Genomic DNA, 104,841 nt, shown 5'->3' on the forward strand with positions numbered 1-104,841 from the left:
GAAGTGAAGTCCGTCAAAAAATTCGTCAAAAAATCGCCTCATGTAAAACCCATTCTGTCCACCATTTTCGATGCGGACTTAGGAAGCGGTGTCGCGGGTCAAGGTGCGGACCAATTCATGCTTCCACCACCCCCGTACCTACCGCAGCGCCCGCCGCTGCCGCCGCGGGGCCACCACCGCCGCTACCACCGCGAGGCCTACCACCGCCGCTACCACCGCGAGGCCTGCCACCGCCACTACCGCCCCGGGGCCTGCCGCCCCCTTCCCTCATGCACGTACTGCCACCTGATAACGGGGATAACAAATAGAGTACAAATTATCTGCACGGCAGAGCCACTTCCCCAGCCCACAATTACGTAACTTCTGACCGTGCGAATATTTTCTCCGTCATTCATTTATTTCGGTTATTTCGGTTATTTCTTCAATCACTCATGCATGCCACTCACTGTTCGAGTACGGCAGCGAGGCTAGGAGGGGAGATGAATAAGACATAAGAATGATGACGAAGGAAGTGGTAAGATGAAAGATTAGACAAAGGAAAGCTCTTATACATCGAAGGGGCCGGGGAAGCAAGGCGAGCACTCTAGTAAGGGATGGCATTATAACGAGTAGAACTCTAGGTCGCCTGCTTTCTCTCGGCATCTCGTGCCACCACGACTGCTTCGACAAGCTGCTTCATTACTTCCGCTTTATGGCGACCGACTTTCCAACACTTCGGCATGTGTTACCTCATGTTGAGTCGCAGGTGGGACAAACCTCCCAGCGAGCTGTAGTTATGATATTTTCAGGATGCTCAAGCCGGATTGGAAGGGATAAAACACTTTCCTCTGCTTCAAATTCTTCTCTCGGAGAGGCGTAGGTTTCAGGGATTACGACTACATTAGTTACCAATGACAGAACAATGACTTGCAACCCTGCTTGACAAGCAGCTACCTGCGCCGCGTTGCGTCTTCAACCGCAATATCCCGAGGACTAAGATGAAAGATGACTCACCACTTCAGGGATGGTACTCATTCCGACGACGTCGGCACCGATGCTGCGCAAGAATCGGCCCTCTGCAGGAGTTTCATATGTTGGGCCGCTAACCCATGCATACGTCCCCTCGGCAAGTGCATCTCGAGGGAGGCCTAGGTTGTAAGCAGCCTTAAAGACAAGCTTGCGGAGTGAGAATGAATAAGCATTAGAAAGGGGGACGAAGCGTGTGTCGAAAGGAGGTGTTAGGACGGGTCCTAGTAGTGCGTTTAGCGGTCCCTGCATAATAATTTAGCCTGGAGTGTCAAGGCTCCTCGTGGAGTCTGCTTACAGTTAAATTGGGCAAAGCAATGTGATCGTGAACCACGACGACTGGGTGGAAAGGAAGTTAGTCAAGGATTTGGGGAAGGTAGACGCGATTGTACTTGTCCCAACAGGGTTTGACGGGTTGAGGCCACCAGCGGCATTCGTGACTGGATAGGGGCGAAAGTCAATAACGGTCGATGGAAGTGAAGGTGGGAAGGGTGTCTCAACTTATGATGTCCTTTACTCCTAATAAAGCCAATAGGCGAATGGGGTAGACCACTTGAGATAGCTGGTAGCCTTCGTACGGATGAAACTGATATAATATCAGTATGCCCTATTATTACTAATGCCTGGACTTGATTGCTCACTCGTCCGAGCATTGCGACCACGGGGACACCTTCACCTTCGCCTATCAGACCGAATGCCAACGCACTAATTTGTCCTGGTACCGTGCTGGTGGCGAGACCTTCAATATCTGCATATGCAATTATGGTTCTCTCCCTCATAGACGCCCTAATGTCGAAAGGCCGGAACCACAGACAATTGCGATTTGCGGCGTCCTCAGTCGTTCGGATAGACGATCATGAATGATTTTCAGAGCCGAAGCGAAGGTAGTGAGGAGTTCAGTGGCTGCCCTCATGCGTTGCCTTGAGGTGTTACTTTGCAGAGTCACTTGTGCAGATCAGTCACTTGCTGCTGCGATATTAATAAATTCTCAACGCTGAAATTATGTCATCTACTTTCCTCTTTTGTCCGTGGGCCTATTCATTACTCATTTCTGTTTACTGTATGCTTGCCCTCCTCGTTCAATTATATCCGCCCAACTCCGCCCAACTCCGCTACATACAGGCGTGACTCCATTACGGCATATGCGAGGCTATTTCGATCTTTATTTGACCAATGATGAGATAATAATAACATCTCTCAGAAAGCTGCAATAACGCTGTCTATCTATCCTTGCAAGTCCAGCGGGTTTTCTCTTCCCCTTGTTCTCGTGCCACTAGCCGTCCTTTCCCTCCCACTTCTGTGTGACCAGGCCTATGGCCCTTCCTTGGTGCGTCCTGCTCCCAAGTTTTCTGTCTTCTTCCCTCTGTTGATCTTCTCGGGCGTTCAGTATGTCCTTGCTGTACTGTGCTGCCCACTGCTTTCCGCTCGTATCCTGTGGTCTTCTTACCTCTCCCTTTGAGCCCTCTTTCGGTATGTGTGTGCCTATCGTGTCCTTCCTCTCTGCCTGCTCGTTCTTTCCTTTTTCTCCTCTTTCGTTCTACTTTTCTTTATCTATTGTACATCGCCCACTATCGCCCTCAACTTCTTCTCCACCACTTTCTCCAATTCTTCCTCCCACCATTTTCTGCTCCCATTCAGATTTGGTTCGCTGGTTAAGTTCCGGTTGTTTGTCCTCCTCCAGTACATCGCAGGGCATCATTGCGAATAATGTATCTTTGAAATCCCGGATTAACCGCATTTTTTCTTGACCCCTAGCACGGGAAAGCGTCACGTATGCGTTAAAAGGTGTTAACGCTCCCCTTGGTGGCGTCCCGATGTCTGCCCATCGTTTGTCCTTGTGCTCGATAATCCATAAATCCATATGCGAGGTCCATGGTTATCTGCCGTCGCTCCACCTTCTTTTTTCCTTTCCCGCTAAACAAATCGATCGTGCGTACCACTGGAAAAATTGGGATCGTTTTCTCTCCTAAGTTGCCGATCTCAGGTCCCCGGATTCGTTCCATCTTCACCAATACACAGCAAGGCGGATATTTCACGTTCTGAACAACTCCCTCCCTCTGGGGCTCTTCCCGTGGATCTGCCCAGATGTCCACGATCTCTCTGCGCGCTCCGTTTGCTATGTCTGTGTCGATGTTGGATGTGATCATGACTTTGCATCCGATTGCCAGTTCCATTGTGCGTTGCAAGCCTCCTTGACGTTTCAACCGGGCTGAATACTGGTTGTCTTTTAGCACATGATGTGCCCACCGCTCACTCAACGTCAATTCTTGCCCTCGTATCGTATCCTCTGCGTGAAAACGATACAAGGTGTTTCCCGTCCTTTCACAATGCTTACGCAATGCCAGTTCATTCCATTGCGTTCACACTGCGTGATGTGATGTCACCAGTACCGCTCCCATTCTTCTGTATCCCAAGCTCTCAATATTCATCCCTCCCACCAACAGACTCCGTAGCATCGTCAAGTGCCGCTCTTCACACTTTCCGTGCCGGGCGTATCGAAGGAATTCCGTCCGTGCTTCGCCTTGCACCCGCACCTGCTGTGTTAGACACACTACTACTCGGAATCACGCGTAAAGCTCGCTCCCTGTCATCTCCTCTGCTGTATTATTTTCGCGGCTCAGTGGCCAGTAAAGGGGGGCACCTCGGCTTTGTTCCGCTGATGAAAATCTCCACAAATAATAACGTTAACTCCTCCCCATGGGTTTGTTGTAGTCTCCTCAGGATGAATGAGTTCCAAGACAGACGAAATTCGTCCCAATAACGTTCGAGACACCATCGAGTACTCGTCGATGATCAAATACTCCTTTTGCCACCAGTATCATGACAATTTTTCGATTTTCCGCCCACTCGGCATCTTTGCTCCACGTGCACCCAGTCCAAAAAGGACGTGTAAAGTCTTGCCCCCGATGAGACTTGCCGCTATTCCAGTGTAAGCCCCCAACGCAATCTTATCGCTCGCGTTTTGCTTCCTGAAATACTCTACCACTGAATGGATGACGCGTGACTTCCCTGGACCTCCTTCTCCTGTCAGAATCATTTGCAGTTGTTCTGGCTGTTCTCCCCGCTGCCTTGCTGCAAAGTGGTGCGTAATAATACTGTATGCACGTAGCTGGTCCTCATGAAAAGTTGACACATCGATTGTATCTAGAAACGTTTGAGACCTTTCCAGATACTCAACTGTACGTGCCATAACTCCTTCGTTTGGCGCTTGTGTGACGCTCGTCAGCTCTTCAATCCCTGTTACAGTTTCTTCTGTTCCGCTCTAGGTCTCTGCCTGCGTTTTCCTCATCAGTGCTTGTGACCATCGGGTAAAGTTGCTCAAGTCATTGCATGTTGCCGCTCAAACCGTCTCCTGCGTTATCGCCCACGCATTTGGTAGAACCAAGTGGAATTGGATCGGGTAGTTCCGCATTATGCTAGTCACGTGTGCCTGCTCAGGCGCCAGTTACTGTTTTGACTCCACTCAAACTAGATTGTCGTCAATGAACGATATTACTAAGGATAACCATGTTCCTACAACAAATATCTCAAGGAATTCGTCTGGAGAGTCTCTCGATAGGTTGGGAAACCCCAACAGCAGCCCAGGCATTCCTATTCCGTTAACAAGAGACGGGTTTTTTGGATATACTGACGAGAGAGTGATGCATAGTGTATGAGTATCGTCGTTTTGTTTACCGTTAGCCCGTTAACCGCTCTGCCGCCGCCTTCTGTATTTCCAGATAGAGGGGAAATATTACGCACAACAGCATTCTACTTCCGGATCCTTGCTGTCTACTAGTCCGGGACATGTCAGCGAACTTGGTCTCGGTTTTACTCCTATCTCCCCAACAACTTCTGCGCGCCCTCCTTCACCGAGTGAGATTCCTAACTTGACGCTCCCTCCGGAAATGTTTGCAGATGACAGCGCGATCGACGGAGAAGAGGAGGACGAGCACTCGAAGGATGTGCATACCCATTCTGTTCCTCGTTAGTCATGACCCAGTCGTTCTTCCAACTATTTTTGTTCCAAAGTTCTGAAATGCGCTCGTAGAACCTCAGCTGGCATTGTCACCTGAAATGAAAGCACTGTATGCCTTGTTTCAGAAGTGTCTAGAACTCCGTGACAAATACATGCAGCGCTCACTTCAGCGATTGGGCGACAATCCACGCGACCACGATGCAGAATTCGCTGACATAGATGAGTCCGTCCGTGATGTGCCTTGTATCAAGGTAGATGCACCAATCACCTCCTACCCCCGTGCAAACCCTGCAGCCCAGGATAATCCCAAGAGAGAGCATATCGCATGGGAGATTTTCCCGCCTCCACCACCACCACATTGGCATCGGAGTGACGCTGGGTCTCTTGAAGCCCACCCGAACCCTGCCACCGATCGAAAACACGTTAGCGGTAACGAAGAATTCGATTTTACAAAATGCGAGATTCCAGGCATTGCTGAGGGAGATATGGCGACTTGGGATTTTGCACTGGACGAAGGGGTATATCAAACCTATGATGCGATTTCTTGCGTCCAGACTGCATCCGAAGCACCAGGCTCTCGGAAACCCCTTTTTGACATTCCGTCGATCCGGGAATATTTCATGGATCTGGATTATGTTCTTGGTGTCATTTCGGATGGCCCTAATAAGAGCTTTGCCTTTCGGCGACTGAAGTATTTGCAAAACAAAATGTCTATGTACACCTTACTCTATGAGTTTAAGGAGCTTGCTGAAATGAAAGTGAGTGATTTGTTGCACTCATCATGTTAATATCTCACGTTCACGTCCCCTTAGAGGGTTCCACATCGGTAAGACTGCATTCGGCGCTAACGAATGACCTACGGACCGACAACCTTCTACAGTGATTTCTACAATACCCGTAAGGTGGACACCCACGTACACCACTCCAGCAGCATGAATCAGAAGCACCTCCTGCGATTCATCAAACACAAGATGAAATGTAACCCTGATGTAAGCAGGATTCGCTGCTTGCCTCGACCTATCCAATTCAATCTTTTCGTTATCTTGATAGGACGTGGTCATATTCCGGGACAACAAATATCTGACGCTTACACAAGTTTTCCAGTCGCTGAACCTTAGTGCATATGATTTGTCCATCGACACATTGGATATGCATGCCCATCAGGATTCCTTCCATCGTTTCGACAAGTTCAACCTAAAATACAATCCCATCGGAGAGAGTAGACTAAGAGAAATATTCCTTAAGACAGATAACCTTATCAAAGGGAGATATTTGGCAGAATTGACTCAGGGTACGTTCAATGTTTCGACCCGATCCTCGTTTAGGTTCTCATGGAATTCCTGTTTGCTTAGAGCTAATGAATGACCTAGAACAGAGCAAATACCAGGTATGCACTTTCCCGTGGACTATCTGATTCTCCGAGGCTTATCAGTATCTTTGAAGAACTGCGAATGGCGGATTAGCATTTATGGACGCTCTCTTGAGGAATGGGACAAGCTCGCTAAATGGATAATCAACAACAAACTTTACTCGCATAATGTTAGGTGGCTGGTTCAAGTGCCCCGTTTATACAGTCTTTACAAGGAGGCCGGGACCATCGATAATTTTGAAGATTTAATCCGAAGTGCGTATCGCGCCGACCCACGGACTTCATTAATTTCTCACCCATTAGATATCTTCCAACCCCTATTCGAAGTCACCAAGGATCCCAGCTCTCACCCTGAGCTTCATGTGTTCCTTCGGCGTGTGGTTGGCTTTGACAGCGTGGACGACGAATCGAAACCAGAACGACGAATGCATCGAAAATACCCCCGTGCAAAATCATGGAATACAACTCAGAACCCTCCGTACAGCTACTGGTGAGAATGGTAGATGAATGACCAGCTGAGTATACTCGCTAAGATTGCCTACCAATGCAGGACCTATTATATGTATGCCAATATGGCGGACCTTAACAACTGGCGGAGAGCTCGTGGATTCAGTTGCGTTGACCAATACTCTGAATCGAGGGCTCCTCTTCTAATCAACTCCTTAACTAGATACGTTCGTCTTTCGCCCACATTGTGGGGAAGCTGGGGACACAGATAACTTGACTTCAGCATTCTTGGCAGCTCACTCCATCTCTCATGGTATCCTGCTTCGGAAAGTGCCAGCCCTTCAATATTTATTCTATCTCAAGCAGATAGGAATGGCCATGAGTCCCCTGAGCAATAATGCGCTGTTTCTAACTTACGAAAGGAATCCATTCCCCGACTTTTTTAATACTGGACTGAATGTCAGCCTGAGTACTGACGATCCACTTCAATTCCATTACACCAAGGTGGGGAGGGACATAATTTGCTGCCAAACATATGGATGGACTGACGGTGCTCAATCTTATCAGGAGCCATTGCTTGAGGAATATAGTGTTGCAACCCACGTATGGCGCGTCACCTAAGCATTTAGGGATTACTCCAGCTAAACTCGGAAGGGGTATAGATTTACAAGTTTCCTCAAGCCTCGCTGGCAGAGTTGGCGCGCAATTCCGTGATTCAATCCGGCTTCGAGATGGAAATCAAACGTCATTGGCTCGGGAAGAATTGGTATCTTCCTGGGGCGGAGGGAAATGATATCCATAAGGTTCGTTGTCCCTTCGGTAAATTTACTTGAGGATTGATGTTTGATCTTCCGAAGACGAACCTACCCGATATCCGCCTCATGTATCGCCACGATACCCTGCTGCAAGAATTGGAAATGATACGTTCGAGCGGAGACAAAGTACCGAGTCTTGCTGACCTTTCCGAGCGATACCAGAATTCGGTCGAAATGGCGAATTGAAAGGAGGCATCACGAGTCGCCAAGACATGGCCAATTTCCTCCTATCGCCACTTCCCCTTGTATTCTCTGGCCTAGAGCTCTTGCCAAGTCCCGCAACTCGCTTGCATCATCCATTGCGCCGCGTCTCGTGTAGCACGGGCGCTACTGTTCCTTCTGGTTGCATTTACATTCATACAGTAGAACCGATCTTGTATCGATCTTTTCCAACCAGGCTGCCAAAACGATTGGAACGCGATCAACAACGTGTCTGCCCGTTGATTTTTGATTAGGGGTAGCTACCTGATTCGATGGGCTTTAGACATGTACTTTAAGGGGCTAATCGACCAACCCCCCGACCTACGACTGCCATGAGGATGGTCAGTAAACCTTGAGGACAGCAATCATGTCTTACCTCTTAAATACGATGTTAGCCTAGTTTCCTTGCGTGCGGTGTGGCCATTGCGCTCTTTTGCACAGGATGTGTTTACGCTACCGTCCCTTATGAGGATCTCGCCCTCAGATACGCCCCTCAATTTCGTTTGCAGTACGCCTTGCATTCCCTAATCACCGACTGCCTGTTATTCTCCCTACGGAATAGCGGGTCCTATAAATTTTCGCGAATACCCCCGATGCGACTAAACGGGCGCGAAATGATGTGTACACCGTATTCAAATTAAGAATTTTAACACGCAAAATCGCCACAGGCGCCCTAATCAACATATGACACCCCTTGGACAATGTCCAAGACTTCATGAGTGAATTTTTTTTTTTGATCTTGATGCCACCAGCATCACGGAGGAAAATCCCTTCGGACGAACTTCGGATGTGGGCCAGAGCCCCGAAGAACAGTGTGGTGGATCCACTAAAAACCCCCGGTTCGTTGTAGTTAAGATACATGACTAAAAGTGATCGCAGTAACTGGATCCGGAAGTACCGTACACGTGTTGGGTAGCATCCTGACGACCGGCTTCCTTCTTGCGCGCAAGGGCAAGGCCCCTGCGCAAGGGGCGGGTCTCAATCCAGGGTCGTTCCGGCGCACTAGGCCGTACTGGAGCGGAGTATGGGCAGAGATTGGTGGTGAGGGCCAAGATGCACCATCTCACTTACTGCACGTACAATTTATCCGAGGCAGTTGAAAGTGTTGAAGAGTAGAGTGGATAGGGGTAAAGGATATAATGGCCCAAGGAGGCACTGTCACCGAGAAAAAGTCCCCTTCATCGCAAAGTCCAGCCAGCAGATCTCTCAAATGAGGGCGCTAGCAACCTTAAAGAGCCTGCTGGGGGTCTTTGCTGATGTTGATGAAGCTAGTCACACAATGGGCCGCCCTGCACTGAAATCGGGGTGCAAACCTTGTGCAAGGCCCGGGCAAGAATGGCCGAGAGAAGTAAGTGGTGTGAATCTAGAGGCGCACCTGGCAGTCTTGATGTGATCAGACGCTATCGGAGATGGGGGGATGGGAGGCAGAGGTCGTCCAGGTGGGTTTTTATACACGTCCTGTCAGAGGGCTTGATCATGATCTTGACTGAAATCGTTCAGACCAGTCAAGATCGGGAGTGTGTGGCATCTGCGACTCACATCACTCAATTCAGGTTGAATGATCCAGGATGGTCTGAGAGACGCATTTGCGCTGAGTGAAACCCGGAAGCGTGGGCCCGAGGGACGGCCGGCATGCTCATATACTGACGCACCGGAGAATGTTTCGACTAATGCTGTCCCAGACCATCTACTAGAACTGAGTGGAATTTGGTCCACGATGTGTGGGGGGTAGATCGTAGCACATCAGTGAGACAAGACAGTGTCTATTTGACACAATGCCGGTGAAAGACGGCTTGTCTGGGTCTGGCTCACCCTGCCGGAACCTTCTAAGTACCCATATATTTTGTGTTCCATCCTTAAAGGGGTCAGGTGCAGTAGCCTTTTTCCTTTCAGGGGTAAAACATTATATTCAGAGGGAACCGTCAGACTCAGGTTAGAACAAAGCATGACGTGAGGCGAGATTAGTTTCTGGTCAGTGTTCGATCGGCAAACTCCACGAATTCACCTGGCCTCCGACGTTGCTTGGGTGTTTTTTTTTCCTTGGCTTCGGTATCGGTTCTCACACAAAGCTTGATCAGATCAAATGCCGGTACTTGTTCAAGTTGTTGGAAAGCGATCTGAAACACGTATTTACAATGTGTTTGCACCAACAAGTCTATCTTCAAAGTCTATTCGCCATCTGCACTGTCTTGGACTAAAATAGAATACTTCCAAGGCCGATGACAAGCAATTCATTGTTCCGGACTATGTAAAAACGCGACGCCGCCTTGGTCTTGTTCATTACCTCAGCAACTCGTCATTCCTCGTCCTCTTCTATGATCACAACAGACGGATGGCAAGACCTCTTCTCAATGCAATGCAGCTCTTACGTTTCGACCCGAACAGACCCGTGAAATTTTCGCGTTGCGCTTCATTGGTGTCGATCCCAGTAGTTGCCGATCGGTAAGCTAGTTATGTCGGGATACTCAACTTGACGACTGCGCCTAATTAATTTACATATAGGCATGTGAATCGTCATGGGAGCTAGCAGGTACACCAGTAGCAGATCGATATTACAGCGGTTTTGTGAGAAAGTGGCAGTCGAAAAGTGAAAGGGAAAAAGAGAAGCTAGCTCTTCCGGAACCGGAAATCCCGAAACCTTCACTCACTATCACTGGACAAGCCCGCAATCATGCTACTAAAAGCACTGCCAAGAACGCTGGATGCAATAATAACACTGGTAGTCTTTGGCTGCCCTTCCTAGCTTTGACGCGGTGCTTTCTCCGTTTCTCCCGGTTCTTCTCCCTCTTCGTCTTAGCTTGTCCACTTTTCTCTTGGAATTTTTGAGCTTCGTCAGGGTCAATCTCATCTTCCGCTGTTTTCCAAACTCTCCTCTTAAGTATGAAACTGATAAAGGCAACCGAAATGGCTACCCATGGCCGCGCGACTTGCTGCCAGTCACCGAAGTCAGAGTGGGCGTTTGGGCCAATGAGGGATTATTTGGGGCATACCGCGACGATTCGAGGAGCAATTTGGAAAAGTAAGGTTGTCAGCTTTTCGCCCATATCTTTGATGATATCCCATATAGCCAAACAGGTAATGCCCTCTGGAGTTGCCTTCCCGTTTAGTAGCGAACCCTATGAGGAGCAGACAAGCGTCACATACCCTTTGGAATAGATGCCTATTTGTCAGTTGGCAGAAGCTCTTTTGCTTGCCACAATGCAAGAGCAATCGCAACGCCTAGCCCTGCGACGCCTAGCACCGCGTGCAGCTGTTCCGCAGAGTTCGGAAGTGCCTGCAAATCAATTGAAATTTGGGGTGAGAGTGTGAGATTGTAATAAAGAGGATGTTGTTACATTTCCCAGCGAACGCATTCCCAACAGTGCCTTGAAGTGCTGGGCGTAATATCTCCCATATCACAGTACTGACACTCGTGTTAAATGATGTTTCCTGGTACGAATAAAGTCAAAGCACACTCCCGCGGGAGTGTTGAAGATCTGGACATGCTACGTTGGCAAGTTTTGGCTCAAAATCCGTCATTATTCCACGAAGACCAAAACGATGAGTGGGAGGAGCTAGACTCTATGAACAGGGGCATTGCGGCCTTACTTAGGCAAAAGACGATTGATACACGCCACGATTGCATGGTTCTGTAGAACCACCTTGCGACCCAAACTGGGTTCTCCGCTTCTGGCTAGTCCTCACAGCTTATCGTTGTTTCTTGTAGCTATGGCTAATCCCCCACTTTCATATAGACAATTTAATGATATGGGAGACAACTGAAATGGAAGCTCCATAAAATCGGTAAGCAATTAGTAATATAAAGCAGGCACAGTATTTACCATCTTGACAAATTAAACAAACAATAGTCATATATTTCATGGATGATCCAACTACTTTCGGCACCACGAAAATGACGAAAAAAATGTAGAATCGAATACCCCAGGATAACAGCGAGGCCAAGCATGGAGTAGGCCCCCAAGGTAGTTCAGCGTCCCAATTAACGATCGATGGGCCGTGTTTACTGTTCAAAAAATTCGGGAAATTCCTGTCTCAGCTAGCGAGATCTTAAGGTGTCATTCTCTACCAGAATTGTTGGCAAAATTCTGGAGTGTTCTGACTCAGAGGCTGGTATCCTGCCTTACGTCCTAACAACGGCCATGGGCGGGCCGATGCGTGGTGCCAGCGCCCCACTCCATCGTGCTTGCGGCAGTGGCAATCCTTTCGCCTTACCTAGTCAGCATGGAGCGAGTGCTGTGGATCAATGATAAAGCCATGAGGCGCTAGCAGATTTCAGATCGGCAATCTGCATGAAGGCTTTGGGTTCATTATAATTTAACAGGGGTGAGTACCATTCACTGAAGTCTGGGCACTGCCTTCACTTGGGGCGCAACTATGATCTCCAATCCTCCGAGGCTTGGTGCGGCGCTCACTCAGCCTGTTCTCCGTCGTTGGCAGTTCTCCTCGGGGTCACCTTTCCGCCGGCACCATTTGGTGTGCCGCTGCACAAAAGATCGGCACGCTCTTATAGGTATCCCATTTGCCTCAGCACTCTCCAAACTATAACAAGTGTGCGAATGGATAAAACCAGAAGAACTAGCCAATGCGGCCCGGAGGCCTGCAAACTGGAGTCAGAGTGGGCGCTTGGAACAATAGGGAATTGCTTGTGACATACTACGATAACTGTGGGAGCGACGTAGATGAGTAGCAATTCACACGTGAATCTGGCCCAATCCAATGGGGTGTGACAGTTATGGATCCCTGGAATAGCTTGGCGTTTAGTAGCGAGCTTCATGAGGAGCGGATAGGGGTGTCACGTACGCTCCATGAGGGATTCAATCTCCTCAACAATTACCACCCCTACTGCATGCAATATCCTGCCCAGTAGTTCTATGGACTTCCGAAGTGCCTGTGGCCGAAGTACGGTGAGGGTAAGATTTGCAGCAACAAAATTTTTGTTACATTCACCAATAATTCCTTTACTTTAGCAAGCGCGCCCTTAATAGCTTCAAATGCCTGACGTAACATCTCCCATATGGTATTCAAAACCATGTCAGATGAAGTTCGCTAATATAAACCAGGTCAGAGCATGTTCGTTCATTAGGAAATGTGGAATATTCGGATACTCAGTTGGCTGGGGTTTTGTTGTTATGAAGACGATGGGAAAGGAGAGGAGAGACTCGATCCATCATATCAACAATAACGTGCAGTCTTATAGGGGGGATACACGCCGTGATCGCACGGTCCTTGCAGAAACCCTTGGGCCCAGGGGTGATTCCCCACTTGTGGCTGACCCTCATGGCTTATGGCTGGTTCCCAGTGTAATCCCCCACTGCGCAGAAAAATGAAACCTACAACATTCGTGAGCCTATGATAATACGGCCCGGCCGCGCGGGTATTCTCAATTACGAAAACCTAGTCCCATACTAGGCAAGGGATTTACAACCAAGACAAAGGTACCGGACAGTCCTTTATAACTGTTTTTGTTTTCAAGCCTGGGGCACTGTTATCCTTGACTTCCGATTAACAAAGTAGATCTATATGATCCAGGCAGAGTTTCTCGCCAACAAAATTGACAAACTCAAAATGGTACCTTGGAACATATTGTACTCCTGAACTTTATTGCGCTTGCGGTAACAATTTATTGACATGACAGCCCCAAAGTCTAGACTTCGCTTTAGTATGAGGGTTGACTTCGGCTTTGGCGGCCCAAAGGACTGCGGTGACGATCTATATCTAGGATCCCTTCGATCGCCCAGTCTGGCCGGATTCTAACTTGAGAATCACTTCTGTTTTTTTGACAGATCATTTCTCACTTAAAACTTTTGGCCAAGCTCACGAGGTGTCTGTTTATTCTTTTCCGTGCATCACCAGCCAACATCGGATCCAAATCTACGCGCACGCAATTTTCGCATCGTGGCAACTTGTAGCATGCGCGACCTGGACCCCCCCTATAGATGTGTCAAGGCTTTTGCCTGCTGATTCATGCCACACACACACAATGAGAGTTTGATTAGTTCGTGAGGCATTTTGCAGGTTGGTTGAATTTGGCCAACCGAGACAAAGGTATAGCGCGCGCTTACGGTGAGTTGGAAGCATTACCGATGCGTGATATTGTGATGGCACTGTAGATCAGGCAAAAGACCATATGAACATCGACTCAGCATGGTAACCACTAAAGCATCCCCCACCGCCCGACTGCCACAGGATCCCCATCGTAGCGCCTTTCGTCACGCCAGCCCCCCGGATCCTGACAAATTTACACCTTCTGTATTTTGCATGTGCGCAAGCACCAGCGCAAATCAAGCTCGTAATTAAGTCCCATAACATTAGCAAATAACAAAAAAGTGACATGATGCAGAACATGGAGAGCGCTAAAGGAAGAGACAGCATGAACAGAGATGTAACCGTGACTGACAAAAATGGCACAGCTCAAACACAGGGCCATCGATACTGGTAACACGGCATTGATTTACGCGAAAGCTAGGTCTTCCAGCTACATCAAGGTTGAAAGATTGACAAGGCTTTCGCGATCAGTGAACAAATCAGGTGTTATCATGCTGGTATTATATATACCTTTGGTCGCTGACGTAAGCGAGCACAAACGCCTTTTATCCTTTGCATAAATCGCAACAAATATCTACAGCATTAGGTGGTTAAAATGATAGATTAAGGTTAATGTCGCTTTCTCTCCCTGACCCCTTTCCATGGGGGGCGATGTCACTTGCCACCAGTCGACCAAACATCCCACAACCTTGCGAATGCACAGACAAAGGTCACCGGCCGGGATCAGTGCCTGCTGAAGCGGACCACACTTGGGTGCTTGCTAAAGAACAAATAATCCATTGTAAGTCGATAACTGGAGCGTCGTATATTGTTTGTCATTGAGGCTGGAGGAGGCCGTCCAATTGCGGTTGCGTGGGGTCAAGGCCTGTATTTGCACTTGTTTGTACCGACACCTTCTAACCATATTGTGTTCGTTCAACAGAAAGATGCTGTGGGGCAGCCACTACCCCAGCCACTCGGTGGAGCAGATGTCCATCAAACAGACCCCTCTCTATTTCGGGTTTACGCCACTCATGCTATAGGCGTTCGAGGGTGAGGATGGAAACTCGACAACCGAATTGTCCCATCGGTGTTCGTCCTTGTTGACTCCATAGAATCTCCCCTACGAAGTTGGGTTGTACATCCTGGCCAGGCTTTCTTGCAGAAGTAGTTTTTGTTCAGTGTTTCCCTGGTAAACCAACAATTCCAGTATTTTGCGTACCGACTGCTTTGGAAGAACTACACTATTCTGATGTCCGGAGGGCGACGGACTTTCCCGTTGTCCGAACGCTGTTGCTTGCTATTGGCATGTGCGAATATCCGATTTCATGTGTGCTCTCTGGACATTGGATTGACTGCCCCTTTTGGTGGAGAGGAGGATAGTGGCGAACCAAATGATTCATCACTTCTGCTGAGCTTTGTCGAGTCTCCCAAATCTTGTCAGCTTGAAGATTATCTAGAGGTCGTCTCATGAGATGATTGCAGTATCACTATAGCGCTGGGCCGCTCGATTCAAACTCAGATATCTATCCATCGACTTGATCTTTTACAGAAACCTTCATCAATAATTATACAGCTACTCATCACCAACCTGGAATTCTCGTCTCCGTCTGACTATCGAACGCCACTCTCCCCATCCGTTGCACTCTTTGCACACTCCAGTACAACCACATTATGCCAACGCCAGGGCGAAGACACACCTGCTGGATCATGTTTGACTCAGCGTTTCCAGCAGATGGTCCACTTCTGGTCCTTTCAAGTCCAAACGGACGATGAGCCACGTAGCCATTGAGATCATCCAATTTCAAGTTGTAGACACCAACCCTGATCGCTAGAGGAAGGTCAGCAGTTCGTTCGTTGACTCGCCTGATGAATTCTTTCGACACGTTTAGCAATTCATCGCTCCCGAAATACAGCCTATGAGACCATAAAGTTGTTCTCAACAACATCCTTGTGATGATTGGCACGCAGTCATGCTCTATCTGTTACCCAGAGTTCCCGGTTACGGGAAATCTCATATGGTCGGCCAACTAGCCACTCTTGTGTTCACGTTACCCCTCAATCTCTGAAATCCCTTCGAGAGTCGAGGTGTCGAGCCGAGTGGAAGCTTAATCAGCGCGGTTTGTGCCGGTGCTGTTCGCGAGTATTGCAATTTTTTTCTTTTAACTGGCTATAGGAGCCGAGGTCCCTGACATCCGTTATGGTAGCAGGGATCAATGGCGTGGCGTTCTTCCAGAAGTGAAGACATCACTCACCGGATATGACCTTGATGCGGCGTTGTGGGCCAGTGCGGGAAAAAAAGTCGATCCGCTATTTTCAATTCAAACATCTCGGCCTGCATGATGGCGAGGAAGATTCAGATGTTGGTGCCCGCTGATGAACCTCCCACCTGGTTACATGGGTTCTCACCAGCAGGGCAACCGCTTTTTTTCCCCTCTACATCTTGGCCGTTCGTGAGCGTTTAGGTCCTGGTCATCTGAACCCGCCGTGGTGAACGTATTCTTTGACTGACTAAACGTTCTTGAGCACACCCGACCTCGACTTTTATTCGTTCTCCAGTTCTTACTATGGCTGTTCCTTCTGCAGCCAGACTCATTCTTGGTCTCGTCTTTTCGTTGCGCCTCACCCCATGGGCACACGCCGCCGTCGTCATCTCTGACCCGAAGCTCGTTTCCAACAAGACATATGACTATATTGTCGTTGGCGGCGGTCTAGCGGGATTGACGGTGAGTTCAGTATCTATTTATTCACACATTAGTGCTCACCGCTGGTGCATCCGAGTTCTCTAGGTGGCCGGACGGCTCGTGCAAGACCCGGCGGTCACGGTCCTGGTCATCGAAGCCGGAAACGATGATCGAAACGATCCACGCGTGTTCGACATCTACCAATTTGGACAAGCCTACTTCTCTTCTCTTGACTGGAGTTACCCCGCTGAGGGTGGGAGGAGTATCCGGGCGTGAGTTTTCTTCTAAGACTCACGACTTGTTGAAGTCGCAACAACTGACGGTATTGAGTATCTTGTAACTAACGCAGGGGAAAAACTTTAGGCGGTAGCTCATCCATCAACGGTGCTACCTGGACGCGTGGAACACAAGCACAATACGATGCCCTAACCCAACTCCTTTCGCCTGAAGACCAATCCGCCAATCTAGGTTGGAATTGGGCTTCCCTTTCATCCTACATGCGTAAAGCAGAAAAGTTCAACCCTCCATCTGCTGCTCAACGGGCTAAAGGAGCCGATGATATTGCTAGCTATCATGGAAGTTTTGGCCCTGTGAATGTTGCTTTTCCTCAGAAAATGTATGGCGGACCCCAGCAAAAGGCATTTGCGAATACCGTAGTCAAGTTCGGGGTGGCAAAATCTAGGGATTTGAATGGGGGCCAACCCAACTGTGTTGCGTTCACTCCTAATGTAAGCGAGTTATAACCCTTTCTTATGTAACAGTGCTGCTGATGCGGATGTTCCTGCTGCGATTCTATTATGTAGTCCATAAACCCCTCCGATGGAGACCATCGTTCCTCATCTGCGTCCTCATACCTCACTCCCGTCGAGACCAAACGTAAAGGATGGACGGTCCTGGTTGGACAACAAGCCACCAAGATCATCTTCAACCCATCCACATCCCTCCCTCGTATCGCAACGGGTGTACAATTTGGTACGTCCAACGGAGCGAGGTACATCGCAAACGCTCGAAAAGAGGTTATCGTTGCTGCGGGTGCTATCGGATCTCCTGCTTTCCTTCAGTTTTCCGGTGTAGGCGATCCGACCGCGTTATCGCGATTTGGGATCAATACTGTCGTGAACCTTCCTACTGTTGGGAAGAATTTACAGGAGCAGAGTCTGACTGCTCAAGGTGCCAGGGGAACGGGTTTTAACGTGGGAGGAAGTGGACCATCGGATGTCATTGCTTTCCCTAATATTTATCAAGTAATTTGGCAGTATAAATGAAACACACTTGGTCGGCACCGCTCACATTGTCTTCTTTTCCAGTTATTCGGGAGCAGTGCTCAGACGATGGTTACGCACATTAAATCGTCCTTATCCGCTTGGGCTTCCTCCCAAGCTGGCAATGCTCTTTCTGCGGTAGCTTTGCAGAAGATCTACCAGATTCAGGCCAACCTTATCATCTATAACAACGGTGCGATTTCTTCTGTCCGCACAATCGCTGCTAATCCACTGATGTTACCTCAACAGCGCCTATTGCTGAGATTTTCTCCGCTACTGGATACCCTGATAAAGTTGGAACTGCAAACTGGCCACTGCTTCCTTTTTCTCGTGGTAACGTCAGAATTACGGTGCGTCATGATCATCTTGCCTACGTACAACGAGTTATTATTCTTAACTTGCGCGGTATTGTTACCACACGTGCGCAATGTAAGTACAGTCCAGCAACCCTTTCGAGAAGCCTCAGACAACTGTCAATTGGTTCGCCATTGATTTTGACTTGAGCGTCCAAGTTGCCATCGGTCGTTTCGTTCGTCGGCTCTTCCAAACTACCCCTCTCAGGTTAGTTAGTTAGCTTTCCACGTTCCACGTTCCCTCGTATACATAATAACCAAAATACCCACCTTTTGTGTGTGCTGTGTGCCGCGAACTAATACGGTATCGTAATTCCACGAACGAACAGCTCGTTGACGCAAGGCGAAACTTCGCCTGGTTTCTCTGCTGTTCCTGATAACGCCCAACATGGGACGGATCAAGCGTGGTCGAGTTGGATTAATAATACGTTCGTGGCCGTGAGTCACCCTATCGCCACCTGCGCAATGATGGATCGAGCTTTGGGAGGTATGTGATTAATAGCACGGCACGAGCGCAGTTTGATGCCACTATTTCTATCGGCTTCAAAACGGAATATAATGCTGTTGCTTTTAGGTGTTGTCGACGGTCATTTATTGGTGTATGATACGAAGAACGTTCGTGTCATCGATGCATCGATCCTTCCGCTTCAAGTGAGCGCACATCTGTCGAGTACGATATATGGTATTGCGGAGAAAGCTGCGGATATCATCAAAGCCGCAGCATGAATGTTGCTGAACTGCCGACAACGAGTGATGAATATTTGCGTTTGTTTCTCCCTCAATCTTTGGTCCCGTTGTCTTTGGGGACTTTGTTTTCATATTGCTTGCACTTATTTGTGACTCGGTTCTCCGAGTGCATTTCACAACGTTAATGTTCTTACTACATCGCTGCAGTCTTTTTGGAATATAAGTGGGAAACGAGAGCCAGAAACAACTGTTTTATTTTGGTACTTGGTGACTCTGAAACACCCCACGAAGATTAACTACGGGTTCAAATCCAACTTCTGGAGTTCGCTAGCTACGGTTAATCATGACCCAAGGGAGTGGAAGGTATTATTGGGTTGCCATCGATGACCCCCAGCGGTCAGTTGTACATACCGGTTCATGACTTCCGCATTCGCTGACTGCGAACCTCTCCTTATTCCGCCACCAAAAAGAAATAGTATTCGGATGCGATAGACTTGGGGCAATTTCCAAACAAGGCTCCTGAAACAAGCGAAACTCATGCAGTCTGAGGGGGGGGGGCGTGCGACGTCCCGATTCCCGAGCAAAGGATCTCTCTGAGAAATCGAACGAGACTGAAAGAGACGGACGTACGCCTCGACCGTGCTGATGAACAAGCAACAGCGGCTAGACAGACGATGGAACCCAGTCTTTTTAATCCAATTCTGAAAACTGTACGTTGTGTCACGGACAATACGGTGACTTTTCTCCCAGATTGGTAACTGCTTCGTGACATAACTGAATTTCAATTAGTTGATCTAGGAAACGCTAAGCAAAGGTCAGGATTATCCGATCCTGGATCATGCGGTCATGCGGTAGGAGGTACAGCCTAGTCAGCCATCTCCCCTCTATAGGCCGTCATTAGATGGCTGACTAGGCTGATTGTATTGCTATCAGTATGGGGGCCCCCCGGAATTTACCTGTGTTGCAGTGTTATACTATACACTCAATTGTGGAATTATGTTTACCCCCCTGAATAATATATGGGGGGCCCCATACTTGTAGCAATACAATTGGGGGATGGTGGAGCCATTTGCCACTGGGTCCATTGCACGTTACGCAAAGGCAGCCAGGAAGTAACGTGAAGGTGCTGATGTGATATCAAGTGAGAGCAACAACGGAACAGGCCACTACTCACTGTACAACGAGAAACTTTTCGCACTAATAGACTGCAAGGACGATGATTTGTGGCGTCGACTCGGATGATGGTGGAGGATGGCAAACGTGAGTGATACACGGGGTAGGCATCGGTGGCGTTGATTGAACTCGGCGTCGATAGCAATGGCCACAAAACGACCGCGTCAGGGTAAGCGCCCATGATGAAATTGAATGAGTGAAGTAGCAGGATGGAGAATGGTAGACATCGTGAGACGGAGGAATGTGCTGAATATGAGCAGAAACCAGGAGCAACGAACGAAGGTCTTCCATTGACATGATAAGTGGCGTACCAAACGCGGCTAGCACGCGAGGGAAAGGCAAAGCCAAGACTAAGGAAGGCTCGCATGCCACAGTATGTAAGCAGTGATACAAGCGGCCCCTCACTTCTGTTGAGGTTTATCAGTGAGGTCCAACGCGATTGTATGGCCCAGGACGCGCGCGTTTAGGTTTGTCTGGACAGTGGATTCTAGGGAGTATTAGTTAGGCGGGGCCGATTGTCTTTCGTTCATCGGCGTACTAAGATATCGAGAACGGTGCCCGAAATTAGCTGATCGGGAGGCGTAGATTGGTTTGAGAGAGACAACATCGGGGAGAAACGGGTGAGAGTGTCTGATTGTGGTGGAGCTGACGAAATAAGTGGGCTTTATCCATGTCCTCCCACAAAAACCCCCATTGAATCTCCTATCTGTTGGGCTACGCATTTCCGCATGATTAATTCGTCATCGCGTTGGGTTGATGCCTCAATGGATATATATAACTATGCAAAGGGAGACCGGCCTAGCTAAGTAGTTTTGCTAACTCCTCCGATCATATCGCAGGTGTTCCCAACAGAGCAAAGCTCAACGCGAGTTGCAGCGTGAGATCGAGTACGGGGTGTTTGCATATTAGCTCACGTAGAACCGCCAGAACGGCGCTTATTGTACTCTAAGGGCTTCCTGATTAGGTGACTTGAAGGGGCTGTACTCGATCGTCGTTGCAATATGTCCAAAATGTTCAGGAAAGTCAAGGAAGGCAAGGAGAAACTCAAGGAAAAATTCTCCAAGAAGAAAGATACATCATCGCAAAGTCTGCCACTTGCAGGGGCCTCTGCCACAACCACGCTGCCATCGTCAAGTTGGGACACGGGACTCAACACGGGACTCAGCACGTGGAATGGTGTTCTGAGCTTGTTGAGTATCGCTGAAAAGACTCTCGATAGTGTCCCGGTTCCTGGACTCAAGAGCGCGATCAGTGGCTTCCTTGAAGTAGTCAATCAGTTGAAAGTGAGTGAGATCCAGAACTGCGCCAGCGGATCCTTAATGCCCGGATCTTACAGCAAGTTAGTGGCAACGCCGATGCGATCAGTCAACTCGAGAACAGTGTCAAATTCTTTAACCGGTCCGTATCGGAGCCGCTGGAACAGTATAAGGGAAAAGGTGCTGTTCCACCCGAGCTTGCCCAAGCAATCGATGCATTGTCGGCGTGCGTTTGAGAGTATCTCGGAGTCGGAATAATTCTGAATTCCCCTGTCAGTAATCTGGATGAGGTTATCTCGCCCTTAAAATCGCACCAGGGCCAAAGTCGTGTTCAGCGGTGGGCGGATCGTAACAAAATCGGCGGCGATGTCCAGGAAGCTGGGGAAGGGATACGTGATGCTGTGAGGGCCTTTCAAGTAAGTTTTCTCCACGACGTGTAAGCCATGCATCAAACGTTAATTAATGGACATAGGCTGCGCAAGTAGTTCGACTTGCCTTAGGGATTGAGGTGCGGTTCGGTTTACAGTTATCCTCCTAGCTCCCAAGCTAACCAATAGTGTAGCAACTTCGCTTGGATTCTCATCTTAACACTCTTTCTCATACACTTGACGCCGGCTATGACACCAGCAGGCAGGGCGCCCCATCCAACTGTTTCCCCGGAACGCGAACCGAAATCCTTGATCACATCAAGCAATGGTTGCACCGACCAATCAGCGATACAAGTAAATCTGTGTTCTGGGTGAACGGCCTGGCCGGGATTGGCAAGTCGACCATCGCTTGCACCATGGCGCGGTACGCCAAGGAGTCTGGCCTTCTCGGGTCAAGCTTCTTTTTCGTCCGTCAACATGCAGGGTTGTCCAGTGCGAAATTCTTCCTTGGGACGATTGTACGGGACCTCGCCAAGAAGCTTTCGGCTTTCGGCGCGGCTGTTGCGGAAGCCTTGAAGAAAGATGAGAAGCTTGCCCGTGCCTCCCTTGCAACCCAATGCTCCGACCTCTTCTTCGTGCCCCTTCGACGCGTCGATCTTTCGGCACCTCTTTTACTAGTGATTGACGCTCTAGATGAGTGTAATCGAGACGAAGCAGACGGTGCGAAAGGAATACTCCGTCACCTTGTCGACTGCTGCACTGGCATCCCTGGCCTCCGTATACTCATAACAAGCCGCCCGGAGCGCCATATCACTGTCAAGCTCAACCAGGCCGCAAACATCGACAAGGTTGTAGTTCATGAAGTTGATAAGAATATTGTTTCTCACGACATTGAGCTATATCTCCAAGACCGGTTCAAGTCTATTCGCGAAGATTTTAGTGATATCATCCAGGATGAGTGGCCTTCATCCCAAACTGTCTTAGATCTCACAAGGAAAGCTGGCGGACTCTTCATCTGGGCTGCTACCGCATCCAAGTTCATCGGAGATGATAAGGCTATGGATCCTGAGCGTCGACTGTGCGCTGTATTGGGTGGTGCAGATCCGACTGATGCAAGTCCTTATGCTGACCTGGACAGCCTTTATAAAACAGTCTTGTCCACGGGTGTGGATGGAATCCCTCAAGATATACGTCCCCGGTTTTACCATCTTCTCCATACTGTTGTTCTGCTGAAAGATCCATTGCCTATGAAAGCACTTGGCACTTTCGCCACAGTCCCTGATCCGAAACCATTGCTAACCCGCATACAATCCATTATTCCACTACCCTCAGAGCTGGAGGGAAAAGTGGAGATCTATCACCCTTCTTTTCCGGATTTTATCATGGAACGGTGTGAGGATCTTGAAGTGAGGGTTGATGTGGAGAAGCATGGGAGGTGGATGGCCCTTCGCTGCCTCAATCTTCTCAATGAGAAGCTTGTTCCTGCAGTAGATGAGATTATTCCATGGAATTCGCTCAATGTAGGTGTGGAGAATCTTAGTGCCAAGCTTACCTCAGTAGTGGGGGAAGAAGTGCAGTATGCATGCCGCTTTTGGACATCCCATTTGGGAAAGGTTCAGCAGGTTGATGGTGAGGTTAGGGATATGCTGGAGAGGCTCACTGGTCTTGGGAATAATGTGGGAAAGGGTCTATTGTTACGGTGGATTGCCATGATGAGCATGATGGGTTGTGTGGGTGATGCAGCTAGGGGTATACAGGAAATCCTTCCCTGGATGGTCAGTGGTCAGGCTACTTGATTGATGATCATAGTACTGACTATTGAATTAGAGATCAAAAAGTCTCCTGGCTCACATTGCCCCTGTTTTTCATGAAGCCTTCCAGATGATTTTGACCTATGCCCCAACCATTGAAGCTAGTGCAGCACACATCAGCCAGTCTGTTTTACCATTCCTTCCCATCAATAGCCAGCTCTTGGGAGGTTTCCAACAAGGACCCAATCCAACTGTAATTGTGCATAATGGGCATGATTCAGATTGGCCCTCTAGCATTGCCACTCTGACTGGACATTCGGATCATGTGAAATCTGTGGCCTTCTCCCCAGATGGATTGCTCCTGGCATCAGCATCACATGATGAAACCATCAGGCTGTGGGATCCTCACACTGGGAGTCACCTCAAGACACTTGAGGGCCATTCTGATTGGGTGAGATCTGTGGCCTTCTCTCCAGATGGATTGCTCCTGGCATCAGCATCTGATGATCATACCATCAGGCTGTGGGACCCTCACACTGGGAGCCACCTCAGGACACTTGAGGGCCATTCTAGTTGGGTGACATCTGTGGCCTTCTCTCCAGATGGATTGCTCCTGGCATCAGCATCAGATGACCATACCATCAGGCTGTGGGACCCTCACACTGGGAGCCACTTCAAGACACTTGAGGGCCATTCTAATTGGGTGACATCTGTGGCCTTCTCTCCAGATGGATTGCTCCTGGCATCAGCATCTGATGATCATACCATCAGGCTGTGGGACCCTCACACTGGGAGCCACCTCAAGACACTTGAGGGCCATTCTAGTTGGGTGACATCTGTGGCATTCTCTCCAGATGGATTGCTCCTGGCATCAGCATCACAAGATGAAACTATCAGGCTGTGGGACCCTCATGCTGGGAGCCACCTCAAGACACTTGGGGGCCATTCTAATTGGGTGACATCTGTAGCTGTCTCTCCAGATGGATTGCTCCTGGTATCAGCATCACATGATTGTACCATCAGGCTGTGGGACCCTCATGCTGGGAGCCACCTCAAGACACTTGAGGGCCATTCTAATTGGGTGACATCTGTGGCCTTCTCTCCAGATGGATTGCTCCTGGCATCAGCATCACATGATTGTACAATCAGGCTGTGGGACCCTCATGCTGGGAGCCACCTCAAGACACCTGAGGGCCATTCTAGTTGGGTGACATCTGTGGCCTTCTCTCCAGATGGATTGCTCCTGGCATCAGCATCACAAGATGAAACCATCAGGCTGTGGGACCCTCATGCTGGGAACCACCTCAAGATGCTTGAGGGTCATTCTGATTGGGTGAGATCTGTGGCCTTCTCTCCAGATGGATTGGTCCTGGCATCAGCATCAGATGATCATACCATTAGGCTGTGGGATCCTCACACTGGGAGCCACCTCAAGACACTTGAGGACCATTCTAATCGGGTGATATCTGTGGCCTTCTCTCCAGATGGATTGCTCCTAGCATCAGCATCAGATGATCATACCATCAGGCTGTGGGATCCTCACACTGGGAGCCACCACAAGACACTTGAGGGCCATTCTGATTGGGTGAGATCTGTGGCCTTCTCTCCAGATGGATTGCTCCTGGCATCAGCGTCATATGATCATACCATTAGGCTGTGGGATCCTCACACTAGGAGCCACCTCAAGACACTTGAGGGCCATTCTAGTTGGGTGACATCTGTGGCCTTCTCTCCAGATGGATTGCTCCTGGCATCAGCATCACATGATGAAACCATCAGGCTGTGGGACCCTCACACTGGGAGCCACCTCAAGACACTTGAGGACCATTCTGATTGGGTGACATCTGTGGCCTTCTCTCCAGATGGATTACTCTTGGCATCATCATCAGATGATCATACGATCAGGCTGTGGGACCCCCACACTGGGAATCACCTCAGAACACATGAGAGCCACCCATGTTTGGTGACTCCTGAGGCTTTTGGCATACTTAACATGATGGAAGGGCAATGGCTTTGCATTGGCTCTACTTATATTTTTGCTATACCCCTTAATATTCTAACCACTCTTGTTTCCCATGGAAGTCTTACAGCTTTTGGAACTGAATCTGGAAAAGTCTCCATTCTCAATATTTCACCTGCCTTTGATAAGCTTGATAGTATATAAACTTGCCCAACAACTACTATGCCATATGGTTTAGTTTGCCACTATTTTCTGGACACTGAAAAGCACATCTGCCTGCACACAACCACCTATGATAACTCTGTATGCCTATAATTACTTACTCTGCAGTCTCACTTGCCATGGCACAATTATGTAAATTTCTGACATTGAAATTACATGGGTTACTGCATCATCTTGCTTATATCTCTATTGTTAGAAACAGCAGATTCAGATGGTTCCAGAAGTGGAACAAAGACTTGATGCATGAGGACCTTGGCCTCAGTGACTCAGAAGGGAGTGCTGCACCACTACTGTTTGTCTAAGAGGGTCCTTATTTCAGGGATGACAAGGTAAGTCTTGAGGGGGTGAATCAAGTGGGGATTCAAGTCAGACTTCTGGTTGCAATTTTAGACTGGGGTACAAACAATTATGTACATAGTCTATATATAAGGGGAAACAGGAGACAAGAGAACAAAGGGATCCTGTCAGGGACACACCTGGGGTCAAGGGGGTCAAGGTATAGCACCCAGTGCTAGAGACCTTACAGGGTGTGGAACAGGCATGCATACTGGCAGGCCTGATGCAGGAGAATGGTCCCTGGTGTCAGGGCACACACCACCTGACCCCTTCACCTGTTAGATATGGCGGATTCAGACGACTCCGGAGCAGAATCGGAGACTTAGCGTGGAAGGACCTTGGCCTCAGCAACTCATGTGGAGCGCTGTGCCATTGCTGGTTGTCCTGGGGGTCCCTAATTTCGGATCTAGCAGAGGGGAAGTCTCTTAGGGGGGAATCAAGTCGATTTTGGACTGAGGTTACAAGTTACTAGGTACATTGTACATAAGGAGGGGTCCGGAATCAAAAGGAACAAGGGTAGGATGAAAGGAGACAAAGGGAGCTGGAAGGAGGAACAGCACTGAGGGTCAAGGGTTTGACTCAATGGTGTTTCCCAATGGAGGAGTGAAAGGCCAAGGCCCAAGGAGGAAGGAAGGGGGTTGGGAGTGGGGAATGGCTAGCTGACTGAATAGAAAGGAAGCAGCAGCCCAAATAGGAGTGAGGGAGAATAGTGGAAATGAATAGGGCAGTGCAATAGTTGCAAGGTCTGAAGTAAGTTCAGAAAGTCTGAACTCAGAAGTTAAACTCCGGAATATTGGCAAGGGTAATTAAATGGAATTGGCTAACCAATACAATGGGTATCAGTGGAGGTGGGGTCAAAGTCTGAGGTTGGAGCTAAGACTGGAGGTTCCGGAGACAGAGACGCTGTAGGTGGGATAATCGCCCATGTGCAGAGCCAGCTTGGATACCCGCTTCCACCATTTAGAAAACCCCTTCCATTCATGCAACAATTGTTGGAGGAACCATGTGCTATGGGAGGCCGGACGAGTTTTTGTACAGCCACATTCCCACATCTGGGTGAGGAACTTGCCCAGACAGCCACATTCCCGCGGTAGCGTGACTACTTAGTCAAACACCTTTTCTCTTTTATATTATTTCAGACTAATCCATGCCAGGCCACGGACATATTCATTCATTTGAATTCATTTCCTTTTCCCTCAGTTCTTCACGCATATTGGCTGAGACTGAGTCATTACTCATAGTCCAGCTCCGAGATCACAAGTGTCGCTCATCAACAACAATGCCATATGAATTTCGTACCTAAAAATAGTGCTAATTCCTACAATTCTGGAGATATTAAGAACATCCCAATCGGTGGAGAATTGATGGAGTTCTATGTTGGGCAAGTTAGTCATGGGCATGTGCAGGCATGGGAATCTCAAGCAGCAACCCAGAATTCCAGCCTCACTCGTTCCCACAGCATCTAATAAATTGGTAAAAATGCTCATTGGCTGCGTGAGAGTTATCTCCGGCTTCATTTCCAAATTTGGCTCTTAATTCCGTAAATCCGTTGAGATATCGCTTATTTTCATATATTTTCATATTTTGCCATCATTTCAGTTATTGATTGATATTCTTTTATTATTTTGCCTAATAAGGTACCCAGGTGCCATATGGTACCAATATTCCCCATCTATTCTTTCTAAAAATAATTATTTCTTATAATCCTGTACATACTGGATTTTGGAAAAGAAGTTCTCCCCTCCCCCAAAATTCTCTAAGGTGCTAGGATGCACTAGAGTGGGTGTGTGAGTGGAATCCAACAGTAGGAATAAGGGCAACTGTCTAGCCCACAACAAGTGGGTAGTAGACTAGTTGAGCCTGGACCTTGCAGAATCCTGGAGAACCCACTGTGGAGTTAGGGATCAAGTTAAGTGAAGTCAAGAGAGAAAGTAGGAGTTTAGGGAGAGTTGTCCCCCACGAGCTGTGTCAGCATAGAGAGCTGCAAGCCCTCTTTCAATGCAAAGGGGATTCCGGAGCAGAGGGTCTGGAGTCGGGAGCATAGGTGTTGCGTGCTCATCTGGAAGGTGTCAAGGTTGAGGTTGGACCCGGAATGTTCCGGAGTCAGACTGAAGGTGGTGTCAGAGCCGGAGGTGGGATAACCTCTTGGGAGTCAGCAAGGAGGTGACGGAAGGGAAGTGGGGCTCCAGAGTCCATTTTGGAGTTCTGGGAGCCTGGAGTGGAGGTCAGGATTGTATGGATATGACATCACCGCACCCTGCACCACCCTACTCCGCTTCTCCCACTGTTACCCCCACTCACCTCTCTCCCTTCCTTCCTGTCAGAAACTGTGTTCGAGGTAGTCACGGGAAGCGGAGCGGAGTACGGCGGTGTGAGTGGTCACTTAGCTAATGAACTACTCCGTTGCAAGGCGTTGTGGGGTTGGGACTTTGGCTTCAACGACTTGGCCAGAGCGTTGCGCCACACGTTCTAGGCTGTCCCATATTTCACGTTAGCGGGGAAGACCTTGCGGCGACGTTGACTCAAGTGAGGATGAAGTTGAGAGGCGAACTTAGGATGAAAGTACTTGGGGGGGGAATTCTAGTCGATATTCGAACTGAGGTACATCGACAGTAAACTACAAGTATAAATAAGAAAGGGGAACAGAGAAGGGACCAGTCGGTCCAGCGTGGGACGGGAGTGAGATGATAAGTACGACAGAACTAAAGAGTGATGAGGACCAGGATAATGGAACAGAAGAAATGAATGGAACAGAGGACGGCGAAGTTGGGAGGCAGAATGGATAAGCCGACAATCTAGGCGCGCGGATCAGAATGTCAATATATGTATAAATCAAATATCAATAAAGGAATAATCAATTATCAATAAAGGAATGTCAATAAGGAACGGATCAACGGCGACCATAACAACCGCTAGTTAGTTAAGCGAGTGAATAGAACAACACGGTACCAGCCGAATGGTTGAGGAACCCAAGTGGTGGCGGGAGAACGAAGGGGGCGCTGCTATGGGGCCATAGAACGGGAACCACTATCGGCGCCGCTAAGTGATGGGCAATGGCGAGATTAACGGGCGTGAGTAATGGTGCAAGAGTGGGGGTGCAGAAAGTGGTAGAGGGGCGGGGACTTTGCGGGGCCGTGACACTTCCCTTCCTTCCTCTTCTTTCTCTCTCTCTCTCTCTCTCTCTCTCTGTGTTCTATGGTTGACTTTCCCTTTCTCTATGTACTGCCAGTGTGTCATATCCATCCCCAGCCATCGACTTCCGGTCCCTCCGATCCCTCCGTTCCAACTCCGCTCCTCCCTCACTAACCTCGGAGCCCCCGTATTCCGCAATCCTCTCGGCGCCCCTCGATGGTCACCACCCCCTCATTTCAATTTATTACCTACGCCTCCCTAAGTACGGAGCCCCGAAGACTTCCGGACAGCTCCGACGTCCGCTAGCGCACCCCCGCCTCCGCTGGGCAATACACTCGCCTGCCCTGCAGAGCCCACCTTCGGGCCTATCCCTCCTTTCCGTTTCTGGGTTATCGCCTGCCTTTCCGCTAACCCCGTGAACCGACTCGTCGGTAATATTCAGTCAGCTAATGTTTAAACCCCATTAGCTCCGCTCCGTTCGGCTCCGCCAATTGCGGAACCGTCTCCGCTGTAACTATATATATATCCCACTTGTACATAGGTTACGCCCCAGTAGAAAAATCAACTAGAGTTACCCCCCTAGGTTCTAATTGCCAGTCAGTAAGTTAGGGCACGGACGTGTCACTAGGCACAGCGCTCTTGGCAGAAGTCGCTGAGGCCGAAGCCCTCCGTTACGGAGACATTCCTTCGTCTCGAATCTGGTCTCTGACAGTATTTTTCTACTCCCTGACTAGTACACATCTTGTATGGCACCAAAAGTCCTTCGCACTCGTTCGCAACTACGCACATTAGTCCCCAACTCCGCTTCACCTTCCCCAGAACCCTCTCAGCCTGGTCCTAGTCGATTGGCGAGAAACCCAGTTGAGTTTCGAAGCTTCTCTAACCTTGAAACCCCTCTCCCATCGACTCCGATCATGCGCCCCGTTAGGAATCGATCACCAGTCGCAGACTCCGACTTCGGAGACACCATGGAACAACCCATAGATCCCGCCCACTTCTTTGGACTCGGTTCTGAGGTCCCCAACTTCGTCGACCCTCCTCCTGCTGATCCTCCCATCCCCACTGTCCCAACCACTGATGATGCCGAACCCACCTCCAACGTGGCCATTGCACAATTGGCCCAAGCCATTGCCAGTCTGGCTCGTCACACCGGACGACGACGACGACGACCATCTTCTGCTCTCCAGACCAAGGTCCGCGAACCTGAACAGTTCGACGGGAAGGATCCCCGAGAACTCCGAGTATTCTTGGTCCAATGCGAGCTCAACTTCCAGGACCGTCCCCTCGCTTTCGCTAGCGACCACGCTAAAGTCATATTTGCGCAGTCCTACCTCAAGGGAATGGCCCTCGATTGGTTCGAGCCGGACCTGTTATTCGACCAGAATTCCACGCTTTGTCCGCGATGGATGAACGACTATCAAGAGTTCGTTAATGAACTTCAAACTAACTTCGGCCCTCACGATCCTGTGGGCGACGCCGAGGTTCAACTGATGACACTGGACATGAAGGACGGGCACCACATCAACAAATACGTCGTCGAGTTCAATCGACACGCCTCTCAACTTCACGGTTACGGAGAAGCCACGCTTCGTCGTTTCTTCTACAACGGATTGCCGGAACGTATCAAGGATGATATTGCCAGAGTAGGTAAACCCTCTACTCTCTCTGAGCTTCGCACCCTTTCCCAAACTCTCGATGCGCGCTATTGGGAGCGTAAATCGGAAGTTACATGTCACGCGAAACCCTCTTCCTCTAACGTTTTCAACAAGTCCACCGCCGCTCCTTGTTCCGACCCCGTCCCTTCCTCCTCCTCTTTCAACTCCGCTTCCGGTAGTAGGCCTCCGAAGGACAATAAGAAGTCCGAGGCCAGCTCCGTTAAACCGGACCTCTCTTCTAAACTCGGAGACAACGGCAAGCTCATGCCACAAGAGCGTAAGCGCCGTCTCGACGAGAAACTTTGTATGTTCTGTGGTCAGTCTGGCCATATGGTCAAGGATTGTCCCAAGTCTTCTTCTCGCGCCTCTAAGGCCTGTTTGGCCCAGACCGAGGAGCAAGGATCCGCTTCCGCAGAAGCAAAAAATTAGTCCGCACCCCCGTGGACTCCACACGGACCGGGGGTTGCGATCCTTCCTTCCGTGCGCTCAAAGAAGTGCGTTTAAACGCGTCTTCCATTTCCGACTTATCCTCCCTCCACATTCCCGTTTCCTTTTCTCTTTCAAATGGTCTATTTTCTCCTTTCAATGTTGACCCTTCGGGCAATGTTCTACCCGTTGTAGATAGTGTTGCTGATGTACCACTCTCTCCTCCACCCCCTCCGACTACTTCCGTAGATCGATCCACCTCTCTCCGCTTCTCGTCTTCTTCTTCTCCTCCTGTTTCTCCTCCGTCCAATAGTAGGACACAAAATAAACTTTTCCGCTCCTATGAGAACGTACCCGCACTCGTAGATTCTGGGTCTTTGGACTGCTTCATCGACGACACCTTCGTAAAAAAGCTGGCCTTGAAGACATACCAGATCAAACCCCTACAACTACGCCTATTCGATGGTAGCACCAACTCAATCATAACCCGTGCCGTTGATATTCCCCTCCGCTTCGCTTCCGGAAACATCACCCCCACGACTTTCTTTGTCACATCGCTGGATGGATCATGTTCCCTAGTCCTAGGACACAACTGGCTTACCCGCTACAATCCATTGATTGACTGGGTCTCAAGCAGTATCATGTTCCGAACTTCCGAACCTACCAAGACAGTCACTCCGAGCTCTTCCCCGTCGTCTCCGGCAACACTGCCGTCGTCCGACACCCAACCATCTGATGTTTTGCCAGCACCTCAGTCACAGGCTGCTACTCCTCCATTACCATCTATCGAGTTCGTCAGTCATTCCGCATTCGCGAAGGCTTGCCGACTTGAAGGATCGGTATCCTTCAGCCTAACCATCCCTTCCGAGGAAAGCCGCTTGAGGGCTGCCTCATCCCACACCGATTCCGTCGACCTCTCGGCCGTTCCGAAGGAGTATCACGAGTTCGCGGATGTGTTCAGTAAGAGCAAAGCCTCGACGCTGGCACCGCACCGTGAGCACGACCTAAAGATCGACCTTGAGGAAGGCACCTCCCCACCCTTGGGTACTATGTACTCTCTCTCTCCTTCGGAACTCGAGGCCCTCCGGGCGTTCTTAGACGAACACCTGGCCTCCGGTTTCATTCGTCCCGCTACTTCCGCTCACGCGGCACCGGTCCTCTTCGTCTGCAAGAAGGACGGATCCCTCCATCTTTGCGTCAACTTCCGAGGGCTGAACAAGATCACCAAAAAGGATCGCTACCCACTTCCCCGCATCTCCGACCTCCTTGACGCACCTAGCCGTGCCACGGTCTATACCAGACTCGACCTCCGGCATGCTTACCACCTGGTTCGCATTGCAGCAGGCGACGAATGGAAGACTTCCTTCCGCACGCGCTATGGCTCCTATGAGTGGCTTGTCATGCCATTCGGTCTCACGAATGCACCTGCGGCTTTCCAGCGATTCGTCAACACGATCTTTGCCGACCTCTTGGACGTTTCTGTGGTAGTCTACCTAGACGACATCCTTACCTACTCGGAAGACATGGCTTCGCATCAGGAGCATGTCTGAGAAGTTCTTAGGAGACTCCGCAAACACGGCCTATACGCCAATCCGAAGAAATGCGAGTTCCATACGGACACTACGGAATATCTCGGTTACTGCCTCTCTCCTTCCGGACTCACCATGTCCATCGAGAAAGTCAAAGCCGTCCAAGATTGGCCCGAGCCCTGTAAAGTCAAGGACGTCCAATCCTTCCTTGGCTTCGCTAACTTCTATCGGCGTTTCATTCACCAATACTCCGACATTGTGGTCCCCTTGACGCGCCTCACGCGTAAAGGAGCCCCCTGGCTATTCTCTGACGATTGCCGCTCTGCTTTCAACACCTTGAAAGAAGCCTTCACCTCCGCTCCTATCCTCACACATTGGCTACCCAACGCCCCCCTCATTGTAGAAACCGACGCCTCCGATTACGCGATCTCCGGAATCCTTTCCATTCGCTGTGATGATGGAGAGATTCACCCCGTCGCTTTCCGCTCAAGAACACTCTCGGCGCTGGAGCTCAATTACGACACCCATGACAAAGAACTGCTCGCCATTCATGATGCGTTCCGATCATGGCGTCATTACCTCGAAGGTTCAGGAACCCCAATCGACGTCGTCACCGACCACAAGAACCTCGAGTATTTCTCCACCACCAAACTCTTGACCCGGCGGCAAGCCCGCTGGTCAGAGTTCCTCTCCCAATTCCACATGACAGTCCGATTCCGTCCCGGAAGACTCGGAGTTAAACCAGATGCGTTGACAAGACGCTGGGACGTCTACCCCAAAGAAGGGGATATGGACTACGCTCGCGTCAACCCACAGAACTTCCGACCGGTCTTCACTTCGGAGCAGCTCACTGCGTCCTTACGAGCTACGTTCCTAGCTGCCACAGTAATCTGAGCAGCCATACTTGTCGACACAGAGGCTCTTCATCGAGACATCCTAACCTCCCTCTCCTCCGACACCTCAATCTCTTCTCATCTCGCTTCCCCCAACCTCCCCAACTCCCGCTGGTCCGTTGATGCCGAAGGCCTCTTAAGGCTGGACAATCGCATTTACGTGCCGGATTCTAACGATCTCCGTCTTCGCGTTTTGCGAGACAAACACGACCACCAACTTTCCGGACACTTCGGGCAAAACCGGACTCTGGATCTAGTGCGTCGTGAGTATACCTGGCCAGGCATCCGTAACTTCGTCAAGAGTTACGTATCCTCCTGCACTTCGTGTGCCCGCGCTAAGGTCCCCCGTCATAAGCCTTACGGCTTACTCAAACAACTCCCCATCCCTGAACGTCCTTGGAACTCCATCTCCATGGATTTTATCGAACAGCTACCCTCCTCTTCTGGATTCACTTCCATCTTGGTCGTCGTGGACCGCCTGTCCAAACAGTGCATTTTTATCCCTACCCACGATACCATCACCTCTCCGGAACTGGCCAAGCTTTTCCTCCTCCATGTGTTCTCCAAGCACGGAGTTCCATCCCACGTCACCTCCGACAGGGGTCCGGAGTTTGTCTCTCATTTCTTCCGTTCACTTGGTAAGGCCCTCGACATCCGCCTCCACTTCACCTCCGGTTATCACCCGGAAGGAGACGGTCAGACCGAACGGATGAACCAGACGCTCGAGCAGTACCTGCGCATTTACAGTAACTACCAGCAGGACAATTGGTCCGAACTCCTGCCTCTCACAGAGTTCGCATACAACAACGCTCCGAATGCCACCATGGGCGTCTCCCCGTTCTTCGCCAACAAAGGCTACCATCCGAACATCACCGTTCACCTGGAGCGAGACCTGACATTGGTACGTGCCCAAGAGTACTCCGTCGATCTCGACTCCCTCCACCACTTCCTTCGCAAGGAAATGCATCTCGCTCAGATCCGTTATCAGGGCCCGGCAGACTCTCGCCGGAGCCCTGCCCCAGCTTTCGAAGTAGGAACCTCGGTCTACGTAAAGGCCAAGTACTTCCGTTCCACTCGACCTTCCAAAAAGCTCTCCAAGAAAAACCTCGGCCCATTCGAGATCATCGCCCGCATTGGAACCCACTCCCTCACTCTCCGCCTGCCAGAAAACATGCGAGCCATTCATCCGGTATTCCATGTCTCGCAGATCGAACCATCCGTCCCGAACACCATTCCGAACTGCCACCAGCCACCTCCGCCTCCCATAGAAATCGAAGGCGAGATGGAGTTCGAGATCGAGGAGATACTCGACTCCAAGATCGACCGACGTAGACGCAACAAGTTGCTCTACTTGGTCAAGTGGCTAGGCTATGAAGGGACCGATGAGGAGACACAATGGCTCCTCACCGGTGAACTCGATCACGCCTCTGACCTCGTCGAAGCGTTCCACTCTCGGTACCCAGCGAAGCCGGGACCCGAAGCTCCTTAGGAACCCCGACTCCTCTCCCATTTCTCCTTTCCCCTCCGCTCCTCACTTCCGTTTTCATTTTTATTTTCTCATTTGCTTTTCTTCCTGTAAGCGCAGCTCCCCTCGTCTTACTAATTCTGGGCCTTCAAGGGTTCAGGCCTAAGAAGGGGATACTGTCATATCCATCCCCAGCCATCGACTTCCGGTCCCTCCGATCCCTCCGTTCCAACTCCGCTCCTCCCTCACTAACCTCGGAGCCCCCGTATTCCGCAATCCTCTCGGCGCCCCTCGATGGTCACCACCCCCTCATTTCAATTTATTACCTACACCTCCCTAAGTACGGAGCCCCGAAGACTTCCGGACAGCTCCGACGTCCGCTAGTGCACCCCCGCCTCTGCTGGGCAATACACTCGCCTGCCCTGCAGAGCCCACCTTCGGGCCTATCCCTCCTTTCCGTTTCTGGGTTATCGCCTGCCTTTCCGCTAACCCCATGAACCGACTCGTCGGTAATATTCAGTCGGCTAATGTTTAAACCCCATTAGCTCCGCTCCGTTCGGCTCCGCCAATTGCGGAACCGTCTCCGCTGTAACTATATATATATCCCACTTGTACATAGGTTACGCCCCAGTAGAAAAATCAACTAGAGTTACCCCCCTAGGTTCTAATTGCCAGTCAGTAAGTTAGGGCACGGACGTGTCACTAGGCACAGCGCTCTTGGCAGAAGTCACTGAGGCCGAAGCCCTCCGTTACGGAGACATTCCTTCGTCTCGAATCTGGTCTCTGACACAGTGCACCTGCATACCCAGTGTCATGGCCGTGCATTCTGGCCTGTTAGCTGCCTGTCCTGATGCCGCCTGAGCCCATTCCTGCTACGCAAATGTGAGCGTGAGCCCCAACCTCAGCCCTATCCCCCATGAGGACTCCCTGCTCACTCCCCCACTTGCCCCTAGGCTCCCCTGCACCTGGCCAACTTCCCCACAGCCACACCAACCTTCCCACCCTGAGTCCACCTCTGGCACCGTGCCCAGTGCGACTCCTCTACCCCACCCACTTGGCCCCTACAGGGCCGCTACCATTCCCATGCCCAACTCCGGCCCAACTCCGAGTCCAGCGCCGCTACGATACCATCGCCGCTATCACGGCCCTACACTCCTTCTTTTATTTATCTGTTATTGTTTGTTTTGACCCTTGGTCATTGCCAGCCGCTATGCAGCTGTCAGGGCACACCCACCTGACCCGGCTCCACCCGGCCCAACCTGACCCGGTACCCCGCCAGTCCACCCTTCCTTACCCCCTCCCCCTTTCCCTTCTTCCCCCTCATCCTCCCCTCCTCAGTTTCTCCTTATCTTACTTCCCCTTTATTCTCTCTTTATTCTACATGGACGACTTTCTCTGTATCAATGTACAACTGACCCATCTGCAGCGCGCCCACCATGTACCCGGCCCGGGCACCTCGGGCGACTTCCCGCTGTGCCCAGCACGCGCGCCTGCACCGGATACCCTCGGGATCTCCCACGGAGACACCCGGGTGGTTACGGCTGTGTGCGAGGGTGACATGGCATCCGTCATGTGATCCAAGCCGCATGTATATAAACGAACCTGAAGTGGGAACCGAAGAAGTAGCCTTCTTCTCAACTTTCCACTTCAGGTAAGTAGTACAATATTTCTCCTTTAATAATAATAACAACTTTCCACTTCAGTCTAAGTGGCCAGGGACCACTGTCCCACATCGGGCCTGTCAGTACGCACGCCCGATCCGCCCCCCGCCAGGCTCTCGGTCCCGGACGCTATACCCGGACCCCCTCGACCCCGGACGAGTCCCTGACAGCGGCCAACCCCGCTCCTGATTCTTGTTTGCTTCCGGACCCTTCGGCCTTTGGCCCGGGTCCGCTTCCATTCATTCTTTCCTCCTATATATATCCTGTATGATACTTTATTGTACCTTAGCTCTAATATCGATGTGACCATGACCCCTAAGTCCTGACCCCAACAAGGCAACCCCAGTGAGTCTGAAATGAGGGCCAAGAGACAGCTAGGGGGCACAGCACTCCCTTTAGAGTTGCTGAGGCCAAATGCCCTACCCTCAGGCCTTGTTCGAGGCATCGCGGCCATTGCAGCCTATAGCGGCCCACAACAGCGACCTTCGGTGCTGACCCTGGACCAGTGTCTAACACCCAGGAGCACTGTGCACCCCTCCTGTACCACTACACCCTCATGCCACTGCCTCCATGTGAGGTCTTGGGGTAGCTCAGCACACAAGGCCGTAAGTGATACAAGTTTGTGTATTTTACGGTGGTGTGTAAGCAGTTACCCGGAGGTTCCCGCTTGCCCACGTGACTATATGTATCTAATTTACATGTGGCTCGGGGTTCGGGGCTATTGCCCTGACATTCTCCCCCCTTGCATTGCATTTGCGACGCATACAATGTTGATAGTGAATAAAACAGAGTTTTAATAATTGATTTACATTGAGTTTGGAATTATCAATGAGTGTTTTGTTGTTGCCACTTTGAAGTGGGTGATTTTGTACATGTTGGTGAAGAAAAGAGAGGGGGTTTAAGGAATGAATGAGTGTGGGCTGTTACTTTGAAGTGAACGGCAATACATTGGTATCGCAGGGAGAGAAAAAAAATGGTGGAGTTTGTCGAAAATGAATTTCGACCCAAAGGTTGTATGTCTTTGGTGTTCCTCACTTGTTCTGTGAGGGTTCATGTGTAAGTGGTGTTTACACACGAGTGGTGGTGGATGTGGGTCTTTTGATGGAGTGGAGATTTCCGCAATTGTTACTTGCGGTTCCTCGCATACAGTATTGTGTGCAGGGCCTCGAGTTGGGGGAAGGTGTTTTCATGGGCGCCTCAATGGCATATCACCATGTCACTTTCCCCTCTCTCAAGGGTGGAGTCATTGCCCCAGAGGAGGGTTTTCCTCCGGGTTGTTCATCTGGACATCCGATTGCTGCGTTGGATGCAATGATGTAGCCTGGGCTACATTGTCGGGCTGTGGGCTCGACGAAGTGGGTGCTCCCTGGGTGGGAGCGGGTTGTTGTGTTCCTGAGCTGCTTGGCTCAGGTGTAGAGTACGGTAGGTCTACCGTTCTTCCCGTGGGGAAGGGTGGTCGTTGGGCTGGTTGTCCAGCATGGAGACTTGCATCTCTTTCCCGGTATTTGGAAGCTTTCGCTTCCCGTTCTGCAGTTCTTGCGGCACGTTCCTCAGGAGTCCTGAGTGGTTTGAACTGGGACTTTAAGTAGGCAGCTTTGCCTAGACTTTCCCAGGAGATTTTCCCCTTATTCTCTGGGGAATTATATTCCTCCGTGAGTCTTGCGATACTCAGGAGTCCCAAGAAGTATTTCTCGGTTTCCTTTGCTTTTTCGCGAAGGGTTCTGTGTACCTTGCCGCTTTGAAGGCGGCTTTGGCCTGTTCGTACCAGTGTACGAATTCTTTCCCACTCACGCTTGTCCACCAAGCGTATGCAGCATCATGCGCCGCTTCTGACCCCGCTATTCTCCTCATGGGGAAGTTGGGGTCGATTGTTATGTCGACTGGGGCTTCGACTTTGCTGAACTCATTGAGTTCAGTGCTCTCATATAACATGTGGACACTTCCCTGCAGGGTAGCTTGCCCATAGGGTGCTGAGGTACTCAGTGGCCCGCTGCCTCTGGCAGTGGTCCCCGTTTTAGGGTCTGCCGTCGGTTGCCTACCGCTCTCCCTCTTCCCCTCGACATGGGTTTGCCCCTCTGAGGGCGGGCCCTTATGCAACCCGGACAGGGTCGCCTGCCCATGGGGTGGCGGGATAGTCGGTGCCCCACCCCTTGATGTGCTAGTCCCCATGTGGGGTCATGCCTCATGAGGCCCGGAACCGTATCCCCTCCCCCTGACTTGGGAGGCCCCCATCATGATGGGTTTGGCAGCGAGGTCTGCCAGTGCACGTGCCTCTCTGAGCTCGCATTTCAGTAATTCAATCTCCCTTTTTTGGAGATCGACTTCTCTCTCTGTGTCTTTCAGAGAGTCAAAGATGCCCTCAGCATCTCTTCGTGCTCTGTTGTATTTGTGCCTCCAGTGGGCGCAATGGTCGCAGGTGTCTTCTGATGCCCTTGAGTTATCAGGCCGTGCCTGTTTGGATGGTCTGGACAAGGAGCCGCTGTCGCTCCCTCATCTCCCTCCTACGAGGGACTTCATCTCTTTCAGCTCCTCACGGAGCTGACCTGTCTGAGCAGCTACCGCTGACGTGATGGCTGATTCCCAGCCTGCATTTGGCTGGGGTGTTGTTGGACCTGGGCCGAATTGGCTAATCCAGGGGTTGATCTGGCCAGGGAAGTTCCCTGGGGAGTATGCCTGGGGCTGCAGCAGCAAATGCTGCCCCTGGAATGGCGCTTGTTGCGCCATCAGTGCAGTTTGCACCGCGTATGGTTGGAAGCCTCTTTGGGGAGGCTGGGGGTATGCGGTGCCTGTTAGCAACGCAGATGGTTGTTGGTTCGCAGCACTCATTTGTGCTGCGTGCATCGTGTGATCCATGGCGCTTATCTGCACCTGGTGTTGTTGTTGTTCCGGGGAGCCTTGCTCCCCGGGTTGTCGTATTTCGATATCCGGTGGTTTGTTTGGATTGAACTGAGGGTTGCCTCCCCCACAGAACGACATTTCGTCGTTATGTTACTCGTGGTGGTGGGAGGGGTTTTCGTTCTTGTGTGCATGGGATTCACCGCAGTTGTGTGTTCTTTTGCACGTGAGCCTGTGGTTCACGTGGTCTAGGCAAGTTACTCGCCTAGCCCATGTGATCTCTAGTACATGGTGTGGCTGTCTGGGCAAGTTACTCGCCCAGAACTTTCCCACACTCTTGGCTGTGGGCCATCGTCCCTCGGCTTTACTTCCTCCGCCTCCGTTTTTGGGGGCATAGTGATGCCGAGAGTTCCCTGTCTTCTTTGATAGGGAGTTTTTCTGGTTCCCTTACATTTTGTAAGGTGAGGTACTTGTCCAGGTGGACGAGGTTGTTGCAATTTCCTAGGGGTTCCCATGTGGTGTCCCCTAGTTCCCATTTGACCTTAAACCAGAGTTCGTTGTGAACCCATGCGTGGTTTAGGATTTCGCGAACTACTGCTTCGCGATCGGGGTCTTCCCCAAAATCGTAGAATATGTTTACTTCCCTATTTGGGAAGATTTCCTGGTCATTCAGCTCATGAGGTACGAGCCGGGATACATGGAATCTTGGGTGGATTCCATGTTGTTCAAGTTGTGGTGGCAACTTGAGGACGTAGTTTGACGTCTCTGGAAATGTTTCCAGAATTTTGTAAGGCCCTATGTATAAGGGCTTTAGTTTTCCTGCCCTGCCTTTGGGTAGGTTCAGCTTATCCATGGATAAGTATGTGAGCTCACCTTTTCTCAAAGGCGGGTCCGGGTGTCTTTTCTTATTCGCCTGGATTGTTTGAGCAGTGTGATTATGTATTATCGCGTCATGTGCTGCCATGAGGTTTTCCTTCGCTTTTTGAGCGAAGTCATTTACTCCCGGGTAGTCCGAGAGTGGTGCTGTTAGGCACATCTTTGGCATATGGCCATAGATTAATTCGAATGGGGCAAATCCTGTCGATGTGTTCAAGCTCGCATTGATTGCGAATTCCGCCATCGACAGTTTCACTGCCCAGTCGTGTTGGTCTGGTCTAACCATCGCATGTAGTATTTGTACTACTTTTTGTATCATTCTTTCCGCTTGGCCGTCGCCTTGTGGGTGGAATGCAGTTGTGAATTTCAACTGTACACCAAGTATTCGGTGTAGTTCGCACCAAAATTTTGACGTGAATTTTGAGTCTCGATCCGATATGATCGAGTGTGGTAGACCGTGGAGTCTTACAACTTCATGAAGAAATACAAATGCTAGTTCTAGTGCGTTCGTTGTTGTCTTTATTGGAATTAGGTGGACGTTGGACATCAACCTACAAATGATTACCCAGAGGTAATCATATCCCAAGCTTGTTGGGAATGGACCTGTGAAGTCCATGGCTATTGACGACCATGGTGTCTCCGGGGTCGGGAGTGGGTGAAGCATTCCAGGATTTCTCCTGGTGCTTTTCTTTGTCGTTTGACAAGTTCCGCAAGACCTGCAGAACTTGTGGGTATCCTTTCTCATCGACTTCCACCAGAAGTGTCGACGGAGGGTTTCCACTGTTTTCTTGGATCCTAGGTGTCCAAGTGTTTCGTGGATGTTCTCGAGGATTATTCCCCGAATGAACTTCCTTTCGTAGTTTCCTTTCAGGACTACTATTTGGGTCGTTCCTCCTTCTCCAAGTTGGGTTATCAGCCCATCTTTTATGGAGAAGTTTTTGAAGTTCCCCGGGTTCTCTAGGATTTCCCGGTGGATCTGGCTTTTCAAGTATCCAGATTTTATTGCCTCAATGAGGTCTTTTTCTTCGAATTGTTTTCGAAGGTTCTCTTCTGGAATTATGATTTCTTCCAGATTTTGGGCACTCCCCCCTAGAGTTTCCTCTAGGTTATCGCTCCCCCCTAGAGCTTCCTCTAGGGTATTTCTTGCATGTATCGCTGCGAGTCTCTTTCTCTCTGAGTTTTTACTCAGGGTACTGCTTAGTAGCAGTTCTTCGTATTCCTTGATTCTGTTGGGGATGATGTCTTCTGCATTTTTGTCCAGGTGGATGTCTGCCGACACATAGTCGTCGAAATGCAGATCCTCGTCCGTTGACGAGTCATAGTATTGTGAGAGTGCATCTGCCACTTTGTTTTTGTGGCCTTCCACGTATTTTATTTTGCAATTGAAGCTTGCGAAAAAGGCTTGCCATCTCAGGTGTCTCCCTGAGTTGTGGTTTTTCGCTTTGAAATATTCCAAAGCTTTGTGGTCCGTGATTACTGTGAATTCACAGCCTCCCATGAGATTGTCTTGCCATCTCATGAGTGCTTCGAGGACACCCAGTGCCTCGAGCTCGTAGGCGAAGTACCTACGTTGTGTGTTGGTGAACTTTTTGGACATGAATGCGGCCGGGCAGCAAGTCTGCCACCTTTCGCCTTGTCCAATTAATGCACCCATGCCCGCTGGGCATGCATCTGTTATGACCCAGACGTGGAGTTTGGTCCTCTCTTCTTCTGAGAGGCTTTCCGGTGGGTTCCACTGGACGGGCTTCAGGATTGGAGCCCTGCATGCTAGACATTTGATTTTGTCAAAGCATTTCTGGTGGAGTGGTGTCCACCTGAATGGCTTGTTTGAGCAGATTGTTTGCAGTGGTCCTGTGTAACCGCTGACGTTTGGCATGAATATCGATAGATATTCTACCATTCCCAGGAATCTTAGGACTCCTGTGTGGTCTACTGGCTCTCGCCAGTTGCGGATTTTTTCCATTTTATCTGCTTGAGCATGGATGCCTTGTTTGTCCACTTGGCTTCCTAGAACGTCTAGGATTGGGGCAAATGGCTGGAATTTTTTCTGGCTTATGTAGAATTTTGCCCCTTTTAGGTGAGTGAATAACCACAATAGTGCTTTATTGTGGTTTTCCACCGAGCTTGTGCTGGTGAATATATCGTCAAACCAGACATGTAGGCGTCTGCCTACTTCTCCTCGTAGTTCCCAGGTCAGTGCACGCTGGAAGGTGCAGGGAGCGTTGCAGTCTCCTTGCTGCATCGTGTTCGAGTTGTACGTCCTGTGGGGCGTGGAGAATGTCGTCCTATGGACGTTGTCTGGATCCATGTGTATTTGTTTGTATGTGTCCGACATATCGATCTTGGATCGGTATGTTGCTCTGGTGACTGATTCTTGGATCAGTCGCATGTCTGGCATTGGTGTGACGTCAAGGATCATGTTTGAGTTATGGTTCCTCATGTCTATTACCGTGCGCAAAGATCCATCTGCTTTGCAGATGCACAGTAGTGGGCATGCTTGCTCGCTGTTCGCAGGATACCACCATCCTGCTTTTACATAGCGATCTATTTTGGTCGCTAGTGCTTCCTGCAGTGCTGCAGGACATCTCGGGGTGTTTTCCCGAAATTTCTTGTTTGGATCCTTCAACAGGATTCAATGGTTCACCTCCCTCAAGGGAGGCATTTCTAATGGTGCTGGCGCCATTATGGTTTCAAATTTTTCTCTCCACCACTCCCTGAGTATTTTGAACTCGGGGTTGTTCATGGAGAGACCTTCCAGGTGTGGTACGTCTGGAAGTTCTAGTCCTTCCAGACTAGGATTGGGCCAACCTTCAGGGTATTTTCTTTTGATTACCCTGAGGTGTGTTTCAATCCTGCCTCCCTGTCAGGGGGGCTTCTTTTTTGGTTGTTCTCGGGCTCTTGCTCGAGTTTTCCATCCATGTGATCTCGTCACACGGTCTTTGCTTATTCCAAGGGTGTCTATGTTGCCCTTGTTCACCGTTCTCACTTTGTGGGACCAGAAGTCTAAGCTTACCTGGTTTTTGTTTAACCAGGGGGCGCCGAAGATGGCATCGTATCTGTCGATGTTAATTACATCAAAGTAGTGTTTTTCTACGTGGCCGTTGATCTCAACGTCCACGTTGGTTCCAAACAGGATCTGTGATCTTGTTCCTTTCATCCCCATTTGAAGGATGACTGGGTTCTCCAATTGGAGAATTGGGATGTGGACCGCACAGACAAAGTCTGGCAATAAAGTGTCCATTTCGGCTCCACTATCGAATAGCGCATAGGCTTTTATGCCTGCTATTTTTATGTGGGCCGTTAGCGTTCTCTTCGTTGAGAGCGGTCTGTTTGTGGGGTATTTTCCCGCGTCTTTTGAGATGCGGAATTTCGCATCAAACAAGGGGGACTGGGTTTCAATGGACTTTTGGTCCTTCTTCCCTTTGTCCTTGTTTTCCTTGGGTACTTTGGTGTATTTCCCCAAGGTGTCTTTTCTTGGTGCTTCCACCAAGGCTTCAGCGACTTTTTCGTCTGCCGTGTTTTCTAACTGGTGTGCTACAGCCAGTTTGATTTTGTAATTTATGTCGTCGTGATCGACGACTGACATTGGGCCCATCCTTATGGTCCCGATGTTGACTTCCTCACCCTCTGAGTCGGGTGAGTATTGAGGTCCTTCGTATGGGTCCTCTACTTTGAAGCTTGATGCTTCAGAGTTACCAGAGTTGTTCTCTGGTTTCTCATCTGATGAGCCTTTCGACTCTTCATCCGTTGAGTTTGCGATCTCCATGGCAGCTATGTGCCTTGGTTTTTCATCGCTCGTTATATTGTGTCTTGGGCAATCTTTCGTTTGCCCTATTTTGCCGCATTTGCCGCAAATTGGAACTGACTTTTGGTCAGTTTTCCTCGAGTTTTTCGAGGATGTATCCTCTTTCCATCTGGGTTTCAGCTCTTCCGCCTTCTTTCCTGATGGGAGGGCTCTGCCGCGGCTCGTGGTTGCCGTGGTAGTTGTTTGGGTATAGTAACCTGATTTGTAGGCTGAAGACATCTTCAGCCCATCAATTATCTCGTCTACATGAGATATTGCTTTTAACGTCTCCTCGTTTGAGGAGAAGTCTGCTCTGATTCTATCATGAGCAATCATTTCCCTCTTCCATTTGGGGGGAATGTAGTTTAGGAACCTGGCGTTGAAGGACGCTGTCAGGGGACGCCCGGTTATCCGGCCCCCCTTTACTCTAAGCGATATCAATGAGGTAATTGTTAGCCGAGATTGCGTGAGATAATTACGTAGTTAGAATGCAGATATAACTCATTGCGCTATATTCGCTATTGCGTCACCCCTTACCCGATATTCCCTCATTTCCCGCATCTTCTATCTTCCTATTTGATGTCGTGTTTCTATTAGTTACCATCTTCCCAATGTAACTGCGCTCTCGTGAGTTAGCAGAACTCATGTACATAAGGCTACTATGCCAGCTGGGCTAGCCCCCCAGCTTCGATATCGACTAGTTTCCTGGGGATACTCTTACGCTGCGAATAGACGCGCGGACTCTGACAGACGCCTGGTCTGGCGGCGTCACCATCTGGGACGCTGCGTTTGACAGTTCTAAGTAGAACTGTTTTAGGCCTTTTTCCGCTTCGTATTTGATGTTGCGGTATTTCTTTGTTGCGTTCAACATGGCGGAGGCTTTGATGAAGGTTCTCATCAATATGTTGAGAACTTCGAGGAACATGCCCTCATCTCCTCTGAGGAGAGTTTCGTCTCGGAGTCTAATTCCGAGGTCGAACGCGGGCCCCCCTAATCCACGAATCAAGCAGTCCAGGTGGACTTTGTCAAATTGGGGACCTTTGCATCCTCGCGAGGCGAGGAATCCCAGTAGTTCTGTGAACCACTGCCAGAACGATTCCATGTCGTTCTCTCCTGACCATTTCTTGTCAGGGAATGCCGGCCCATTCTTTAGGGCTTCTGGCTTCACTCCTTCTGGGTAGGGAGTGAGTATTCTCACTTCAGCCATTCTTATGGCCTTTTCATACCATTTCTCCAGGTACTCTTCTTGCTCCCCTGCCTTCGCAGGGTCGCTATCCAATGGAGATCTCTCCTTTGGGGGGGTTTTTGCTGGGGGAAATCTTCCTTGCAGCGTTTCTTTGGTTTCAGGCGAATTCGCCTGAAGTTGTATTTGTATTCTCTCATTGTTTTGAGAGGGTGTGAATGGGTTACCTCTCTGTTCAAGAGGTCCGTCATAAGTGGACGTTTGGCCGAACCTTTGGTACGTGCCAGTTCTCCTCCTAATCTCTGAACGATGCCTTCTTTCGGCATCGTCTTCTCCTATCCTTGGGAGAAGGATCTCCTTAGCGTCTCTGTCGAGTCGCTGATGATATTCCAGTGTGCTTTCACTGGTGGTTCTTTTCGTGAATTTTTCATGAGTTTTATTTATGTCCTAGACCATGGTCCAGGGGTGTTTATTTGTTTCCTTCAGCAAGTCTGTTTGTTCGCTGATTTTTTCAGTCAATGCGTCGATTGCGTTGGCCATTCTTTCCAGAGTTATCTCTAGACGAGCCATACTATTATGGTTCGTTTCCTTGATCTTTTTTTGGATCGAGTTTATCGCGTTTATTATGCACGATTCCTGGTTTTCCAGGAGGAAGTTTGGTTGGGCGAGCAGTGACTCTCCCCAGTTGACATTTCCACTTCTGGGGGCTCCAGAATGGGTTCTTGGAGTGAACACTCCATGCTCGCTTTGTTTAGGCAAGGCCGTTGCAGAGGGTGCTTCCCTTTCATAGAGGGGTCTGTTCGCTGGTTTTTCCTTACTTTTACGTAAGGCTTCCTCAGCGAACTCCCTCATTTCAGTTCACCTCCTCTTCATTATCTCGGAGACCTCCTCCAAGGTTGGCAACCTTGCCTTGTCTGGCATGGTGTGTGGGAGTGTAAACAGTGGAAGTTCTTTTGGAGCTTCCGTGCTCTGGGAGATCCTGCTCTCAGGGCGTATCTTCACGCCTTCTCAGGCTTTCAGCCTGAGAAGAAGTTGATCTTCACTTTCCGTCCTCCATTCAGATGGAACCTGGAACAAGTCCAGTAGTTTTTCGGATAGCCGACACGGGGGCTCTTCCCTTTGTTTCCCTTTGTCTGCCTTTGGGGCTTGACTTGGGGACGTGGGGGGGACTCCAGGGGATAGTGGGGCCCTGGAGTTTCCTGCGACTCTATCCGATCAGCTTTTTGGGCTGATCGTTCGGTGCTTACGCATTTTCTGCACAAGTCGATCACCTTGTGAGGAGGTGAGGGATCTTCCCCAGCTTGGGTTAGATCGGCATGTTGTGGAGTTCTGGGGGTATTTTGCCCTGCACTTACTCCACGTAAGTTTCCAAACCTTCAGGGACCAGCCCTGAGGTGGTTGCTAATGCCGGATCATGTTGATCCTCGTCGTCGTCTGACGATGGCTTTTGGTTTGAATCTCCCATGATGGGAGATTGCGGTTTCTTAATAAACCGCTCATTTCTTTTAGTGTCGCTGCAGATGCAACCTTGCCCTTGCAGGCATGTTTAGGCGCCATAGGCGCTTCCAAGTCAGATGTTAAGATTGTAGAGTTGTGGGTTGTGTTGTAAAACACACCTCATGCACTTAAAAAAGTGTGAGGTCTTGGGGTAGCTCAGCACACAAGGCTGTAAGTGATACAAGTTTGTGTATTTTACGGTGGTGTGTAAGCAGTTACCCGGAGGTTCCCGCTTGCCCACGTGACTATATGTATCTAATTTACATGTGGCTCAGGGTTCGGGGTGACACTCCATCACCATGCCTGCCACATACATACATCCTGCCCACAGTGGCCACCCCCAGGATCTCTCACAGGGACACCTGGAGAGGTGCAGTTGTGTGTGGAGATGATGTGGCTCCTTCCACATGACCACAGCTGCATGTATATAACAGCACCTGGGGTGGGAACAGAAGAAGCAGCCTTCTTCTCACTTTCCCACTTCAGACTAAGTGGTTGGGGATGCTCACCCTGTGATGGGACTGCTGCTATGCACAGCCATTTCTTGTCTGTCAGGGATCGGCCCCTGACCCTGCTGTCAGGGCACCCAACCACACCACAGAACCACCCTCCCTGACTTCCCCCACTTCCCTGACCTCCCCTTCCCTACATATCTCTCACAACTACAGCCTGCATGTGAGCCCGTGGGAAAAATCACATGGGTCAAGGCAAGCAACTCGCCTTATAGCAGCCAAGCAGGGAATAGGGAAACTTACCCTTCTTCTCAACTCAATCCCCACTTAGTGTCAGGGCACACACCCTGACTAGCCCGGACCCAGACCCGCATCTGGACCCGTGCCCAGACCTGCATGCATGCTCCACCCTGCATGCTCCACCCTGCATGCTCCACCCTGCATGCTCCGCACACCGCATGCTCCAGGCCCGGTTCCCACTTCTCATGTGACTTCCAGGTATCCCCGGAAGTTTTTGCCATATTGGGCCACTGTGGGAAACTGAGAAGTTAACCTTCTTCTCCATCAGCAAAAGGTCCTCAGGGTTTCACTTCAAATGGTTTGAAAACAATTGAGTTCACTTCTGAACTGAATTGAAACGTGACACCTTTACTAAAATGCTTTGGGAAATTGGTCAATTTGGCCAGTTTCATTGTATTAGAAGCAACAGGATCATCAGAAGTGTCCAAAGTTGACCGCGACAATTTCCTGATGTCACTTTCTTACCCACAGTAGGCAAGTGTATCTTACTTGCCTTTTATCTTATACACTTTCTTACCCACAGTAGCTCTTTGCCTTGAGACTAGGCTGTTACAGGTTGGACTGTGGACTGTAGAGAGGGGTCATGGGGACCCAGGGTCCATCCCCTGACACTTAGGCAAGTTGTAGTTACCCTCTGTAATACATGACAACTCAATCCCCACTTAGTCCCTTCAGTGAGTTTGAGGAGCTGAGGACAGGGTCTAGCACCCAGCCACCTGGAACATCGCACACACCTAGGCCTGAGGCCAGGCTGTCCCCAATCAAGGACCAAGCCCTCACAGGCATGCCATGCCACACCCCTCTCCAACCTCTTTCTTCCTTTTTCTTCTTCCTCCTTTCTTTCTTTCTCTCCCTTCTCTTCTTCCTTTCTATCCTTATATGGATGACTTCTCTCTTTTCCACATCTGTAGCATGGACATGCCCAATGCTGAGCACCCCGCATGGGTACTGCAATGCCGGACATGCTGCACATTCTTACTTGTGTGTTTCTCTTCTCTGACACCTGGGATCGACCACGGAGTCACCCATGATTGTCCGAGGCTGATGTGGCACCTCCACGTGACCCACTGTCATATGTATATAAACTTAGCCAAAGCAGGACTGAAGAAGCAGCCTTCTTCTCATTCCTGCTTCAGGCAAGTAGTTTGACCTAGTTTAGCTTTTCACCTTAATAATAATACATTCTGTCATATCCGTACATACCTGATCCCGATCTGACTCCCGGACCCCCATCTTCGCCACACCTGGAGTCCTACCCTACAGCCATCCATTCCGATATTGACCTTCGGACCTGACACCACACCTCCTCTCACCCCTCATGCCACCTTTACCCTTCCATCCTTCTCCTGCCCTATCTCTGTCCGCTCTGATACTCACCCCAGGCTGAACACCACTCCTCTCGCCACCCTCCTCCCACTCCTCCTCTCACTCCTCCTCTTACTCCTCATGACACCTCCACCCTTCCATCACTCTCCTACCCTTCTCCCATCTGCTCCGATACTCACCTTCAGACCTGACACCTTTCCTCTCCTCCACTCCTCTCCCCTCTCCTCTCTCCTCTCTCTTCCCTCTGACCCTCTTCCACCGACCCTCTGCCAAGTTACAACGTTCTGCCATTGTCCTATACCCCATACTCAGACATCACTCATACCTTTGCTCTGAGAACCCATCATAGTTCCAACCACGGACTTTGACTCCACCTCAGCTTAAGTCCATTGCATTGGTGACCTCATACTACATAAACACCATTGCCAATATTCCTCGGACTTTCAACCCCACCTCTGTAAGCTCCATAAGCTCCGTAAGCTCCAAGCTCCACAGATCATCTTCGGCACTTTTGCTGCTTGTAATGTATCTTTCACATTTTCCCCTCATCCTTATTTGGACTGCTGCTTCTTCCCATTCTAGCCAGTTAGTCATCATCCCCACTTCACCTCACCCTCCTGCCCCTCTGGGCTTCGCCCTCCCTACCTCCTTTTGGATGTACCACAGGCTCTGCCCTATGACCTTCAGTACTGCTCTGCTTCCATCATCCCTTTGTTCCTGTTGAAGGAGCAACCTTCAAGCCTCTCACAAATTCCGTGTAACCCATGTTCTCCTTGGGGTTCTCGAAAGCATTGGTCTCTCGATGAATTGTAATGAACGGCGTTGAGGGTTCATCTCTGGGTAGCATCCCTGCAGCGACATTAATACTAGGTCTAGACACCAGGAAGGCCCTGGATGGTTGAGTGTGTTTACGAATGGAAGTGGTCTCTTCAGCAGGAGATATGAGATCCTCAAATGTGGTCCATCCCAATGGGAGAGCTTCAGGTTGACGAGTGGGTTGCATTTCGGTCGACCATGCCTCCTCAACTTGCCCAGGATCCATAAACTTGGCAGGCAAGACATTCGCCAACCTGAGTCCACTCATGCGCAACTCGTCAAACTCCCATGAAGGATGAGCAACTTTCTTGATGGTGTCAAAATGTTTTTCAAAGGAGTTGAAACGCTGGTCTAGGAAGTTCCATGCAATGCTGAACTCCTTGGGCGATGACCATCCTCTTATGGTGAATATCAGGGCAAGGTCGCCTCGGGGATCCAATACAAAATCACCTGTGGCTAAGTTGGCTTTGGTGGCTAGCTGGGTGAACTCAGTAATTTTCATGAGCAGGTCGGTTAGCTCGACCCGCCAAACAGTCCCTAGTCAATATCTCAAAGGCTCTCCTTCGAGACCGGCTCCAACAGGCTCTTTCTCAAGATCAGCGGGAGTGAGACAACGCCAATTTTGTATACATTTCATGTAGTTATTCGAATCCTCAAAAATTCCACCTTCAAACTCTCCAAGAGCTTCGATGACTTGCCTGAGAGCTTGTTGTCTTAGGAATGCGCCAGGCGAGGAATGCACATCTTTGCCTACTGGAAAGGTATCTCTTGAGTTGGATCTACGATCCGACTGGCTGATCCTTGTGGGGCAGGAAGGAGGATACAATTCGTGTGTCACTTGGACCGGAGTGACTGGTTCGTCTCCCAACAGGGACACCGTCTTTGGTGGCATGGTGTGAGTTTCTCGCACCAGGGTTGGGGCACCAATGTTACAAGGATGGGGAGAACTCCCCTTTCCTCAATCTGTTCTTATAGAGGGATGACGATCATTGTAACTAGTCTGTACCATAATGGGATATGTAATCAATGAGTGTTCCCAGTCTTGCATGGGAGTGGATGATCGAATTCCCATTGATCGTGGTTTGTGATGTAGTGGGCTATTAAGGAATTGATGGTAGGTAGTCGGAGACATTGGGATGGATGGGTCAACCATGGGTACTTGGTGCTCCTCAATGGAGCATACTGTGTGCGCAGTTGCAACTCGTGAGGTGGGTGAGAACTTTGTATAGTTTCCATCGGTTACTTGGCATTTGCAGCATGAACATACCAGTAGCGGATTGATATCATGAGCGTACAATGAGGACTGACTAGCAGGGCCTTTGGTGACTTGGCATTCCCAAAGGGAACGTACCGTTGGCAAGGGAATATGATGACTGATGAGGGAGGGAACAGACAATGGATGGATGGCTACTTGGCACTTGCATAGCGAGCATACCAGCATCATGGGAATGTGGGCCTCAGAGTATTCACGATCTCTAAGATCGTGATATGATGTTGTCCATCGAGCACTGGGGGGAGAGCTGAGTGATGAAGACCCATAGGATACAGGTTCCATAGGATGATATACAAGTCGAGAGTCTTTGACTCATGACTTCAAGTTCTCATGGTGAGGACCGCTGGAGGACTCGACATAACCAGACTTATAGGACATGTTGCAGGTTGTACAGTCACACAGGTTCAGTTGAGTCACAAGAAGGGGTTGTTACAAGGGACAGCACACAAGACAGTTGTAGAGAGTAGTTGTAGTTAGCGGGAACTGCCTTTGGTGGTTTCTGTACAAGATGTGTGACTATCTACAAATGGAAGGGTCATGGGAAATCCCGTGAAACACAAGTAACCTCGGCCAGCACCAAAACCCCAATGGGGAAAGCTTTTCACGAGGGGGGAAAAGGAGTAGAATGAGTAAGGAGGGTAGGGTATCAGGATAGAGGGCAAAAGGGAGAGAGAGGGGGAGCGATAGAGAGGGGAAGTCTTTGACTATGCAATGGATATGGACGTTGGAGACTCTGTATCTGTAACACTCCTGGTCTGAGTCACTGAAGCCAAAGCCCCCCACCATGGAGACAACTCCTTCATCTCACTTCTGGTCTCTAACAGCGTTAGTATTTGCTTTAAGGATGATTTATTCACTTACTGGCACACTTGGCAGACATGGACAGTTTTCCCTTCAATCTCCACCAAGTCAGTAAATACTGATGATAAATCACACAGTCCATGCATTTTCTTGGACTCAAGAAACACCTGTGCAACAAGTGCATCCTGCTCTCTGAATACATCTGTGCTTTCCTTAGCACCTGGAGCATCATTGACTTTGTCATCTCCCTCACTTCCTTTGCTCTGAGCTTTATCGTCCGCATTTTTATTCTGAGACCTCATGCTGTCTGCTCCCTTGACATGAGCTTGGGCTCTCTTGTGGGCTTGGCCTTTCCTGTGTTGCTTCCTACGCTTCCAGGGAATGTTGTGAGGCTCAGTCTGACTGTTGGAGACATCGGCATCAGACTCAGTGGTTGACAGTGCATGGGACAAAACATTTTTCCATCTCTTTCTGGTGTTACCATGGTAGGCCGACAGTTTCTTGTTATTCAGATTGAGACCAAACTTGGATAATGATTGCAGTGTTGCTTGGGATGCATTTCCACTGCTACCTGGTTGATTGGAATTTGCTGAAGTGCCAGCCCTTGTTTTTGCAGCAAGTTTTTGTCGCTGAAAGACATCAAGAGGATTTTCTCGTGTCACCAGCTTCACAGTGTGCTTTGGTCTCCCAGTATCCTGAGTCCCTTGCAGAAATCCTGGTAAGTCGCTATTGATAATATCTCCTTGTGGACTGGAGATGCACAGTACTTCATCTGATGGACTGTACACAAATTGACCTGGCTGTTCGGCAGCATCACACAGATTCCCATCAGGGCCAAGCATGGGATTATTCAGGTCGGTATGCCATCCAGTGTCACTACCATCACAGGAAGAAGTCATACCAGTGTATCCAAGTACCAGCGAAGTCCAGAGCATGGAGGCAAGACAGTAAAGACATTTATGAGAGTAAATATTCTATTTGTTTTTTCTCAGACATCCCCATTCTCTCTGTTGACTGAAACTAGTCTACTTCATTATATATGCATACAAGATGTGGGAGAGGAATACATTTTCCTCTCTGAAATGCATCCAGTTATGATGTGATGGGGTCAGGTCAACACCTGATTTATGAAACAGTTCGGTGGTTTGGTTTGGTTTGAACCTGGTTCACAAAATTCCAACATCATAGAGAACCCAAACTGAACCATGGTTCTGGTTCATCCTGGTTCAGTTCATGGTTGTCAGGGCACAGCCCTTGACCCCACTCACCCTCAGACACCCTCACCCTTTCCCTAACCACCCTCTCCCCACATTTCCCCATTCCCCCTATCCTTCCCCCCACTGTTTCACACAATGATGCACACGTGCAAACCCGTTATGGAAAGTCGGCAGCAAGCGGGAACTGTATAGTTCCTAGGGTCCTTTTGTGTCAGCCTCACAGGGGGCTGAGAAGCTTACCCTTCTTCTCAGCTCATTCCCTGTGAAGGCTGAGGCTAGTCCCCTCAGCGACTTTGAGGAGTTAACAGCCAGGGAGAGCACCCCAGCTTCCACACCCGGCCTTGCCCTCCGGCCACTCCCAGCTGGGGTCCGGATCCTGACAATGGTTCATTGATGGTTCGAACCGGTTCACTGTGAACTTTGGTACCCCTAGTTGTTACATGTGCCCACATCATACCCTACCGGGCCCTCAGCTCCAGGTGACATACCCAGACACTCTTGACCCTGAGTCAGTCCCTGACACACAACCACCTTGGTGCCCGTGAACCTGCATGATGCCAGACACCAAACTGGCTGCCTTGCATGATGCATGATGTGTTGGAATATGGGATGGAGTAACCTCCCTGGCATAACGGGCGAGTAGTGTATGGATGCACGCTAGAGGTCCTGGGTTCGATACCAGGCTTGTCCATTTTATGTCATTTGTCCAGTCACCTGGTTTACCTCATTTGGATATCATGGAGTAAGTCCCATGGGGCAACGTGAAATTTCTTCATGATGGACCTCCAACCCCAGCCGGACCGGCTGGTCAGCATGACATGTGACCAGTAGTATGTCATGCCAGTACAGTATTGTGGCCACTGTGGGAAAGTGAGAAGCTAACCTTCTTCTCTCTTTCTTACCCACAGTAGTGTTTTGCCCTGAGATGGGCTGTTACAGGTTAGGTTGTGGGTTGTAGAGAGGGGTCATCCCCTGACAGTGGCTTGAGTATATCCTTCACTGCAAAACATCATATCCAAAAATACCGAGCCCAAAACCATTCTTTTTAGCATCATTACCACTTGTGATACCCAGGGACACGATGCTACACTAGAGCCGACTTATTTTAGAAGTTTGACATCATACATTGAAATTGTGGACTTGGCTGCAATCTGCACAGTGGTGGGTTTTAAATATAAGGCTATGGCACGTAAGTGTCTCAGACTCGTGTTAGAGATCTATAATTTGTATGTACCTATGGCATGTAAGTGCCTGCACCAACAGTTAACAGTTTTGTAAAGAATAATAAAATCTATCTCACCTCAGACTCGTGTTAGAGATCTGAGGGAGAGGGAGTCCAAAAAACTCCCTTCTTATACGCAAACTACACCAGTGGCGAGCCCGTCACATAAAGAAGAAAAATGGGGTGTAAAAGACGGGCCCCAAAACTTCACTTCCGCCACCAACAATCAACACCGTCCTCACCACTCCGTCGTCGGAACCGATTGTTGATATTCCAACAGTGGGTTGCATCCAAATTGGCACCACAAATCCTCAATGGGTGATTGTTGACTCGAGCGGTTCCTGGGCCCGCACCACCTTCATGGATGACTCACTGACTGTGGACACTCCCCAACAAGACGGACTCTGACAAGAATCCATTGTGTATGCTTAGGATACCTAGCTACAAATCAAATGTACATCTAGCTTCCGAATTGCGACTTTGTCTGGGTCTACAATGAGATAAAAATCCGGCTCTGTTCCGCCTCCAGCAAACAGTGGAACCGGTCTGTAAAAGATCAGGATAAAAGTCCTATTCCACTGAGCCTGAAGGTAGCAGTCCGCGAAGTTACATGATAACGGACAATGTCTTGTTTCCAATAATCACACAATGGTCAGTCTTGACCTATCACGTTACAATATCATGGAATTGCTTCTCTCAGTGCCTGTTACCTCGACCCTTCTGCACCTTGCGACATTCAAATGGGACGAAGGACTAAGAATTCAACTTAGTAACGCTGAAGAAACCGGGAGCCAGGAAATAGACATGACCAAAGGGCTAGGGTAGCGCCGAATACATAATTATGCACCCACCAAAGGAAACCGAAGGTCACAGCACCTTCTCCTTTTAGCAAGACCAAAAAATACTTACAATCGGAACCGCACCCGAAACCCCGGGAGTAGAGTAAAATTGAGCTGGCAACAAAGACCAGACAATAACTCCTCAATAGAGAAGGCACGAAAGCCGAAGCGTAGCCGCAGGTGCGAAAAAGAAGAAAGAAAGGTACGGAGGCCGAAGCGTACAGCGGACGCGAGAGAGGGGGGGGGGTAACATAGTAAATCCAAAAAATATTTCGTTGGATCATAAGAGGTGCAAACTGAACATACGCGGATGATCGACATGCGAAGCGCCGTGTCAGCCGAAATGGCGTACAGGAAGGCCAGACATTTTTGGCAAGTAATGCCATATAAGATGTGAGAGAAAAAGGCATAAGCGCCGTGACCCCACGATGGGGGGTAGCTACCACAAGTACAAGTCTGGACCTCATTCCCGAAGAAAGTTCCTAAACCAGGCGAAAAACTCATGCGAGAGGGGTGAGGAGGGGGGGGGGCGTGGGACGTCGCGATTCCCGAGCGAAGGATTTCTCTGAAAAATCGGACGAGACTGAAAGAGACAGACGGTACTGATGAATCTAATACTCTCCAGCCCGAGAGCCGACAGTCTCTGGAACGTAACCGGAAAACCCAACGTTCAACTTCAAGAACATGATAGCCTTTTTTTTTTTTTTAAAAAAAATCCCATCGATGGCTAATGTGTCCCAGGCACACAAAATTGCTTCGGCTTGATGTGGTTGGATCTGTACGCGCTGGGGTATGAGGTAGAAGACAGAGAGGAAGGGATAGGATGAGTGAAAGAGGTACATGTCCTGTGATGGCAGAAGAAAGGTGTTTTTTAGGAATGACCAAGAGAATAGAATAAGTAGGGACACGGTTGCGAAGGCTCCTGCAAAAAAAAAGATTAGGCCAGCCTATTAAGGAATCTAAACAAGTTTGGGATGGAAGGGATTCGTGCAGCCCCACTGGCACGACCTGCCGCCTCATCTCGGGATATGTACAAAAGTCGAGGTAATCTTCAGACTGAAGAGACTAAGAGACAGCGCCTCAGCAAAAAGAGATGTACTTATTCTTTTGTTCACAATTATCCTCGAATAGTGGGGGAGCGAACATCCGGTATTTTGGTGGTGAATGGGATCTCTGGCGGATAAAACTGATTGTCAAGATTCCATACTCTAACAAGCGGCTTCTCCCTCAAACGCAAGCAGTACTGTTCCACGCGCGGGGTGAGCGTTGCCACACTCGAAAGCTGACAGCAGTTGCAGTAGGGCAGATGATCTGACGGTGAATCAATAAAAATTATGAGCGTGGGAATTCAGGTCGTTTTTCCGACGGAAATCGGCAAAGCTCGCGTTCCAGAACTCGGACCCTCTTTCACTGTCATCACTACGTACGTAACTACCATTGAACGAGGATGAATAGTGTTCACTAACTCGCTGGAGCTTAAGCACTGAATTCGCAATTTACAATCGTCGATCAAGTGTTAAACTCTCGCGGGCGGCGCAACCACCAACACACTTTTCCCCTTCCGTCCTTCGCGCTCATCTTCCCCTCCTTCAAGTTTCAAGCCTTATCGGGGGGGGGCTCAATCTTTTCCATCGAAGCCATTTGAGATGGAGATGCCAACTAGCCGCAGCTGCATATGGATCATGATATGTATATCACTAGAGCGCTCTTTGCAGGCTCCCACTCGCCCCAGCGCTTCTCCAAGCTCTCCAAAGTGCGGTAAGAACTGCAGACAGAATGGCTAGCCAGTTCGGCCCATAGAACTATAAAAAGAAGTTAGGGCAGACGCGCTTGGGAGAGATTGGGGGGGGCGCATACTCCGAAAATCACCGGGAGGACATATTTGAAGAGCAGTTTGGCAAAATCTCGCCAGGTAAGATTCCCTGCATTGAAGTAGTTCAACCCGTTTGATAGCGAACTCCCCACTGTAAGGCAATGTTTTTATCAACGTACCATTTGGAATAGCTGCCAACATGTTAACATCAGTCACGATGTCCGATACCATGGCGCCTGATATCATGCACAGCAGCCGTGTGGCCATCTGAAGGAACTGCAAACCAAAAGTGTGCGGTTGAGACTTCAAGTAGTAGCACTGAGGGTGGGGGGAAAACTTTTGTTTACGTTCGCTAACAGCTCCCTTGCTCTGACGAGCCCACTCCTAATCACCCGAACAGCTTCTTGCGCCTCCATGAAATTCGCGTCAAAGGATGTTCGCTAATAAGTTAAAGTCAGAGTCAGAGTCAGAGAGCGGCGCTCTCGTTCACAAAAGGCAGCAAGGCAGGCAAAGTTGACACACAGGCTCAGATTCTGCCATTATTCCAGAAGATCAAGGACGATGAAGATCAAGATGAGGAGAGTGGAAACTTTTAAGTAAATCTTGAACGGGGATCGATAACTCCTCTCTCTCTTTTTGCGGGAAAAGCCGTTATCGCATGGTGAGCTGCAATGCAGGGGCCCAGGCTTGGGGTTCTTCCCGCTTGTGGCAAATCAAGAAAATGAAACAATGATTGTCATATATATATATGATTCGCGAAGCATGTGATAGCAGTGCAGGGGGAGTGGGAGTACCTTCTTTCGATAATTGATCATTCATGGTCCCATATTCGGAATGCCCGTTTTCGGTTGTCGAGAAATAAATGGATTTACCCTTGAGCATTGGAAAACATCAAAAGTCAATCATAGCGTCTGTTCAGGAACAAGCCATCGAAGGGGGGGTTGGGGTCAAACATATTAGACGCTGAGCTTATTATGAGGCCAAACTTGGCATGATGTTTTGTTGATGTCGAGTCTTCAGCTCTCAGCGTCTTGCAGATTTCCCTTTCTTACCTGTTTTGGTTCAAGTTAAGTAAGTACTTACTATACTCGCTACAAAAGTCAATGATGCGCAAATTCAGAGGTGTTTTTGCGTTCCCCTCTTGAGCCTCAGAGAAGACGTACTGTACGTCCCTGCTGGCAAGGGGGCCCTTTTGAAGAGTTACCACTGGTACTAGTGTAAGGCGTTGCCCATCCCCTTTTTGCTTCCAGAGCTAGAGATCGAGATCGACTGGACAAAATAGCTGCTGACGGAGACGGAGACGTTTAGCGTCATACATACCTCCTTCCTGCCAAAGGAATGCGACAAAGAGAAAAAAAAAAGGACCTAGGTCTAGGTAACTCGAAATCTTTCGTCGTTTTTTTTTTGGACAGCCATGCAAGTGCATGCTGCAGCGCGCTAGAGCCTGTTGTTGTGCATCAGGTGGGACTCGTAATTACCGGCCCGGCCCACTGGCAACACAGTTCGAACCTAATAGTACGTACGTCTTGGTCGGTAGAAAGCGAGATGTCTATATTATAGAGGTCATGGCATGAGTGGACTATCGACATGACGTTTCAGTATAACTTAAAATTAACTTGGGGAAGGCACTATTGACTGGAGGAGCCCTCGATTCTTGAAAACAGTACTGGCCTTTGCGATTTTTTTTTAGCGAAGGAGATTTCTCTTTTCTACCAAGATGTTACAAACGCAATACCGGTACTGCAAAATCATACATACATAAATGGATCATTGCATTAAGCACTGCGTAGTGTCATTGTGTGCGATCAACGCGCACGCGATGGTCAAAATCAGTACTCCTGAAACCGTCCTCCTGAGTTCGACGTGAGTGACACCTTCCGAACCCCTCCCCCCGTCCCCCCCGTCTTTTTTTCGCAGTCCATCCCATGCAAAGTGTCTGGCCTTATCTTCACCTCTTTTAGCCATTCCAGGAGTGACGGCGGCGAGCGCTTGCGCTTGCGCGAAAATCGGGATCGAGCCGGCCTCTCAACCTCTCCAAGCTTTCGCGATCGCGATAACAACTGTAACCAATGGTAGCCATTGCGGTGCAAGGGCCTAAGTACAAATATAGCTCAAGTAAGAATGGGGGGTGGGGGTTGAATACGATATGTGATGGACATACCGCGGTAACTGGAGGAGCGACGTAGATAACTAGATTTAGCAAGACGTTGCCCATCCATTTGATCCAGTCCCAGAAAGTAGAACTACGGCCCTCTGAAGTAAGGATAACCCTCCTTTTTAGCAGCGAGCCATACGAGCGGAGCAGAGACAGGTGTCGCGTACCATTGATAATACCAGTAGATGCCGATGTGTGAAAAGCCTCCATGACCACTGGCCTCACAGCGTCCGATAGAAGACGCAGTAGTTCGGTAATGATCCGGAATAGCTGGAACCAAGGGAGGGGGGGGGGGATGAGAGTGTAAGATTACTAGTCGCAAGGAGGACGATCGATCTCGTGTTACACTCTTTAAAAGCTCTCTGGCTTTGGCGAGCTCTCTCTTAATAACTTCGATCGCTTCGCGTAACGTTTCCCATGTTTCAGTATCAGATTGTACTGTTCCCTTAATACGAATTCAAGGTCAGTCAGAGAGGCACGTCAAGACAATAGACGCAACGTACGTGCAGCCTTGATTCTGACATTATTCCTCCAAGAGGTTAGGACAACGATGGGAGAGAGAGAGGAGGGCAAAGCCTGAGACTTGGATCAACAAGAAACCCTACAGAGGGCTTCACGTCTGATATAACATAGGAAAAAAAGGGGGGGGGGGGGGTACACGCTGTTATCGCATGCGCATGGTTCTCCTTGGGGCCCAGGCTTAATATTTGTGGCTGATCCTATACTTACTATAGCCTGAGACTGATTTGCTGTATTAGCCATGTATTATGGCCAATCCATGCACGTGGACGCGCACCAAGACGATGAAACAGAAAGCCTTATAAAGATTCGTGAGCATGTGCATGTGGCCTTGTCGACACATCGTCCCATATTCGGTGGGGTTGGGAGCGGAAGGGGCGGTCCAACCGCATTCGGTATCGAGAAATAGAACCGAATAGCTCAGGTCCTGGGATGACCGGGGGGAAGAGGGCGAGGGGGCGAGCACAGAGTACTGCACACGAGCTTTTTTACGACGCGTCCTGATGCCAGATGGGAGTCCCAATATTGCTGACGCCGCGGCATTATCACTGGCTTCTGCTGAGAGCTGAGGCAAAGTAAGTATATTGGGTTCACTCGATACAGTAATAATGGCCGATGCTTGATTCATAGAGTGGGACGTACATTCTAATCGAAGAAGAGCACCATCCTCGTCGTTAGTGTTTTGGCTCTGCCATATATAATAAAGTCAGGTTGAATGTATGGTTTTATTCAGTTTTTGAATGGGTCAATACAGTTTAATTAACGTAAGCAATGCAGTTCTCTGAGCCGTGGGACCTGTTTCAATGTTAACAATTGTACTAGATGACCTATCTTGGTGTAATAATAAAGGATGGAGGGGACGTTTGAGCGATTCCATTGCAAAAGACCCCATGAAAAACGGTTGAAAACTGAGGGAGATACGAGTGGTGGCCCATTCCAGCGCGAAATGTGTGCGTGGGAAACAGTGACCACGCCTCATACAGGCTGTTTGACGACGCGTGCTAATAATATTAGATGAGGGGATTGTTAATACAAGCTCATTAAAAAAAACCCGACGAAAAACGAATGAGATTTGACAGATATATGCATGTAAATGTCTTTTGTGTGTGAAAAAATGTGAAAAACGTCCCACCGCCTCATAGACCCTCATTTGAGATGTACGACAATAATATGAAATAACGAGGACGTTAATACAAGCATGTACGAAAAGAAACGACGAAAAACGAATGATAATTGACAGAGATACGAATGTACATGGTTTTTTTGTGAAAAAATGTAAAAACACGTCCTACCGCCTCATACGCGCTCATTCGCAGCTTGCACCAATAATATAGAATGACCAAAAAGTTGGTCCGAGCCCATTAAAAGAAACCCGACGAAGAACGAATGGAAATTGACGGAGAAACTTATGTACATGCTTTATTTGTGGAAAAAACGTTCCCCCTCCTCATTAACGCTGATTCACGACTTTCACCAACAATAACAAATGAAGGTAAAATTAGTACAAGCCCTTTGCAAAAGACCCGACGAGAAACGGTCAAGAACTGACAGAGATACAAATCCACTGTCAGCTCCGCGCATGATCTGTGCGTGGGAAACCGCCTCCAACGCCTCACAGATGTCCTAAAAATATGTAAAAATATTTAATGCTTGCGTTGATAATATAGAAACTATCACGCAAATTCTCAGGACATTTGGTCCAGTATCAGGTGAGATATAATAAATTATTTCATTAAATTTCACTTGGCACCCTCAAAATCGCGGAATATCAAGTTTGGGTAATGATACGGATTGTATAGGACATTAACACGCGCCCGTTAAAAAAAATCCGAAGAGAAACGAATGAGAACTGACAGAGATACGAATGTAGTGTCTGCTCCGCGCGTGGTCTGTGCGTGGGAAACGTCTTCCAGCGCCTCACAGATGTCAAAAAAAATATAGAAAAATATAAAATCTTTGCGTCAATAATATATGAGATAGGACGCAAAACTATAGAACATTTGATGCAATATTCAGCGAGATATAATAGATTACCATACAGTTTGTGCATGGGAAATGAGTAAAATCGCCAAAACCTCCTCAGGATCGCCAAACGGCGAGTCGGACTAATAGTACGACATGTAGAGGGCATTGAGACGCGCCCACTGAAAAAGACCCGAGGAGAAACGGATGAGAACTGACAGAGATATGATAGGTTTATGTGAAGAATCACGTGTATATGTTTAGTTTGAGGAAATTCACGTGAGCAATTGGGTGTAACCTCCCACAACTTTGTTCGCGCACAGACATATGCGAAAAAGTACTAATACCCCCACTCAAAACCGGTTCAACCCCCCCCATGGGAGCAACTCTTTTTTGTTCCCATGTGACTTGGGCATGTAAAATAGGTAGATAAATAGATAAAATAGGTAGATAGGTAAATAAATAAATAGGTCATAATAACCGTAAATAGTAACGAATAATAAAAATAGTAGTAGTAGTTGTTGTATTAAATTTTTTTTTTTGGTTGTTTTCACTAATTAGTTCTTAATAAGTAATGATAGTATTGTTGTGTTAGTTATTTTTTTTTGGTTGTTTTCGCTAATTAGCAAATATAATTAGGTAATAATAGTAATAGTGGTGTTGTATTAGTCATGTTTGGTTATGTTTTCGAAATTGGCATCTACCATAAATGGTGGTACTGTTGTATTCTCTCTCTTTTTCTTTGTATTTCGCTATTAGCATGTAAAATAAATAGGTAAATAAAATTGAGTAATTAAAATGTGGAGCAGAATCAAATGAAGGGTTCCATATAAGGTAAAAATTTGAGAAAATTCACGGCAACATGGCACAACATGAAGCAGAAACATCCAAAAAAAATAAAACTAAGGTGTCCTGAATAAAATAAAATCTGAAAAAATTGCGGCAATGTGGGACAACAAAGGAAAATAAATTTTATATAAAAAAACATCCAGAAAATTCATGGCAACATGGGACAACATAGAATAAAAGATAGAAAAATAAAAGGAAGGTGTGCTATATAAAATAAAATCAAAAAAATTCATGGCAACATGGGGAACACTGTTTTATCAACTTACAAAGGAATTCCATGTGATGGGAGGTGGTTGGGGTGGTGGATTTGGAGAAATGGCCAGAAAATGAAGAAAAACAACAAATAAAAAGGCCTCACTCCCAGTGGATTGCCAAAGAGGGGGGAAAGGCTTTTCTCATTCCTGTGCATGATTAATAGAGCGGGGTTTGGGGCGCAGCCCCAAGGCTCTCCGCAGGAGTGGGGTTCAGGGCAAGGCCCTGATGGCCCTCCGCAGGAGCAGGGGTTCAAGGGGCTGGCCCCTTGGTGTAAAAAATAATCAAATATATCCAGGGGGGTTTGGGGCGCAGCCCCAGGCTCTCCGCAGGAGTGGGGCTTGGGGCAACGCCCCAATAGCTCTCCGCAGGAGCAGGGGTTCAAGGGGCTGGCCCCTTGGTGCATAAATAATCACTATATATCTCATTATTTCTTTAGCACATGGGGAACAATAATAACAAGGATGTCGTTGCATGGGGCGGAGCCCCAATGGGGTCTGGGGCAACGCCCCAGGGGGGTTCGGGGCGCAGCCCCGATGCCCTCCGCAGGAGCTAGAGTCCGAAGAACGCATGGGTGTGCGAGGAACGAGCACCCCACGGGTTTAAGGTCTCTCGTATATAATAAAGTCAGCTTGAATGTATGGTTTTATTCAGTTTTTGAATGGGTCAATACAGTTTAATTAACGTAAGCAATGCAGTTCTCTGAGCCGTGGGACCTGTTTCAATGTTAACAATTGTACTAGATGACCTATCATGGTGTAATAATAAAAGATGGAGAGGTCGTTTGAGCGATTCCATTGCAAAAGACCCGATGGAAAACGGTTGAGAATTGAGGGAGATACGAGTGGTGGCCCATCCCAGCGCGAGGTGTGTGCGTGGGAAACAGTGTCCACGGCCTCATACGGGCTATTTGATGACTAAAGACAATAATAGGATATGATGAGATTGTTTATACAAGCTCATTGAAAAAGACCCGACGAAAAACGAACAAGATTTGACAGAGATATGCATGTACATGTCTTTTGTGTGTGAAAAAATGTGAAAAAACGTTCCACTGCCTCATAGACCCTCATTCGCAATGTGCGCCAATAATATAGAATGGCGATGGCGTTAATACAAGTATGTACGAAAGGAAACGACGAAAAAAGAATCATAATTGACAGAGATACGAATGTGCATGCTTTTTTTGGTGAAATATTGTGAAAATCCGTCCTACTGCCTCATGAACGCTCATTCGCGACTTGCACCAATAATATTTAATGGTCGGGGGGTTAGTAAGGGCCCGTTAAAAAAAACCCGACGAAAGGCGAATGGAAATTGACAGAGATACTAATGTACATGCTTTATGTGTGAAAAAAACGTTCCCCCTCCTCATTCACGCTGATTCACGACTTTCACCAACAATAACAAATAAAAGTGGAGTTAATACGGGCCCATTAAAAAAAACCCGACGGAAAACGGTCAAGAACTGAGGGAGATACCAATCCAGTGTCAGCTCCGCGGCTGATCTGTGCGTGGGAAACGGTCCCCAGCACCCTACAGATGTTTTAAAAATATGGAGAAATATTAGGTACCTGCGTTAATACTATATGAAATGGTTCGCAAAATTTCAGGACATTTGGTGCTGTAGCAAGCAAGATATGATAAATTATTCCATTAAATTTTACTTGGCACCCTCAAGATCGCAGAATATCAAGTTAAGGTAATAATACACATTATAGAGAGAGTTAATGCGCGCCCGTTAAAAAAAACCCGAAGAGAAACGAATAGGAACTGACAGAGATACCAATCCAGTGCCAGCTCCGCGGATGATCTGTGCGTGGGAAACGGTCTCCAGCGCCTCACAGATGTTTTAAAAATATGTAAAAATATGCCATACTTGAGTTGATAGTATATAGAATAGCATGAAAAATTACAGAGCATTTGGTGCAGTATCAAGCGAGATATGATAAATTATTCTATTAAATTTCACTTGGCACCCTCATGATCGCAAAATATCAAGTTGGGGTAATAATGAACATTGTAGAGGGCATTAACACGCGCCCATTGAAAAAAAACCCGAAGAGAAACAAGGAGGAACTGACAGAGATAAGAATACAGTGTCAGCTCCGCGCATGATCTGTGCGTGGGAAAACGCTCCCAGTGCCTCACAGACGTCATAGAAATATGTGAAAATATGTAATACTTGCGTTCATAATATAGAAAATAGGGTGTAAAATTATAGAACATTTGGTGCAGTATTCAGCGAGATATAATAGATTACCATACAGTTTGTGCATGGGAAATGAGAAAAGTCGCCATAATCTCATTAGGATCGCCAAACGACGAGTCGGACTAATAATACAACATGTAGAGGGCATTGAGACGCGCCCAGGGAAAAAAACCCGACGAGAAACGGATGAGAATTGAGGGAGATACGATAGGTTTATGTGAAAAATCACGTGTATATGTTTAGTTTGAGGAAATTCACGTGAGGAATTGAGTGTAACCTCCCACAACTTTTTTCGCGCACAGACATATGCGAAAAAGTACTAATACCCCCACTCAAAACCGGTTTTCACCCCCCCATGGGAGCAATTCTTTTTTGTTCCCATGCGACTTTGGCATGTAAAATAGATAAAATAGATAGATAAATAGATAAAATAGGTAGATAAATAGGTCAAAATAGTCGTAAATAATAATAATAATAATAATAATAATAGTAGTAAATAGTGAATAAATAAATAAATAATTATAGTAATAGTAGTAGTAGTAGTATTTTTGTTGTATTAGTTATTGTTTTTTGTCGAAAATTGGCATGTACAATAAATGGTAGTATTGTTTTTTTCTTTGTATTTTCGCTATTAGCATGTAAAATAGATAAATAAATAAGAAGTAAGTTGAAATCCGGAGTTTCCAACAACAGAACCAAATGAACTAAGGTTCCAGATAAGGTAAAATTCGAAAAATTCACGGCAATGTGGGACAACATGAAATAGAAACATCCAAAAATAAAACCAAGGTATTCTATATAGAATAAAATCTGAAAAATTGCGGCAATGGGGGAAAGCCAAGAAAAATAATACCAAGGTATTCTATGCAAATTAAAATCCAGAAAATTCACGGCAACATGGGACAGTATAGAATAAAAATAAAAGTAAGGTGCTCTCTATAAAATAAAATCAAAAAAATTCACAGCAACATGGGGAACACTGTTTTATAAACTTACAAGGGATTTCATGTGATGGGGAGTGGTTGGGGTGGTGGGTTTGGAGAAATGGCCAGAAAATGAAGAAAAACAATGCAGGGGCCTCACTCCCAGTGGATTGGGGAAGGTGTTTCTCATTCCTGTGCATGACTAATGGAGCGGGGTTTGGGGCGCAGCCCCAAGGCTCTCCGCAGGAGTGGGGTTCGGGGCAAGGCCCTGATGGCCCTCCACAGGAGCAGGGGTTCAAGGGGCTGGCCCCTTGGTGCATAAATAATCACCATATATCTTATTATTTCTTTAGCACATGGGGAACAGTAATAACAAGGATGTCGTTGCATGGGGCGGAGCCCCAATGGGGTCTGGGGCAACGCCCCAGGGGGGTTCGGGGCGCAGCCCCGATGCCCTCCGCAGGAGCTAGAGACCGCTAAACGCGTGGGTGTGCGAGGAACGAGCACCCCACGGGTTAAAGGTCTCTAGTCTACAATGAAGTCAGGTTGAATGTATTGATTCCAAGTAATTATATAAGCTTTTCCCGCGCTGAAGGCCTCAAGGTGGCATCTTGCCATTGCATTGGATGACCTGTAGTAAGGAAATAATAACGAATGGAGAGGACGTTGGCATGAACCCATTGCAAAAAACCCCATGCGAAACGGTTGAAAACTGAGAGAGATATGGGGTGTGGCCCATCCCTGCGCGAGGTGTGTGCGTGGGAAACAGTCTCCACAGCCTCATACAGGCTGTTTGACGATGCACGCTAATAATACTAAATGGAGAGACTGTTTATCCAAGCTCATTAAAAAAAACCCGACGAAAAACAAATGGGATTTGACAGAGATATGCATGTACATGTCTTTTGTGTGTGAAAAAATGTGAAAAAACGTCCCACCGCCTCATAGACCCTCATTTGAGATGTACGACAATAATATGAAATAACAAGGACGTTGATACAAGCATGTACAAAAAGAAACGACGAAAAACGAATGATAATTGACAGAGATACGAATGTACATGGTTTTTTTGTGAAAAAATGTAAAAACACGTCCTACCGCCTCATACGCGCTCATTCGCAGCTTGCACCAATAATATAGAATGGCCAAGGAGTTAATACAAGCCCATGAAAAGAAACCCGACGAAAAACGAATGGAAATTGACAGAGAAAATTATGTACATGGTTTATTGTGGAAAAAACGTTCCACCTCCTCACTCATGCTGATTCACGACTTGCACTAATAATACCAAATGCATAAAATGTTAGTACGGGCCCATTGCAGCAAACCCGACGAGAAACGGTCAAGAACTGACAGAGATACCAATCCACTGTCAGCTCCGCGGGTGATCTGTGCGTGGGAAACGTTCTCCAGCACCTCACAGGTGTTTTAAAAATATGTAAAAATATCAAGTACTTGGGTTAATAATATTTAAAGTAGCATGCAAATTTTCAAAACATTTGGTGCAGTATCAAGCGAGATATGATAAATTAGTCCATTAAATTTCACTTGGCACCCTCAAGATCGCAAGATATCAGGTTAAGGTAATAATACACATTGTATAGGGCATTGACACGCGCCCGTTAAAAAAACCCGAAGAGAAACGAATAAGAACTGACAGAGATACAAATCCAGTGTCAGCTCCGCGCATGATCTGTGCGTGGGAAACGGTCCCCAGCACCTTACAGATGTTTTAAAAATCTGTAAAAATACCAAGTACTTGCGCTAATACTATATAAAATAGCTCGCAAAATTCCAGGACATTTGGTGCAATATCAAGTGAGATATGATAAATTATTCCATTAAATTCCACTTGGCACCCTCAGGATCGCAAAGTATCAGGTTGGGGTAATAATACACATTGTAGGAGAATTTAATACGCGCCCGTTGAAAAAAACCCGAGGAGAAACGAATAAGAACTGACAGAGATACGAATGTAGTGTCTGCTCCGCGCATGGTCTGTGCGTGGGAAACGTCTTCCAGTGCCTCACGGCATGTTAAAAAAAATATGGAAAAATGTCAAAAACTTGCGTTGATAATATATAAATTAGTACGCAAATTTTTAAAACATTTGGTAAAGTATCCAGCGAGATATAATAGATTACTATACAGTTTGTGCATGGGAATGCGATAAATCGCCGTAATCTCCTCAGGATCGCCGAACGACGAGTCGGACCAATAATACAACATGTAGAGGACATTGAGACGCACCCATGGAACAAAACCCGACGAGAAACGGATGAGAACTGACAGAGATATGAGAGATTTATGTGAAAATCACGTGTATATGTTCAGTTTAAGGAAATTCACGTGAGTAATGAGGTTAACCTCCCACAACTTTTTCCGCGCACAGACATATGCGAAAAAGTACTAATACCCCCACTCAAAACCGGTTCAAACCCCCCATGGGAGCAATTCTTTTTTGCTCCCATGTGACTTTGGCATGTAAAAATAGGTAGATAAATAGATAAAATAGGTAGATAGGTAAATAAAAGTAGATAAATAGGTCATAATAATCGTAAATAGTAATAAAATAATAATAAAATAAAAATAGTAGTAGTAGTTGTTTGTTGTTGTTGTTGTATTAGTTATTTTTTTTTTTTGGTTGTTTTCGCTAATTAGTTATTAATAAATAGTAGTAGTAGTAGCAGTTTTGCTGTTGTATTAGTTATTGTTTTTTGTTGTTTTCACTAATTAGCATATACAATTAGATAATAATAGTAATAGTGGTGTTGTATTAGTTATGTTTGGTTATGTTTTCGAAATTGGCATGTATTATAAATGGTGGTACTGTTTTTTTCTTTGTATTTCGCCATTAGCATGTAAAATAAATAGATAAATACTAATTGAATAATTAAAATCTGGAGCAGAATCAAATGAGGGGTTCTATATAAGGTAAAATTTGAGATAATTCATGGCAACTTGGAACAACATCAAACAGAAACATCCAAAAATAATAAAACCAAGGTGTTCTGTATAAAATAAAATCTGAAAAAATTGCGGCAGTGTGGGACAACAAAGGAAAATAAATTTTTTATAAAATAAAATCCAGAAAATTCACGGCAACATGGAATAAAAAGACAGAAAAATAAAAGCAAGGTGCTCTCCATAAAATAAAATCCAAAAGAATTCATGGCAATATGGGGAACACTGTTTTATAAACTTACAAAGGAATAACAGACAAAACTTGATCAGTTGGGGTGGTGGGTTTGCAGAAATGGGCAGGAAATGAAGGAAAACAGGGCCTCACTCCCAGTGCATTGCCAAGAGGGAAAGGCATTTCTCATTCCTGTGTATGATTGGCAGCGCAGGGTTTGGGGCGCAGCCCCAAGGCTCTCCGCAGGAGTGGGGTTCGGGGCAAGGCCCTGATGGCCCTCCGCAGGAGCAGGGGTTCAAGGGGCTGGCCCCTTGGTGTAAAAAATAATCAAATATATCCAGGGGGGTTTGGGGCGCAGCCCCAGGCTCTCCGCAGGAGTGGGGCTTGGGGCAACGCCCCAATAGCTCTCCGCAGGAGCAGGGGTTCAAGGGGCTGGCCCCTTGGTGCATAAATAATCACCATATATCTCATTATTTCTTTAGCACATGGGGAACAATAATAACAAGGATGTCATTGCATGGGGCGGAGCCCCAATGGGGTCTGGGGCAACGCCCCAGGGGGGTTCGGGGCGCAGCCCCGATGCCCTCCGCAGGAGCTAGAGACCGAAGAACGCGTGGGTGTGCGAGGAACGAGCACCCCACGGGTTTAAGGTCTCTAGTTTCTTACGAAGTCGTTAGAAGCTAGGTCCTATTTATTATGTAATCGATTTAGTCTGGATGTAGCAATCTCACGGTCATCTGGCACTTGCCCCCTTATTCCTTATCTGGGGTCGATGGCGTCATCACGAGCTCGCAATCACATTCGCCGTTCACGGGAAGTGATCATTCTTGCAGGACGGGATTGGCAAATATTTTATGCCTTACTACTACTACCTAGCCTCATGTCGGAAAAAGTAGTAGGTACTAGTGTCCCATCTGACTTGTGGGGCCTAGCAACCCGCGGGACGCCTGCATCGATCAACTTTCATCTGCATGGGGTGCGCGCTACGGGCCGGGTGCAGTAACTTCCAAACCTAGCTTGAGATCGCATATGTGTTTTGCTGCCTTTATATGTCTCGTCGGACCGGTTATGCGAGCCCGTGCTTTGCTCCGTTGCATGAACTTGCTATGTAGAGTGATAATACCGTCATCAAACAACAGTACAGCTAGCGCTAGGCAGCTATATAGGTGAAACGACATCGTCTACATAAGCTAGTAGATTCACTGGGTTATAAACTGTCATCCGACCTTCTCCTCACGCAGCGCTAGAAATTCCAATGAACGACAACTAAGAATGGCGGTTCAACTCTGGACAACACAACAGGGTGTAAATGCTTACTTGTAATGTTTTCAAACGTCGTCGTCAAACCACCAACCAAGCGGCTTGTACGTGTCCCTCGAAGATCGGATTCCTCAGTGTCATTTCAGGCTTTTCCCCAGCGCTCGATCCCTAGCGCAAGCCATGAGCATCGGAAGAATCTCGCAACCGGTCATGTTTCTCAATTTCAAGCTCAGTGTCTGAGTTATCATCACTTTACTCTTTCTTGTTTCTTCCTTACATCTTTGTCTTAATTCGATGTGTGGGTGCACGGACATGTTTTGGAATTGTGTGTGCGCTTCCCGGGGGTCTTGATGATCGGCATGTCCGGGGCATTTGTGTTTAAGCGAGCGGAGGGGCCTGGACACACTGTGGGAAGTAAACTGTCGTAAAAAATCACAATACTTGTAGTTTTTAACCATTTACGGACGTTTTGGTGGTATTTTGAAGGAGGTAAATTACGACAGAATGCGCAGTGAAGTTAAATACCACAGTTGGAACGTTGTAAAACACAACTCAATCGATAGTCTCTTGAGTGCAATGGATTTTACATGAGTTGGGATGCACATTCGATGCGGAGAGTTGACGTTCAGCTAGCCATCATCATCCACACTAAAAATTGGCCTCGCAAGCTTGCCGCTGCGATCAATGATAGCCCAACGACGGCCAGAATTTGTCCCATAACAGAACCGGCCACAGACTGACGATACGGACGAAAGTGCAATGATTTGGGTGGTGTCAGAGAGCGTAGTGAAAGAAGTGGGCGATAATTCCACGTCCGAATAAGCGCCACTATTCACTGAAACTGTGGTCGGAATTGTCGGAGTCGTGCTTGGGTGTTGGCTCAAGTGCATCAAGTATGTCCGGGCCGGAAAACTGGATATGCCGTATAATTGTACGCTCTGAGGCCAACTGCATTACAGCAGGGACAAATTGCTGTTCCGGGGCATACACTTGGCGCTTAGGACTTAAATCGATCAAACGGCTTCTCGGCAGTTTCCGGTCCTTACTTCGTCCCCATCTCCCTCATCTGGACTCTCATATCAACTCTCAAATCCCCTACACCTATCTCCAAGCCTCCACCTACCATTCTACAGTAATTCTTTCTTGAGGTAGCACTTAGTAAGTGCTTATAGTTCTACCAGAACACCCGTACATGCCGCCAGCTGTACTCATGCCAATCCTCATGGAGGCTTCGTATTTGGACGTGTTTCCACGCGTCTTTACGTGTGATTTGCTGAGATGTGCCTTGCTAACAACAATTTATTTTATCCAGGGAATCATCATGACGCCAACAATAAGCAAGGTAACTCCCATCTCCCCAATCCTTTCCCTTTTTGATCCAAAGTGTCGTGAGAAATGCGCGAGGAAATCATATTCGTATGCTTAGTAAGTACTTTCTGGGGGCATGTCATCTGGGTATGCGCTCATTACCTACTGCAGAGGAGACGAATGAATCGTCAGAGCCAGACAACAGACTCGAAGCTGAGAGCAAGATAGGGCAAACCCGACACACCGATCCATGGTGGGAAAGCGGCACGCGGATCCGCAAAGCGTGGGGGTGTTAAAACGTATGCATATCATTTTTGATTTAATCTTCCCCTCATTTCTATTCCAGGAGGCGATCAAAATGCTCAAAGGCAGCTGGAATTTGATAGCGACAATGATAGTATCCAACCAGTCGGTAATTCAAAGCCAGCTTCGTCCATCGCAAAAAATGGACTCCCGCAGCTGTTTCCATGGCGGCCCCTCAAACCAAGAAAGCCCGAACCCAACTCACTAATGAGCCTGGCCCATCCCAGATGGCAAGGCCCCGACCTACGCGCAAGGGATGAAATCCCTTCACTTATCAGTTTGTGCTCTATGCAATTTTACTCTCAAATCAAACTCACCCCGCACCTTGTGCTCCCCAAACTCGAAACACTTTGCTGCATTCTGTTGTGCTATTTCCTCGTCGCTCACTGTGACAGCTCTTCTTTGCATCTTGCTCACTGGTCTGATTCGTGTCTGTTTCTGGCCTCATCTCTTGCGCGCTTTTCCAATTCCTCATCTCTGGCTTGCCACCGCTCCGATCATACCGCTATTTTGCATAAGTACAGCCTAATAAACTGAAGGCTATTGTCGTTGTAAACTACCACCGTTATAAGTATAAATAACCCTGAATTCTCGTGTTTTTCACCAACCATGAGTTGTCGCAAATTACCTACCCCATGAAGTAACATACCAAACAGGACGATGATAAACGGTCAGTTTACCATCATAAAACAATTAAAAAACAACAAAAAGGTGCATCTTTTACTCACGCTATTGTGATAATGGAATCTTGGTAAAACACTTCACACTTGATGATAAAATACTACTCAACTCGTAGTAAAGATAAGGGTATTTTACCATCTTTAAAGTGGTTTTTTACACTGCTCTAATTCCCTCTGTGGACATCAGGAGGAACTATTTTTATTCTATTTTTGCGTACCGGCAATACTAATTTCAGGCAATATCTTTTGAACCGCTTAGTAGTGCACCTTACGAAGAGCAGAACAGCTATGACGTACATATTACCTGCACAGCAGAGTCACTTCCCCAGCCCACAATTACATAACTTCTGATGCTGAAAACGTGTGAATATTTTCTCGCACACTTACAGTCATTCACCCCCCAATGGTGCAGATTTCACTAATCCAGGCCTCAGTGTAATGAAGTTCCATGAAAAAAATTGATAAATTTGAATAACATGAAGAACGTAAATATGAATCAGTGGCCAGCAATATTTTGAGTGGAGTCCTGTCATGAAGTGAGTATGGGAGTGAGTATGAAATGGGCGCTTTCACCCCTCAGTGGTGACCTGTGACAGAGTGTGACAGTGCGTTCGCATGCTCATGTTGGACCCCTGCTGACCCCATCAGCCACTTGTTCAGCACACCCTGGCACCTCCAGCATTGCAGGGGGCTTGTTCTGCTGGAGCTGTGGATAATTCTGAGCCATCCAACCCCTCATTTGGATTTCCGATGGCTTTGCCAGCACTCTTTTTCCTCTTGCCATTTCACCACCTCTGCTTTCTGTGTCTCATTGAACTTTCTCCATCCCTCCTTGGCCTCCTCCTTCAGCTTCTCCAGCTCGGCCTCATCCAGCCTCTGTTGAGTGTGCTCAGCTTGATCCCTCAAAAAACCTTCATGTGTCACAACGTGGCTGAACGTTCCCTTGATACGTCCACCTTCCTCTTTCTCTTTTGACTTTTCCAATTCCTCCTGCACTAGAAGTTGTGTCTGTGATTTAGACACATACATTCCTCCCAATGCCAACTGGGCATTTGCTGCATCCACCACATTAACAGCTCTTTCTACCAGTGTCTTTGCCTTCCAAAACTCATGTCACATTTCGTTGATCTCCTTCATCAATTCAGGGTGAGTCTTGTGCTCTGAGTTGTGATCATGTATCAGATCCCAATTGATAGGAGGAAGATCGCTGAGGTGCCCATATGCATGTTCAGGTAGTTTAAAGGTTGAACAAAGAGGTGAGGAAGATACAATAGAATTTGAGGATGAGGAGAATGACATAATATGTTCCAGGTCATCAACAGCACGCTTCTTTGCCCAAGAGTAGGAAGGAGGGAAGGTAGGAGTTTGACAACAAGTGTTGACTGTTGCAGCATCTGAGCCAGAAGGTTGCAGTGGCATGTGGACATGTGTTGTCTGAGACACAGCAAACAATAAGGGATTAATGATCGGTCCATCACACTCATTATTATCCACTTTGCTGTATGTTCCATCATGACCCCCTAGGTACATCTGAACATTCTGCAAGTCATCCATCAGTGAGGGGGTATCATCACGCTGGTACACATGGGCCATCAGCTGACCATGAAAGTGCATAATGTGCTTAACAGGTGAGGTCACAGGGAGGGGAAGGTCTCCCCGGGTGGAATGTTCAATGCTTGGAGCAAGTTGTTCAGGGTGGATGATGGAGGGATTAACAGTGTTATGGAAATGGGAATTTCCCATTTCTAGCCTCTTATGGGCTCTGTACAGTACAAAGTCATGTGATATGAAAATAATAACAACCTAACCAACTATTACCACCCAAAAACACCCGATGTCCATGTTATTGTAAACCCCACTGTTACAACATCTGTTACATTAATTGTAACATCTTCTCAATGTCACGGCCCCCTCCTGCACCCAGACGCTATAGAAATGGGCCAATTAGGCCCCATTTTTATAACAAACAGGGTAGACACCAGTCACTCAGAAACTGGTGATAATGTGAGTTGAGTTCACAGCCTCCATCCATGTGTGGCCAAAGACCAATAAGAATGATGACTTGTTCAGTTTTTTGGGGTAATTTTGCAAGTTGAATGTGTCCCATTGTTTAGAGAAGCTCCACTTCAAGAGGGAGAATATGATGACATCGAGTCCTTGAAGGACATGAGTTGTGTGTGCAGGATAACATATAATGATGATATTGTGGTTGTGTGCATAGGTTATAAAGTCAAGGCTGTAGTGCGAGTTATGTCCATCCACTATGAGAAGACAGGGGTGGCCAGCAGCTTTTCCCTGTGTAGCAGCATTAAGAGTTTGAAGCCAATCAAGGCCAATCTCATTGTCTGTCCACCCTTTCTCTGAAACAGTGACCCTAGAAAGTGGAAGTATAAGCATGTGCAGTGATATTATGGATAAGAAACTCACGCGGCCTCCAAAGGATTGTCCTTCAACCACTTGGAGTTCACATTCTGCCCTTTAAAGATGACAACTGGAGGCACTGAAGTGCCATCTGCACAGACAGTTACAATCACGCTCACATTCTCATGGTTCCCATCACATTGAATGTGTGCTATTTTTGTCATCTTGCGTGCAATGACTTTCCCAAATGGGAAGCTGCTTTCATCCATTGCATAGATATCCTCACGTCTAAATTTGAAATGGTCATACTGAGCTTGTGACAGCTGGAACCAGTGTCGCACAGCTGCAGGATTTACAGCACCACCCTGAATACTTTCAAGGTTGGTACTCCACTTGGCATCAAGTCGGTTTTTGTTGTGTACTAGAAAGCCATCAACCCAATTTTTACCGAGCCCAGTAAGGTTTGGGTGGCGTATCTGGGCAACTTCCAAGGCATATTCCTTCACACAATCACGGGTAGCAGGGAATCCACGGTCAGACATAAGGAGAAGGAATTCCACCAGGGTGTCACTCTCAATCTGATTCAGCCACGACCGGTTTATTGAGGCCTCGAGCCGACTTTTCCCACCACTCAGCCTCCGCATGAATGTAGAATAGGAAACATCACAATTAGAAGCATGTTCCCTGGTGCTGGGAGCTTTTTTGTGATTTTGTGTTGCATCCAGGACCTGAGATCTATATGAAATGATGGTGTTCTGCATGTGCAGCTCTGCTGCCTCAGCTGCAAGCTGCCTACGGCGCTCCAAAGAGTTGGCATGCCAGACCATTTGTCAAAAGAAGCAAGCAAAGCAATATTGGGGTTGGGGGATGTGGGAATGGTGATTTAATTTACAGATTGTTTGGGTAATGGATGAAAACATGCTTCCAACTTAGGTTCTGTGTCTCATCAAAACAAACAAATACTGGCACGTGTAACACTGGCCTTTTGCTCACTATCTGTCTGGCTAGCTATTGGTAAGATGAAGAGAGCAATGAAACTGGAGTGGTTAAGTTGCAAGCATGGCAACTCCTCACACCCAAGTTCCCTATGTTTCCTCGATTTTTTCCTTTACTTCTTGCCTGCTTGACATCAAACTCGGTACATAAGTAGTCCTAGCAACGACTTATATACAGACCAAATCTCATCACAAAGGGTGTGGGGGCTCGGAAGTTATGTGGTGATTTATCATTGGGGGTGTGTGTTGAAGTCACGAGTCACCGGAACCTTCCGGGGGATTCTGGATTGTTGTGGGAAATCGCCAGAATATTCCTGCCCTGTCTGTGCTTGCGTACGCGCGCTTGCACAGCTACTTACTTTACGTATAATATCATTGTAATACATTTTGTGTATGTATAAATATGCACAGACGTGCGTTGAGCAAAATTATCAGAAAAGTTTCTAGCTTACCTCTGGTCTTGCGAGTATAACCGCTGAAGTAAGCGGATTGCCTTATCAGGAATCCCTACATTACGACAGTGTGTCTCATTGAGGGGTGAATGACTGTATCGGTTATATCGGTTACTTCTCTCCTAATCACGTTGCTTTCACGTTACCATCTCATAAGTGTTGAATGTTTGCCCTTGTGGACAGTAGTCTGTGTGCTAAGTCCGACAATGTCACTTGTCGAGGTTGAACTTCACCCTAGCTTCCGTGTGAACAGTTCAAATGTGCTTGTTACCGGGAACAATGGGATCGTGTTAGCGCCGAGGTCTTCAATGCAGAATCGATTCATACTGACCAACACCCAGCTCAGACCTTCATTTCTTCCCACCTTTCAGGCATGACTTCACATCGATCTGCCAAGATTTGCCCCTTGCTTTGTTCACGATATCCATGTCAGTGCTGATGTTCATCATGATTATCACTTTGCAATCAACTGCCAGTTCCACGATAAGTCCCAATCCTCTTTGACGTTTTGACCTTGTGTTAAGCAAACTACTGCAGTAAAGTGGTGCGCCTCCACCTTGTCCTACTGCTTTGAATTGATGGAAATCCCCACAGATGATGACACCCAACCCTCCCCGAGATTTCGTTGTTGCTTATTATGCTGATGGATTAGCCCCAGAATCGTGGACATTCGTGCAGATAGCGTTCGTGACACCATCGAAAACTCGTCGATAATCAGATATTCCATTGGCTACCACACTCGTGGAAGCTCCTCAATCTTCCGCCCACTTGGCATCCTTACTCCCTGCACACTTAATTCAAAAAGGACATGCTGCATCTTACCACCAATAAAACTCGCTGCTATCCCTGTGTAAGCTCCCACTGCAATCTTACATATCTGCAGCGTTATGTGTTTGGAATACTCCATCACTGGATGTATCACTCGTGATTTCCCAGTGCCACCTTCTCCTGTCAAAATCATTCGTGGCTCTTCTTTTCAGCCAAATGGTACTATATGCTTGCAGCTGTCCCTCGTGGAAACTGGACACATCTATGGGTTCCGCAGTTCCTTCCGCGCTTCCTAAATACTCGGTGGTACATCTCTGCGTACCTGCTCCATCGAGCTTGATCCTGTCAGGGACGCGTCCGGGGTTGAGGCGGTCCGGGCGTAGCGTCCGGTGCTGAGGACCTCACGGGGGGTAGATCGGGCATGTGTACTGGCAGGCCCGATGTGGGACAGCGATCCCTGGCCACTTAGACTGAAGTGGGAATGTTGAGTTATTATTAAAAAGGGAAACTATGCTACTTACCTGAAGTGGGAATGTTGAGAAGAAGGTTACTTCTTCAGTTCCCACCCCAGGTGTGTTTATATACATGCAGCTTGGGTCACATGAGGTCCGCCACATCACCCCGCATACAGCCACGGTCACCCAGGTGTCCCCATGGGGGATCCTGAGGGCGTATGCTGCACGTGTGCACACTAGGTTGCACCCTAGAGCTGTCCAGGGTCGTCCGGGGCTAGGCATGTCGTGTGCGCGTTGCGGGCAGGTCAATAATACATAGATATAAGGGAAAGGTCGTCCATGTGGAATAGAAATAGAAATGGGAGAGGGATAGAGGGGGAAGGGATATGAAGGAAGGGTGCAGGGTGGGAGAAGGGGTACTGGGTGAGGTGGGTCCGGGTGGAGGCGGGTCAGGCGGGTGTGCCCTGACATCACCCCCTCCTTAAGCCGCTTCGCCTCGAAGTGGCCAGGGGGTTTTCCCTTTCTCTCCCTGGGGCTTGGGGGTGTGCCTGGTGGAACTCTTCGATTTGGTCGGGAGCGTGTGTCAGCCAGTCTCGGGTGTCAGGGCACAGCCCCTGACCCCACACACCCTCAGGTACCCTTCCCCCATTTTCTCCTGTTTTTCCCTTCACTGTTCCACAATCCCGCATGCATGCAGACCGTGGGAACGTTCTGGGCGAGTTACTCGCCCAGAAACCATCACAGCCACAACCGTGGGAACTTTCTGGGCGAGCAGCTCGCCCAGAATCTTCCCACGGGGGGGGTGCCAATTATGGAAAGTCGGCAAAGAGCCGAAAACTGTATAGTTCCCGGCTCCCATTTGTAGCGGCTTCACAGGAGGTTGAGAAGGTTACCCTTCTTCTCAACTCATTTCCTGTGAAGGCTGGGGCTAGCCCCCTCAGTGAGTTTGAAGACCTCGGACTGGGACTAGATACCCCAGCGACTCGGAGGATCCCCCTGGGCCCATCACGGAACGAGGGCCGGGCCCTGACAGCAGAAGAAGGGTTAAACCTAGTCGCACCCCCCACCCCGATGTCATTAGAGGAACAGATTGCAGAGCTGACACGCCAGCTCCGGGACCTCCAGGCCCAGCTGACCACTCAAGGGCAACCTGCAGCCACAGCCCCTCCACCCCTCCATCATGCCCCAGTCCCAAAACCGCCTAAAGTGGCCACCCCCACCCCATTCTCCGGGTCCCAAGATGACCTAGACCATTTCAAGGCCGAGTGCGGGCTCTACATGAGCATGCGGCACACGGAGTTCCCAGACGAACGCAGCCAAGTCCTATTTGTCCTCTCCTACATGAAAGGAGGCACGGCAGGGCCATGGGCTACTCAACGAATCAATACCCTCCTGGCCCCAGGGGCCCCAGCCACTACCTTCGATGACTTCGCTGCGGAGCTGGACTCTATGTTTGCTGACCCCAACCGCCAAGCCACTGCCTGCCAGAAACTCGTCTCGCTCTGACAGGGGAATGAACCAGTGGACAAACTGATCCAGCAGTTTGAGCTGTATGGCCCTGTTTCACGGATGGGAGACGTTGCCCTGGTGGACCGCTTCGAGCATGCCCTCCACCCCCGGCTCCTTGAGAGCATCTACCGCCTCCGGCCCATGCCCACAACCTGGGCTGAGTGGAAGCACAAGGCCTCAGTTCTTGACAACCAATGGCGGAGATTCCAAGCCACCCAACCTCGCCTCCCAGTCACCAAGCCATCCCCCTTCCACTCCCAACCTGCTCCAGCACCCGTGCGCCCCACCACCCCAGCCACCATCCCGACCCCGACCCCAAAGCCAGGTCCCCAGCCTATGGACCTGGACCGCATGCGCCCTCCCCGGGAGGAGCAGAGACGAGTGGGTCTCTGCTTCAACTGCAACCAACCAGGGCATGTGGCCCGACACTGCCCGAGACCGAGACCCCAGCGAGCTCGCCTGGCCCTGGAAGACCTCCGGGCGATTGTGGACCTACTAAGGGACCACCCTCAGGGACCGGATCAGGAAAAAGTGGAGGAAGCGGGGGAGGAACTAGCTGAGGATTTTTGAGAAGGCGACCGGTGAAGGATGTGCCCTGGCTGCCCCCCAGCATCACTGTATCCGCATGTAGATACCATGGTAATCCCAAAACTACTGTGCGACCTAAACTACACCGAGTGATTGCTAAGAAAAGAAAAGCCACACCCACTAACCCCACAAGGAACAGCTCCCCAGACACAGTAGCCGAAGTGGCCGTCCCCCCACCTGCGATCTACGTACTGTCCAAGCGCCCCCCCCGATCCCTTAATCTCCTGGTGAAGCTGACTGCCACCACGTCCCTGGCCTCAGTCACCACCTCTGCCCTGCTAGACTTGGGAGCTACAGGGATGTTCATAAGTCGTGACTTTGTCCGAAAACACAACCTGGAGACCATCCCCCTCCCCCAGCCGGTCCCAGTCCACAATGTGGACAGCACCCTAAACGAGAATGGGTCCATCACGGAAGAGGTAGAAGCGCTCCTTAGCTTCGGTCGGCACACAGAGTGGGCCCGATTTGCAGTAACCAACCTAGGCCGTCAGTCGGTCATCATTGGTCACTCGTGGCTCCTGCACCACAACCCGGAAGTGGACTGGGCCCGGCAGAGAATCACCATGTCCCGATGCCCACCTGCCTGCCGAGGCCTCAGGCCACGGCCGGTGACCCCAAAGGACCCGGACCTCACACTGGAACCTGGGGATGGGGTGTACGCTGCGGTAATCCCCCCTGGGTGGGGGCACGACCTGAGAGCGACTACCACCCCATCGCAGCGGCTAGCCCAGGAGGCTCAGGATGCCACCTCAGGGGAACAACCCTTCGAAGAGATGGTACCGCAACACTACCAAGACTTCAAGGATGTGTTCTCAAAGGAGGCCTTTGATGAACTACCCCTTCGGAAACCCTGGGACCACGCCATTGACCTTATCCCTGAGGCCAAGCTACCACGGGGAAAGACGTTCCCATTGTCGCCCACAGAGCAGAGAGAACTCGATGACTTCCTTAGGGAAAATCTGGCCAATGGACGGATCCGCCCATCTAAGTCCCCCATGGGGGCTCCGGTGTTCTTTGTAAAAAAGAAGGATGGCTCCCTGAGGCTGGTCCAGGACTACCGGAAACTGAATGAAATTACGGTCAAGAACTCTTACCCCCTCCCCCTCGTCTCCGACATCCTCACCCGACTCCGCACAGCCAAGTGGTTCTCAGCCCTCGATCTGAGATGGGGATTCAACAATGTCCGCATCAAAGAAGGGGACGAGTGGAAAGCTGCCTTTGCCACTAACCAAGGGTTGTTCGAGCCGATGGTAATGTTCTTTGGACTGTGCAACTCCCCTGCCACCTTCCAAATGATGATGAATGATATTCTCCGAGACTTCATAGACCGAGGGGTTGTCATCTGCTACATGGATGACATCCTAGTGTTCACATCTACCCTGGAAGAGCACCGGAAGGTCGTCCGAGAAGTCCTTACCACCCTGAGGAACCGGAGACTATTCCTCAAACCGGAAAAGTGCAAGTTTGAACAGCAGAAGATCAACTATCTGGGGCTAGTCATCTCGGAGAACCACGTCGCCATGGACCCAGTGAAGGTGCGAGGAGTGACTGATTGGCCAGCGCCCACCAAGGTCAAGGAAGTCCAGTCCTTCCTTGGGTTCGTAAACTTCTATCGCCGGTTCATCCAGGACTTCTCTGAGAAAGCCCGACCTCTCCATGCACTCACCAGGAAGTCCAAGCAGTGGACCTGGGGCAGGGAGGAACAAAGGGCGTTTGATGGATTGAAGGAAGCCATCACCTCAGCGCCAGTCCTCACCTTCCCCTCCGACTCTGGCCGCTTCAGGCTAGAATGTGACGCCTCGAACTTCGCCACAGGAGCAGTACTCTCTCAGCTCCAAGAGGATGGAGAGTTCCACCCAGTGGCCTTCATGTCCAAAGGCTTCTCGGATGCAGAGAGAAACTATGAGATTTATGACAAAGAGATGCTGGCCATAGTCCGGGCCCTAGAGGAGTGGCGCCACTTCCTCGAAGGCACCCCAGAGACCTTTGACATATTCACTGACCATAGGAACCTCTCCTACTTCCGCTCAGCCCAGAGGTTGAACCGACGCCAGGCCCGGTGGTCCCTCTACCTCTCCCGCTTCCACTTCTTGTTGGTTCATAGACCGGGAAGGCTCATGGGGAAGCCGGATGCACTGTCCCGCTGCCTGGACCACCCGAAGGGAAAGGAGGACAATATGGACATGACCCTCCTGTGCCCGGACTGGTTCGAGGTAAGAGCTACAGAAGGGGTTACGGTGGAGGGAGAGGAAGCAGACATCCTTGACAGAATACGCAGAGGGAGGGACCATGATGAGGGGGTGGTGAAGGCACTGAGGGAGCTAGAGAAAGGGACCCTACGCTCAGACGAGTGGGGAAAGGAGGGAGAGTTGATCCTCTACCGAGGACGGGTGTACGTCCCAAGGGACCCGAAACTCCGCCATGACCTGGTCCGACTCCACCATGACTCGGCAACAACGGGACACCCAGGGCGCTGGAAGACCCTAGAGCTCGTCTCCCGCAACTACTGGTGGCCCAAGATGCCCCAATACATAGCCCAGTATGTCTCAGGATGCGACACCTGTAACTGGGTGAAGACATTCCCCTCCCGAAAGGTCGGGAAGCTCATCCCAAACAAAGTCCCATCCCGCAGGTGGCAAGTGATCTCAGTAGACACGATTGGCGAGCTCCCAGACTCCAAGGGGTACAATGCAATCCTGGTGGTGGTGGACCAGCTCTCCAAGCGCATCCATGCAATCCCTACCGTTACCACAGCAGATTCAGCAGGCATAGCCTGGCTCTTCCTCGAGCACGTCTGGAGACACCACGGCCTTCCAGAAGAGGTGCTCAGTGACCGAGGCAGTGCATTCGTCTCCCACTTCTCCAGGGAGCTGGCAGCCCTCCTAGGAATCAAACTCACCCCCTCAACAGCCTACCACCCACAAACTGATGGCCAGACCGAGCGAGTCAACCAGGAGATAGAAGCCTACCTCCGGGTCTTCGTCAACCACAGACAGGATGACTGGGCTGACTGGCTGCCACTTGCTGAGTTCGCCTACAACAATCGCATCCATTCCTCCACCCATCGCACCCCTTTTGAGCTTGACTCCGGGCAGCATCCATGCATGGGAACCGAGCCGACCCATACATCCGAAGTTGAAGGGGCTAATGACTTTGCCTCTCGGATGATGAAAATGCAGGAGGAGGCAAAAGCGGCACTGGAGCATGCAGCGGATGAAATGGCACGGTATTACGATAGGAACCGGAGAGCGGCACCAGCATACCAAGTCAGGGACAAGGTCTGGCTCAACACCCAGAACTACACAACAGACCGGCCAACCAAGAAACTTGATCACAAGTGGATTGGCCCCTTCCAGATTGTTAAGGTAGTATCCCCGGCAGTGGTAAAGTTACAGCTCACTGCCCGGCAGAGGGGAATCCACCCGGTGGTCTCGGTCACGAACATCCACCCCTATGCCCCCGACAGGATTGCTGAATGCCAGACAGACCCACCCCCGGGCCCGGACATCGTAAATGGGGAAGAGGAGTATGAGGTGGAGAAAATCATGGACTCCAGGTACCGATATGGACGGCTCTGGTACTTTGTCAAATTTTCGGGCTGGCCAAACTCGGAAAATGAATGGCTCCCCAGGGAAAACCTGGAGAACTCCCCAGACCTCATGAAGGAATTCCACCAGACCCACCTGGAAGCCCCCAAACCGGCAAGGACAAAAGAACCCCACCAACCAAGAACCACAGCCGCTTCGAGGCAAAGCGGCATAGAGGGGGGGTGATGTCAGGGCACAGCCCCTGACCCCACACACCCTCAGGTACCCTTCCCCCATTTTCTCCTATTTTTCCCTTCACTGTTCCACAATCCCGCATGCATGCAGACCGTGGGAACGTTCTGGGCGAGTTACTTGCCCAGAAACCATCACAGCCACAACCGTGGGAACTTTCTGGGCGAGCAGCTCGCCCAGAATCTTCCCACGGGGGGGTGCCAATTATGGAAAGTTGGCAAAGAGCCGAAAACTGTATAGTTCCTGGCTCCCATTTGTAGCGGCTTCACAGGAGGTTGAGAAGGTTACCCTTCTTCTCAACTCATTTCCTGTGAAGGCTGGGGCTAGCCCCCTCAGTGAGTTTGAAGACCTCGGACTGGGACTAGATACCCCAGTGACTCGGAGGATCCCCCTGGGCCCGTCACGGAACGAGGGCCGGGCCCTGACATCGGGGGAGCCACTCGTTTTCGGAGTTTGGCCAGCCAGAGAACTTTACCAGATACCAGAGTTTCCGGCGTAACCACTTAGAGTTTAATATTTTCTCCACCTCATATTCCTCCTCTCCATCTACGAGTTCTGGGCCTGGGCGGGGGTCAGGGGGTCGTTCTGAAATTTCGTCCGGGTGGTGGGGCCTTACGTTCATCACGGACATGACTGGGTGTATCCCCTTCTGTGGGGTGGTGAGCTGGAGCTTGACAGCAGCCAGGGAGACGACTTTGACGATTTTGAAGGGGCCTAGCCATTTATGGTCCAGCTTTTTGGTCGGGTGGTCTGTCGTGTAGTTCTGGGCGCTGAGCCAGACCCAGTCGCCTTCTTGGTACTTAGGGGCTGCTTCGCGACCTCGGTTGTAGTAGTGGGCCATCTTGTCCGCTGCATGTTCCAGTGCTGCTTTCGCCTCCTCTTGCATCTTCATCATCCTAGATGAGAAGGCATCAGCAGCTTCCACCTTGGACGTGCGTGTGGGCTCTGTCCCCATCCTGGGGTGCTGTCCAGTGTCGAGTTCGAAGGGAGTCCGGCAGGTGGAGGAGTGGACTCGGTTGTTGTAAGCAAACTCTGCTAGCGGGAGCCAATCCGCCCAGTCATCTTGGCGGTGGTTGACAAATACCCGGAGATAGGCTTCGATCTCTTGGTTGACCCGCTCTGTTTGTCCGTCCATCTGGGGGTGGTAGGGTGTGGAAGGGGTTAGCTTGACTCCCAGGAGATCTGCGAGTTCTTTCGAGAAGCATGAGATGAAGGCACTTCCCCTGTCACTGAGGATCTCTTCAGGGAGCCCGTGGTGTCTCCAGACGTGCTCCAGGAAGAGCTGGGCGATCCCAGCCGAGTCTACGGACGTCACAGTGGGGACCACGTGGATACGTTTTGACAGGCGGTCCACTACGACCAGGATGGCATTGTAGCCTTTCGAGTCTGGGAGCTCTCCCACCATGTCCACTGAGATCACCTGACACCTCGTAGTTCCGCTCTACGTCCATAAAGCTCTTGGACATAAAGGCTACCGGGTGGAACTCTCCATCCAACTGGAGCTGGGAGAGGACCGCGCTGGTCGCAAAGTTGGAGGCATCACATTCGAGCCTGAGACGGCCTGAATCTGTGGGGAAGGAGAGGACGGGGGCAGAGGTGACGGCTTCTTTAAGGGCATGGAAGGCATTGTCTTCGTCCAGCCCCCAACTCCAGGCCTTGGTCTTCCAGGTCAGCGCGTGGAGGGGTCGTGCCTTTTCGGAGAAATCTCTGATGAATCGACGGTAGAAGTTCACGAACCCTAAGAAGGATTGTACCTCCTTCACCTTGGTTGGGGTTGGCCAGTCGAGAACTCCATGGACCTTCACCGGGTCCATTGCAACGCTGCCCTCAGAAATGACAAGACCGAGGTACTCGATCCGGGTCCACTTGAACTTGCACTTCTCCGGCTTCAGGAAGAGCTTCCGCATCCGCAACGTCTCCAGGACCTCCTGGACGACCTTCCGGTGTTCCTCTAGGGTGGAAGTGAAGATGAGTATGTCATCCATATAACAGATGACAACCTCCTGGTCGATGAAGTCCCGGAGGATGTCGTTCATCATTGTCTGGAAGGTTGCGGGGGAGTTGCACAAGCCGAAGAACATCACCATGGGCTCGAATAGCCCCCGGTTGGTCGCGAACGCTGCCTTCCACTCGTCACCATCTTTGATCCGGACGTTGTTGAACCCCCAGCGTAGGTCTAGGGCTGAGAAGTACTTGGCCTTGCGGAGGCGGGCGAGAACGTCTGAGATGAGTGGGAGGGGTACGAGTTCTTTACCGTGATTTCGTTCAGTTTTCGGTAGTCTTGGACCAGCCGTAGTGACCCATCCTTCTTTTTGACAAAGAAGACCGGGGCTCCCATTGGAGACTTGGACGGCCGTATGCGCCCGTTCTGTAGGTTCTCGCGTAAGAACTCGTCTAGTTCTTTCTGCTCAGGGCGTGAGAGGGGGAAAGTTTTCCCTCTGGGCAGTTTGGCGTCCGGCACCAGGTCTATGGTGTGGTCCCAAGGCTTCCGGGGGGGTAGTCGGTCGAAAGCCTCTTTCAAGAACACATCCCGGAAGTCTTGGTAGTGACCCAGCACTAACTCCTTGAACGACATGGGCTCTGCATCCGGCTCACGAGCCTCTTGGGCCATTCGCTGGGAGGGCGTTGTAGTTGCCCTCAAGTCATGGCCCCACCCTGAGGGGATGATCGCAGCATAGATCCCGTCCCCGGGTTCTATCAGAGGGTCCTGGTCGTCCGGCACCCGTGGTGACTGGCAGGACGATGGGCAGTGGGACATGACAACCCTCTGTCGCGCCCAGTCTACTTCCGGGTTGTGATGGAGTAGCCACGAGTGCCCTATGATGAGGGATTGTCGTCCTAGGTTCGCAACAGCAAAACGGGCCCACTCTGTGTGTCTCCCAAATGTTAGGAGGGCTTCTAGCTCCTCAGTTATAGCTCCATTCTCATTCGGGGTCCCATCGACATTATGGACAGGGATGGGCTGTGGGAGCAGGGTCGTCTTGAGCCTGTGTTTCCGAATGAACTCAGGGCTCACAAAGTTCCTGGTGGCCCCGGAGTCTAGGAGGGCGGACACGGACACAGAGGCGAGGGAGGTCAGGGTGGTCAGCTTCATGGTAAGGTTGAGTGACCTGGGGGACTGCTTCGAGAGGACGTAGATAGCGGGTGGGGATACTGCTACTTCGGGTGCTACCCTTGAGTCTCTCTTGCTTTCATGGGCTGAGGATGCGTTTTTCCTCTTTTTCTTTGCGATAACTTGGTGGAATTTCTGCATTGGTGTTGGCTTACACGCACTGTGGTATCTACACGAGTTGTCCGCTACAGGCAGCCAGGACGCATCCCTCACCGGTCGCCCTCCTGAAAATCCTCTTGGGGACCCTCCTCTGGCCCTCTCTGCTCTGTCTCTGGTTCTCCTGTCAACTGGCTCCTCAGTCCTTCCATCAGCACCTGGAGGTCTTCAGGGTGGAGGCGTCGTACTCAACAGACTTTGGGGTGCTGGCACTCCCGGGCAACGTGCCCTGGGGCATTACAGTTGTAACACAGCCCGTTCCTCCTCTGGTCGATTTTTGGGCGATCAAGGTCCATTGGCTGCAGGCCCGCTCCACTCGCAGGGCGGGCTGTAGGAGCCGGGGGTAGGGGTACGGGTGTGGGCATGGGGCATGCGTGAGAGGGGGTGGTAGTTGGTAGGGGTCGTCCCAGTGGGAGTGGGGGTCTGGACAGGGGGGTGCAGGGCTGCATTGCCTGGAAACGTCACCATTGGTTATCTAGGAGGGTGGCCTCGCGTTTCCATTCAGCCCAGGTGGTGGGCATGGGGCGGAGGCAGTAAATGCTCTCGCGGAGCCGGGCGTTGATTGCTTGCTCGAAGCGGTCGACCAGCCCAACGTCACCCAACCGCGAGGCGGGTCCCAGTATCTCAAACTCCTGGATGACCTTATCCACGGAGTCACTCCCTTGTCGGATGTTTGCCAGTTTCTGCTGGGCTGTGGCTTCCCGGTTCGGATCCTGGAACATGGCATCGAGTTCTGTGTTGAACTTGTCCATGGTGAGTGCGGGCAAGCCGGCCGTCAGCAACGTGATGGTGCGTTGCATGGCCCACGCTCCTGCGGTCCCTCCCTTCATATAGGAGAGCACGAAGAGGATCTGCGAGAGGGCGCTGGGGAACTCAGCTGCACGGACATGGAAGTAGATACCACATTCAGCTTTGAAGCGGTTGAGATCCTCGCTGGCTCCCGAGAAGGGGGTAGGAGGGGCAACCTTGGGGCCCTTGGGTCTAGGCGTGGGTGTTGGTGCAGGTGGGGGCAGGAGCGGGTATGGGGGCGGGTGCAGGTGCAGCCCGGTTCAGGGCATGACTTTCGACAATGGCCTGTAGTTCTTCAAACCGGGCCAACAGGTCGTCATACTGTTCTTCTGACACCATGGCAGGGGAGGAGGTAGAGGAAGCGTAGTTGAAACCTTCTGCTGTCAGGGACGCGTCCGGGGTCGAGGCGGTCTGGGCGTAGTGTCCGGTGCTGAGGACCTCACGGGGGGTAGATCGGGCGTGCATACTGGCAGGCCCGATGCGGGACAGCGATCCCTGGCCACTTAGACTGAAGTGGGAATGTTGAGTTATTATTAAAAAGGGAAACTATGCTACTTACCTGAAGTGGGAATGTTGAGAAGAAGGTTACTTCTTCGGTTCCCACCCCAGGTGTGTTTATATACATGCGGCTTGGGTCACATGAGGTCCGCCATGTCACCCTGCATACAGCCGCGGTCACCCGGGTGTCCCTGTGGGGGATCCTGAGGGCGTATGCTGCATGCTGTAGGAGAAATAATATTCAAAGAATAAAACAATGATCTATCAGAATAGTCAACGAACAAGTGACAAGTTCAGACGTTTAACAGATCTCATGATCTTTATGAGACTGGACAGACATTAGAAGATCATTATAAATTATCTACACCCATGTAGCATGAGATTTAATCTACTACAAGCATGCCTAGAACCTGGCATAGGTGTAATATTCAAAGAATATATCCCTACAACAAGAAAATAGCACATAGACGGCAGAATAAGAAGGAACATTGGGAAAGAAATGTAAATATCTCGGGAACCAGTAAACTTTTGACTGTAATATTTTTACCATCTGAAAGGACTGTTTCTTAACTTTATCCACGGTTTTGTTTTATTCTAAAAGCTTCAAAAATGACGGAGATATTGCTCAAACGGCGAAACACCTTATAATTCATATATATTTATTTGCTAATTCTTACAAAAAGTAATGTGACTCAAGGGAAATATATTGGCGCCCGGAAGTCTGGCGGACCGAATACCATATGATAGAGTATTCCCCGGCGCGGGCGGACAGTTTTTGATCGCATCAGAAGAGGAGAAAATGCTAAAAAACCGGATCTTGTATATTTTCCCATGATTCATCAAAACTTTTTGATTTTAAGCTCAAATAAATCGGAACAAAGGAATGATTGATGATCTGGATCTCGGATCATAAGCATGAAGTGATTCAGAAGTCCGCGGATCAGTTAATTAATTGGGAAGGCTCTAGAACATTAGTAATGATGCGGCTTCACAAAAAGGGGTCAATTAGAGAACAGTCTAGAAAGTTCCTTTATAGCCGAGTCATTTCTAAAGATAACCGTTCGTAATTAAGGCGGTGTAGAGCATAGCTTCAGCGCTACAAGATCCCGCTAAGATCGGCCCAAAAGACAAAGAAATGAATTACTTATTGCTGAGTCATGTCCTAAGTCCATTATTAAGCTTACACAGCCCAAGCCCCTATATCATTCTAGAACTATCTATAATACAAATGTAGCACATGTAACTAGTGCGAGGCGTGGGAGTAGAGAGGCCTCTGAAAAGCATAAAAGGCCGCCGCTTCTGCCCCCTCTCAAACCTCAGGTAGAAATAAAAGTTTAATTCTCCTCACCAGTGGTTGGTTCGTTTGCTCCAAAAGATAAAAGCAAATATTAGTTGTTAGCTAATATAAAACTAACACGTCACTCTAAGCGTGAGTTAGGGTCAGTTAGACACAGCTGAACAAAAGTGTCATAGTGAGAATTAGTGAGAATTTGGTGGAGGGACTTCTTAATTGAATAATCTCTCAGCAATACTTGGTTATCACACCACAGGAGAAAAGTGAGCGATCCTGAACCTGCTAGATAACTAGCACGCACTCTAAGCGATAGAAAGAGCAGTTTGGTCACTCCTGTATTGAGTAACATTTATTGCAGAATTATTTTATTAGTAGTTTTCCTTCAGTAAATTATCAGGAAAATCACGTCCTACTGAAAAGTGGTATATCTAGGTGTAATATTGACTAGAAATCATAGTAAAGTCAATATAGAATTTTATCCATAGACGATCTATACGTCAGGTGAGATCGTTGGGGGGTGTTTATTGTTGTTTAGACAGTGAACAATTATATATTTGGCAACCAAAACACGGTCAGTACGCAAATCAGCACAAACTCTAATATCGTTATTGGACGTAGGAAACTGGTTACATAAGGTGATCCAGCTCCGCTCCTTCACCACACCTTGTTATCTCGTGGCGAAGGTCATGCTTGACCTTCGCTGTCTTGAACATGTGCTCCTTGTTTGTTTCCCTCCTTCTTTTCTCCGCCCGCAATCTCTGCGAGATCTGGCAACTTATTCCCTATTCAGTTCCCTAGCGCTTATATACAGCTTGTAACTAATGCTTGTACTGTAGTTCGAAATCAACTAGAATTAACCCCTAAGCTTACCTCTGTCCCCCGTAAGACCTCCGACCTTCTGAAGTATCGGGACCGCGTCGAGAACGAGGCGCAATGCACCTCCTCGAGTCGTTGAAGCCGAAATCCTGGCTCACTCGCCTAAGTAGCCTCAGCCTTGAGATCGGTGGGGTTTATCCCTTGCTAAAGCTCGGTCGTGCGTAGGACGCCTTTACCACTAGCGGGCGACGTTCGGTCGCCTACGGCTACCATCGGCGAAGATTCGCACGGTTCTGACAGTATTTCGAACTCCCTATCGCTCTTGACACCCTTACGATGTCACGACGTATGACTTGCTCACAGGTCAGGAACGCTGCGGCAGGACCTTCTACGACGCCTTATAGAGACTACAGCTCTAGTACGCCATTTGAAAGAGGTAGGACAGAGGAGAGACAATTTGAGAGTTTTACGGCTGGCGATGAGTACTACCCATGCTCCTCAACCCCGAGAAGGTGACGCCGAGACGCTAGCAAAAGCGACTCGGACGACGACTTTGAGGGCAGTAACGAGGGCGAGGAAACAGCTCAGGCTCCGCCACCGCCAGTGACTGAAAGAAGGACTTCAGGCACTGCAGCTGAAGCAGCCGCTGCGGCTACCGAAGGCAATGGTGAGGATGACATTGAGGAAATCAATCCTGAGGAAGTCAATCCGAAGGATAAAGTCAACTTCATGCTCACCAGAGCAATCTCAGAACTAACCCGCACTACCCGCAGTATCCGCCTGATCATCCCTACACCTCCGCCACCAGCACCACCTCCTCTGCCTCCACACTGCGAACCCCCCCGTAAAAAAGTCCGTGAACCCGACCAGTTCGACAGATCAGACCCTAAAAAACTCCGCACGTTCTTCGTTCAATGCGAAGTAAATTTCAAAACTCGAGCCTACACCTTCCCCGACGAATCCGACAAGGTGTTGTATGTGGTGTCATACCTAAAAGGGCCGGCCCTCGACTTATTCGAGCCCGACCTCCTCCACCGTCATCGCCTAGGTCGAGAACCACGTTGGATGAACGACTGGGAAAGGTTTGTGCATGAGTTAGAGTGCAACTTTGGCCCGCACGACCCTATCGGCGAGGCCGAAGAGTTGTTATTCAACCTCACGATGAAGGATGGGCAGCGAGTTGGTAAATATGTGATTGAATTCAACCGCTATGCGGGCAAATTGGATAATTTCGGCGAAGGGGCACTCCGCGCCATGTTCTATCGCGGATTACCGGATCGAATTAAGGACGAGATCACTCGTTTCGGTAAGCCCACATCGTTATACGACTTACGAGACCTAGCTGAAGATATTGACGGCCGCTACTGGGATCGTAAGGTTCAGACCGAGCGGTGCAACAAGCCTGTTCACGACGCTAACGACAAATCGCCACATAAATCCTCTCCCGCAAAACACCAACGCCCTTCCGACCCCCCACCTAACCCTAGTAACAAAACGCCAAAGGACAAGGAGTCCAACGGCAAACCAAAACCTGACCTCGCTGCAAAACTCGACAAAAATGGCAGGCTCACGAAGGAAGAGTGCCAACGCCGCTTCGATAATAAGCTTTGTATGTTCTGCAGAAAGGCCGGTCATGTAGCTAAGGATTGCTACAAGGCTGGCTCTAGCGCTTCCAAGGCTAGGGCAGCCAAGGTGGCAACGCCTGAACCGGAGTCAGACTCGTCATCTGACCCAAAAAATTAGCCGGCAACCATCTGGACCACGCACGATCGGATGGTTGCGGTCAACCGGTTCGTGTGCAGAGGGAGGTGCGCTTGAATGCGTCCGCCCTCTCCAGCCCCAATTCTTTCTCTGTCCCGGTTTCCTTTTGTTCCATTGACGGTCGATTTCCTAGTTCAAGGGGGAATGCCCCCGGCTTTCCTTTGTTTTCCACTTCTGGGACTTCTGTCTCCCATTCACATATGTTCTCTCCTGATGGTCTACTTTCTCCAGACAAATGTGATCCCTCCGTTGTTTTCTCCGCTCTCATAGATTCAGGTTCCTCTGACTGTTTTATTGATACAGAATTGATTAATAAAATAAAGATCCCGACCTATACCGTGACCCCTATGCAGCTCCGCTTATTTGACAGCACCACAAACAATGTGATAACCTGCGCCGTCGATCTCCCCATCCGTTTTATTACCAGTGATGTTACCCCGATGACATTCTTTGTCACCCCATTGGATGGCTCTTGTGCTATCATCCTTGGACATAACTGGCTTGCCCGATACAATCCGTTGATTGACTGGGTAAAGAGCAGTTTAACTTTCCAGACATCTGAACAATCCAGTCCGATCCCCCAGAGCTCCCCTGAACCATCGCCAAATGCTGTTCCTCCAGCGGACACATTGGTTCCCTGTCAGGGCATGCCCCACCCGACCCCCGCTCCGCTCCCCCGCTCCACACCGCTTCTCCCTCTTCCTTTCTCCTTTCCTCCTTTCTTCCTTTCTTTCTTTCTCTCTCTCTCACATGGACCACCTTTCCCGCTGCTCAATGTATCACCGGCGTGCATGCCTATTTCCCCTCCTGTATCTTACCATCCCTACATCGCCGCCACCGCCGCCGCACTCGCCCCGCACCCACAGCGAGCCCTCTCGGGATCTCCCGCGGAGACACCCAGAGAGCCGTGGCTGTGTGCAGGGGTGACATGGCGCCCCCCATGTGACCGACCCCGCATGTATATAATAATGGCTGGAGTGGGAACCGAAGAAGTAGCCTTCTTCTCATATTCCCACTTCAGACTAAGTGGTCGGGGACACTCACCCTGCGACAGGATTGCCGCTACGCACAGCCGCTATTCGTCCCACCGAGTCCCGCGTGCAGGGACCTCGCCGCTTTCGGAGCTGTCCCTGACAAGATGCCACTATGGGGCCATAGATGGGAACCACTAACAGCACCGCTGAAAGAGGGCTCGCAGCTCTCTATGCTGACTAAGCTTGTGGGGCCAAACTCTCCAAAACCTCTACTTTCTCTCTTGACTTCGCTATGCTCTCAATCCTTAAACTCTGTGTGGGTTCTCCAGGATTTCCACAAGGTCCGGGCTCAGTGTCCACTACTCACTCGTTGTGAGCTAGATCACTGCCCTTATTCCTACTGTTGGAATTCCACACACTCACACCCTCTCTAGTGTGTCCTAGCACCTTAGAGAATTTTGGGGGAGGGGAGAACTTCTTTTCAAAATCCGGTATGTACAGGATTATATCTAATAATTATTTTTAGAAATAATAGATGGGGAATATTGGTACCATATGGCACCTGGATACCTTATTAGGCAAAATAATAGAAAAGGGTAACAGTATCAATAAAAGAATATTGATCAATAACCGAAATGATGGCAAAATATGAAAATAAAAGAAAATAAGCGATATCTCAACGGATTTACGGAATTAAGAACCGAAATTGGAAATGCAGCCGGAGATAACTCTCACACAGCCAATGAGCATTTTTACCGATTTATTAGACGCTGTGGGAACGAGTGAGGCTGGAATTCTGGGTTGCCGTTGAGATTCCCACGCCCGCACATACTCGTGACCTGCCGTGCCTAACTTCTCCAACATAGAACTCCGTCAATTCTCCACCGATTGGGACGTTATTGGTATCGTCGGAATCGTACGAATTAGGACTACTTTTAGGTACCAAATTCGTATCAAGTTGTCATGTGAATGGAAGTGGTTTCTGAATGTTGGAAGCGGGTATCTGAACCGGCTCTGTGCGTGGGCGATTATCCTGCCTACGCCGCTGGGTGATGGACAGTGGCACAAATAACAGGCACGAACAATGGGTGCAAGAATGTGTCAGGGGACGACTCCTGGGTCCCCATGACCCTCCCCTATGGTCCACAGCCTGTGGTGTAACCAGCCCTGTCCAGGGCACAACTACTGTGGGTAAGGAGATGAATAAGATAAAGGCAAGTAATGTACACTTGCCTACTGTGGGTAAGAAGATGAGAAGGAAGCTAACTTCCCATCTTCCCACAGTGGCCACAATATCAGCAAAACTTCCGGGGATACCTGGAAGTCACATGAAGGGGTAGGAACCGGGCCCGGAGCATGCGGCACACAGAGCATGCGTGCGTGTGGGAAGCACAGCAGGTGGAAGCGGGTCCGGACGTGGGTCCGGGTCCGGGCTAGTCAGGGTGTGTGCCCTGACAGAATGGTGGTGGGATGCAGGTGATAGAAGTGGTAAAAGGATAGGGACTTTGCGGGGCCATGACAGCTCCCTACCAAGTTTGCTGATGAATTGCAACCAGAAGTCTGACTTGAATCCCCACTTGATTCACCCCCTCAAGACTTACCTTGTTATCCCTGAAATAAGAACCCTCTCAGACAAACAGTAGTGGCACAGCACTCCCTTCTGAGTCACTGAGGCCAAGGTCCTCATGCATCAAGTGTCAGAAACTGTGTTCGAGGTGATCGCGGGAAGCGGAGCGGAGTGCGGCGGCGTGAGTGGTCACTTAGCTAATGAACTACTCCGTTGCAAGGCATCGTGGGGTTGGGACTTCGGCTTCAACGACTTGGCCAGAGCGTTGTGCCACGCGTTCTAGGCTGTCCCGTATTTCACGTTAGCGGGGAAGACCTTGCGGCGACGTTGACTCAAGCGAGGATGGAGTTGAGAGGCGAACTTAGGATGCAAGTACTTGGGGGGGAATTCTAGTCGATATTCGAACTGAGGTACATCGACAGTAAACTACAAGTATAAATAAGAAAGGAGAACAGAGAAGGGACCAGTCGGTCCGGCGCGGGACGGGAGCGGGATGATAAGTACGACAGAACTAAAAGGGCGATGCGGACCAGGGTAATGGAACAGAAGAAAAGAATGGAACAGAGGACGGCGAAGTTGGGAGGCAGAATGGATAGGCCGACAATATAGGCGCACGGATCAGAATGTCAATATACGCATAAATCAAATATCAATAAAGGAATAATCAATTGTCAATAAAGGAATGTCAATAAGGAGCGGATCACGGCGACCATAACAACTGCTAGTTAGTTAAGCGAATGAATAGAGTAAAACGGTATCGGCCGAATGGCTGAGGAACCCAAGTGGTGGTGGGAGAACGAGGAGGCGCTGCTACGGGGCCATAGAACGGGAACCACTATCGGCGCCACTAAGTGATGGGCAATGGCGAGATTAACGGGTGCAAGTAACGGCGTGAGGGTGGGGGTGCAGAAAGTGGTAGAGGGGCAGGGACTTTGCGGGGCCGTGACATCAAGTCTTTGTTCCACATCTGAATCTGCTATTTCTGTCATATCCCAGAATCCTGACCCTGTACTCTCCCACCTCATTACACCTTCCTAACAACCTCATCATCCCCTACACCATGCCTCCCCACTTCCCAACGTCACCTTCCATCCCAACAGTCTCAGCTCCGGCCTGGACTTCAGCACACTCACCCTTGGCCACTCCCATCCTGAAACCTCGGTCCTGAGTTGGAACATTCAGAACCTCCAGATTTGCTTGGACCTCCCGACGAACCTCTGACATCTTTCCATACTTCTAAACCATTCCACCTCCCATTTCATTTAGTGGAGTCACCCAACATCCTTCGGATATGTAACTCCGGCTTCAGAGCTACCTGCATCCTCCAGTGTGTTAGAACCGGGTGGGAACAGACGACTCCGGAGTGGAATCGGAGACTTAGCGTGGAGGGACCTTGGCCTCAGCGACTCAAGCGGAGCGCTGTGCCATTGCTGTTTGTCCATTTGGTCCTTAATTTCACAGTAGGTGAGCAGGAAGTCTCTAGGGGGCATTTCAGGTCGTAACTTGGCGGAAGGGTGGCGGAGGAGTAACAGAGGGAGGAGAGAGGGGAAAGGTAAGGGAGAAGGAGTGGTGGGAAGGAGAGTAGTCAGGTCCGAAGGTGAGTATCGGAGCAGACGGGGGAAGCGTAGGAGGATGACAGGAGGGTGGAGGTGTTGTGAAGGGGAGCGGAGTAGTAGGAGGGTGGCGAGAGGGGCGGTGTTCGGTCCGAGATGAGTATCGGAGCGGACGGAGATAGGGTCGGAGAGGTAAGGAGGAGGTGTGTTGCCAGGACTGAGGGTGAGTATCGGAATGGCAGCGGTAGGTTATGACTCCGGAGGTGAAGAGGGTGGAGATCCGGAAGTCGGGTCGGGGTCGGGTATGCATGGATATGACACAGTGATCCCACTCATGTCATCTTAAATTAGTCACCTTCCATTTGTAGTACAACTATTGTCTTCTTTCCATTCAGTCAGCTAACTTCCCCTTACCCATTTCTCGTCCCCATTTATCCTCTGGCCTTCTACTCCGCCCTCCTCGACCTGACACCTCGGTCCCCCATTAAAGATATTGTTTGGCACCTTTTGGCACCTTTTGGTACCTTTTGGTATCATTCAGCACCTTTCAGTGTTTGTTGGTATCACTTGGACTTTGACTAAAGTCCTTCTCCTCCTCCCTCTATATATACTTGTAGATTAGAACCCATTGTACCTCAGTTCTAATCTTGACTAAAACTTACCCCAAGTCCCTCTATGAGTGAATCCTGACCCCCTCCTACAAGATACCTCAGACGTATGAAATGAAAGGACTAACTGAGACATAACAGAGGCACAGTGCTCCCTCCAAGTCACTGAGGCCATGTCCTTCTTAGGGCCTCTTGTACCACCCAGCAGACTCGGGCTTCCTGGAGAAGCTTCAGTTCACTACCAGAGCTCTCAGAACCCCTCTAGTTGAGCCCCACCTGCATTCGGACTCATGCCCTCTTTCGGGGTTTTTGACAGTAGATTAGAACTCACTCTGTTACATTCTCTTTACGACCTCCTCTTGCCTGCACTAGATAGCAGCAACCCTTACAACCTATACCCGACCTCTGCTACCTTAGCACGTCACCACCAACCCAGCTCACTTGAGCACTGCCTCCTAAGCCCTGGAAGATGGTTGGGTTAGGCACCTTCCTTACCTCACACTTTGTTCCCTTCATTGTCCCTTGCCAACCTCGCCTTCAGCAGCTCTGTTGGGATCTCCAATCCTTCGGAACTCCCCAACTCCTGAGCAGCAGCCATAACCTTTGAAGAACCTCCCTGTCCCTTCAACCTCCGGTTACGACTCTTAGGCTTCCAACACAACCAACCCACCACTCGTTGACCAAATCGCCAGTTTCCACCTTCCATACCCACACCCCGTTGGCGGATTCTTACACTGTTGTACACCCTTAATTCCACGAATACAGTGGTGAACCCCGCTACAAGCATCCAGAACCATAACTCAGCCTGACCTAACCTCCAAACCATTGCCAGTTACCCAGAGCCACGCTTCTGACCATTCCCACTACCAACTCCTCATGTTTTCTTCCTAACCAGTATTGAACCCTCTCGCACACTAGTCGGACCCTTCATGGATTACCAGGAGTTAGACACTTCGGGAACAGGATTAGCTTAGGCTCTTCCTTCTCAAGCAACTACGCTTTGCTACCAGGTTGCTGGACAAGCACTAGTGTACTCACCATTGCTAGGCTCATCTATGCATATTCTGTAGCATCCCCCACTGATAGACTGCTTAGTCTTCTACCTCCTCACCATTATCCCTTGTTGACAATGCCTCCTCCGGACCCTTCCATTGGAGCCGTTACCTTTCTGCACAGAACCGTTCTTGTCAAGTTACGATCAGGAAGTAACATCCCCACATCCCTACTTACCTTCCAAACCTCCCAACGACTACCCTCCTTGTTATTTTTCTGAGAAAGGTCTAATTTCCCGTTCCAATGTTGTCTCTAAACCCATAAAACCCACTCTTACCTTCCAGACAACTCCTATTAGTTACCCTCTTCACTAGAAACCCTTTTCCTTCTGACTCCTAATCCTTTCCAGTCCTTTAGTTCTCTCACTTCTCTATCTTGGAGAACTGTGTTCTCCCAAAATCCTTCTTCTGGAGACTCCGGTCTCTTCTAATTGGGAATCCTAGAACCTCAGGGACCAGCCCTGTGCCGGCCCCACCCAAAAGAACCCTGTCGGTCTCACCACCACCCATCCTGACATGGAAACCTCCATTCCTGCTTAGCTATTGATGGATCACCCAGGACAACCACTCCCTTCATCAACCAGTAAATGGTTCTTATTCTTCTACTCTAGGATGCCATTGCCTCTCCCAACTATCGATCCATTGATCGACCCTGGTTTGAGCAATAATTAGTCTGTGCAAAGAACTTCCCAGTTCACCCTCCTGTTAGAACTGGGTGAGGGCAGACGATTCCGGAGGGGAACCGGAGACTTAGCAAGGAGGGACCTTGGCCTCAGCGACTCAAGCGGAGCACTGTGCCATTGCTATTTGTCCATTTGGTCCTTAATTTCATAGGCGACGAGCAGGAAGTCTCTAGGGGGCATTTCAGGTCGATTTTAGACTAGGGGCCTAAAACGAGTATGTACAAGTGCCGGTATATAATGGAGAGGGTGAAAGCACAAGGGAAACAAAGGGGGTCCGAATCGGAATGAAGGTGTCTGAACGGGAACAAAGGGATGACAGAAGCGGAGTGGTACCGAAGGTCATGGGTCAGAACCTGTGGTACATCCGAAAGGAGATAGGGAGGGCGAAGCCCAGAGGGGCAGGAGGATGAGGTGAAGTGGGGATGATGACTAACTGGCTAGAATGGGAAGAAGCAGCAGTCCAAATAAGGATGAGGGGAAAACGTGAAAGATACATTACAAACGGCGAAAGTGCCGAATATGATCTGTGGAGCTCAGAGCTTACGGAGCTTACAGAGGTTACGGAGGTGGGGTTGAAAGTCTGAGGAATATTGGCAATGGTGTTTACATAGTATGAGGTCACCAATGCAATGGACTAAAGCCAAGGCGGAGTCAAAGTCTGAGGTCAGAACTATGATGGAATCTCAGAGCGAAGGTACAAGCAGTGTCTGAGTACAGGGTAAGGGACAGCAGCAGAAGGTCGTAACTTGGCAGAGGGTCAGTGGAAGAGGGGAAGAGGGAAGAGAGAGAAGAGAGGAGCGGGGTGAGCAGTGGAGGAGAGGAAAGGTGTCAGGTCCGACAGTGAGTATTGGAGTGGACAGGAGAAGGGTAGGAGAGTGACGGAAGGGTGGAGGAGTAAGGGGAGGAGTAAGAGGAGGAGTAAGAGGAGGAGTGAGAAGAGGAGGGGTAAGAGGAGGAGTGGGAGGAGTAGAGGAGGAGGGTGGCGAGGGGTGTGGTGTTCGGTCCGAGGTGAGTATCAGAGCAGATGGCGGTAGGGTAGGACTCCAGAGGCGATGAAGATGGGGGTCCGGGAGTCGGATCGGGATCAGGTATGTATGGATATGACACCTCTGAGATCTCACCCAGTCACCTACAGAACTGTGTTCCATGGTTATGCTTCACCCGATCTAGCATTAGCACCTCCAATGCCACATTATCACATGTAATGCCAAGCACTCTATCTCGTTAGATTATGTGTTCCTTCTCCACACCCTCCATATTTTCTGTTTGCCTTCGGAACCCATACCAGATGGCCAACACCCTACCCTATACCATGGTTGTCATTACTGTACTCCGATTAAAAGCTTCTAGTCTCTGAAACACTAGTCCCTACCTCTTGCTCCTTGAGTAACCATTAAAATTCAGGCCTATTGCTGAACTACAAAACACCTATTCCTTGCCCATGTAATCGATACCTTACCCATTCCCTCAAAGACTTCTGGACCCCGCCTATTGCTAGGACACTAACTCAATCTTCTGCTCCATTGAGTGATTTGATTGGGTGGTGCTCCGAAACACAAAAGCACTTCCTGGTGTCAAGGGACGGACCCCGGGTCCCCATGACCCCTCTCTCTATAGCCCACAGCCTAATCTGTAACAGCCTAGTCTCAAGGCACAACTACTGTGGGTAAGAAAGTGAGAAGAAGGTTAACTTCTCACTTTCCCACAGTGGCCCCAATATGGCGAAAACTTCCGGGGATACCTGGAAGTCACATGAGGTGGGATCCGGGGTCGGATCATGCAGCGCACGGAGCATGCGGCGCGGGAAGTGCACGGGAAGTGGAGTGGGTCCGGGCTAAGTCAGGGTATGTGCCCTGACAGTGATGTGATAAAAATGATAAACTTGTAAATCTCACTGATAATCAAACTAAAGGGAACTCTGTCCCTGCACTATATCTTGAGCCTCTTTGGCTTCGTATTCGCCGCTCTGAGTGCTGGTAAGCTTCTTGCTAAAACTTCATGTTCATTGGGGAGCACCTCTCTGTTTGGGGGAGTCCTTTTTGTAAATACAGGAAAGAGGCAGTTATAAATATGAAAAAGTATGCGTGGAAATCCGAATGATCCGACAGGTTTAGGACGGCAGCAGATCCACAAGGAACAAATAAGAAAAAAGTAATATCAAAGAAATATTGATGTTGTTAAGGAAATAAAGAAACATGGCGATCGCCTCAACCGCTGAACCAAATGCGTCACTCGTAACATCGTTCGGCTCGTGTTAACAAGGGCTTTCCAACGATACCAAATTTGTCCAGATCAGTGGAGAATTGATGGAGATACAGAGGAAGTGGCAGAATATGCGGGTGACAGTTGCCCAATTTGGAAACTGATGGTTGTGCGTGGTCAGGAATGGCTTGAAAAGATCGGAAAAAATATGGGAAACACGGAAGGGGTATCTGGAACAATGGTAGATGTGTTTTGGCAGTGGGGTGCTTGACATGGGTGGTAGGATCACAATAATCGGCTCATTTGCATGGTACTGGCTGTGCCTGCCTACAGCGCATTGTGGTACCCATTCACATCATACCTTGGCGTTGCAACAGCCCATGCATGATAACTTGCCCGACCCCTCCTTGCCTGGTTGGCACTCAATTTTGTGCTTGAGGCACCACACACACACAGGGGGCCAATCACTGGTCAACAGCACCAACATCACAGCAGATTTATGCTAATCAAAAAAAAAATCAGTCACCGTTTTTTCCACCAAACAGATGACAGACTGCCATTACTACCCACCTTCCTTGCCACTGCCTCCTCTTTCCTCCTCTTTTTCAATGCTTCAGTGGCCCTTTTGGCCTCCTCAGCCTCCTCCCGTTCCCGTTCTTCAGCAGCCTTCGCAGCTGCTCAACAATGACGACACTCAGTCAACTTGACAACTGTCAGGGCCCGGCCCTTGTTCCACAATGAGCCCAGGGGGATCCTCCTAGTCGCTGGGGTATCTAGTCCCAGTCCAAGATCCTCAAACTCACTGAGGGGGCTAGCCCCAGCCTTCACAGGAAATGAGTTGAGAAGAAGGGTAACCTTCTCAACCTCATGTGAAGCCACTACAAATGGGAGCCAGGAACTATACAGTTTTCGGCTCTTTGCCAACTTTCCATAATTGGCACCCCCCTGTTAGAACGTGCGGATTTGGACGACTCCGGAATGGAATCGGAGACTTAGCATGGAAGGACCTCGGCCTCAGCGACTCAGGTGGAGCGCTGTGCCATTGCTGGTTGTCCTGGGGGTCCCTAATTTTGGATCTAGCAGAGGGAAAGTCTCTTGGGGGAATTCAAGTCGATTTTGGACTGAGGTTACAAGTTACTAGGTACATTGTATATAAGGAGGGGTCCGGAATCAAAAGGAACAAGGGTAGGACAAAAGGAGACAAAGGGAGATGGAAAGAGGAACAACACCGAGGGTCAAGTGTTTGACTCAATGGTGTTTCCCAAAGGAGGAATGAAGGGCCAAGGCCCAAGAAGGAAGGAAGGAGGATGGGAGTCAGGAATGGCTAGCTGACTGAATGGAAAGGAAGCAGCAGTCCAAATAGGAATGAGGGAGAATAGCGGAATTGAAATGGACAATGCAATAGTTGCAAGGTCCGGAGTAAGTCCGGAAAGTCCGAACTCGGAGGTTAAACTCCGGAATATTGGCAAAGGTAATTAAATGGAATGGGCTAACCAATACAATGGGTATAAGCGGAGGTGGGGTCAAAGTCCGAGTTTGGAGCTAAGACCGGAGGTTCCGAGACGAGATGTGAACAGGATACCGGAGCGGAGGTCCGGAGTCGGGAGCATAGGTTTTGCGTACTCGTCTGGAAGGTGTCGAGGTTGGGGTCGGACCCGGAATGTTCCGGAGTCGGACCGAAGGTGGTGTCCGAGCTGGAGGTGGGATAACCTCTTGGGAGTCGGCAAGGAGAAGGTGACGGAAGGGAAGTAGGGCTCCGGAAGTCGGAGTTCGGAGTTCCGGGAGCCCGGAGCGGAGGTTGGGATTGTATGGATATGACACCCCCCGTGGGAAGATTCTGGGTGAGCTGCTCACCCAGAAAGTTCCCATGGTTGTGGCTGTGATGGTTTTTGGGTGAGTAACTCGCCCAGAACATTCCCATGGGTCTGCATGCATGCGGGATTGTAGAATAGTGAAGGGAAAAATAGGAGAAAATGGGGGAAGGGTACCTGAGGGTGTGTGGGGTCAGGGGCTGTGCCCTGACAACGACCGCCAGATGATCGTCATCCCCCAAATCGTCCTCCAGACGAGCATCCAACCAGTCCAAGACATGGCTGTAGTTCGACATGATGTTGTGGTTGTCAAAGAGGTCGCGACCTGTTTCTGGTGCGTTTTAATGTGGGAGTCAAGAAAAATAGACTCGGATTTCTCTGGGTTTTAGCAGGATCTGGCCACATGTCCTTCAAGGGTTCAGTCCTAAGAAGGGGATACTGTCATATCCCAGAATCCTGACCCTGTACTCTCCCACCTCACTACACCTTCCCAACAACCTCACCATCCCCTACACCATACCTCCCCACTTCCCAACGTCACCTTCCATCCCAACTGTCTCAGCTCCGGCCTGGACTTCGGCACACTCGCCCTTGGCCACTCCCATCCCAGAACCTCAGTTCCAAGTCGGAACATTTGGAACCTCCGGATTTGCTCGGACCTCCCGACAGACCTCCGACATCTTTCCATACTTCTAAACCATTCCACCTCCCATTTCATTTAGTGGAGTCACCCAACATCCTTTGGATATGTAACTCCGGCTTCAGAGCTACCCGCATCCTCCGGTGATCCTGCTCACATCATCTTAAATTAGTCACCTTCCATTTGTAGTACAACTGTTGTCTTCTTTCCATTCAGTCGGCTAACTTCCCCTTACCCATTTATCGTCCCCATTTATCCTCCAGCCTTCTACTCCACCCTCCTCGACCTGACACCTCAGTTCCCCATTAAAGATATCGTTCAGGACCTTTCGGTACCTTTCAGTGTTTGTTGGTATCACTCGGACTTTGACTAAAGTCCTTCTCCTCCTCCCTCTATATATACTTGTAGATTAGAACCTGTTGTACCTCAGTTCTAATCTCAACCAAAACTTACCCCAAGTCCCTCTATGAGTGAATCCTGACCCCCTCCTACAAGATACCTCAGACATATGAAATGAAAGGACTAACTGAGACGTAACAGAGGCACAGCACTCCCTCCGAGTCGCTGAGGCCACATCCTTCTTAGAGCCTCTTGTACCACCCAGCAGACTCGGGCTTCCTGGAGAAGCTTTGGTTCACTACCGGAGCTCTTGGAACCCCTCTAGTTGAGCCCTGCCTGCATTCAGACTCATGCCCTCTTTCGGGGTTTTTGACAGTTTCTAACAATAGAGATATAAGCAAGATGATGCAGTAACCCATGGAATTTCAATGTCAGAAATTTACATAATTGTGCCATGGCAAGTGAGACTGCAGAGTAGATAATTATAGGCACACAGAGTTATCATAGGTGGTTGTGTGCAGGCAGATGCACATTTCAGTGTCCAGAAAATAGTGGTAAACTAAACCATATGGTATAGTAGTTTATATACTATCAAGCTTATCAAAGGCAGGTGAAATATTGAGAATGGAGACTTTTCCAGATTCAGTTCCAAAAGCTGTAAGACTTCCATGGGAAACAAAAGTGGTTAGAATATTAAGGGGTATAGCAAAAATATAAGTAGAGCCAATGCAAAGCCATTGCCCTTCCATCATGTTAAGTATGCCAAAAGCCTCAGGAGTCACCAAACATGGGTGGCTCTCATGTGTTCTGAGGTGATTCCCAGTGTGGGGGTCCCACAGCCTGATGGTATGATCATCTGATGATGATGCCAAGAGTAATCCATCTGGAGAGAAGGCCACAGATGTCACTCGATCAGAATGGTCCTCAAGTGTCTTGAGGTGGCTCCCAGTGTGAGGGTCCCACAGCCTGATGGTTTCATCATGTGATGCTGATGCCAGGAGTAATCCATCTGGAGAGAAGGCCACAGATGTCACCCAACTAGAATGGCCCTCAAGTGTCTTGAGGTGGCTCCTAGTGTGAGGATCCCACAGCTTAATGGTATGATCATGTGATGCTGATGCCAGGAGCAATCCATCTGGAGAGAAGGCCACAAATCTCACCCAATCAGAATGGCCCTCCAGTGTCTTGTGGTGGCTCCCAGTGTGAGGATCCCACAGCCTGATGGTTTCATCTTGTGATGCTGATGCCAGGAGCAATCCATCTGGAGAGAAGGCCACAGATACCACCCGATTAGAATGGTCCTCAAGTGTCTTGAGGTGGCTCCCAGTGTGAGGATCCCACAGCCTGATGGTATGATCATCAGATGCTGATGCCAGGAGCAATCCATCTGGAGAGAAGGCCACAGATCTCACCCAATCAGAATGGCCCTCAAGCATCTTGAGGTGGTTCCCAGCATGAGGGTCCCACAGCCTGATGGTTTCATCATGTGATGCTGATGCCAGGAGCAATCCATCTGGAGAGAAGGCCACAGATGTCACCCAACTAGAATGGCCCTCAGGTGTCTTGAGGTGGCTCCCAGCATGAGGGTCCCACACCCTGATTGTACAATCATGTGATGCTGATGCCAGGAGCAATCCATCTGGAGAGAAGGCCA

At 49.3% G+C, this 104,841-nt stretch overlaps 17 protein-coding genes across 17 annotated transcripts; 6 read left to right on the forward strand and 11 right to left on the reverse strand.

Annotated features, from left to right (window-relative positions):
• Positions 1-189: 189 nt before the first annotated feature.
• On the reverse strand, positions 190-1,784 carry EI90DRAFT_3293269 (nucleoside phosphorylase domain-containing protein; the record flags this gene model as incomplete). The annotated part of the gene is made up of 7 exons (XM_039067367.1): positions 190-712; positions 757-933; positions 994-1,251; positions 1,304-1,344; positions 1,398-1,445; positions 1,507-1,591; positions 1,647-1,784. 7 exons carry the CDS (start codon positions 1,782-1,784, stop codon positions 617-619), a joined length of 843 nt encoding a protein of 280 aa, XP_038909687.1. The 3' UTR covers positions 190-616.
• Positions 1,785-2,287: 503 nt separating this feature from the next.
• EI90DRAFT_2710751 (uncharacterized protein) lies at positions 2,288-2,869 on the forward strand. The gene has a single exon (XM_039053498.1). It carries the CDS (start codon positions 2,394-2,396, stop codon positions 2,751-2,753), a length of 360 nt encoding a protein of 119 aa, XP_038909688.1. The 5' UTR covers positions 2,288-2,393; the 3' UTR covers positions 2,754-2,869.
• Positions 2,805-3,364, reverse strand: EI90DRAFT_3083561 (uncharacterized protein). Its single transcript, XM_039062068.1, has 3 exons — positions 3,237-3,364; positions 2,990-3,180; positions 2,805-2,934 (listed from the first exon to the last, which is right to left on the reverse strand). The coding sequence occupies exons 2-3, from the start codon at positions 3,177-3,179 to the stop codon at positions 2,882-2,884; spliced, it is 243 nt and encodes an 80-aa protein (XP_038909689.1). The 5' UTR covers position 3,180; positions 3,237-3,364; the 3' UTR covers positions 2,805-2,881.
• Positions 3,365-5,014: 1,650 nt separating this feature from the next.
• On the forward strand, positions 5,015-7,709 carry EI90DRAFT_2710132 (AMP deaminase). The gene is made up of 10 exons (XM_039053497.1): positions 5,015-5,721; positions 5,776-5,789; positions 5,844-5,952; positions 6,014-6,254; positions 6,316-6,350; positions 6,407-6,822; positions 6,883-6,944; positions 7,003-7,283; positions 7,347-7,382; positions 7,442-7,709. Exons 1-10 carry the CDS (start codon positions 5,062-5,064, stop codon positions 7,610-7,612), a joined length of 2,025 nt encoding a protein of 674 aa, XP_038909690.1. The 5' UTR covers positions 5,015-5,061; the 3' UTR covers positions 7,613-7,709.
• Positions 7,710-8,537: 828 nt separating this feature from the next.
• Positions 8,538-9,394, forward strand: EI90DRAFT_3021044 (uncharacterized protein; the record flags this gene model as incomplete). Its single annotated transcript, XM_039057597.1, has 5 exons — positions 8,538-8,634; positions 8,675-8,871; positions 8,892-9,143; positions 9,193-9,234; positions 9,296-9,394. The coding sequence occupies 5 exons, from the start codon at positions 8,538-8,540 to the stop codon at positions 9,392-9,394; spliced, it is 687 nt and encodes a 228-aa protein (XP_038909691.1).
• A 1,070-nt stretch (positions 9,395-10,464) lies between these two features.
• On the reverse strand, positions 10,465-11,314 carry EI90DRAFT_3021045 (uncharacterized protein; the record flags this gene model as incomplete). The annotated part of the gene is made up of 6 exons (XM_039057598.1): positions 10,465-10,725; positions 10,786-10,911; positions 10,940-10,955; positions 10,993-11,069; positions 11,204-11,224; positions 11,249-11,314. The coding sequence occupies 6 exons, from the start codon at positions 11,312-11,314 to the stop codon at positions 10,465-10,467; spliced, it is 567 nt and encodes a 188-aa protein (XP_038909692.1).
• Positions 11,315-11,857: 543 nt separating this feature from the next.
• EI90DRAFT_3021046 (uncharacterized protein) lies at positions 11,858-12,826 on the reverse strand (the record flags this gene model as incomplete). The annotated part of the gene is made up of 4 exons (XM_039057599.1): positions 11,858-12,007; positions 12,450-12,535; positions 12,596-12,683; positions 12,743-12,826. 4 exons carry the CDS (start codon positions 12,824-12,826, stop codon positions 11,858-11,860), a joined length of 408 nt encoding a protein of 135 aa, XP_038909693.1.
• Positions 12,827-14,390: 1,564 nt separating this feature from the next.
• On the reverse strand, positions 14,391-16,160 carry EI90DRAFT_3293275 (uncharacterized protein; the record flags this gene model as incomplete). The annotated part of the gene is made up of 5 exons (XM_039067368.1): positions 14,391-14,942; positions 15,042-15,119; positions 15,211-15,275; positions 15,411-15,736; positions 16,075-16,160. 5 exons carry the CDS (start codon positions 16,158-16,160, stop codon positions 14,832-14,834), a joined length of 666 nt encoding a protein of 221 aa, XP_038909694.1. The 3' UTR covers positions 14,391-14,831.
• A 226-nt stretch (positions 16,161-16,386) lies between these two features.
• Positions 16,387-18,844, forward strand: EI90DRAFT_2941968 (uncharacterized protein; the record flags this gene model as incomplete). Its single annotated transcript, XM_039055273.1, has 9 exons — positions 16,387-16,545; positions 16,609-16,775; positions 16,853-17,231; positions 17,307-17,747; positions 17,811-17,958; positions 18,015-18,115; positions 18,205-18,326; positions 18,448-18,605; positions 18,693-18,844. The coding sequence occupies 9 exons, from the start codon at positions 16,387-16,389 to the stop codon at positions 18,842-18,844; spliced, it is 1,827 nt and encodes a 608-aa protein (XP_038909695.1).
• A 1,061-nt stretch (positions 18,845-19,905) lies between these two features.
• Positions 19,906-21,112, reverse strand: EI90DRAFT_3083597 (uncharacterized protein; the record flags this gene model as incomplete). Its single annotated transcript, XM_039062069.1, is given in 6 exon segments — positions 19,906-19,931; positions 20,025-20,377; positions 20,440-20,463; positions 20,498-20,500; positions 20,518-20,744; positions 20,755-21,112. Coding segments are annotated over 5 exon segments (581 nt in total), but the record flags the coding sequence as incomplete, so codon positions are not given.
• On the forward strand, positions 20,980-21,790 carry EI90DRAFT_3293277 (uncharacterized protein; the record flags this gene model as incomplete). The annotated part of the gene is made up of 3 exons (XM_039067369.1): positions 20,980-21,261; positions 21,315-21,460; positions 21,512-21,790. The coding sequence occupies 3 exons, from the start codon at positions 20,980-20,982 to the stop codon at positions 21,672-21,674; spliced, it is 591 nt and encodes a 196-aa protein (XP_038909697.1). The 3' UTR covers positions 21,675-21,790.
• Positions 21,791-51,831: 30,041 nt separating this feature from the next.
• On the reverse strand, positions 51,832-52,710 carry EI90DRAFT_3021050 (uncharacterized protein; the record flags this gene model as incomplete). The annotated part of the gene is made up of 1 exon (XM_039057600.1): positions 51,832-52,710. The coding sequence occupies one exon, from the start codon at positions 52,708-52,710 to the stop codon at positions 51,832-51,834; it is 879 nt and encodes a 292-aa protein (XP_038909698.1).
• A 2,130-nt stretch (positions 52,711-54,840) lies between these two features.
• On the reverse strand, positions 54,841-55,639 carry EI90DRAFT_2711306 (uncharacterized protein). The gene is made up of 2 exons (XM_039053499.1): positions 55,066-55,639; positions 54,841-54,989 (listed from the first exon to the last, which is right to left on the reverse strand). Exons 1-2 carry the CDS (start codon positions 55,518-55,520, stop codon positions 54,968-54,970), a joined length of 477 nt encoding a protein of 158 aa, XP_038909699.1. The 5' UTR covers positions 55,521-55,639; the 3' UTR covers positions 54,841-54,967.
• Positions 55,640-56,463: 824 nt separating this feature from the next.
• EI90DRAFT_3083617 (uncharacterized protein) lies at positions 56,464-57,589 on the reverse strand. Its single transcript, XM_039062070.1, has 5 exons — positions 57,389-57,589; positions 57,214-57,306; positions 57,046-57,142; positions 56,911-56,975; positions 56,464-56,855 (listed from the first exon to the last, which is right to left on the reverse strand). The coding sequence occupies exons 1-5, from the start codon at positions 57,404-57,406 to the stop codon at positions 56,751-56,753; spliced, it is 378 nt and encodes a 125-aa protein (XP_038909700.1). The 5' UTR covers positions 57,407-57,589; the 3' UTR covers positions 56,464-56,750.
• Positions 57,590-58,734: 1,145 nt separating this feature from the next.
• Positions 58,735-59,391, reverse strand: EI90DRAFT_2711351 (uncharacterized protein). The gene is made up of 2 exons (XM_039053500.1): positions 59,189-59,391; positions 58,735-59,119 (listed from the first exon to the last, which is right to left on the reverse strand). The coding sequence occupies exons 1-2, from the start codon at positions 59,229-59,231 to the stop codon at positions 58,824-58,826; spliced, it is 339 nt and encodes a 112-aa protein (XP_038909701.1). The 5' UTR covers positions 59,232-59,391; the 3' UTR covers positions 58,735-58,823.
• A 6,479-nt stretch (positions 59,392-65,870) lies between these two features.
• On the forward strand, positions 65,871-66,268 carry EI90DRAFT_3293280 (uncharacterized protein; the record flags this gene model as incomplete). Its single annotated transcript, XM_039067370.1, has 2 exons — positions 65,871-66,052; positions 66,092-66,268. The coding sequence occupies 2 exons, from the start codon at positions 65,871-65,873 to the stop codon at positions 66,216-66,218; spliced, it is 309 nt and encodes a 102-aa protein (XP_038909702.1). The 3' UTR covers positions 66,219-66,268.
• A 6,892-nt stretch (positions 66,269-73,160) lies between these two features.
• Positions 73,161-73,495, reverse strand: EI90DRAFT_3021054 (uncharacterized protein; the record flags this gene model as incomplete). The annotated part of the gene is made up of 2 exons (XM_039057601.1): positions 73,161-73,420; positions 73,453-73,495. The coding sequence occupies 2 exons, from the start codon at positions 73,493-73,495 to the stop codon at positions 73,161-73,163; spliced, it is 303 nt and encodes a 100-aa protein (XP_038909703.1).
• Between the last annotated feature and the right edge of the window lie 31,346 nt (positions 73,496-104,841).

Source organism: Cantharellus anzutake (assembly GCF_015039405.1).
Source record: "Cantharellus anzutake strain C23 chromosome Unknown EI90scaffold_99, whole genome shotgun sequence".
NCBI lineage: Eukaryota > Fungi > Basidiomycota > Agaricomycetes > Cantharellales > Hydnaceae > Cantharellus > Cantharellus anzutake.

Coding starts and splice junctions, on each gene's coding strand:
- EI90DRAFT_2710751 (XM_039053498.1), top strand. CDS start 2,394: ATGTCCTTGCTGTACTGTGCTGCCCACTGCTTTCCGCTCGTATCCTGT.
- EI90DRAFT_3083561 (XM_039062068.1), bottom strand. CDS start 3,179: ATGGAACTGGCAATCGGATGCAAAGTCATGATCACATCCAACATCGAC. Junction 2,935..2,989: donor GATGGAACGAATCCGGGGAC/CTGAGATCGGCA, acceptor AGTGGTACGCAC/GATCGATTTGTTTAGCGGGA.
- EI90DRAFT_2710132 (XM_039053497.1), top strand. CDS start 5,062: ATGAAAGCACTGTATGCCTTGTTTCAGAAGTGTCTAGAACTCCGTGAC. Junction 6,351..6,406: donor TAGAACAGAGCAAATACCAG/GTATGCACTTTC, acceptor GTATCTTTGAAG/AACTGCGAATGGCGGATTAG. Junction 6,945..7,002: donor GCGGAGAGCTCGTGGATTCA/GTTGCGTTGACC, acceptor CTCCTTAACTAG/ATACGTTCGTCTTTCGCCCA.
- EI90DRAFT_2711306 (XM_039053499.1), bottom strand. CDS start 55,520: ATGAGGTCCAGACTTGTACTTGTGGTAGCTACCCCCCATCGTGGGGTC. Junction 54,990..55,065: donor GTGACCTTCGGTTTCCTTTG/GTGGGTGCATAA, acceptor CGGTTTCTTCAG/CGTTACTAAGTTGAATTCTT.
- EI90DRAFT_3083617 (XM_039062070.1), bottom strand. Junction 57,143..57,213: donor CAAGGGAGCTGTTAGCGAAC/GTAAACAAAAGT, acceptor TTTGGTTTGCAG/TTCCTTCAGATGGCCACACG. Junction 56,976..57,045: donor GTTGGCAGCTATTCCAAATG/GTACGTTGATAA, acceptor ACTTCAATGCAG/GGAATCTTACCTGGCGAGAT.
- EI90DRAFT_2711351 (XM_039053500.1), bottom strand. CDS start 59,231: ATGGAGGCTTTTCACACATCGGCATCTACTGGTATTATCAATG. Junction 59,120..59,188: donor ATCTACTGGTATTATCAATG/GTACGCGACACC, acceptor TCCTTACTTCAG/AGGGCCGTAGTTCTACTTTC.